Raw genomic sequence first — 144,179 nt, 5'->3', positions numbered from 1 at the left:
ATCTTTTTCTGGGGGAAATGAGGCACACAGAGTCGGTCTGATGGCCAGTTATGATTCACACTAGCACATCCAGAGGCCAAGGCTTCCTTCACTTGAGCCCTGAACATTCTGACACCATTGACCTATTCACTGTTATCAGCACGTTGCCTTTAACAGGCACACGCACGCAAGTGCACACACGCACGGTCATGTGCAGCACAACCGAAAAAAAAAAAAAAAGGCAAAAAAACAAAAACAGTGCATCATCAGAAGCCTAGAAACAACTGTTTTGCCTTCCCGGTCTAGAATACGGTCTACAGAGTATACATTTTGTGGCGTATCACTGAATTACTCAGACACCCATTACAATGTCAAAGAAATGCCAAGGAAGAAGCACAGGGCATAAATAAAAGAATAATTCAGAGCTCCAATTTCATTTTTTTTCATTTCCTCTCCACTTTTAAATAAACACTCCTGGTAGGCAAACGGGAATTATGGATTATAGTTTTCTATTTTAGCCTAGATCTGTTTCTCCCCCCTCTCTCCTTGGCACTCAGTTTGTGTGATCTTCCCTAAAATGCCACTGGCCTGGCACCGCATTCCTGTCTTAGGCAAAACCTCCAATTAAAATCAGCGGGGAGTTTGCTTGAATTAGGAATCCCAGCCTGGGCTCCCCACCCGGGTGGTTCTGAAAGGGAGATGTGTGTCTTTGAAGCCAGTGATGGGAAGCCCTGGGTGGCATAGCCTCTGTCCTCCAAATGACGAGCGACTCCAGCTGTGTCACTGGGAGACCTGTCAGGTCGCCAGAAAATCCTGGCTGAGGCAAAGACAGGGGCCTGCAGGGGAGCATGGCCTGGAGCCTAGCTTCTCCTCGGGTCTGGGTTGTCAAGAGTAAGGAAAGCACAGCGGGGACTGGAGGGGAACACCGGGTTTGGATCCAGAAATCCTGAACTCTGGTCTGCTACATCCATGCTGTGCGACCATGGGAAAGTCACCGTCCCTCTCTGGCCTTCGGTGTCCTCTCAGTAGAAGGAAAAATCACAAAGGAGTCCTAACTCAGGGGGTGGACACGAGGACAGAGGGATAACAGCCACAATGTAGAAAGCACTCAGGAGACACTGATCCTTCGCTTCACCTAAGCAGCAAAGCCTCAGCGTTCAGGTGTACACGTGAGGGGGGTGGGCTGAACATTTCCCAGTCTTCTTCTCGAAGGTTTTCTGCTTCTGTGGTCCAAGCTGCTGCACGTGGCCCTCGGAGGGAGCCCACCAATCAGGCGCCAAGGTTTCCGGGCTTTAAAAATAAAAATGCAGGCTTCTGCCCTCACCTCCTTCCTCCTCTCCTCCCTCCCCTCAGCACCCCTCCTCTCCCGGTCAGATGAATTGAAATCCCATCCAACAGAAAGATGCTGATTTGGATGTATTGGAGTTCATCTTTGGCTGCAAGTGGAAGATGTTCTGGATCCCCAGGGACAGAGAAAAGCCTTTTAAAACTTGCTCCCCGTTGCCTCACGCTGACTGCCTTGCGGTGGGGCTGTGTCAGCCCTTTGTGAGACCCTCCCCTCTGGAACCGGCCTATTAAGCCACTCCTCTGTTGCCAGGGTTGAGGCAGGCTGTCACCAGCTAGCCTGGGAAATGGTATTTATAGATCACAGTCCCTCCTACCCCTGGTCCCCAGCCTTTCCCCGAGCACTTGTCGGTGAGCTCCAATTATCTGTGAATGGAGGAGAGGGATCCTGGCAGGTCCAGAGGAAGCGGGGAATGTGATAATAGGCCCTTCACACACTCAAACTTGCAGTATTTTTCCATGATTTCAATCTATTTCTCTTCTCGTGGCCCGTTTCCTCCTTCTCCTTGCCTCACCGTCATAATGTTACATTCTAGTACGCAGCACCAAGCGTGGTGCCTCTGGGGTTAGAGAGCGTGGAGTGTGAACTCAGAGTAGCTCTGGGTCTCAGACGGGCGTCTCACTCCTCCAGGGCTCAGTGTCTCCATCTGCGACTCAGTCAGATGGCGTGTGTGAGCCTGCAGCCCAGTGCCTGGTATACAGTGAGTGCTCAATGGTTGTAAGCCGCCGACCCCCGTGGCTGGTTCGGGGTGCCACGCGCAGTGGAGCGTTGCCAAATTTCTGAATACCACTCACTCAGCGCTGCCCAGAGCACTGGTTGCCGATGGTGTAGGAGATGGGCCTCGACTGAGGCAGAGTCCTCATTGTGGGAAGCTGCTTGGATCCGGCACAAACACACGAAACCCTGGAATGAGCTCGTTGTTCTGGTTTTGCTCTTCCCCACAGAAGGAGGTCCTGGAAAGCAAAGGAAAAGTTGGCCAAGCTGGGAAGTCAGGGTTGTCACCAGTAACATTGCGTCCGGTCTGCGACACCCAGCCTCCGCTTCCCAGAAAGGGCCGAATCGCCCTGTGAAGGCCCATCCGGCGTCCGCGTTCCCTGAGCCTTTGGGTGCTGACGCATGAAGGCCTGGCCGAACGGCTTCATTTCTGTCCTCCCCTCTCTGATTCCGTCCCCTCGTGGTGGCCCTCTCCAGTGCCCTGCTCCCACGTTGTCTCATCCTCTCCTCTAGGTCGGCCTCCCCCGTCTCCCCCAAGGTCTCCAGCATGGAGACCGGCTCTTTTCTTGCCAGCCTTCCCCGTGCTCCACCTCCCTCCTCCGCGTTCTCTTTCCTCCTGCCCTGGGCCTCGAGCTCCCTGCCCCCCCCCCCCACCCGCACACACGCGGCCCCGCTTTAAGTCCTCTGGCTGTATCATTAATGCCTTCTTTGATACGGCCCACAACCTCATGATTATTCTGAGGTCAGGAGATGCAGGTGCCAGGCAGCTCACTGATGCGCCTCAGAGGGCCTCTGTCCCCAATCCCTCCTGCTCGACAGGGCTGGAATCCTAATTCGCCGCTAGCCCCTTCGCTCTTTGCAGCATCACCAGGGACTTTCATCTTTTTATTTCCCCCACCGAGGATTCTGAGGGCTCAGCCACAATGAGGCATTGATTCAAGGGGTGAGGGCTGCGGGGCTGACAAAGGGTCCCAATGATGGGACACGAGAAAGGGGGCGCTCTGCGGGGTTATAGAATGCCTTGCAGATGGGAACAGAGGAGCTCTAAATGGGGTACTGTCCTGTCACTTGGAGAGGGAGTGACAGGGGCAAGTGTGGGCCATTTGAAAGAGGCATTTTGGAATGACGCTCTCGTCAGATGGAACCGTGCAATCAGAGACGTGTGGCGGGCCCCTGCAGCTCACAAAAATATCAGATGACTCATAGCCAATATTCAGTCAATGTTCTGGTTTGGGAGGTGGGAGCCGCAAAGCTCATTATCATTCCAGCTCCGTTTCCTGAAGGCTGGGCCTGCTGCTGTTCTCCAGGCTGTAATAGGATTGGTCTCGTGAAGCAGACACTGGGGAGGGCTGGAGCTGTGTGGGTGGACGGGATCGGAAACTAATACCGCAGTCCAGAGGGGAGAAGAGAAGTTGGGGTTTGCTTTTTGGTTTTTTAATGGAGAATACGAGAAAAATACTGATTTTGTGCGTTCAGTCATTCAGCGAACATTCATCCCGCAAACCTTTGGGGCGCCGAGCTCGGGGGTGAGATGCTCAGGGAAGGACGGATCTCCCCTCTCAAGCCCTCAAGCCTGGAGGGGAAACTGACAGGGGAAGCGGGGGTCTCCAGTACGGTCTTTTGAATGTGGCCGGGGAGGTTTTATTGCCGGGGCTGGGTGGCTCTGTGGATGTAAAAGGCAGAGCGGCTTTGAGGAGCGCACTAATTATTCCTCCATTTTCTCTTGGCTGATAAGCAACTTGCTTCAAGCAGAGCATTCTGGGAAGCCGTTTCAACACTATCCATTTTCAAATGTCCCACAGAACAAAATGGCTCCCCTCAGACTCCAGAGAGATAGCGAAATCCCTGAGAGTGTCTCAATACCTTCAAAGGAATAGCTTATTCTCTGGGAGAAGAGTGCTTACTGTTATTACCTGTTTCAATAATTGATCTATGCCAGGCTCTGTGCTAAATGCTTTAACCGTATTACCTCCCTCCATCCTCTCACCCGTTGCCTAAGATGGGCTTTATGATTCTCATTTTAGATATGGATACTGGTGCTTAGAGACACAAAGTGACTTGTTCCTGGTTACAGAACTGAGTTTGGAACTCAGCTCCTCTTGGGCCAACACACATGCTTTGTCAACATCGGGTTCTACTCTCTCCCTCGTGGCTCTTGGGCTCAGCGACCACGGCGGCACAGTGGAAGTGAGACAGTTGATGGATTGCTGACATTTCCTTGCACAGGCAGTCTGATGCCAGAGGGCTTCTCTTTCCGGTTTCCTAAAATGGGGGGCATGAGCCACTGCCACCACCGTCATTGTCACCATCCGCACGACCACAGCACACTGCAACCTTAAGGAAGGCTTTCTTGACTCTTGCTTGACATATATTTTAAAAACCAATAGCTATGAGCCAGGAGACTTCTCCGCTCACTCGCTGTATGACATTGAGTCCATCATTTCGACCGCTGAGCTTCTCTCTGGCATGTGTCTAAAATGGAGCCGAGAGTCCCTTTGCAAGAATAAGAAGAACTAACTTTTATCGAGTCCTCGATACCTAGCAGGTTTGGGGATAAGCCTTCACATCAAAATTCAGGTAATCCTCAGCACAGCCTCGTGTGGTGGTGACGAATAGGAAGGTAGAGGAAACTGCCCGGCACCGGGAAAGTGGAGGAGCCAGGATTTTCATCAATCTCCCAACTGGCCTCACATCCCAAGCTATTTTCAGGGTGTTGTTGTGAGGCTCAAGTGAGAAAATGGGGGTGAGTGTGCCCTGTTCAGGGTAAAAAGTGCCAGGCACAGGTAAGGGATTATTCGTTGCACGGAAGACAGCGGGAAATGACTTGTGCAGAAATGAGGAAAGACGAGAGGCTACCAAGCTGACTGCCTTCCGTATTTCTCCTCATTCTTCTCCTGCTTCCTATCTGATCTAGTATCCGTCTCCATCGGAATGTTTCAGTGGCCGGAACCCCAGGGACAGGGCGTGGGTAGCGTTTCAAAAGCATCGAGGGGCTGTGGGGAGGGGGACCTAGAGGTACATGTTGTGACGGGAGTTCCACTGACTTGAGAATCTGGAGCTCGGGGAAAAAATGGGGCAAATAACATCTTTCTTACATGTGAGGATCACGTAAGATCACCAGGATGGACACACCAGACGATCTCTAGGACAATATAAAATATAATTTGTTTTTGGTTGAAGTCGTTCGCCATTATGTAACTTCCTGGGAGGAATCTGGGAAGAAGGTTGAAACAGGAGATTCAGGTGAAATGTACTAGCCTCTAAGTGCTCCCCTGTTTGCTGATTTTTAAAATCTGTGGTCATCTGGCAGGGGTGTTGGAGTTCAGACACTAGTTTCTTGGGTCAAACTTCTTTGGGGCTACAGGGCAGTGGAATCCTGGAGCTGGAAGGACCCCAAAGCACACTTACTCCAGCCCCTTCACCTCACAGATGAGGACACTGACCATTGGAGGGGTGCAGTGTTATTCAGCGGGTCGGTGGCATCACAAGGGACTCCAGTGTATATTCAGAGCCCTTCCTACCATAACCGTCCTACCCCGTCCCTTCATCTTTTGCGCACCTGCACTTTGCCTACTCAGTTGGGTCACCGTGACCAGCCCGCCCCCTGGTGGCTAACGATCTCCGTTTTCCTTCCGCCCACTTCCCCCCCTCCCCCCCCCCCCCCCCCCCCAGGACAATTCAGCAATGGCTTGCAAGGGTCCAGTCGCTCCTCTACTGCAATGAGAACGGGTTTTGGGGAACCTTCCTGGAGAGCCAGAGGAGCTGCGTGTGCCACGGTAGCACCACGCTGTGCCAGCGCCCCATCCCCTGCATCATAGGAGGGAACAACAGCTGCGCCATGTGTAGCCTGGCCAACATCTCCCTGTGCGGCTCCTGCAACAAGGGCTACAAGCTGTACCGGGGCCGCTGCGAACCGCAGAACGTGGACTCGGAGCGCAGCGAGCAGTTCATCAGCTTCGAGACCGACCTGGATTTCCAGGACCTGGAGCTGAAGTACCTGCTGCAGAAGATGGACTCGCGCCTCTACGTGCACACCACCTTCATCAGCAACGAGATCCGCCTCGACACCTTCTTCGATCCCCGGTGGCGCAAGCGCCTGTCCCTCACGCTCAAGAGCAACAAGAACCGCATGGACTTCATCCACATGGTGATCGGCATGTCCATGCGCATCTGCCAGATGCGCAACAGCAGCCTGGACCCCATGTTCTTTGTCTACGTCAACCCCTTCAGCGGGAGCCACTCGGAGGGCTGGAACATGCCCTTCGGGGAATTTGGCTACCCGCGCTGGGAGAAGATTCGCCTCCAAAACAGCCAGTGCTACAACTGGACTCTCTTGCTGGGCAATCGGTGGAAAACGTTTTTCGAGACGGTCCACATCTACCTACGTAGTCGGACTCGGCTACCTACCCTACTGCGGAATGAGACCGGCCAGGGCCCGGTGGACCTGTCCGATCCCTCCAAGAGGCAGTTCTACATCAAGATCTCCGACGTGCAGGTGTTCGGGTACAGCCTGCGCTTCAACGCCGACCTCCTTCGCAGCGCCGTGCAACAGGTCAACCAGTCCTACACGCAAGGCGGCCAGTTCTATTCTTCTTCGTCCGTGATGCTCCTCTTGTTGGATATTCGGGACCGAATTAACCGCCTGGCCCCTCCTGTGGCCCCGGGGAAACCCCAGCTGGACTTGTTCTCCTGTATGCTCAAGCACCGCCTGAAACTGACCAACAGCGAGATCATCAGGGTGAACCACGCCTTGGACCTCTACAACACCGAGATCCTCAAACAGTCGGACCAGATGACGGCCAAACTCTGTTAACCTGGGGACTCCTTGCCACGGGCTTTCCCTTTTGTTGTACACACAGAACAGAACAAAGCAAAGCAAAGCAACACAAACAACAATTTGTAAAATGTAATTCATAATTCAAAGAAAAGGAGGAAGAGTCTGCATTCGTTGGAAACTAAAACGTTCTAGCAACTGTATAAAACCGTTGGGCATGTTTGTTATTTCTATACTCTGTCATGAAGAAGGGTCTCAGCCTTTGGAGGAGCTTGGAGGGGTTGCTTCTTAGGCCTCAGGTGCTGTATTGTGGGGGGAGAACGGGGAGAGCATATGCAATGAATTGCAAAGATCTCTGCTGTGCAGGTGCTAAGATTAAACACTAAAAAGAAAGAGAGATATATGTAATGTACAACCGACACTGCCATTTTTCCTTGTGGGAGGAAATGGACATACATAAAGATATTTCTTGGGTTATGATTTCTTCCCTCTTTATGCCTAATTCCTTGTGGTTCTTTCGACTCCTTCTTGCACGGGGGCGACAGTGCTATCTTACCCATAGAGCTTCTTTCATTCGGAATGAACTGAAGCTAATTGAAGGGGGACAACAGGTGGGCTTAGGGGGAGAAGCATAAGCCTCATCACAGGGTGTTAAAACAATAAGGAACCTTATACATCAGCTGTCACACTCCTTGATTTAGCTTGTGAAGCAGGTGTGGGGAGAAAAGGCACGCCCAGTAACCCACGGTTGCTGCCTGAAGAAGGATTTGAACTCTGCCTTCTGAGCCCCTTGGCAATGCTCCTTTTTCTAAATTCCTCTGGCCTCTTTTCTGGTTTCTTTTCCAGCTACACTGCCACAGGACGGAATGTTTTTCAGTCTCAGGTTGTTTTGATAGCTTTTTTTTCCCTTTTTTTTTTTAATGGAGACTCCTTTCACCTACTTTTTCCAAAAAGACATGGTGTCAGATTTCCTAGAAGTGCTTTGCATATTAAAATTTCATTTAAATACAAATCAATAACCACAATAGACTAAAATGGGGTAGGTTCTGAAGTTGCATTCCTCACTTCACTCCTCTGCCAGGCACCTCCCCCAAGTCTCTAAAAAATGATCCTTTCATTAACTCAGAACACACACTCACACACACGCATGCACAAACTAACACTGCCATTTCTCTGGCATCTATGAAAGTGAGAAGCCTTATTTTGGGACTTCGGAGCAAAATTGAAAGGAGAAACTCAAGAAAGAAAACTCATTTCAAAGCACTCCTGCAGAAGATTTGGGCAGATATCCCTTCGTAGTATTCAGGATCTCTATGTTTATCTTTTTTGCTGCAGTGGTACTTTCTAGAGGTGCTTCAGAGCATCTGAATCTTCATTTCTGTATTGTCAGAGGAACAGGATCACAAATTTCAGGATCAGAAGAGAAAATGGAATTCCTCTGGTCTAAACATGTGCGCAGAGTGCGAATCTCCTCTCTGCCATCTTGGGGAGATAGCTGCTGTTCACCGCCTGGACCATTTCTGGGATAGGAAGCCAATTGGCTCTATCTTCTACATTCCTTGCATTCCTCTTTTACTGAAAGGCAACAATAAGATTCATTCCATTTTGTGTTATGAGACAGATCTAATTATTAGATAGTTCTTTTATACCTTGGCCAGCTTTTACATACCTTCTACTCACTGGTTCTAGTTCTGGAATGTGCATTTCTCTCTCAAGTTAATGCTGTCCTAGATAAAATAGAAGGACCTGTCTCAAGTGTTAGCAGAGTCTGTGATAATATGACTCAAAGGGAACATCATCCCCAATATAGTTTAAGAGGAAAGAAGGAGAGGGCTTCAGTGCATAAGAATTACCTAGTATGTATGTGTACGTATGTGTGTGTGTATTGCTGGGGGGGGGGGTGGGAAGGAGGGAGTAAGTCTTTTTATTTTATTACTATTTTTTTTGTAATGGTAAATTCCAACTTTAATGTTCCAGTTTTTAGTATGAATTAGCATATATTCTGATACCAACTTTAACACTAACACGCACTTCACATGAACATAGTTTTTTTGGACCTTAAATTTTGAAGATTCAGGATTCATTTAGATTGGAAATTCTTTCATGCCAGAGATCACATAGCAGCTATTCATCAAGCACAAGATTTTGCAGAAGGTCAGCAGATCGTCAAACATCTCTCCAGTGCCTATTAGATGAGTGGGGCATGTCAGAGAAACAAAAATTCGTAAAGACATGGTCTATACTTTTGTGCCACTCGCAAATTAATGAAAAATACAGACTTACGAATCAATTTAAAGAATAAACAATAATTACAGTACACCATGATGAGTGAGTGCTATTGAGGGGTCAGACACACAGAGAGGAGCCCTAAAGAAATAATTTTCTCGTTAATGGGGTTGGCAAAGGCATTTTATATGGGCATATTTATTCTGAGTGTTGAAGTGAATCAGACTTGGGCAAATAGCAGGAGCACAAGGGCCAAAGGAACAGAGAAGGCAAAACCACAAAGGTATAAATGGTACAAATATGCACAGTATATTTGAGGGTCTGTTAACAGCTTTAGAAAGGTGTCATTTTAAATGGTAAGCTTAACAAGGCCAGTGAGGATTTTAACTCTGTATGAGAAGTTGAAATCATCATCCATGAACTTCATGACCTGAAAAATGAATTTAAGACTGACCATCTCTCAGTTGCCTCTCTTCCTTTTTCCTTTCATCTCTACCTTCCAAGTAGTTCAAAGACTCATGCTATACTAACCCCTGTACTTCATAGGCATTGTGCCACCAAATCCTTATCATAATTCAGTTAGGGCTTTCCACTTGAGTTCTTCGCCAGACTTTGCCACTTCGTATGTGCAAGAAAATCCTCTTTCCTTCACCTTGAAAATACCAACGGCTTCACTTCATATTACAAAGAGAATACAACAATGTCCGATGATTGGAAAGGTCAGGGAAATAGAGAAATTTTCAAGGGGCGAGAAAGATGCAGACATCAAGATATTTATTCCAAGGCAAATGAAAAATACTCTGCTATAAAAGGACACAAAGTTCTGTGGATTTTCCACTGTCTCCTGGATGGGTCTGGCCCTTTGAGCTAACAAGGTTCCTCTCCAGCTGGAAGAGAAGCCTGAAGCCTTCAAGTGAGATTTTAATTCAATTAGTGTCTTACCAATTTGATGCAGCAACCAAGGACCTATGGTGTCTGATTAATATGCTGATGCTAAGGCAAAAGGGTGGATAGAATGCCCATTTGGATAAGGCCTGGCAGCAAAGCGTGGCATTTCCATGGAAACCACAGAAAGCCATTAATTAGCTATCAAATAAAATCATTGGAAAATTCTGGACCCTGGCATATCTGCCCCCTTCAAAGAGGAGGGCAAGAAGAGGTCATACTAACAGCAAGACTCCCTTCAATGATTAAAATCATATTTGCACAGAGACTACACATCACAAAGTAGAAGAGATTGGAAGTAAAACACATGGACACAATGAAAGAAAAGAGGCTTTGGGATTATTCAGGTCTAAGAATATAATTTTAAATGTAAAGTATCTTATTGGGTTTTCTATGCTGGTAAAATTTTCTCAATGACAAATATTTTCTCCTGTTTTCTGTTCTGTGGAAAGAAAGTGAGAATAATATGGATCCAATATGTAGTGATAAGTGATCAAGGGAAGAGACCATAAAGTTAAAAGTGTGGAGCGATTAACCCCTAAAATAATAGCTATAGGTTGTATAATGTTCAAATTAATAGGGACAAATAAAAAAATTAAAAATAAGGCAGAAAAGGAGAAAAAGGAATCATTAAAATTGGTAGACACATAGACATAATAACAAAACTTACCATACAGATATTCACAATAAATGTAATTGGATAAAACTGACAAGTAAAAAGAGGTGGTCAGACTACATGTTATATGTTAAAATAATAAAGGGAAAGAAAGTTTGAAAATAAAAGAACAAAGATATGCTAGACAAATATTAACTAAAAAGCTGATGCAGCATTGTTAATAACAGTTGAAAAAGACTTTAAGGCAAAATACATCTTTAGTGTTAAAGATGGTAAATTTAGCAGAGAAAGTGAGACAAGAGTGGATGCATAGAACCATAGACTCTGAACACTAAAGGGGTCATTAAAAATCTGTAACACTTCAACCTTCAGAGATGAGGAATTATACCTAAAGTTATCCTCAAGGTTTTCAACACCGACCATGATTATGGTTCCTTCTCCACTATCACTAAGTGAAAGGTTGTCTAGCATAATCTTTCCAATAAAGAATCAAGAATTACCCCCATGACATTTAAACTAATAGGATACAAACTCACACAGTTATGTTCTCTCTTGATAGATAGATAGATAGATAGATAGATGATAGATAGATAGATAGATAGACACATATGTAATATATACTATATTATATATTATATTGCATTATATTACATTATAATATATATTTTTTCTTAAGTCACTACCATCTCATGTATGAGCATTTTTCCAATTGAGGATCTACTCAAATCCTTGGATTGTATAAGGAACTCCGGTTGAGTGGAGATCACTCTCTTCCTGAAAACTAAATGTTATCAGTGGCTCTAGCCCTGTCAACCTTAAGAACCTAGAAGGAGCTCTCCTTTCTCAATATCTGTTCTCTCTCCAAATCATTATCAGAGCCTACAGTTACAAATGTAAGGTCATATATTCCTTTTCAGTATCAGATGTAATTGTAAGCATTCTGAGCCAATGCACATGGTATACTTTCTCTCTACTTCAGTTGAGAAGCCTTCTTCCCTCTCAACAAATCCACAAATCAAGATGGATTCAAGGAATAGAATGGTGTAGATTTGAATTAAGGGGCAGAAAATCACCTCAAAATCACATGGTTAATTTGGGGGAATTACAGATCTCCGATAAATGTGAAAGCTCTGGACTCTTTCCCAATAAAAATGTGCCATCAAATACACTTTTGAATAATGTTTCATAGATCCTTTGATGACCTTTCTTGGACGCTCTGGAAGATTACAAACTTTCAGTAAGTGCCTTGGATCTAGGCTAAAGTTTCTATTCTACAAAATTTAAACTTCAACCTTCAGAGATGAGGAGTCATAGCTAAAGTTATTCTACGAGTTTGGAACACTTAGCATGATTTTAGTTCCTTTTTCATTATGTCAAGTGTATGTTGGTCTAGGATCACAAGTCAAGTAAGTTAATGTAGCTCATACAGCAGAATCCTGCCCTCCAGGAAGGCATAGAGATAAACATCTTAATGAAAATGGCAGTTATGGTCACTTTAATAAAACCCCATGTATACTAAATCCCAAATGTTTTCAGTAGGTATATTCAACTATAAGTACTAAATAAAAGAAAGAGGCTCTAAACTCTTTTATGAGTGTGGTTAAGGGGTGTGCAGGGATGCTGCGATGCACACGGCATCATCAGAGGACAGAGAGTCTAGTCCACTGAACCTAATACAATTATACATGAAGTTTGAAGGAGAAGGTGTTTGTCTCAGTCAGTTCTGTCTTCTGTAATAAAATATACCACAGGCTGGGTGGTTTAGACAGCAAACATTTATTCCCCACCGATCTGGAAGTCCAAGATCAAGGCACTGATAGATTTGGTGTCTGGTAAGAATCCTCTTCCTGATACACAGAAGGCTGTCACCCCACTGTGCTTTAACATGACAGAAGAGGCAAGGGTCTGTCTGGGGTCTCTTTTATAGGGGCACTCGTCTCATTTATGAGACCTTCATTCCCATGACATCACCTTCCTACCTCCTATTACCATCACCTTGGAACTCAGAATTTTTTATAGGAATTTTTGAGGGGGGCACAAAAATTTAGTCCTTAACAGAGTTTAATCAGTAAAAGGGGGGGGGGGGGATGGGTGAGGAACAACAAGAAAACCTCTATTAAGTAGCTTGAGTAAATAAATGAGCTTCATGAATCACAAGTTGAGTTGCTCTCTAAGTATCTGACCTCCATTCTTGAACTTCCTTGGTTGGTATGTGTTCCCCAAACTGTCCTGGCTCCACCCAGGGACCAATATTTCCCTAAGAATGAACAAGGAGCCTCTCTACAATCAAGATCTCACAGTGTCAATAAAACTTCTAAATGGAGCCATTTACTCCATGAAGAAAATGATTTTGATAAAAAATGTAAATGAAAGCTTCAGAGCTGATGATAGGAGAAAGAAAGAATACACAAGCTGCAGGTCTAAAGTTTAGTGTTGACGTCACCCAGCTGGTTGTATTCTTTCTGTCAGGTGACCCCTGCAAGCCTGAACCAGGGACCAGCAATTGGTCTGACTTTGCCCCAGGCCTGTGCAAGTGAGGAAATCGTAATGTTCCTATAAATTAGAGGATGATTATAAACACTGTCAAGGGATTGTTAATTATATGGTGTTAATTGTATAACACATAATTATAAATTAATAATAATGTCACCTAATCTTTTATTAGTGAACAACAGGATGCTGAGATTAAACCCTATGAGCTGAGTTTTCCTGAATTATTAGGCACCTACAGAACGAGGATTAGAACTCAAATTTCCCAATTCTCAGATTAGTGATTAACCATCACAAGTCAACATTATTCCTGATATGAGAAAATCACTGGCATCGGGTGCTGTGGCTGAGAACACAGACCTAGAAGACAGGAAGAAGGAGGCAGTGATTAGAACTCAGCCACTTATGGGGCACCTGGGTGGCTCAGTCCGTTAAGCGTCTGACTATGGCTCAGGTCATGATCTCATGGCTCATGAGTTCGAGCCCAGCATTGGGCTCTGTGCTGACAGCTCAGAGCCTGGAGTCTGCTTCAGATTCTGTCTCCCTCTCTCTGCCCCTCCCCAGCTTGTGCTCTGTCTCTCAAAAATAAATAAACATTAAAAAAAATTTTTTTAAAGAACTCAGCCACTTATTACCTATGTGACCTGACTGAGGTATTTTACTTCTCTGTGCTTCAAATTTTCCCATAAAAATGAGGTTCTTAATAGTTCCTTTCTAATAAGGTTGTTCTACGAATTAAGTACATTTCAAGAGCCTAGAAGACTCATTGGCATATAGGAAGCCTATTTGTTAAATAAGTGACATAAATAAAAATGTAATATATATATGCAAATGAATCATCTTTATAATAGCTAGAATCAATTGAGCTAGCTTTACCAGCCAAGCACTGTCATATGATTTGATGAACTTAAATGGAATAATCTCATTTAACTTCACGGCAACTCAGTGAGGTGGATGTAATTTTCACTTCAGTTTACACATGAAGAAACTGAGTCTCCAATGGATGAAATAACTTGCCTGTGGTTACACTGCTAGTGATGATTTGTCAGTGTCCCCAAATAGGCCTCCTAATTATTCCACCTAGTGTGTCCCATAAGTGCAAAGAAGTGGTCTAAATTATCTGTAAGAATAACCCAGACCTTGTGTGGAGGTTCCTCAAAAAGTTAAAAATAGAACTACCTTACAACCCAGCAATTGCACTGGTAGGTATTGACCCAAAGGATACAAAAATACAGATTTGAAGGGGCACATGCACCCCAATGTTTATAGCAGCACTATCAACAATAGCCAAACTATGGAAAGAGCCCAAATGTCTATCAACTGATGAATGGATAAAGAAGATGTGGTATATAGATTTTGTATATAATGGAATATTACTCAGCCATCAAAAAGAATGAAATTTTGCCATTTGCAACAATGTGGATAGAGCTAGACAGTATTATGCTAAGTGAAATAAGTCAGAGAAAGACAAATAACCGTATGATTTCAGTCATATGTGGAATTTAAGAAACAAAACAGATGAACATAGGGGAAGGGGGAAAAAAAGAGAGAGGGAAACAAATCTTTTTTTAATGCTTATTTTTGAGAGAGAGAACAAACATGGGAGGGGAAGTGAGAGAAGGGGACAGAGGATCCAAAGTGGGCTCCATGCTGACAACAGAGAACTCAACACAGGGCTCGGACTCAGGAACTGTGAGATCATGACCTAAGCCTAAACCTAAGTCAGAAGCTCAACCAACTAGGCCACCTAGATGCCCCCTTTAATGACTCTTAACTATAGGGAACAAACTGGAGGTTGATGGTGGGAGATGGGTGGGGAGATGGGCTAGATGGGCGATGGACATGAAGGAGGGCACTTGTTGCGATGAGCACTGTGTGTCATATGTAAGTGATGAATCGCTGAATTCTACACCTGAAACCAATTTTACCATATATGTTAACCATAACCATATATGTTAACTAGAATTTAAAATAAAAACTTGAGGGGCACCTGGGTGGCTCAGTCGGTTGAGCATCCGACTTCGGCTCAGGTCATGATCTCACGGTTCGTGGGTTGGAGCCCTGCGTCTGGCTGTGTGTTGACAGCTCAGAGCCTGGAGCCTGCTTCGGATTCTGTGTTTCCCTCTCTCTCTGCCCCTCCCCTGCTCAAGCCCTGTCTCTCTTTCAAAGATAAACATATGTAAATAAATACATACATACATACTTGAAAAATAAAGGAATAATCCAGGCCTTAAAAGGCACCTAGTGCCACTCCTTTAGTACAGACCACTCAGTTCCTCTGGGAGCCAGAGTCAAGGGTGGGTCTCCAGATGGTGTTTAATACACTGACTCCTGGAGTCGCAGAGCTTCAGCAGGCACCCAGGAGGAATGGGCTGTCTTAGGACAGACCTTTTATCTCCAAGGGCAAGATCTGGCTCAGAGCCCTAGATGCATTTCTTACTCCTTCTCAAAACACCTTAGAGATGCTCACTGGCTTCAGGTATAGCGACCACCTCTTCGGGCAAAGCACGTTTGACTTGGGCGTTGTTCTTCTCTGGAAAAGCACGGTGGTGAGGGACTGGAGCGAGGAGGTGGTGAGCAGGAGATGGAAACTATAGTCTGTTCCCCAAGCTATCATAAGAAGAGGAAGTCTTCTGATCTCCAACTGGGCCAATTCCCATGTTGCAACATAATAGGTGGGGACGGAACCAGTCGGATGCCAGGCTCCTGAAAACCCACCCCAGGCCCATCCACTGTAGATTCAACAAAGCTGGAGGGGAGCTCCAGGATGAATGGGAGGATGGCGGTGACTTCCACAAACAGTGGGTAGAGCTTCCTGTGGTCATGCTACTTGCTTAAAATATTTGCATGTCCCCATCCCAGTATTGTCATCTTTGGCCATAACATGCAGATCAATTTTCTTACAGTGGCACAAAGACTTTATTGGCAGAAAGGCAGGATGAAGAAACTATATTAACTATATTGTGATTAGGGATTTTAAATGTTTAAAAACAGAACCACGTCTACAAGTATTTTCTCAAGCAATGTTTATGGAAAAGGGGAATATGCATGCCCATTTTACCTTCTAATCTTGTGAGTCAGCCAGGTCTTAGGAAATGGGATTCAGCACACATTTTGTGAGAAGGAAGAGAAGGCAAGTAATGTTTACCGAGCCCCTTTGATGTCCCAGGTATTTACCATGTATCTAATTCAATCCTCATGAATCCCTGAGAGAGTTGCTATTATTTACATCATATAGGTGAGGAAAATAGGGCACCGCAAAAGCCAGGTGACCTCTGTTTAGTTTTGCAATTTACACATTTAGCACAAAATTAAGTGGTAAGAGGGAGTAGTTAGCAGCATGAGATCTAAGGCTTGAAGAGGTTCCGATATTGGTTCCCTTTACAAACTCCGTGACCTTGGAAAATTGCTTAAACTGTATGTGCCTCAGCTTCTTCATCTGTCATGTGGGGAGAATACTAACTCCCACTTCATCAGGTTGCTGCGAGAATGTTTTCTTCTGCCAAATTTCCTCCTCTTACCTGAGTTAGTGCAGGTAAGGGCCTGCCCAGAACTCCCTGGTACATCTTATGCACTCAGTAAAAGTTAGCTTTGGTTATTCCTCTGAGCCAGGCATGGCTCAAGACTGGGACTTGAAATTAGGGCCCTTTTAGGTCCTTTGGCATCCCTTGTTGCTTATGTTACTCCTCTGGAATTGTCTACTGCCCAGGAACTGGGCGAAAGACTTAGATGAATCCCTGTCTTCCAAAAGTTCACAAGCACTATAGAAACATACATATTTAAAACCCCAAATTGGGGCAGGATGCAATCGAAGAAATCATTTTTAAGTTATAAAAATGGAATCTTGGAAAAGGAGAATAGAAGACTGACCTGGTAAGAGAAGTAATGAAGACAAGAAGCTCCAACTGACTGTTCCCAGCTTTGTCCCTGACAAAGGCTGGTACAGCCTCACCCCATTTCCAGGCAAGCAGGGATGTTGCTTAGCAACCCAAACAGGAACAGTGGAGTGAACTCTGGGAACCAGAGCTCCTTAACAGGACCAAACTTTTGCTTTAAACCCCACCTACAGCACAAGCAACACCTGCAAATTGAAAGCACTTGGGAGGAGAGTCTTCTGAGAGGTTAGATTGGGCAGAAGGCAGGCATAGGGGAAAATACTCAGTCTAAATTACTGGGAAAATGTAGAGTGATTTTTTTTCTTTCCTTCAAATGGTGCAGAAATTCGATGTGCTAAGAAAGATTTGCCAAGCCAAAGGCTTGGTGAGTCTGCTTCACTGAATGTTGATGTGGCAATTGAGGCCAGCAGGACATGCCCAGTTTCTAGCTCATGTGGCCACCTCTCCCAACAGCTGCAGTCTCTTGATTGCCATCTACAAATTCAATCTCAAAGTAAGATCCAGAGAAAATACTGTCCTTGCTCAGTAGAGATTGAAGGTGTTAGAGTTCAACTCTGTATTCATTCCTTCAACAGATATTTTTTGGAAGCTAGAAGGTTAGAGAGGAAGACAGGCATTAATTTTTAAGTGTGATACATGTTAAGGAGGGAAAGTATAAGATGCTGTGGGAATATACAGCATGGACCCCTAACCTAGAATGGACAGCGAAGGGGGGAGGTCAGGAAAAGCACCAGAAGATGTGATATTTAATAAGAGTCATGAATGATAAGTCAGAGTTGCACAAAGAGAGGAAGGGAAATTTGTTCCATATGAAGTAACAGTCTATTCAATGGTCCAGTTCAGTGACAGAGAGGAAAGGGGAGAGACAGAGAGACAGAGAGGAAAAGATAGGGAGGAGGGGAGAAGATGGGGGGGGGGGAGGAGAGAATGAATTGGGAGTGAGGGTGAGGAGGAGTAGGAGCAGAATATATGAGTATTATGTAGTTATGCAATGAAGAGTCTTTCGATTCATGACATTTCTGGAATTTATCCTAAGAGCAACTGGCAGCCATTGCAGAATTTCAAGCATGTGATCACATTCTCTAGCATACAGTCAGCCCTTCTGCAGTCCACTCCATGCTTGGATCCCAGTGCTTGGGTCCCTGGTCTAGTCTCTTGAGCTCCTGGTGTGGTTTCCTGCCTAATTTTCTGAAGTGAAGAGATCCTCCATTTTTTTGGTCCATATTGTCACCCTTACCCTAAATGTACAGAGTCTTGTTCTTAAGCCTGAGCTCATTTGCCTCCTCTCCTTCTGATTTTGCCTATTTTAGGACTCTCAGTCACAGGGTTTGCCCCTCCTGCCCCTCCCCATATACCATTATGATTGCCCAGTGGCTGGTTGATTGGACTATCTATCACCAACTATCGTTTTCTTCATCCTTCCAACACAAGGTAAAATCCACTGAGTGGTCATCTTCCTCTTCACCTGCAGCAACTGTGTCCGAACCAACCATCTACTCGCCCAGGAACTGATCCACTCCATAGAATAGTGTCTCATATCAAGTTCTGGTCATCCTAGGGATGACGCAAGAAATCCATCTAACCCACTAGCCCCTTGAAAATAGTGGTTAAGGTCCCAAACTCTGGAGTCAACTTCCTTTCAGGGTGCACCCTGGCCAATATCAAGACTTAGCTGTGTGATCTGGCAAGTTAGTTCATCTCTTTGAGCCTAGTTTCCTCATCCTTATGTGAGATATTCACACCTATCTCACAGGGCTGTTATGAAGATTGAAAGAGACCATGGAGAGAAAAAAACAACAACAACCTAGAATAGCACCTCACACTTAGTGGGAAGAAAAGAAATATTCCTGTTCACTATTCCTCTGGAAGTGCATTACCTACTTACATTTCTGGTTTTGATCCTTACACTGACTTCCTAAGAGTGAAGGATTAAAAGAGATAATGCATGTAAAGCACCAGATAAATAATAAACACAAGATAAATATTAGCTATTGTTATTATCATGAATGAAGCAGAATAACCTATGAGAGATGAACTGTGTCTTATTTTCGGGAATACAGGCTCATAGTAAATGAACAAGAAGTAACCAACTCAGGACTGTCCTTTTTGTGTTTTCACACATACCACCCACAGGAGGCAGCATGTGTTCTTTAAAGGGCTTTTTCCAATCTTTGAAAAGCGCCAGCATTTTCTTTGGTTTCAGAGGCCATCCTATAAACGACTCCGTCCAGGGAGGTTAGCAGAATTGCTCTACTGCACGACTCCATGGGTCCCATTCTCACCTTAGTCTAGAAGAATGGCATCTTGCGCCGTAGTTGAAAGTGCTAATTACTGTTATGTGCTGAATTGCGTCCCCCCAAACTCATACGTCAAAATTCTAAACCCCTGGTACCTCAGAATGTGACCGTATTTGGAAACAGAATCTTTAAAGAGGGAAGTTAAAATGAGACTGGTAGGGTGGGCCCCCATCAATCTGACTGATGTCTTTATAAGAAGAAAACAACTGGACACACAAAGAGACACCAGTGAAATGTCGACACAGGGGAAAGACCTTGTGAGGACACAGCAAGAAATCGGACATCTGCAGGCCAAGGAAAGAGGCCTCAGAAGAGACCAAATTCTCCAACGCCTTGATCTTCAGCTTCGAGAGTCCAAAACCGTGAGAATTTCTGTTGTTTACCTACCTAGTCTGTGGCAGCCCTAGGAAGCTCATACAGTGCCTATAAGTAGGCTGATGTGACTGTGGAGGTAGGTGGAGAGAGACTGGTACTTGAATCAGAAGGGAGAACTGGTTCACCGGGAGACGTCCCGGTGAACTTGGATTTGCCGCGAATGAGGCTGCACCCTGCGTCCCCGTGGGGGACTGGATCCTTGATGCAACTGCTGACCTAGGTGCCATGGAGAATGGACACACAGTGTAGGGCCTGAGGGAGGTACCCAGCGTTCCTCTGAGTGACCTCAGTGTGACCCTCTGTGTGACAAGTAAGCGGAATCCCTCCGCAGCGTCTCCCGATGATAGCTGCGAGGTAGCGGTCAGTGGAAAGCAGACACCAGGCCTCTGCCTCATTTTCCTGGGACGATACGTGTGCAGAATGAATGCAGTATTCAAAAGGGGGTGGGAGGGCACTTCGTCAATGAGGGTGGTGGAGGTCATCCTGGTAATCAGGATGGTGACAACTCAAAGACGTAACTTAAAAAGCAAGAAGCATTTCTGGCATTTGTGTCTTGTGGAATAAACGGACAGCCCTTATATATAAGTAGGCAGAATAGCTATGAAGTCACAGTATTAGCATCAGGGCCGTTTTTATCTCGATTTCTCTTGCATCCCTGGTACCAGTCCAGCACCTGGCACCAGGTGTGTGCTCGGTAAGTATTTGTTGAATGAAAGCAATGTCCTTTTTACTTTACCCATTTGCTATTTACTTTCTCTCAGAGATGCACAAAGACCCAGAGCAGTAAAAGCGACCTAGCCAATGTCACATAGTGATTGTGCGTCCTTGGCCGACACATGGTGTCCTAGTCAGTTTAGGCCTCGAAAACAGAATATCTTAAAATCAGTGGCTTAAATAGCATTTATTTCTCATAGTTCTAGAGGCCAAGAAGTCCGAGAGCAGGATGCCATTCAGTTCCTGGTGAAGGCCTTCTTGGTTTACATTGGGCTTTTTTTTTTTTTAATGTTTCTTTATTAATTTTGAGAGAGAAAGACAGTGTGTGTGTGTGTGTGTGTGTGTGTGTGTGTGTACAAGTGGAGAAAGGGCAGAGAGAGATGGAGGGAGAAATTGAGAATTGCAAGGAGGCTCTGTGCTGTCAGTCCAACTGGGAGCTCCCCACAAACCATGAGCTCATGTCCTGAGCCGAAATCAAGTGTCAGACAATTAACTGACTGAGCCACTCAGGTGCCCCTATAGAGGGCTTCTTGTTGTGTCTTCGTGTGGAGGAAATAGCTCTAGACTCTTCCTGTTTTTATAAGGACACTAATCATTTTGGGAGCTTAACCTCATGACCTCATGTAAACTTAATTACCTTTCAAGGGCCTCATCGAAAAATATCAGGGTTATGAGGGTTTCACTATCTGAATTGGAGTGGGGGGGTACATAAACATTCAGTCCACAATACAAGAAAATAACAAAAACATCTGACTTCCATTCCAGTGCTCTGCTCAAAGCCTATGTAGATAGTTAACATTCTTTCTCCAGAAGCATCTGGTTCAGGATTCTGCCTGGGCCACGCCAATGGATGGGCAGAATGATCTAGTGTGACAAATCCTCTTTCCCTCTGTCCCCTTGTGAAGGGAATTTGCCATCTTCTGTGATCATCAAGCTGGCAACATCAATCTGGATGTTCGTTAATGACACTGACCTCAATCTGTCATGTTGCAAGGAACCCTTCACAGCAGCTAGGATTTGCTGCCATATAACAGCTTTATTGTACATGGAAGTCTCTAATAAGCTGATTAAAAATATTTTTGAAGCCTTAATGTATACTTTTCAGACATCTGATAAGAAATAGTGAATGGAAACATCATGCCGAGTGTAGAAAGCGGGAATCCTGTTGAATTAGAAGATTCTCATACTTGAATCATGGCACATTTCTCATGGTTGACAGAGCAAAAGTCTGACATGATGATATCCCCATTTAAACTTTCCCTTGTTTCTTTTTTTCCCTTTTTTCTTTTTAAAATTAAAGTTTATTGAAATTAAGAAAACAACAACAATAAAACAAACTTCACCTATTTCTTCCATCCCCAACTTCCTACTTCTGGCAACCACTGAGCTGCTCTCTGCATCTGAGTTTGGTTTTTGGTTGCTGTTTTTTTTTTTTTTTCTGTTTTTGTTTGTGTATGTATTTGTTTAAGTTTCCACATATTATGGAGGTTATTCATTATCTGTCTTTCTCTGTCTGATTGATTTCACTTAGTGTAATGCTCTCAAGGTCCATCCATATTGTCACAAATGGCAAGATTTCATTCATTTTTATGACCGAAAAATATCCCATCGTGTATGTGTGTGTGTGTGTGTGTGTGTGTGTGTGTGTGTGTGGTGCGTATCACAGTGTCTTTATTCATTCATCTGTGATGGACACTTAGGTTGTTTCCATATCGTGGCTATAGTGAATAATTCTTCAATGAACATGGGTACATATGTCTTTTTGAGTGTTTTTTTTTCTTTAAATACCCAGAAGTGGAATCGATGAATCATATGATAGTTCCATTTTTAACTGTTTGGGGAACCTCAGTCCTGTTTTCCGTAGTGGCTGAATCAATTTATATTCCAACCAACAGTGTACAAAGAGTCTCTTTTTTTCCACATCCTTGCCATCACTTGTATCTCGTCTTTTTGATACTTGCCATTCTAACAGGTGTGAGGTGATATTTCACTGTGGTTTTGATTTGCATTTCCCTAATGATTAGTGATGTTGAGCACATTTTCATGTACCTGATGTCCATCTGTATGGCTTCCTTGGAAAAATACCTATTCAGATCTTCAACCCATTTTGTGATACTATTTTCTTTTTGCTATTGAGTTGTACGAATCCTTCTATGTGTTGAATAAAAGCCCTTTATCAGATACATGATTTGCAAATATTTTATACCATTTAGGAGGTTGCCTTTTTGTTTTGTTAATCATTTCCTTTGCTGTGTGGAAGCTTTTTAGTATGATGTATTCCACTTATTTATTTTTATTTTTGTTGCTTTAACTTTGGGTGACACATTAAAAAATTCTTCTCTAAGACCCGGGTCAAGGAACTTACCGCCTGTGTTTTCTTCTAGAAGTTTTGTGGATGATTTCAGGTCTTACAAGTCTTTAATCCATTTTGAGTTAATTTTCATGTATGGTATAAGATAGTAGTTTTATTCTTTTGCATGTGATTACCCAGTTTCCCAACACTATTTTTTAAGACAGTGTTCTTTCTCCATTGTATATTCTTGGCTTTTTGTTGTAAATTAGTCTAAACTAATCTCGGTTCATTTCTCGGCTCTCTATTTTCTTCCATTGATCTATAGGTTTGTTATTATGCCAATATCAGATTATTTTAATTATTCTAACTTGGAAATATAGTTTGGAATCAGGGAGTGTGATACCTCCAGCTTCGTTCTTTCTCAAGATTGTGTTGGCTATTCAGGGTTTATCTGTGCTTCCGTATAAATTTGAGGATTTTTTTGTTCTATTTCTTTGAAAAATACCATGATAGGGATGATATTGAATCTGTAGCTTTCTGTGGATGATATGGACAATTTAAAAATATTGGTTCTTCTAATCCATGAGCACAGAATGTCTTTCCATTTATTTGTGTAGTCTTTAATTTCTTTCTTTAGTGTCTTACAGTTTTCTATACACAGATCTTTTACCTCCTTTGCTAAATTTATTCCTAGGTATTTTATTATTTTTGATGCAATTGTAAATATAACTGTTTTCTTCATTTCTCTGATAGTTTACTATTAATGTATAGAAATACAACAGATTTTTGTGTATTGATTTTGTATCCTATAACTACTGAATTTGTTTACTAATTATAACAGCTACTTGATGGGATCTTTAGGGTTTTCTCTATATAATATTGTTATCTGAAAATAGGCATAGTTTTACTTCTTTTCCAATTTGAATGCCTTTTATTTCTTTTTCTTGCCTAACTACTCTGGCTATGACTTCCAATGCCATGTTAAATAAAAGTGGTAAGAGCATGCTTCCTTGTCTTGTTCACGATCTTAGAGGAAAGGCTTTCAGTTTTTCACTGTTGAGTGTGATGTTAGCTGTGGGTTTGTTCTATATGGTCTTTATTATGTTGAGATACTTTTCCTCTATACCTACTTTGTTGAGAGCTTTTATCACAAATGAATGTTGAATTTTATTAAATGACTTTTTTGTATCTATTGAGATCATCATATTATTTTTATCCTTCATTTTGTTAATGTAGTATATCCCATTGGCTGATTTGTGGTACCAAATCATCCTTGCATCCTTGGAATAAATCTCACTTGATCCCTCATTTGTTTTATTGCCAGTTCAACACATGAGGGATAAAGTCATAGGTAAACAGTAGGCCTCCCTATAATGGACTGACTTCTGACTGTGCCTCATGAAGCAGGACCATTTTGTTACTTATATGCCTGGCACCGAGCTGAAGGTCACATTTCTAATTCTCTAAAACACTTTGAAAGAAAGTCAGGCGTAGTCATCCTCATTTTACAGAAGAAGAAACTGAGTCTTAGAAAACATCTTTGGCTTTGGGGCTTTGGAAGAGAAGGATTCACATCAGCTCTAATGCCCATGCTCATGTTATTAAAATAATTCATTTCTTCTTTTGTCTAGCAAATCTTGAGTGCCTACTATGTGCTTTGTCCTGTACTTAAATGCCTCGCTGCCTCAAAAGGAAATGGTGGATCCTCTCCAGTCAATAAACTCTCATAACATTCTTTAGTGTATCAGTCTTCTATGTGAAAGATAGACCTCATTCTTTTGGGTTCTTTACCATCACATTAAGAAACCTAACTTTATAGATGAGTACAGTACTGTGGGATTGACCATTATGCAAGCAAGGATTGACTTAGCAGACCTGGCTTGCTCAAACCATTCACGTTCTAAAAAGAAAAAGCCATCTTTAAGACTGGCTCTTGGCCAACTCCTAGGAGATGAGATCTGAGCTTCTGGAATTCTACCTGGTGAGAGTGTTCACGTATACCTAGGGACCTTGAGCCATATTGTACCCATTTGACCAGATAGTCCATGCTAACAAATGTGATTTACTATGAATGCCTGTTTTTGCTCTAAGGATAGAAAGTCAGAGTAGCTGAGATCAGTCACATAGACACTGCATCCCCACATAACTGACCCCAATAAAAACCTTGGGCACCAAGCTTGAGTGATTTTCCCTGGGTGGCAACACTTCACATGTGTTGTCACCCATCATTGCTGAGAGAATTAAATGTATCCATGCAACTCCACAGGGAGCAGACAACTGGAAGCTTGCATTTGGTTTTCTTGGACCTCACTCTACTTACTTTTTCCCTTTGCTGATTTTAATCTGTGTCCTTTTCCTGTAATAAGCTATAACAGTGAATATGACACCTTCTGAGTCCTATGACTTTTTCTAGTGAATCATGGAGACTCAGAGTGGTGTTGGGCAGCCCTGAAACAACCATCCACTTCTCCACCCATCATCTGCTTCGCTCCTTATCACACTTCAGAGGGCACTTGCATTGGCATATCTATTACATGAATGAGGGATGCTAGGCTTCATAAGGACAAGTACCTTCCTTTGACAATGTCTTAGGGGGACCAATGTCACCTGCATGCTAAAGCACTCGAGATTCAGAGTGGTTAAGCAGTTGAAAAATCTAAATATCACCAGCACACGGATAAAGGAGAGGCTCAGGTGTGCATCATGCTGGGCTTCCTGATAGCACACCTCAGAATTACAAGTATACCCACCCAGACACAGAGCGCACTGGAAAACCAGAGGTCTCTCTCCTTGAAAATAAAGCTTCCATCCCAAGCGCATGGTCTACTGGGGAGAAGAGCAGTGAACTACTTTACAAGGAGACAGATTTCAGAGCAGAAAGGGCACTCGCCCTTCCTAACAACCGTTGAAACGCCCTCTACTTCCATGTGAAGGGAAATTAAAGAGGTAAAGAGGGGCCTGGAGCTCGCTTCTAATTAATGGATGTCCTTGTGCCTGAATCAGTGCCGGGAGAAAGCAAGTGTCTTGCCTGTTGTGAGAAGTGAGTGATGCTCTCAGGACTCGAATTCCCAGTGGTCCTAGAGCCCAGGACACATCCTCTGATATCATTCTACATTGACTTCATGGCAAACGCTGTGCTTCTTATTGTTGACTTATAACTCTCAAGGTCTCAACAGTGTCAGGCACTGCAGATATTTAAAATGCAAAAAGTCGTAAGTAACCTTCATTGAACTTAATTAACATCATCTATTTAAGGAAAACAACTCTCCTCCCTTCAGACCCAGAACTGTTTCCCAAAGCCTGTACCTGATACGTAAGATAAGCATAAACCTTTGTGTACAAATCGCTTCACCTCCTATCAGAGTGCCTCCAGTTATTCAGACCTGGCTATGTCACAACTTCATGGGCCTGTTTCGCCTTTCCCTCTTGTGGCGGACTAATAAAGTGGTTTCATTCCTTCATCTGTTGATGGAATGAACGTTTGTTAAGCATTAGCTATGTATTAGATGTTGTTCTATTTTCTGAGGATCTGACAACAACTAAGTCTTTGCCTCAGAGGATTTACTTATAGTATTAGGAAGTGGGGCATACTCACAAAGAGCGCAAGTACGTGTCTCAAGAAATTTGCAGCATAAAGGAGGGCGTTGATGAGGAAGTGGTCCATTTCCAGGTCGGTCACCTCTTACGTGCCCTGCAAATACACTTGCTCTTCTGCCTTCCCATCACCTCCTCTTCCTCTCTGGCCTCCATTTGCCTCATTTTGCTCCACGCCCCCCAATTATTCCCAACACCCACTTGTGATTTGGCAGCTGTCTGATCCCTCACCAACAATGGTATCTCGGACCAGACGTTCCACTGACCGCTGGCCGGTGCTCAGTCTATACCAAACTCTAGTGCCATTCAGATTCGTGGTCGGCCTGCCTTGCAGCCTGCCTTAGCATCTTTTGCTGCAAGGCTCTTGCTGACAGAGCCCGAATTGCACCTCCAGGGACCCAGAGCCTATGGGGTACTTTCTGTGGCAAGCCTGTGCCCCGGAATTGCTTATCCGTGCTGAAACACAATCCACTCACCTCCTGGTTACGAGGCAAGATTTAAAACCTTAATGGCGTCTCATCGATTTCTTAAGGTCTGCTCAGAGCTGGTGTTCTGCTGTTGCATATTTGAATTGTTACCGTTTTGTTCTCGCGTCCCGAGGTGATTTTACCAGGAGGAACACGTGCTTAAAGAAGCTGAATTAAATACAGGCAAATCACATTAATTCAGGCTCCAGTAATTCAGGCCAGACTAAAACATAACTTTGTGTTCTCCAGAAGTAAAAAGATTTCCTAAATAAATCAGCAGTGGAAATAAGACTGCAGGGTGAGAAGTTTCACCTGTTTAGAGGCAATGTTCCCGAACACCTCCAAGGGATTTCAGAAGGGCCATCGACAAGAAGCACTTTCTGTTGTGTTTGCTCATTAAAGGTAAAGACCGGTTCTTCAAAGAATAATTTTCTGTGTGGCGAATGTTTTCTTTCGTTTGCTAATCTGTAAATTTAAGGCTTATATATCTTTCTAAAATACTCACCGGATGCTCTCCCCCATAATGCTAAATATATTACAAACAAATTGTACCTACACATAAACATATGTGTGTGTGCATTAAAAATACAATGAAAGCATCTTAAAATGAAAGAGCTTATTTATGGTTGGGGAGGATTAAAGGTGATTTTTATTTTCGACTTCATATTCGTAAGTATTTTCTGTAATGAACTCTTACTTTTATCATCAACATAAGAACGTAAATCAACATTTCCTAATATTTACCAGATCTTTCCCCGCAAATAGTTTGTATGGAATAGAGTTAAATCACATCCAGCATCCTTGAATAAAAAGACTCGGTGGGGAGAGCGAGAAGCCGGCTGACACGAAGGCCAAAATTTATCTTTATGCCATGTTGGAAGTGACTTGGTCCTGAAATCAGTTTAGACTATGAAGTGAGTCAAGACTGCTCCTTATTTTGTATCCGAAATCATCTATTATTCTGTGGGCAAGATTGTGGTAGGTGAGGAAGGTAAGCTGCCTTTGTGTGTGTTCCCCAGGAGCTCAAGGGTCACGGTCAAACAGAGGCAGTTCACACATAGCACAATAGACCACGTGACTTCTCAATGTCGTACAAGCCATAATCTAACTATCTCCAAGAACACTCCACCAACTGCTACTGAGTACCACCACAGTTACCGCAGGCGTATTAAAGATCTCATTCGTGCTTGGTAATTTTCCATGCATTTTTTAGGCAGAATTTACCTTTTTTTTTTTTTTGCTACAAATAATCACAGATGGATGCTCAGGGGTATTAAACGTGCTCAGGTCTCCAGAGCTGATACTTGATAGAGGTAATGTTCAAACCCACCCAGACAATGCAAAGCCCCTTGCCCTGAGTCCCATGTGGCACTGTCTGTCACAAACCTATGTGCCAGAATGCATCCTGGCTGTCTCAAATATCTATCTACCCAGTGACTCGGGACTCTAAGGAGTCCTTAGCGTTTGCTGGTCATTCTTGAAATTCAATCTTTGATTCTTGAGATAAACACGGATTTGGATTGACCAGATAATGCTCCTTGAGCCTGACATGTATTTCTAGGCTCAGAGAAAGTGCATTGTATAGAATGAATACGGGATTAGTGGTTAGACATTTTGAATTTTGAGCCCAGCTTCTGCTACTGATTAAATGTATGACTTTGGGCTTTGTGCTTAACCTCTCTAAACCTCAGTTTTCTGTAAAATGATCAACATAGATAGCTGAGGAGGAGAAAAAACGAGAAAAAGTGTTTGTAATACCTCAGAAAATTTTCTTTTTATTAATATATTTCTTTTTTAAATTATTTTTTGTTTAAATTTTAGTTAGTTTCCATACAGTGCAATATTGGTGTCAGGAAGAGAATTTAGTAATTCATCACTTACATACAACACCCAGTGCTCATCACAAGTGCCCTTCTTTTTTTTATTTTTAATTTTTAATGTTTATTTATTTTTGAAAGAGAGAGACAGAGACAGAGCATGAGGTGGGGAAGGGGCAGAGAGAGAGGGAGACACAGAACGTGAAGCAGGCTCCAGGCTCGGAGCTGTCAGCAGAGAGCCTGACGCAGGGCTCGAACTCACAAACCGGAGATCATGACCTGAGCTGAAGTCAGATGCTTAACTGACTGAGCCACCCAGGTGCCCCACAAGTGCCCTTCTTAATACGCATCACCCATTTAGCCCATCCCCTCACCCACCCTCCTCCATCAACCCTCGGTTTGTTCTCTGTAGTTGAGAGTCTCTTATGGTTTGTTTCCCTCTCTTCTCTCCACCCCCTTCCCACATGTTCATCTATTTTGTTTCTTAAATTCCATATATGAGTGAAATCATATGGGATTTGTCTTTCTCTGATTGACTTATTTCACTTAGCATAATGCGGTCTAGCTCCAGCCATGTTGTTGCAAAGGGCAAGATTTTATTCTTTTTGATGGCTGAGTAATATAATTTCTAATGAGTAACATCTTCCCCTCCATGATCCTCACAGCTCTAAGCATGCAACGCAGATGGTGCACGTGAGCTTATATTTAATACAGGCATCAGCAGGCCTTTCTGGAAGCAAAGAGTGCCATTTTAAACAAGGCATAGTTGTCCTTGAGTCCATGTCCCTCCTTGAGTCCAGTGAAGCAAGTGTTAGTAATATTTTCTCTCTCTCCTACCCTAACTGTCCAAAGCCCAAATTTGAGCTCAGATATTTAATATTGATAGAATGATGCCTTGATGAATGACCACTTGGGAAGATTGCACCGACTATAATGATCCCCAAATTTCAGCGTCATAACAGTGTAACAATTCTATTTATCTCTCACATGATATTCCAATGTGGATTGGGTGGTTCTCCTCGGAGGCTCCCCTCTAGGTGGTAACTTGAAAATCTGGACTCCTTTCTTCCTGTAATGTATGTATCCTAAAGATGTGTCCTCTGCAGGTCTCTGTAGAAGAAGAAAGGGAGGACGTGGACATGGCTGAAGATTTTAGGAGCCGGGCCTGGCTGTGCTGTGCATCCCTTTAGCCCATCTTTTATTTCCCAGATAGAGCCACATGGCTGTAGCCTACTGAAGTCTTACTGTATGCCCAGGAAGAGGAAATGGAGTATGAGAATATTGTGGCTTCTTTTCTGGAAGCAGAGCTGAAATGGAGACTCAGTACGTCCAGAGTCTGTTCTTACTAGATGGAAATATCAGAATTGTTAACCTGTATACCCGTGGGAACCAACTTTATCAACTAGAGTATGGTGTTGATATGCAGTTTTTTTGCTTTTTGTCTTACAGACACTATTTATTTCAAAGTGACTTAGGTCGGCATTTCCCTCCCCACCACCACTGACATTGACGGTGTTTTGTACATTTGTGATACAGTTAGATTCTCTTGCCATGATGTACATTCCTTGCTGGGATCCCGCAACCTCTCAAATTTTTTTTAGTTTGCATATATTACGATTTGCTCTTCGTGCTATAAAGCTCCGTGGGTGTTACTAATGCAAAATGTCATGTATCCACCATTACAATATAATACAGAATAGACCCATCTTTCTAAAAATCCCCTGTGCTTTACCTACTCAACCCTCCCTCTTTCAGTCTCCGCCTAGTTGACTCAATAGTCTTACCTTTTCCAGAATGGCACATACTTGAAATCATACAGTATGTAGCCTTTTGAGACTGGATTTTTCATTTAGCAGTATGTACTTAAGGGTTATCTGTGTCTCTGATGGCTTAGTAGCTTATTTCTTTTTTAAAAAATTAATTGTAGTATAGCATACCATGTTTTATTAGTTTCAGGTGTACAATATAGTGATTCAACAATTCTATACAGGATTCAGTGCTCAACATATTCAGTGTACTCTTCATCCCCTTCACCCATTTCACCCATCCCCCCCCCCCCCACACTCCCATATAGCTTATTTCTTTTAAATGCTCCATTTTGGGGTGCCAGGGTGACTCAGTTGGTTAAGCGTCCAACTCTTGGTTTGGGCTCAGGTCATGATCTCATGGTTTATGGGTTCAAGCCCAATGTCAGGCTCCACACTTACAGCGTGAAGTCTGCTTGGGATCCTCTCTCTCTCTCTCTCTCTCTCTGCCCCTCCCCCGCTCACTCTCTCTGTGTCTCTCTCTCTCACAATAAATACATAAACTTTCATAAATAAATAAATAAGTATTCCATTTTATTGATATACCACAATTTGTTTATGTACTCCCCTATTGATTTGTCGCATTGACCTATTGAAGGACATCTAAAATGTTTCTGATGATTGTAATACAGCTGCTGTAAACATTCACATGCAGATTTTTTTAACGTTTATTTATTTTTGAGAGACAGAGATAGAGCATGAGCAGGGGAGGGGCAGAGAGAGAGGGAGACACAGAATCTGAAACAGGCTCCAGGCTCTGAGCGGTCAGCACAGAGCCTGACGCGGGGCTCCAACTCATGAACCATGAGATCATGACCTGAGCCGAAGTTGGACGCTTAACTGACTGAGCCACCCAGGTGCCCCCACATGCAGATTTTAACTGGACATGTGTTTTCGAACCACTGGAGAAAAAACCTAGGTGTGCAAATGTTCGATGGCATGGTAAGACTGTATTTGGTTTGTCAGAAACTGCCAATTGTCTTCCAAAGTGGCTTTTTCCATTGGTATTCTTAGCAGCAACAAAAGACAGCTCCTGCTGCATATTTTTTTTTTTTTATTTTTGGGACAGAGAGAGACAGAGCATGAACGGGGATGGGCAGAGAGAGAGGGAGACACAGAATCGGAAACAGGCTCCAGGCTCCGAGCCATCAGCCCAGAGCCTGACGCGGGGCTCGAACTCACGGACCGCGAGATCGTGACCTGGCTGAAGTCGGACGCTTAACCGACTGCGCCACCCAGGCGCCCCATGCTGCTGTATATTCTTACCAGCATTTGGTATTGCCAGCTTTTTGTAGCAGCTATTCTAAAAGGTAGGCATCCTTCCACAGCTTCAACTATTCTGGGGTCACAATGAGAAGATTCAGCCATGGTTCAGCAGATCCCCCATGGAATACACAGTATTTGCTCTAGGCAGGGGTGTCGGGGGTAGCTGGTAAGGTGATGATGTAGGGAGAAATGATTTTCCCCATGATGACTGGATGAGCAATTACAGAGTTAGGCTACAGAAAATCCTCCTGCACTAGAAGTCTGGAAGATCAGCTGGTTGAAAATTCTGCCCTGACTCTATTCCTAAAGCACTGCAACCAGGCCTTTGCCGTGGTCTTGTCTGAACTCATCTCCTGTATACCTCTTTGAAACACAGGTCTGCTGCTAGATGAGCTCTGTAATCTTTCACATGGCATAATTAGCTGCGTAAAGATAAACAGATCTAAATCATCACCTAGAGCACCATAATCATAGAGGGATTCCAGGCAAACACAAGAGACTTCTTCTTGCAGAAACAGAGACATCAATCACTAAGGAGAGGAATGAACTCAGGGAAGAGGATATAACAAATAATTAGATATAACAAATAAAATAATAGACAAATAATTACGACTTCATTATAGAAATTAAATTATCATGAGAAGTAAAAAAGAGAGAGAGTTAAGACTTCACTGAACACCGAAGCGTTTAGGTTTAGAGAAATAATATAAAATAACATGAAAAAGAATAAGGACTAAAAGTGATCAGAAAGAAAAATGTGGTGACACATTCTAGAGGAGAGAAAACGTATGGATGATGAATGTTCCCTAAAAAGAGAACATATTAGACCAAAAAACACACCGATATGCTTATCATAATGTGACAGAAAACATAATGAATTAAAGAAACACCTACATGTATCAAGTGAAAGGGCACAAACTGGTCTTGGGAAAGTGGATTAACAAAGCCAGACAAGCAAAAGCATATCAGCTGTGAGACACAGCCATATAGGTTCTTAATTTTCAAAGATAAAGAATGCCTCCTGAAGGCACTTGAACACACAGACAGGATCCCCTAAAGAGAAGGGAATGAGGAACACTCTGGCTTCTGTTTCTGTCTAGACAACATTCACTGCTGGCAGACAGCGAAGCAAGGCATACAGGCCATGTCTACTCTGGTCCAAGGCAAGGGAAATGTGACCCAAGAATTTCATGCCATGCCAAATTGGCGTTCAAGCATAAACGCACCCGAAAGCCATTTTTATACATGGTAGAACTCAGAGGAAATGTCACCCATGAGCCTTTCTTGAAAAAAAGGCATGGTTATACAATCCAGTCAACCAAGAAATGAAGCAAAATAAAATGCATAGAAAGGAAGAACTATAGAAGCAAAGTTCTTATGCACTCACTTTATTTTAATGTAGAACTAAGTTTAAAGAATTGTGAGAATTTTGGTTGCAGTGCAAAATGTAGCTCCTCTAAGCCATGAAAATATATATGAACATGAAACTAACAAAAAATTGAAGTGGAAACATGGGAGGTGTAAAGACGTGTGTCTGTGTGTGCATACACGGAGCTAATTTTTCTTATTTTCCACCACGGTGGGAGGATTCCAAAAATATTACTTCTACTTGTTAAGTGGAGAAAAACATATTTAGGCATATTATTACTAACTATAAATATAACCAATAGGGTGTTTTAAAAACTCTTTCCAAAGAATCTTCCAACTTCTCAGAGGAAAATGAGAGACACAAGATGAATCAAAGAAGGGCATGTCCAAAAGCAAACTGTAGAAAATCTAATGGGCACAAAACTAAGAAATTAACATAAGATAAAATGACAGAACTGAAATAAAACCCACACATACTATATAATTACAATGGGCTGAACCCACGGATTATTCAAGAAGACCACTGTATTGATTCATAAAACAACATGAAGTTAGAAGCAGTTTGAACAAGTGCCTTTGAAAGATCACAGTACCGAATGAAGACATACTTTTCAAACAAAAACATACCGGGAATTAAGTTGCAAGCATAAAATAAAATCAAAACCAGGGGGAAAAAAGAACGAAATAAGATAAAGAAGGGGGTTTACTAATGATACAACAATGGGGATCTTAAAATCATCACTTGTTACGTCCCTAATACTACAGCATCGATATTAAGGGAAAAAATGTAGAAAATGTCAAAATTACAAAAAACAACATTGACAGAACTTAAACAATTTTTTTTAATGTTTATTTATTCTTGAGAGAGACAGAGACAGGGCATGATTGGGGGAGGTTTAGAGAAAGAGAGAGAGGGAGACACAGATTGTGAAGCAGGCTCCAGGCTCTGAGCTGTCAGCACAGAGCCAGATGCGGGGCTTGAACTCACAAACCGTGAGATCATAACCTGAGCCGAAGTCGGAAGCTCAACCGACTGAGCCATCCAGGCACCCCGACAGAGCTTTTTAAATGAACTCTCATCTTAAGAAAGACACTTCAAGTAGAAGAAAAGAGATAAAGTATTACTTAAATAACTAAACCCATGAGGCAGATATTAATTCTATATCAGAGGATAGTAAACACCTACTGTTTACAAGTGCCCATTGGACATTTATGTATTTCAGTCTTGTATTTCTTTACTATTAAAACTTCAATAATTGATCAAAGGTAGAAATTGGAAAAGTCATTTTATCATTAAAAACTCAGAGAAATGAAAAAACAAAACCTCAGAGAAATGTCTTAAATTATTAGAAGTAAGATAATGTATAAGATGATTAGTCAGAATTATTAGTAAAGTTTAGTAATACTTATAATTATGTTATGTTAATATAAATTTAAAGTAAGAAAATATCCGTTATAAAAGTAATGATAAAGATTAATTTCCTAGAAATAACAAGACAGATACAAGGCTTATATGAAAAAAAAACTATAAAACTTTACTCATAATCATAAAAGAAGATTAGAGTAAATAAAAAGATGTCCCTTATTCTTGTATAAGAAGGTCTAAACAGTTGGGGCACCCGGGTGGCTCAGTCAGCTGAGCATCTGACTTCAGCTCAGGTCATGATCTCATGGTTCGTGGGTCTGAGTCCCACATCGAGCTCTGAGCTGACAGCTCAGAGCCTGGAGCCTGCTTCTGATTCTGTGCCTCCTTCTCCCTCTCTGCCCCTCCCCCACTCACAGTCCGTTTGTCTGTCTCTCTCTCAAAAATAAACAAACATTTAAAAAAAATTTTTTTAAAGAAGGTCTAAACAGTTTAAAAGATCATATTTTCTGATCACAGTAAAGTCATAATGGGTTTGTAAGGACAGGGACAAAATCAGAATCCTCACTGATTCCACCCTCTTTGAATGACCCCTAGAACAAAGAGAAAAGCACAGCTAAAAATGCTGAATATTTTTAAAATAGCAGTGATGAAAATACCATAGATAGGGCCTTATGTAATAAAGTCATAATTATGCTCAGGGAACTATTCATAGATGCATACACATTGCTATATTCAAAAAGCATGAAAATAAATGAATTAATTATCCAACTAAAAAGGTTAGAAAATGCAACATAAAATAAAAGGAAGGAAAAAGGTGGGAATTAATAAGTAAAAATCAAAATTAATGATTTTGAAAACAGAAACACAGTAGAATAAATAAAATGAAAGACAGTTATTTGCAGGAAAAATTAGACCATCCATTATCTATTTAAAAAAAAATTTTTTTAATGTTTATTTATTTTTGAGAGAGAGAGAGTCAGAGTACAAGTAGGGGAGGGGACAGAGAGAGAGGGAGAAACAGAGTCTGAAGCCCGCTCCAGGCTCTGAGCTGTCAGCACAGAGCCCATCGCGGGGCTTGAACTCACGGACCGTGAGATCATGACCTGAGCCGAAGTTGGACGCTACCCAGGTGCCCCCATTGACTATCTACTTTAAAGAGTGTATGTGTGTTTATGTATGTTGAGCAGGGGGAAGTGACTGGAAAAAGACAATATTGATTCCAAAATCAGATAATTAGGACAAAATAGGAAAATGCAGACACATCCCATCTCTGAATACTGATTAAAAAAAATTTTTTTTAACATTTATTCATTTTTGAAAGGCAGAGAGAGACAGAGCACGAGTGGGGAAGGAAGACACAGAATCCAAAGTGGGCTCCAGGCTCTGAGCTGTCAGCCAGAGCCCAATGTGGGGCTCGAGCTCACGGACCACGAGATCATACCTGAGCCCAAGTCGGCGGCTTAACGGACTGAGCCACTAAGGCACCCCTCTGAATACTGATTTTAAAACCCTAAACTCCCAGCAAATAGAGTCCATCGTCACATGAATTAACACATTAACACATTATAACCAAATAGATTTTTTCTTCACCTAGGAAGGAAAGAACTATTCGAGATTAAGTATGAATTAACAGTAGTCAATATTTTCCTAAATCAAGGGGAACACTCAGCATGCGGTTATCTCAATAAATACCAAAACAGAAAAATGATCAGATTTGTCTATACCTGATTTTTTTTGGTACTTAATAAAGTATGAAATAGATAGATACTCCCTTAGCCCTATGTCAAACAAAATGTTAATATTTTGAAATAATGAAAGCTTTTTCATTATAATAAAGAACAAGGAAGGGACATACCATGTCATCTATTATTTAATATTGCTCTGGTTGTATTAGCCATTGCATTTAGAAAAGAAAATTATAGGGGCGCCTGGGTGGTTCAGTTGGTTGGGGCATCCGACTTCAGCTCAGGTCATGATCTCACAGTCCGTGAGTTCAAGCCCCACTCAGGCTCTGTGCTGACAGTTCAGAGCCTAGAGCCTGCTTCAGATTCTGTGTTTCCCTCTCTCTGCCCCTCCCCTGCTCATGCTCTGTCTCTCTCTGTCTCAAAATAAATTAAAAAACATTAAAAAAATTTTTTAGAAAAGAAAATTATATAAAAGGAAAAATAGAAAATTATCATCAAATGAAATGACTCTATCATTAAAAAAAGAGAAATGACTTAAATTATTAGAAGAGGATCATAAGATAATTGGTTAGAATTGTTAATACAAAATTCAATAATGCTTATATATTATATTAATATAAATTTAACATATGAACATATCTCATTTATAAAAGTAATAATAAGGATTAATTTCCTAGAAAAAAACATAAGATATGTACAAGGCATGTATGAAAAAAAAAGCCTGTAAAACTCTACTGATAACCATAAAAGAATACAATAGTGAATAAAAACACCTACTTTATTCTTGTACAAGAAGGTGTAAATGGCTTAAAAAGTCAATTATATTAATCTAAATATTCATGGTAACCCCAACAAATATATTAATATAATATTTCACCTTAGAACTTGAATATGTCATTCCAAAATCCATCTGGAAAATAAGCATGAGGAAATTGCAAGAACCATTTTGAACAAGAGAACATGAGAACATGAGAGGGGCCAAGTCCCATCAGATACTAAAATGTATTACAAGGAAATAGTAGTAAAAACTATGTGCCATTGTAGCAAGAAAATACTAACAAATTAATGGAACATAATAAAAATTTTCCAAATGGGCTCAAATGTACATTGAACAAATGCATTATTACAGTGTTTCAAATGTGAGGGAAAGATGGCTTATTAAATAGATTTTCTGGGACAACAGGCTAGACATTTAGAGTGAGTAGCACAGTAGAAGCTAAATCCCCCATCTTTTTTTCACACCAAAATAAATTCTAGATGGAGCAAAGATCCAAGATGAAGTGGAAAACATAACGAGAAAAATATCAAAGAAAGTCTTGAGTTGGGACGGTCTTAATATACTTGGCCTAAAACCACAAACTACCAACATATAGACTATTAACTATACATACATAAATACTTTGTGTAACATTTAGAGACATAGCCAAAATACAAACGTAAGTCATGAGAATTTTATATGCAACACAGGGAAAATAGTTAATCCCCTTAATATTTAAGGAACCATTACCATTCAGTAAGAAAAAAATAACTATTGCCCAATGAGAAGCTGGAAAGGACATAAAAACGTCGTTCATAGAAAATTTCACTCATGCACAGACACACACAAATAGCCAGTGAACATGTATGTAAGATTGCCAAAATTTCTCATAATTAAAGGAAAAAAATTAAAATAAGTAGACACCATTTTTATTTATCATTTTGCCAAAGAGCAAATGTGTTAGCAAGTAAGTATAAGGGGAAAAAGACATTATCATGTACCACTGATGTATACATATATATGTATATATCAGCATATATATTTCCATATATACATATATATACATATATTGCCGATATATATAAATTGTGGATATATATATATATTTTCTGATATATCTATATCTCTATCTATCTCTTTCTATCTATCTCTATCTATCTCTCTCTATATATAGAGAGAGATCTATCTAGATCTCTCTCTCTCTCTCTCTCTCTATATATATATATATCTATAGATATATATATCTATCTCTATATATAGAGAGAGATATATAGACATAGATAGATAGAGATAGATATAGATATATATATATATATATATATATATAGAGAGAGAGAGAGAGAGAGAGAGAGAGAGAGAGAGAGAGAGTCAATTTGGCCACCTCAATTAAAATTAAATATGTACAGCTTCTTTTAGTCAGCAATTTAATTTCTAATAATTTATCCCTAGATACTGTTGGTCATGTATATGTAAGAACTTTTCTAATGTCCATAAAAGATGAATCAAATTAAGTAAGGTATACTCATGCAATTCTTTATTCCATTTAAAAAACTGAGACTTTATTTTTTTAATTGAAGCACAGCTGATACACAGTGTTGCATTAGTTTCAGGTGTATAGCACAGTGATTGGACACGTCTGTAGGTTATGCTGTGCTCACCAGGAGTGTAGCTACCATCAGTCACCATATGATGCTATTACAATACCATTGACAATATTCCCTATGCTGTACCTTTATCTCCATGACTTCATTCCATAACTGGAAGCCTGTATCTCCTACTCCCCTTTACCCATTTTGCCCATCCCCCCCTCACTCCCCATCCCTCTGGCAACCACGAGTTTGTTCTCTGTGTTTATGGGTCTGTTTCTGCTTTGTGTTTATTCATTTGTTTTGTTTTTTACAGTCTACAAAAAGATTGAGGACGTTCTTATGTGCAATTACAGAAGGATCTTTAATCCACATTTAGAGAAAAACAAGATCAATGTTTCAAACAGTGTGTATAGTATGACCTCATCTGTTTTTAACAAATTAAATAAAGGATATATACATATGCTTGCTTGTGCTTGCAACATTTCTGGAAAGATTCATACACGCATACACACATATAAGCAATCCACAGTGGTATTCTTTGGTGTGTAAATGTGAAGCTGACTTTTCAGGGAGACTCTTTTTTTTATTATTTTATTATTTAAATGATTTATATTTTTACTGTATGCCTGCATTTCTTTTATAATAAAAGTTTAAAAATAGACAAAATGGTCATTTTTTCTATGAATGAGTGAGAGCTGGATAACTATATTATTTGTAACAAATATTTTTCAAAAATTTTTTAATGTTTTTTTATATTTATTTTTGAGAGAGAGAGAGTGAACGCAAGCAAGAGAGGGGCAGAGAGAGAGAGAGAGAGGGAGGGAGACACAGAATCTGACGCAGGCTCCAGGCTCCTAGCTGACAGCACAGAGCCCGACGTGGGACTAGAACTCACCTACCGTGAGATCATGACCTGGGTTGAAGTCAGACACTTAACCGACTGAGCCACCCAGGCGCCCTGTAACAATTACTTTATACCTTATTAAATCAGCTTTCAAGTACATACAATGTATTTTACAGTTGACTCCTGCACAGTATGGGGTGGGGGCCTCCAAACCCCACACAATAGAAAATCCACATATAACTTTCGACTCCCCCAAAACTTTACTAATAGACTATTGTTGACCAGAAGATTTACCAACAACATCAACAGTCAATTAACACACATGTTATCTGTATTATATGCTGCCTTCTTATAATAAAGTAAGCTCAAGGGGCGCCTGGGTGGCTCAGTCAGTTAAGCATCCAACTTTAGCATCCAACTCAGGTCATGATCTAACCATCTGTGAGTTCAAGTGCTATGTTGGGTTCTATGCTGACAGTTCAGAGCCCAGAGCCTGCTTCAGATTCTGTGTCTCCCTGTCTCTCTGCCCTTCCCCTGCTTGCGCTCAGTGTCTCTCTCTCTGTGAAAAATAAATACCCCTTAAAAAATTTCTTAAAAAAAAACAATAGCGTAAGCTTGAGAAAAGAAAATGTTTCTTAGAAAATCACAAGGAAGAAAAAATACATTTAGAGTACTATAATGTATTTATTGGGAAAAAATCCACATGTAAGTGGACCCATGTTGTTCAAGCTGTATTTTGGCTCAAATAAACTGATAGATGAATTATAAAATATTATGTAATGGTTAAAAGATCAATCCACAGACGCATGCTGGTATTTTGGGGGTTCTCCCCCTACCACTAAAATACACACAGTCTGTATTCATTCATTCAACAAAGCAACCACGTTCTAGGCAAACTGCTTATTTTCCATAAAACTTGATTTCATATTAGTATCCACCTCATCTATTATAGTTATTAAATAAGCAAAGGGCCATAAAGCTTTTAGCATAGTTCCTGATATAGGAATTACTTAAAATGTATTAACTAGAATCAAAAAGAGCAGGAAAAAATGCCAGTCACCCTCTCACTCCAGGATTATCTATGAAAACATTACAGAGACAGACAGACAGACAACCCCCCCCCCCCAACACACACAGAGGGAGAGAGAGAGCAAGCAAGATCCATATAAAGATACAGACATATCTATTTATCTTCGGAATGCAAAGTGGGATTCACATTATTTAGAAACTTGTTTTTACTCATTGGTAATACATAGCCAATATCTTCTATATCAATAAATACACTTCCACTCCCACCGCCTTGACTGAGTTCAAGTTTCCTTAGTTTTCTTGCCTGAATTTTTGTAAGAATCCCTAACCTATCTCCCTGCCTCCATTCTTTCCCATGTTCTTGTTTCTTAACTTCACAAACTCTTTAAGCATTCCACATTACCCACAGGGTCTGACTCCACCATCTGGCACACTAGGCTTCCTGGGACCTAATCCTTGTCTATATGTATGGCTTCATCTCTCATCACTTTCCTCCATGAACTTTATGCTCTCATCACACCTTCCCTAGCAAAGCAAAGTACCCTAGCACATGCCTTTCCAGAAGGCAGCGTGATAGAACACACACATGGAAAGTACATAAACTTTGGATCCAGGTCAACCTATATTTTTTCAATTATTTTATTATTTTATTTTATTTTATTTTATTTTATTTTATTTTATTTTATTTTATTTTTTCATCATTACAAGTGCCCTCTTTAATCCTCATCCCCTATTTCACTCATTCTCACACCCACCTCCCCTCTGGTGATGGGATCATCAGTTTGTTCTCTATAGTTAAGGAGTCTGTTTCTTGGTCTGTATCTCTCTCTCTTTTATTTTTCCTTTGCTCATTTGTTTTGTTTCTTAAATTCCACATATAAATGAAATCGTATGGCATTTGTCTTTCTCTGAATTATTTACTTCGCTCAGCATTATACTTTCTAGCTCTTGCCATGTCATTGCAAATGGTTAAGATTTCATACTTTTTTATGGCTGAGTAATAGTTTGGCTATTGGAAATAATGCTGCAATAAATGTAGGGGTGTGTATATCCCTTTGAATTGGTGTTTTTGTATTTGTTGAGTTAAATACTCAGTAGTTTGATTGCTGGATCATAGGGTAGTTCTATTTTTTGAACCAATCTACATTCTAATCTTGGTTCCAACATCGACTGTAGGGTGGCCATAGAAAAGTCACCTGACCATATTTGCTAACAAAATTTGCTTTGGATGAGAGAAACTTTTCTTGTCTAAACATCAAAATAATTACTGGGCTTACAAGCCAGAACACAGCAATAATTAACAAAAAGTACAGTGTTCCCCACATAGTAATAATTGACTAAATGTTCATTCCCTTAGAACAGCTGCAGTCTTTCTCACATCTGGACTTTTCTTTTATTTCCATGATAAACACCTCAGTCCCCTTGTTAACTCTTACCTGGATTATTATAACAGCCTCTAACTGGTCTCCAAATCTCCATCTTGTCCCTCCCCTATCCTGTCTTTCAGACCCACCTGACCATGTATTTCTCTGACCATGTTGCTCTGGTGTTCAAAAATCTTCAGTGGTCTCCATCACCTCCAGCCTAAGCCCCTACCTTCTGCCGATACTCTTCCAGCCCTGTGGCATCCCCCCTACCTTTGCCTGGGCTCCAGCACTGTCCAGGAAATATAGTTCCCTTTTTTAATGGCATAGCAGTGATACGCCAGCCACTGCGTCTGGCCCCTTACATCTGTTTCTCTTCACCGTTATGCTCATTTTAGGACGTATGATTCTAATAAGTTAAATGATTTTCTCAAGGCCATTTACCAAGTGAAGAAACAAAAAAATTAAAAATATAGATGTAGATAGATATAGATATAGATATAGATAGATATAGATATAGATATAGATATAATCAGGCTGGCTCTAAAACTTCCATGCCATTTTTTGGACCATATAGCTGCATTGAAATACACACCATAAATTGTTTTATTCTGCCAAATGAGATATGCTATGTTTGTTAATTTGTTAGCCTGGTTCATGAAGTTCATGTGAGAGAAAGTTAAGACACAAAGTATATATGAACCAGAGTGCCAGGGGTTTGGAATACATATGGTACGGTTTGGATTCACTCCTATAGCAAGGGAGATCCTGGCACTAAATAATTACAACAGGGAAGCAAACAAGCCAAAGAGATAACCACTGGGAAGCTGAGTCACCAAAGGAGGTGGAAGCTAAGGCAGAGATGATGGAGAGGAGACGACTGAGTGAAAAGATACTTAGAATGTTGTCTATTTAACAAGTTTAGCAATTGCCTCTTGAGCAAACGCCATGCAACTGTGTGAAGTTCATTACAGCCTCCAGTGTAACTGCTAAAACCAAAGTGAAATTTGTGGTTACTATTGCCCACGGGTCTAAGTTTATTCTGTCATCATTAGTGGCGATACAAGGCCTTCCAACAAGGAAAATGATCATTTTGCTTCACTGCATTCTTATATCAGTTTAAAAGATACCAAAGTACAGCACTCACGTGGGTATATGAGAGTTAGGCTTCCCATTGTAAAGGGATCAATATCCGTTCTACCAGCAGCGGCTACAAAGCACCTTTTAAAACTAATAATTGTGGAAGAGCTGAATCCTTCATAATAAAATCTTTAAAACCTGTATAAAATCCCTCTGTAAAGCCATTTTCCTGGGGAGACCTATAATTATCGAAAGGCAAGATGGGCGCACTGGCCCATTTCACATAAACATGGATGGTATGAGCCTTGGCCAGGAAAGCTGAAAGTAGAGAAATAAAACCCAGATGAGAAAATGAACCAGGGTCAATTTTTCTTCCCAATGTACTTTATCGTATACAAATGATAAAGCATAAACAGCCTCTGATTTCCCACCAGACACTGATGTTTTTTTTTTCCATAAAAAGACTCTGCCTAACATTGAATCTCAAATCCTATCATTCAAATATACATATCACATTCACCCTTGGCAAATTCTCCTGCAGTTAACCCTATTTTCATGTGGCATTTTTCTTGAATTTTAAATTCAGGCATTTAGTTAGTATTCAGAATCTTCTTTTTTCTTTGATCTCTTAAAAAACCAGCGTGGTGGGGGTAATTATACCCCTCCAATCTCTGCTCAATATACTAGAGTGTACTTCGTTGTTCAAAAAAGCAGAGAAAAAAGAATCTGCTTGAGCTCAAGTTCATCCTAACACACTCCTAAGCAACTGTCCTGCTTTTAGCAACCTTTTTCAAGGCTTCATTTCCACAGGACTTGGGCAAGCCTCGTTGTTAATTCTTACCACAGGAACAAGAGAAGAAACAAAAGGCCAAAATGTCAAAATTCTATGTGGCCTGAGCAATCCATTTCATAATCTGGTTCTCAGTTTCCTTTTCTCTGAAATGAAGGAGTGGGACCAGAACTCAGAGACCGAATCATTTTAATCTCTTGTTACAACCCTGTTCAATCAATAGTGACTGTTTCAAATACTTCCTGGATTCAGTGGCGGACTCCAGGCTCAGGGGGGAAGAGTATCAAGGCTGATTAGCAATGTCTACCAAGGGCACAGGATGTGGAAATGACAACATGAGTGCCTTTTTTTTTTTTTTTACGTACTTGGTGTACGTATGATGCTTTTAGTTCCTGTACGATTCCTGTTCTCTGTTAGAGAATAGGAGAAAGATTATCTTGGACTAAGCATGTAGATTTAAGAGTTGTGAGAAGGTGAACTCAATATTCCAGGATGAGATGACTAAAGGGATTTAAAAATAGAAGATAATCTAGAGGCCAGTGATTGAATATGAGACAGGAGATCCAGAGAGATGAAAGTGGAGATAAATATTACATGCAGGCAAATAAATGGGCTGAAAATTGAGATTAGACCTGTTGTCTACAGTTGGTTTCTCCCTGCTGTGATGCTTGAGGGACAGCTGTGTATAAAGGATCAGGAAGGAAAAAAAAAACAACAACAACCAAAAACCTCCTGATGTCATTAAAGAAAGAATTCTGTAATTCTACCACCCTAACAAATAGGAGATATTTCATGACATTCGGAAAATACTGAATAAAGGAATATGACATCAAACCAGGGGTGATCCCCTCCAGCACTACCCCCAGGGCAAATGGAAATATTTGAAGACATTTTTTATTGACGTGACTGGGGTGGGAGGCAGTGGTGCTGGCACATTAAGGTAGAGGCCAAGATGCTGGTTAATTTCCTACAAGGCAGAGAATAACCCTGTATAACAAAGGGTTGTCCAGCTCAAGAATGTCAAGGTTGAGAAATCCTATCTTAAAGGAATGAATGAAAGAACAAATGATCAAAGCCCTATCCTACATGGGCTCTGTTGTGCTGGAGACTCCAGTATTGACCGACACACTTGATCTCCTCTTTAACCCACATCTAGGCTGCATTTCCTACCCTTCCTTTAAAGTGGGATGTGGCCACATGACTAGGTTTGGTTCAATAAGATGTAAATAAAAGTGACACATGACACTTCCAGAACTGACCCATTAATAAACTTCCCAATCTCTCTTTTTCCTCTTGCACTAGCTGGATGGCAAGTTCTCCTGTGACCTAACAGAGGGAGAAGACACAAAATGAAGGGAGTCTAGCACCTTGAATGACTATGTAAAGCAAGCATCCCTTCAACTTCTGATTCTCCACATTGGATTGTACTGTACAGGAAAAATAATGTTAGGCTTTTATTTCATCAAGCCATTGAAAGTTGAAGGTTACATGTTACAGGAGTTAGCCTACTTTGAGTAGTACATCTGAAATATGACCAATTGAACTGTGTGCTATTCCCTAGCAAAAACAACAAATCAGCATTTTTTGACCTTTGTCCATCCGTCTCTGTCTCTCATGTTTTGTACATGGATACACATTTTGTTAGCTTTTCTTTTAGAGAAGTTCCAAGTCTCTCTGTTCCAAGTCTAAGCTTCCCTATTCTTAGGAACTCTTTTTTTCCCATCCTTCCCCTCCGCCCCATGCCGTACAAAGCTGCTGACAGTCTACATTAGTAGCTATCATATCACAAAAGCAGAAACAAAGGGATAAGTTTCTTCCCTTTATGCATCAGAATTTCTGGGATCCAGGAAGCATCACGACTCCATAATAGATTATAGGGTTTTTGAATGACTTAAATTCAGAAGAAAGAAAACTTAAGCACTGTGCTAGTCTCTGTGGGTCATAAAAATGTGTTATATACATGATTGCCTTCAAAGAGTTTATATTCTGGTAAAATAAATTAGAACAAAAACATAAAGAGCTATGATAAATACATTATAAGGACAAATAAATTCCTCTAGAAGTTCAAGAGAGAAGTTCAAGAATATCATATGTAGTTAGAGACTTCAGAAAATAATAAATTGAAGCAACGTCCTTTCACATGGGTTTCAGGAATAGGTAGGTTTTGACAAATGAGCATGGGGTGAGACATGAAGCCATTGAAATGCCAATTACACTAGGGGGCAGCGGGAAGTCTAATTGGCCAGAGTCTAGAGCAGCACCATCCAATAGAAATATAATGAGCCACAAATGAAAGCCAGGTGCAATGTTTTTCAAGTAGCCACATTAGAAAAGTAAACAAGAAATAGGATAAATCAATTTTAACAGTATATTTTAACTCAATATATCCAATACACTATTATTTCAATGCACTGCAAATAAAAACATTAATAAGATACTTCCTTTGTTTTTTTCATTGTACATCTGTGAATTCTGGAGTGACTTTTACATTTATAGCACATCTCAATTTGGATTTGGACGTGTCTAGTAGTTATCATATTGGACAATTCAGGGCTAGAAACCATGTAGGTAAGAGGCCGGGACTTTGTTCTTGAAATCACCCACATGGCCTACAGTCATTTGCACAGTGGTACTCAGCGCGGTCTGTTGGGAAGAATTGTTTCCGTAAATGCTTCCACAGAAAACACAGGATTATGAAGCTTCAGAGACAGACTTTTCTGCTGTGATATAAAAGAATATGATGTACTATGGAGGAAGTCTTAATTGGTTAACCCCCATCACCTTTCCTGAATGCCGGTCTCTGATATTTGACTCTGACATTCTAATGCCTATTTTTCTGTCTTCTTAGCTGCATGAGATATATTGCAGCAAAGTCACCAACAGCACCCTGGGATAGGTCTTAACATTCTCAGACTTGCCACCAATGTCACCAACTTTAGGCCCTGAATGATGTGCAGGTCTTCTGGAGTAAATCCAGTTGCCCTAAGGGTTGTTTTGGATACCTTCATTAACTTTTGGAAATTCTGGATTAATTTTTATCAAAACCAGTGTCTGAATTTTATTTTTCTAATTTTCAGTTTTGGTTCTGCCATATATATATATTTTTTTTTCTTTTTGACCCAGTGTTTGTCCATTTGCCCTCGTCTTCTAAAACTGTCTGCAACTCCTTGTTCAGGGGTTCACTACTTGCTTGATTCCAAAAACATTCAAAATGACCCCCTGACCCAAGTTTCACCTCCCTTCATCCATTCTCCCCATTGTTGCTTGAGTGATATTTCCAAAAATAAATTGGAGAGTGCTCTTTCTAAAAATATTACCATTATTTTGAGACCTTCTACAGAAGACCTCTGTCAGGGAGCTTTTTGACTCTTAATGAGGTTTTGTTTTATTTAGCCGCGAACTTTACTTAATAATAATGATAAAAAATAAGATTTAACACTTTGAGGTGCCCTTTTGAGTTCATCTTAGAACCACAGCTTCCTAGGATCTCCTCCCCTGTGCACTCATTCCCCTTTATGTGAATCTGAAACAGGGTCCAAGCTTTTCGCATTCACCACTTACAATGAACTGATCTCATATTACTTTTTACAGACTTCTATCACACCAGACTTCTTTGGTGATATGCTTACTATACTTACTGTTCCCAAGTTGGAAGGAGTAACAGCTGGAAAAAAAAAAATCAGTGATTCCCATGCACCAGGTACTGGGCTTCACATGCAAGGTTTACTTAATTCTTAATACAGCCCGATGGGGAACTGGGGCTAAGACCTTGCTTATAGGGTCGTAGAACTGGTACATATCACGATGGGATCCCAACTTTGAGCACTAGCAGATTCTATAGCTCCAGCAGTTAAGCACTCAACTGAGTTTTGACATCTCTGTAATGTACTCATGGCCTTCCATTACCCCAGTCTCCAGGTAGCAGTACCTTTCTCATCCCAGCAGGCCCAGACCAAATGCTGCCTGCTTCATCTATGAGGCCTTCCCTGACATGTCCTGATAAATCATTCCTATTCTTTCAATCCTACAGAGGGATTTAGCAAATACTTCACTAACACTGTCTTTTACATCGGTCGCTGTCTACAAGTATTTTGCCCACGGGCTCTGAGTCACTGTTGCCTTGAATTTCAATTTCCTTTTTTTTTTTTAATTGAAGACGAATAGAACTTACTTCATAGTGTTGTTGTGAGAAAAAATGCCAATGGGAAAATATATGTGGAGTCCTTAGAAGAGGGTCCAGAATATGGGAAATGATCAATACTGGTTAGCAGGTAAGCCTATTATTAACCTCACCAATATTGTCACTGAGTATAAAGGAATTTGCATTAGACATTTCTATACCCCTAATTCCTAATATCATATCACACCTTTTATCCGGTAAGGGTTCCATAAGAGCCTGGTGAACTGAATCATGGTGAACTGCTACTTTTTTCATTCTTCTTGGACTTTAGCTCTATAGAGCTCTCTTATAACTATCAGCATTCTGCTTCTTTGACCTCACAGAGATCTTTATGTTTTAGAATTCTTCTAGAATATCTCTGTATACTTATTTTAAATATGGTAGCTCCTGCTTATTGTTTCTTTCTTTCTTTCTTTTCTTTTTACTTTCCACTCCTCTGCTCTGCTTCTATTTTAAGGACTGAAAATGAAGTAAGGAATAAGAGAGGTTAGTTTCCATTTATGTGTAGTCTTACTTTCTAGTGGAAAAAAAAACACAAGGCCACGAGTAAATGCTCTGAAGAAAATAAAACACTGCAAGGTAATAGAGAATTCAAATTAGTTAGGGAGGGGGTCAATGGGTATTTTAATAAGGTAGAAGGCTTCTCCAATGAAACTTGTATGATGGAAGAAGTCAAAGAGACAGATAAGAGTGTTTCCAGGTAAAATAGCATGTAGTAGGCCCTGATTTGGGGATAGGTGTGGACTTTACCACAAATACTAAGAAGAGGCTATTGCAGAGAGTGTTAGAAAATGAAGCCTATGAGATAGGGGGATGCCAGTTCACTTACGGTCATGTTATAGACCAAAGGGTGGAATTTTTTCAAAGACTTTAGGGTTTCCATTGGATTTTAATCCACGGTGACATGATTCAATTTAAATTTTAAAGGGATATCTTGGTTTAAGGCTAGTGAGAAGAGGGTAGGAGGACAAGAGAGGATGCTGGAAGTACAGTTGGAAGCCATTGAAGAATTCCAGGTGATCGTGATGGTTTGAATTATGGTAAGACATGTCTGCATTTAAGATATATATATTATATATATGATATCTACATTTAAGATATATATCTTATCTTATATATATCTTATCTTAAGATATATATCTTATCTTATATATAGTCATATATATCATAATATAGTCATATACATGTCATATATAGTCATATATGATATATATATATGATGGAATTCTTCAAATGTTTGTAAAAGTAGAGAGATCAGAAAAATAAATTTGTATGTAGTCATCACACAGTTTATCAACATTCTATGCTTCTCTCTCTTTCCTTTTTTCTCCTGCACTTTTTCTTTCCTTCTTCCTTCCCTCCTGCCTCTTTTCCTTCCTTCCTTCCTTCCTTCCTTCCTTCCTTCCTTCCTTCCTTCCTTCCTTTCTTTTTTTTTCTCACTCTCTTCTTACTGCAGGGGTTGGCAAACTTTTTCTATAAAGGCCATATAGTAAATATTTTCAGTCTTGAAGGCAGAAATTACTATTACAATTATTCAATTCTGCCCTTGTGATGCCAAAACATCCTTAGACAATATGTAAATGAATGTGGATGGGTGAGTTCTAATAAAACTTTATGACAAAAACAGGCAGAAGTTGGATTTAACTCATGAACTATAGTTTTGTTTTGCTCTTGCCCTAGAATCTTATGAAGCAAATATCACACATCTTATGTTTACCAGCAATTAATTCAGGAACTATCTCTAACAGATCATGACTATTTCTTCCTCTTTTTCTCCATCTTCTCATTGCTATTTTGTTACTATATTACTGTTAGCACACATGACAACATTACAAGGTTCTTATTGTCATCTAATGTCTAACCCATGTTCAGTATTTCCCCATTGTATCAAAAAATGTGTGTGTTTTACAAGTTATTTTCCCCAAATCAGAATCCAAACGAGATCTGCACATTGAATTAGGCTGATTTGTCTCTTAAATCCACCTTGATCTATAATAGTTTTCTCTCCCTGTTTTTATAAAATAATTGAAATGTTTTTAAGTATGCAAATCCTTTTATGCAAATCCTAAATGTACAGCTCAATAAATTTTGCATACCCATATATGAGCCAGATAATTTTGAGCCAGATATGAGCCAGATAACTTCGAACTGCATGACCCTTCATTCCCTGCAAGGAACCACCAAGCTGTATTTTGTAGTACAGATTGGTTTTGACTGAATTACTACTAAAAGAAAACTCTTCCATCTCTTACATAAAATTGGCATTATTTTTATCTTTTTCTAAAGTAAGGTTTTTGTCACACAGACATTCCCACATTCTGTAGTTGTCTGATTATATATTCATGGTGTCATCATACATGTTCCTCTATCCCCTGTACTTCCTAAGATTTGAAAGCTATATCTAGACATTTGATTACATTCAGGTTAATAGATGGTGACTGGGACTTCCTGTTGCATCCCAGGGGACACAAGTTCTAGTGGTCACTCTTCAGTGACACTAAGGTTGATTGGTGTATTAGGGTACCATTGATCTGACTCATTCTCTATGAAGTTCCCCCATTAACTTCTTACCTAATAGTTATAACAGCCATAAATATGTGGTGCCTTGATCTGCATTGTTTCATTAGAGTACAGGCTATTTTGGAGGGCAGTAAGACTTGATGTTAGATGGCACCAGAAAGTAGAAGTGAAGATTCCTAAGCTGAGCCACCAGGCAAATGTTGACCCCATTAATTGATTAGGGGATGACAAGGGATTGATGGGGAAAAATCAACATTTTGATTTTGGACATCTACTAGATATTCAAATTTATTTATGGAGTTTAATAGATGATTCCCAAACTAGAGAGAGTTTGTGACTGAGTACCTACATTTGGGAGTTTTCAGTGATCTTTGAAGCCTTGGGATAAAATGCAATCCCCAAGGAAAGGATACAAATAGTTAAGAGACCCCAAATAGACACCTGCTGGCCACTGCTCTAACATCTATGAAAGTTTTTTTGTTTTATTTTAGAGAAAGAGAGAAAGTGGTGGGGAGAGCGGTGGGGGGGGGGGGGGGGTGTTGTGGAGAGAGAGAGAGAGAGAGAGAGAGAGAGAGAGAGAGAGAAAGAATCTTAAGCAGGCTCCATGCTCACTATGGAGCCTGACATAGGGCTCAATCCTATGACCCTGGGATCATGACCTGAGCTGAAATCAAGAGTTGGATACTCAACTGACTGAGCCACCCAGGCTCCCCAAAAGTTTTTAATATTCAAGATGAAACATCACCTTAAAACACTAGACTATTCTTGTGATCTTACAGCTAGAAAAGCTGACGTGTAAGATGTCAAAAAACAAACAAACAACATTTAGATTAGGTGAAGGAAGTTTGGAGTCAGAGTAATCCTGCTTGGTGGATTAGTGGCTGTAGGAACCTGGGAAACATGCAGTTGGTCTAGGCTCCGGCCTCCTAGAAGAATAACACTGTTCAGACCTAGCAAAGTAACAAATGTTCATTTATTTGGCCAATTCCCAATTGTATTTTAGGATCCAGTATAATTCTCCTATCTTGGGAGGAGCTTTCTATAACTTTCTCAAACGTTCTTGCTGCTGAACTATGTTCCCCTGGTATCTTGGTGCACCCTTTGTCATAATTCTTTATTGTGAATTATTTCTCCTCTATACTGAAATCACCTTCAGGGCTTGATCAATGCCTAATATGTTCTTGAAAAAGCAAGGACCTAGTGCTTTGTCTGACACGAAGGAGGCACTCAGTAAATAGTGAGGGAAGGAAGAAAGGAAGGAATAACAAATGGAAAAAGAATATAGAAAGAAGGAAGAACAGAGGAAGGAAAGAAGGAAGGAAGGGAGGCAGAAGGAAGGATGTGGGAATCTCTCTTACTAGATGAAGTTTCTTAAGGCGAGAGGCATTTTCATATTCATTTCTGTATCTCCAGCTCTTATCACAGAGTACTAATAATGAAAATAACTGTATTACCAAAACCCCCAAATTATTGCAGGGCCATTATTATTTGGCAATATTTTATTTTATTTTATTTTATTTTATTTTATTTATTTTATTTTATTTTACACACTATGTACATAAACCTTAAAAATTGGGTACTTTTTCTAAACATTCTTTCAGATGAATAAAACGAGACCCAAAGAGGTGAAGTCACATGTTCCTGGTCATTAATTAAAAGTGCCAGAACTAGAATTTCTTTCCTGTAAGTGTCCAAAATACCTTCACTGGGTAAAAACTAAAATATTTGCCCAACAAATGAAAGAAGTTACAACTCAAGTGACACATGGTAACTGCTCCATAAGTGTTAGCTAATGTCATCCTTAATTTTCTACTCATTTCCAAGTAAGGCCTCCCACATGACCAGCCAATATTGGTTTTGCAATTGTTCATACTTACGTACTTATCATATCTTACTCACAGAATAGTTCCTACGTCTCACTTTTGCTTTTTGAGCCAATGGTACGCACCTGTGCACTGGGACAGTACCTAAAAACACCATTATGTCTGTCACTGTTTCAACTCTAATGCAAGTAAACAGTAGGTGCTCCCTAAACGTTCCTGAATGATTGGGGTGGTTGCTAATTGAGAGGCAGCTTTGTGCAGAAGAGGGAACATGAGATTGACTCATGAAGGTTGTAGTCCTGGTTCAATTACCAGCTACACACAGGAAGGGGGCCACTTAATCTCTCCATGCTCTCACTTCCAATCTATAAAATTGGGATGATAGTCTGTCCCCATAAATCTCAGAGGTATCGTGAGGTTCAAATAGGATAATGCAAGCCACAAATTGCAGCGCAGATACAAGGTTTTATTATCCCAGTCATATTATATCCCTCTCTGTCTACTTGCCGCATATTACCACCTTCTCATTTAGGTGAACACTCAATATTCACCAAATGATTTTCCCTAAATCAATAATATAAACAAAGGAAACAAGATGATCTAGTAAAAGAGGCTCAGGAAATTGACTCTCAGGGTGTGTGTACAGTATAGTCTTGGAAAGGTAGGCTGATATAATATGCCACTAACTCTGTAAGTCAGAGAAGAATTTACCAGAAAGCTTGCAAGTAAATGCATTTTCTACAATTCACTCTAGCGCAGCAATTCTCGGGAGATAACACCATTAATACTCCATTTCAAATTAAAAAACATATGCTTTTTCCTCTCTTAAAAAAAAAAAGCCAGGGAACATGGCCCATTTTCTTTCCTTTACAAAAACAAAAGCTTTTAAAATGATAAAAATTGCCTCTGCTTGATAAAACAGCCATCTGCATCTGATTTAGTTAAGTGTTATTCTTGTATCTTTTTATATTATTATTATTGCTGGTTGGAGAAAAATGCATAAATACACAGAGAGGTCTTTGCAAAGGTCACACAATTTCTACTTCAATTATCCTTAAAACTTTGCCTCACCTTCCAGTTGACCCTACAATTGAATCTTAACCCTTAATGGAAGGATTTGAAATAAAGCTTAAGGAAACACTTCTAATTATTTATGTATAATATCTTGTCTTCCCCCTCCCTACTTTTATGATGTTGGTAGAGAAAAGATATTAAGAAACTTTAGAATGAAGAATAGCTTTTGCATTTGGCATTTATATGACCCTCTATTATTATAATCATTTTTATTAGTTATTTCTCATGTCGGTTCTGAGAGAAGGATTGGATAAGCTTAGTATTCAGAGTGGGTGAGCTCCCCATATGCTGTTAACTCCAGTATGATGGTCATAAACACCAAATGGCATGCCATATGAAACAGACACAGGGCGGGTTTCCCAAATAGGCAATTAATATAACTGGAGATGGCATCGTCTCTACAAATGCTATAGCAGTTTTGGAATTAATCTCATGGAGATGGTTCCTTTGAGTTTAGGACAAAGGAAGCAGGAGAGAAGGCTTGTTGATAATGCTCTTAAATGGGCTGGCCTGATATTAGCAGCTGAAGTCTGGAGATAAGGCAGCTGGGAGAAAGGGGCTGGGTGCAGTTTTGGCTATGCATATTCAGGCTTGGATTGAATGGTGAAAATAGTGACTATTATGTCACGAAACGAAGAATTCAAAGGTCAGAAGACGTGGATTTCAGTCCCCTGCTCTACAACCTACAAACTTCGTGACATGGATCTTATTTCTTACATCTTTGATCCTCCTTTTGGTCGCCCCAAAAATGATAATGGCCTCTCAGATTAATGCTGGAGAAGAAAGTAGGATTGCCAAAATAGGGCGAACCGGACAGAGTTAACAGACAGCCTTCTAAGCAGGAAGTAGCCTGGGCAAGGGCAGCGGGGCACAGTCCCAACATGTAAAATGCAGAGGCTCAGTGCGGTGGAATCTGGTAGGGCTGACAGAGAGCAATGAGATCTAAACAGACCAGATCATAGAAGGATAGGGATACTGTGCCAGGGACGTTGCCACAAAGAACTGAAAAATCATGACTTGATTTCTTTTTATCATAGTTCTTTATTGGTTTGTTTGTTCATTTTTGGTAGTAGAGAAATGAAATGTTAGGTGTTCCGGGGGAAAAATTAATCCAATTAAGGAAAATGTATTGAAGGGGGGAAGAGAAAAAGCAGAGAGACCAGTTGGGAGACTTTTGAAAATGTGGTTCAAACCATTGTAATTGCAAAAGAAATGGAAGACAGTGGAGAACTATAGGGGATGGGGCTAGAATTCTACATGCAGCTCTTGTCTGCATGACAGATATATACAGGCGGTGTGTGTTATCTGTTATAATTTCCTCTGCTGTGCTGTCCTTCGCAATTTGGAGATGACCCCTCTGATGGTGATTACTGTGTTGTGTGCAGCTGTGGCTGAAGAAAGCAACTTGAGGGAGCAGGATTTATCACATGAGTCAGAAGGCAGCCTGGTGGGGACAAGTCTGTAAGGCAGATTCAGACTTTCATCTAATAACCTCCCTTTCCTTTCAGAGCCTCTCCCCCCGACCCTCCCCACATACACTCCTCTTTCTTCCTGTGTCCAGTATCCCTGTCCTCGTGAATGACAGAATCCTAGAAGGTTTGAGCTCATAAATGGAGAATGACAGAGATATTGGCAGACGTTGGACTAAAACGAGTTTACAGTGGCAGAGGACTGGGTTCAAATTGTGTTTCTATGTTATACTCGCTGCACAAATGCAAGAGTTTCTGACCTTGGGCAAGCATAAAATACCTCTTGGCTTCAGTTTCCTCACTTGTAAAATTGTTATGCACATGCATAAATCACTCGTATCATTGTGCATTAAATGATATAATGCAAAGTGAGCATTCAGCACAATGCCTGTCCACAGAATGGAAGCCAACCAAATGGTAACTATTCCAGGAGTGTGGAGAACGCAGCTTGCTACCACACTTCACATGTTTTTCCCTCTCATTTCTCTGTCTCTCTCTCTCTCTCTTTGTGTCTCTGTCTCTATCTCTATTTTTGTCTCTGTCTCTGTCACTTATAGTAACATCAACTACCCTGAAGTAGGTTGCCCTCCACAGATAGCACCTTTCCCATTTGGATATCGAGGAGGTACCATACTGGAGAGTGGCATAATTAATGTTAAGTAAAAGTAGGGAGCTAGGTGGCAGGTAGCCATTGCAGATTCTACTCTCTGACTTTAGAAGCAAACATCAGAGACCAGTTAGATTGTGCATGGGCATCCCACGATACAGATCTTTTAAGTGAACCATTTATTTTAAAATAAAAATACAGCTTCAAAGGCTTATTTCTCACAGGAGAAAATCTGTGAAAAGAGGAATGGTTAATTATGGCTGAGATTGTGGCTGATTTTCAAATATTCTAGTCAACTGGTCTAAGTCTAAGTCAATTGGTCTAAGTCAGTGGTTCTTAACCTGGAAGCGACTTTATCTCCAAGGGAACATATAGCAACGTGTGGAGATATTTTTGTTTGTCACAACTGGGGAGGGATGCTACTGACATCTAGTGACCCAGGGATGCTGCTCCTTCAATACACAGGATAGCATTTTCAGGACAAGGAATTATCTGGTCCTAGAATGTCAATAGTGCAATGGTTGAGAAACTTTGGTCTAAGCCAATCCTGGTAATTCTTCCCTTTTTGCCATTGATGGTTTCAGGAATCCAGCCAAAAGCCTGTGAGTGTATCACATCCTGTTGGTGCCTATTATTCATCTTGGGGTCCACATACCTACTTAATTGGCTAAAGGGAAGAATAGATTTCAAAGTCAGGAATCTTGTTTTCCTACTAGATGTAAATAAGGAAGTACAACACCCCATTTTCTGTCGGCCACAATCTTGTGAACTTTAGAACAATGAGTCTGAGGATAAAGTGTATCTTTTGAAGGCAGCAGAGAAGAGAGATGGAAATAACTCAGGTTCTTGAAGACGTTGAATCTATTCACCCTCAAATCTATCTCAATTCTTGAATTTCATGCTGTGAAATAATAAATACCATTTTTGTATATGTCAGTTTATATCAGAGTTTTTCTTTTTTTTACCTGCAAACATGATTATACAAGCGAAAACTCTGAACAAGTGATCTCACACTTTTCCAGGAGTTTTGCCTCTTTTATGGATTCTCTTGCTTGGAATTCAATAGTTTCCAAGCAATATATTTCTCCAATTTAATATCCTGGCCTACCAGTATTAGGCAGTTCTCTTTTCTTCAATTTTCATGATAGAGCTTAGACCTGTTAGGATTAAACATACACAAAAAAATTTAATGCCAAACAAGAACAAAAGGAAAATAAACACAGGAGAAAAACAAAGTGATATTTTCTGTTTAATTTTAAAGTTTATTTATTTTGAGACAGACCAAGAAAGAGAGCAAGCATGTGATGGGGGGGAGGGTCCGAGACAGAGAGACAGAGAGAGAGAGAGAGAGGGAGAATCCCAAGCAGGGTCCTCACTGTCAGTCCAGAGCCTGACACAGGGCTTGAAGCCATGAATCATGAGATCACGACCTGAGCCAAAATCAAGAGTCGGACGCTTAACTGATTAAGCTACTCGGGCACCTCAACAAAGTGATATTTTCAAATGAAAGTTGTTATAAATTCTCTGATCCCAAAGGCTGTCACAATTCAACTCAATTAAAAAGTTTTAAGTATCTATTAAGAGAAACTGAGAACTCTGCTAGGGGCTAAGGGTACATTGATTAGAAAAGGCGGAATTCTTTTTTTCATGAGGAGCTCATAGTCTTACGTAGGGAGAGAGATGAGTAAGGAGTTAATAAGAGTATGGAAAGATGGGTCCGGTAACAGTAGATGGAATAAGGAAGAAAGACAGCCCAGAGGAAGGAATGATTTAGCAGGCCACTTTCCTGTTTTCTCCCTCTATGTCCTGATCTATTTTTAAGTGTACAATTCCAGCATACAATTCACCTCATAGAATTATCTTCCAGCCACCTTGACCTCTCCATGATCAAGAATACAAAAGATAAATCTTCATCACGCCTCCCGTCTATAGTTCATTCTTTTTGTTGCTTTCTGGTTTGAGAAACATCGTGGACAATGGCGCCCTGAGTGACTGTACCTTTCAGGAAAGAACACCAACCAACACCACACCCACCTGGGTGAGGAAGGATGAGTAGAGCGACCATGCTTTACCTTCATTACAATTCAATGCAAAACAACAGATGATATGCAGTGATCAAGATAATGTGATTGAGATCACAAAAATTATACAAACACCGATGCAAGAGAGTCACCCCCTCATAGACCCACACGAGGAGCACACAGTAGAAATGCAAAGAGAGATCAACAAAAACATATATTTCTGAGGAAGAATCAATAAAAGTTAATGACACAAGAAATGGAAAAGAGGGTGGAGAAAAATGGAATCCAGCATTTGAATCACAGATAACTTGGACAGTAACTGTGTCTTAAGAGTGGGTAGGGAGCAAGGTAAGAAGCAGCCAGTTTAAGAGAGTAATCACAAATTTGTTCTGATCACATTACCTTCAAAAATCTAAGATTGCAGCTTACTTTGGAAGTACTGTGACATTCCAGGACTAATTAAAAGAAGAACCAATGAGACCAGACATAAGGAGGGAAACTTAAGAAAAAAGAAAGAAGAAACAAGTCTTTTCCAAACTCTATCAACCAGTGGCCAAAGATATGGTGAGTTAATATGTTTCTCCTGTCCCCCCCCCCATTTCTGTCAAGCATAAAAAATAGACCAATTTGTCACTGCGTCTGCATAATGTCAGGATAAGAGTGTACTGTTCCCTTCCCTTAGCAGAGGTCACTCGAAAGAGTGTCTCCAAGATTGTCTGAAGGAAAACAAATGAGCAAGCCCAGAAATTGGAGGCGAGGTGCTCTGCTGTGGCGGGGGAAATGCCGAGATGATGACTTTTGGAAAATTGCATCGGGTTTATCCAACACAGGACTGTTTTAATCACTGCACCGGGGGACCTGCTTCAAGGACGGATGGATAATGCATGTTTCAGAGAGGCTGATAGGGAGATAGTGCGGATCCTCAAACGTCTTGAACAGGCCATTAAGTGAGCAAACGTCCTTGCACATCTGCTTGGGGGTATGGGACTCAGAATTTCAAAGGAAACTTCAAGGTTCCCCTATGGGCTCAAAGGAGCACTTGGGGAGGCAGACTCCAGCAAGACTCTGGAGAGAGAAAGGAGGCATGTTCTTCTGCAAAGTCAAGCCCAGTCAGGGCGTAGCACCCCCTCACTGCCCACCCTTATCCACTGGGAGTAACTGGAAGATGGATGACTGATATGCAGACGAACAGATACTCTGACACATACAATGACCTTGCTACATTCTCATCTCCAAACCTTCCGAATCTTTCTTATGGAACTGAGGTGCCAAGAGTTTAGGAAAGCACAAGGGATGGGGTGAATTTAATGGAATGGGGAGAGGCTTTGGCATTAAATTATCCAGGTTCATATCCCAGCTTTGCTCTGAATTATTTGTGCAACCTTGGGCAAGTCACTTAATCACTCCAGGTCTGGGTTTTGTCTTGCAAAGTAGGAAAAGGAGTTCCTATCTGATGACACTTGCAAATCTATCATGTTACACAAATATCAGTTTCTGTTATTGTTATTATATATGCATGTATATAATATAGTATATATATTAGCGAAGGGATTGCTCTTGTGACCATCAAAATGTCATAATTTCATATCACCTCCCTGGGTCTTGATTTTCTTTTTTGTTAAATGAGGTAGCCCTTTGATTAATGATATGCACAATAGTAACAGTAGAACAATATTTAAGGAGCTTTCACTATATGCCAAAACTATTCTAAACACTATATATGTATTTACTCAAAACTCAGCTTATGCTGTATGTACCATTGTCTCAATTCTGAGGTTGAGAGAAATGACACCTAGAGAGAGTGAGCTTCTCATCCCAGGGCACACCACTGGCAGAGCTGGGATGTGATTTCAGACATTGTGGGTTGTTTTGTTTTGCTTTGTTTTGCTTTTAGAGAGAGAGATAGATGGGCACTTGGGTGGCTCAGTCGGCTGAGTGTCCGACTTCGGCTCAGGTCATGATCTCATGGTTCTTGGGTTCAAGCCCCACATCAGGTTTGCTGCTATCAGCCTGTCAGCAGGGAGACCTGTTCAGATCCTCTGTCTTCCTCTCTCTCTCTGCCACTCCCCCACTCACTCTCTCTCTCAAAAAATAAACAAAACATTAAAAGAAAATTAGAGAGAGAGAGCAAAAGTGCAGGGAGAGGAGCAGAGGGAGAAAGGGAAAATCTCAAGCAGGCTCCACACAGAGTGCAGAGCCTGACATGGGGCTCATCTTGGGGCTCAATCCCACGACCCTGGAGTCATGACCTGAACCAAAATCAGGAGCTGGACACTCAACAGACTGAGCCATCCAGGTGCCGCTGATTTCAGATATTGTGACTTCAGGGCGTCTTCTCTAACTTCTCCAGCACCTTGCCTGATATTATGTGGCAACAGAATAACACTGAGCCTGGAAACAGACTCTTTGCAGGCCTATCTCTTGGTGTTAGGAATATATCTTACCCTCCAAAAAAAGTCTTATAATTATCTTATGGAGAGAAGTCCCTGATGCCACTGGCCGCTTCTCTTGATATTTTTACCTGCAAGGCTAGGAGGGAAGTCGCTTCAATTTGAGGCAAAGAAAACAGCATTTGTAGAGAAACTTCTGAGGAGGGAGCCATAGAGCCATAGATTGTATCAAAGTGGAAGAGACAAGAGAGACCATCCAGATCATTTCTCTCAACTTTAAGATGGTGAAACTAAGATACAAAGGTGGGGAGAGTCTAACCCAAGCTCACACAGTAAGAAAGGAGCAGAATAGGGGCTGGGACCCTCCTGATTCCCAGTCCATGCCCTCTCTTATGCTACATGCTCGGTCAGCATTGGACACAGAACTTAGCATGGCATTGAGCCCCTGCTGTGATTTTTTATGTGCATGGGATTAAAACACGATGATCAAAATACTAATATATTTTCATTTACAGATTGGAAAAGCTGGCTTTGAATAAGGTGGAACACCTGTATTGAAACAAACACTTGGTTAATTGCTTAGTCCAAGGTTGGGTACGCAGCAGATATTTGATCAATACTCTTAAGTTAGACTGAATGTCTTGGATAGCATTCATATGACTCTTTGGTTCATCTCCTAATTGTCTCTTCCATCTCAAATCCTCAACAGTCAATGCTTTAAGGACACAATCTGATGTCCCCATTATTTTTGAATCAGCAAATGGATCTATGCCATTTGATGAGCAGCTTGGAATCAAAAAGACTCCTCCTATGCTGTCATTGAAAGGAGGCCTTAACACAATTCGTGGTTTGTAACAACTCTCCATAAACATTAGCTACTAGCATTGTTGCTCAGGGAACTCATAAGGGTCTCTGTGGATAAATGATGATGAATGAAGAATGCCTATTTTCCCCAGGAAGCCCCCAAGTAAGGGAGAAATTGTCACATAACAAATAATTATAACATTACAATTATTAATGATGAAATCACACAGGTGGAAATCACACATGCACATACTTCTGTTCAAAAACTGATGTCTTCATGAAGTTCTAAATTATCCAAGCCCTATGCTTTCTCCTTGTGGTTTTCTCTTACTGGAGTAACTTTCCTTGCCCCTGCTCACCTATCAAAACCCTATTGAGCATTTCCTCCCTGTGAGCCTCACTTTGAGCTTGCTTCCACAGCTTTGAATAATTAACCAACTACCCTCTTTTAGAATCCACCTGTCTTTTACAAGCAGCGATGAAGTTCCACACTAGGAAGGGGCTGATTCCTGGAGATTATTCATGCTGAATTTCAGAACTTAGTTTGTAGACTGAATGCAACAGGGATCCTTCATTGGGTTTCAAATGAGATTTGTGTTTTAGAAAGATGTTGCTGCCAGCAACATAGTTATCAGAAAGGAAGGCAGAAGTTGCAAAGGGGAGGGAAGTATTGGGAGGCTATTGGTATAACATAGACATGACCCAGGATTCCCACCTGTATATACCCAAAGGAAACGAAAACAAAATACTGAAGAGATATCTGACTGCCACGTTCATTGCATTTTTCACAATAGCTACGATATGGAAAAACCTAAGCAATGGATAAAGAAGATATGGACAAATGGATAAAGAAGATATGATATATATATATATAACTGTATGATATATATAACTGCATATATATATACATATATATATATATATGTATATATATATATATATATATATATATATATGAACACATATCATATGGAATATTCGTCATAATGGAGTATTATCCAGTCATGAGAAATAAGGAAATCCTGCCATCTGCAACAACATGGATGGAATTTGAGGGCATGGATGATAAGTGAAATAAGCCAGACAGAGAAAGGTCAAAACTGCGTGGTATCAGTTACACATGGAATCTAGAAAAAAATGAGTAAAATTCACAGAAACAGTAGAATGTAGTAGAAAGTTGTTGCCAAGGGCTGGAGGTTGGAGAAATAGAGAGGTAAAAGGGTACGGGTATAAGATGAATGAGGTCTGAATATCTAATGTATAAAATGTATGGCTATAGTGGATAATTGTGTTGCATATTGAAATGTGCTCAGTAGAACTTAAATGTGCTCACACACAAAAAAGGTAAATATGCGAGGTGATGGCTGTGCTAATAAATGGGGGGATCTTTCACAATGCATAGGTATATCAAATCATCACAATGTACATTTAATTATCTTGCAATTTTGCCAATTATACCTCAATAAAGCTGAACAAGAAGTATTGTCTTTAGAACGGATTTAGAAAAATATATAATTTAGGTTTAGCAGTTTATCTTGTGCTTACTTAAATCCTGTGGATATTGTCTTGAACATTTCAGTACTGAAATCAAGACAATAAAGAATCGGGAAAATTAAAAAAAAAATTTTTTTTTAAAGAAGTAACATAGGCAAGAGATAACGGAGGCCCGAATAAATGGTGGAAGAGGGGAGAGACAGACAGAAACTTAGGAAATGCACCTGACAGGACTTGGTGGGAGATTAGACGGAGGAGCTGAGTGGGGGTGAGCGGGAACCCTCCTTCCGCGGGGTGATGAAACGTGTATCCCAGCAGCCTCCTCCCCTCTCTTTTGGTGCCACCTTCCTTCCAGCACTGGAATTCCACTGCCCCTCCTTGGTGGGGGCTGGAACCTGTAAAAGCAGATTGCTGTCTTTCCAGAGCCAGCTACGAATGGGGATCCTGGCAAAAACCTTTCTCCTCCACCTCTCAAACCTGCGGTGTTTATCACTTGAGCTATTTGTCTTTGCCGAGCGAACATGACCATCTGTTACTATAACCCAACTATGAAAAAGAGATGCTTTTATTTTTCCCTATGTCATTTTGTACTGCTGGGGTGACACCTCAAGGAAGAAAAAAAGGCAGAAAGCAACAACAAACGGCATCAGTGATGAAAAGGGCGAGTCAAGGCTTCCATTCCTCACACATTTTGCAAGTAGCCACATAAAAGGACCCACGAAATGTGTGGTAATATCAGTGCAGATAGTTATCCAGCTGTCCGTGCACATCGTAGCCCTTACAAGTGACTTTTTTTCTTAAATCCTTTCCTTTTTTTTTTTTTTTTAATCTCCTCATCTGGCAACAAATGTTATGAAAGCAGGCTCCAAGGTCAATAACTTTTCTGAGTCTCTCTTTAACACAGAGTACCTTAGCCCAGATTATTTAACTTGTCAACTCAACCTCCCTGCAATACAAACTCAACCTACTTTTCCTTCAAAAACTTCCACTTTTCCTCCTCAGGTATGGAAAGCCCGTACCAAATGCAATTACTGCTAATTCTCAGGACAAGGGATGATCTTTTCTAGATCTGTTTTCTTAGTGCAGAATATCCTTTTCCTGCGTCCCCTCTTGACTCTCAGCTCCAGCCTCACTGACCTCGTTTCCATTCCATAAGGGAGCCACGCTCCCTCTCTCTTCAGGACCCTTCCTCTCCCTCACTCCCCCCCCCCCCACCCCTTAACCCAGTTAATGCAGATGTCAGCCCAGGTATCACTTCACGAAGGCAGTAAGGCTTCCCCGATCATCCTTCACCATCCCCACCGAGTTCTGTCAACTCACACTGTACTTTTCTTATTACATAACGGCTATAGTTATTTGTAATAACATACATACGTAATTAGTTGATTCATAGCTATGTCTTCTGTAGACTGTAAGCTCCATAATTCCCACCAGTGCATACAATAGCATCGTGCTGGGTACACAGTAAGATCTCAATGTGTACATAGTGAATAAATGAAACGTTAGAAAAGTTAATGGACTAATAAATGGATGTAAAAAATCTTACTTGCTCCTGGGGTGCCTGGGTGGCTCAGTCAATTAAGCGTCTGATTTCAGCCTACGTCATGATTTCACGGTTCCTGAGTTCAAGCCCTGCATCGGGCTCTCTGCTGTCAGCACAGAGCCTGCTTCCGATCCTCTGTCCACCTTTCTCTCTCTGCCCCTCCCCTGCTCACCCTCTCTCTCTCTCTCTCTCTCTCTCTCTCTCTCTCGAAAATAAATAAACATTAAAAAAAAATCTTGTTTGCTCCTCAAGGACCATCTCAAATGCCATCTCCCCTATACAGCTTTATCTTATGCTTCCTGATAGCCACAATCTTAAAAGTGTTGAAAGTGATTTCTCAGTCATTTGGACACTTAAAACATTTTTGTTGTAGCTCCCTTGTGAAATGTTTGGGAGATGGCTTCTGTTGCAACAGGGATGCTATTTTTGACTTTCTGATTAATGGCAGATTCTAAAGCAAAAGCTTCCCTCAAAAAAAAAAAAATGGGCTTCCCTTTTATTTTCTGGGGTTAGGCAAAGATAAGGCTTCTGAAAGCTTTTCTGGCCTCATCCATTAAGTAGAGCCCTCTAAAGCACCTCTGAGGTATGTTCGGATTTTGTGTACTTATTTAAGTGCTTCATTTAAAGATAAGGAATCTGTGATCCCTACAAGTCATCAGCAACTTCATGGCCGTGTTTGGGCAAGAACCCAGGTCTGCTGACTTCTAGTCTAATCGTTTCTTTAATATCTGTTTATTTTTGTATAAAAACAAACAGATATGGCTGAGAGAGAGACAGGGAAAAAAAGACAGCTTATGTATTACCTTCGATTGCAACACATACCTAAAATGGGACAGACATAGACATTATTTATCCTGGATGGTGGATTCCAAGTTTAATAAAGCAAGCCTTCTTGCCAAAAACTGGCAGGATGATTCTCTATAAAGTTGCAAAGAATCGCTAAATTAGCCACATCCATCACACATTGACATGTTCCTGGGATGACACAACACCACGAACAAGAGGCCCTAATTTAGATGTCATTAATAACCAAAACAGATCTGACGAAGCAGAATACTCATGCAAAGACTTTCACAATTTTAGAGCTTGAACTTGCTTTGGAATCAGTACATATTTTACTTTAATATATATGTGCAGGACAGATGGTAATTGAGGCTGTCTTAGGTTCAATCCATTTTAGCAAGACGGCATGGTTTGTTGGGAAGACGTCTGCTCTGCCACCAATTTGCTGTGTAAACTTGGACAAGTCGACTCTCTTCTCGCTTTGCCATTCGTAAAATAAACTCTTGGATTTCAGCTTAATGGATAGTTTCTCCATAAATAACCCAAAGTCTGTGCAGTTCACTTGAGCACACAGTTAAGTCCTACAGTGTGAAAGGCACTGTAGCTGGTGGCTTAGACACAGGTGAGCAAAGCCTAATTCCTGACTTCAAGGTGCTCAGAGCCTAAAGAACAGGGCTGATCTATAAATAGCCACCTTAAATGAGAGTAATAGAAAACAAGGGAAACTCGATGCCATGCCAGGAAACAGAAAGAACTTATAACTCTGGATAGAGAGGAGCCATTTAAATGGCTGAAATAATGCGATGTGGAACTCTTTGCCAATATACTCTAAAATATCTAGAACATTATTCTCTAAATAAATACAAATTATCAAGGTTGATGGAAGCATATGTTCAAAGTCTGAAACGCATAGTGATCATAGGCGAAATGTGCAAATCATCCAAGCAATATAGAGACAGTGCAGAGCTCAGACTTTTTAATGGAAAGATTTCTAAATCTTTAAGAAACCCAGTTCCTATGTAACTTCTGGACTCCCTAAGTGCCTAAAAATGGAGGGATGCTTTTTAATATATTTTATGAACTTGTAATAAAAACTATACTTATTCCTGGGGCGCCTGGGTGGCGCAGTCGGTTGAGCGTCCGACTTCAGCCAGGTCACGATCTTGCGGTCCGTGAGTTCGAGCCCCGCGTCAGGCTCTGGGCTGATGGCTCGGAGCCTGGAGCCTGCTTCCGATTCTGTGTCTCCCTCTCTCTCTGCCCCTCCCCCGTTCATGCTCTGTCTCTCTCTGTCCCAAAAATAAATAAAAAACGTTGAAAAAAAAATTAAAAAAAAAAAAAAACTATACTTATTCCAAAATGTGAGAAATATAGTATATAATTTTATCTACACTTAGAAATGGAAACCAGCATGAAGAAAATGCTATTCAATCAGTACCGAATGGGGCACCTGGGTGGCTCCGTTGGTTGAGGGTCAGACTCTTGATTTGGCTTAGGTCATGATTTCATGGTTTATGAGGTCCAGCCCTGCATCAGGCTCCACGCTAGCAGTGCGGAGTCTCTCTGGGATTCTCCTCTCTCTCTCAGAATAAATAAACTTTAAAAAATAAATAAATCAGGACCATGACTGCCAGTAATAGCCACATGATGAGGACAGGTGATTTCTTAGACAGATCATAATGATAAAAACTGGACAAAATGAACAACCACCACCATTTGGAGACACTACAAAACAGTACACAGCAGCTCAGAATGGGGGAAGAGGTTATACCTAGAGACTGCCACTGAGCCACAAAAGAACTGTGATGCCACGGCTTTCTTACCTACCAGTGCTGCACGGCCCATACAGAGCTCCAGCTGTAGGAAAGTGGAAGCCTTCTCGGCTGGATGTGTTAGAGGCATGAATGAAAACTGTTTCAGGAAGCAGAAAAGTAAGGGAGAAGCCTTAACTCATGAAAACCACAGAGAGCACTGAGCCCCTAAAAAGCTAGGTATGAAGTCTGCCCGAAACTTCCGCTGACCACTAAGGAGCTCCGCGTCTAAAAAAGCAATAGCCTGAGGCCAAAGACCCTGAAAAAAGATAAGAGTTGCTGCAACCACAGGGAGAGAGCACTCAGTGTGACAACAGCCAAGTTAAGTGTGGATTCAAACTGACAATACTCAGAAGAACACGACAGATTCCACAATCCCTATAACCAACTTTTCAACCAAAAATTACCAAAAATGCAAAAACCCAAAAAGTATGAGCAATATGTAAGAAAACAAACAAAGCCATAAAACACAGTCAATGGAAACTGACTGAATGCATTCACCTTCTGGATTGTTGCAGGCAAAATCATCAGCACGACTAATATAAATGCATTCAAAGATTTAAGGGGAAATAAGTTTGGGGCTCCTGGGTGGCTCAGTCTGATAAGCGTTCGACTTCGGCTGAGGTCATGATCTTGTGGTCCGTGGGTTTGAGCCCCGCCATCAGGCTCTGTGCTGATAGCTCAGAGCCTGGAGCCTGATTCTGATTGTGTGTCTCCCTCTCTCTCTCTGCCCCTCTCTTGCTCGTGCTCTGTGTCTCTCTCTCAAAAATAAACATTAATTTTTTTTTAAAGGAAATAAATTTGAAGAATTAAAAGGAAATGTATTAATGAGTGAATAGAGAAATCAAAACTATGAAAAGGAATTTTTAAAAAATCTAGATCTGAAAATACAACACCTAAGATGAAAACATAAATCATTAAATAGGCTTGACGATAGATTTGAGATGGCAGAAGAAAGACTCAGTAAATGTGAAGAAAGATCAATAGAAAGTGTCCAATCAAAATATCAGAGAAGAGAAACATGGAAAGATATATAAAAAGCCTCAGAGACCTATGGTCAGTATTGAGCAGTCCAACAAATGAACTCCCAGAATGAGAAGACAGAATGGGGCAGAAAAATAGTTGAAGATATAATGGTCAAAATTTCCCCCAACTGTAGAAGAAAACACATTAATTTACAGATCCAGGGATCTCAACAACCCCCAAGAAGTATACAGATGAAAAACAAAACTAAACAAAATGAAACATGTAAGTAAATCACAGTAAAAATACTAAAAGTCAAAAAAAAAGAAAAATTGCAAGCAGGAAAAATAAAAACAACACATTACAAGCAGAGACACAATGGTGATTAACAGCTGAATTATCATCAGAAACAATGAAAGGCAGAAGATATTGGATTCAAATATTTAAAGTGTTGAAAGAAAAAAAAAGATGTTATAAAGACACTCTCAGATAAACAAAAACTGACAGAATTCATTGCTATCGTACACAATTTAAGGAAATGTTAGGAGAAATCTTCCAGGTTGAAAAGAAATTATATCAGATAGTGACTTGTGTATACAGGAAGGAATGAAGAACGCTGGAAATGGTAAAAGTATGTCTATATATATTTTTCTTCTTATGGCAGTTTAAGTCATCCAAGAATTAGATACCTCGATGGGTTTAGATGTGACCGATTATTTTAAGGAAATGTTTATGAAGAATTAATAAGGAGAGAAGTTGAGTAGGCAGAGAGCCTTGAGACTATAGGGCAGCTCCAGCATCTATGAATAAAGAGAACAAAAGATGGATGGAAATGTAACATAATAATTACATTAACAAAAGATGGATTGAAAAAGCTCGGCCCGCAGTACATTTCTGAGAAAATTTCAGCCAGGCTGCCTGTCAGAGTAATCCCACCTTGGGCAGAAATGCACCAGCACTCATTTTTCTGGCTTGCTCAGTCACTGGTTATGAGAAGCCTGGGGGAGGCATGACCTCAGTGTTCATGGGAACATCACTGGGAGGTGTCAGTTAACTATGCTCCCCTCGGCGTGTAGTTTTAAAGGAGATAAATCAATGCATCTCCACGGTCATCATACTTGATTCCTTTAAAGATACATGGCTATTTAAGGCAAAAATTGTATCATAAGCATTGTTGAGTGTAACATACCTGTGTAAGTATATACATATAGATGTAGATATGTGTATAGAGAGCTACAGATAGGTGTTATAGATAATTTAGGTATATGGATAGGTTTTATAGGTAACACAGGTATTATCTCTATTGATTTACCTATCTATTCATATGGCAACATATATGGCAAAAGACCCCATAGGATAGAAGGGGGTAATCAGAAATGTATTGTGGCCGGAATAATCTATTTTTTGTTTTAGCCAGAAGAAATCCAGTGTTAATTTTAAGTAGATTGTGATCATTTAAATAGATATATTGTAATTTCTAGATCAAGCAAGAATAAAAATGAAAGGAAATGTAGCCAAAATTCGGTTGTGGATTTCAAATGGTATACTAGAAAATATTTGCTTAACAAAAAGGGATGAAGAACAAAACAAGGAATACTTGAAAACAAATAATAAAACTGTTAGACCTAATTCCAACTATTTTAATAATTACATTAAGTGTAAATGAATTAAATATTCCAATCAAAACCTAGATTGCCAAATTCAATACAAATGTGAGATTCAACTATATGCTGTCTACAGGAGATACTCTTTAAATACAAAGACACAAATAAGTGGTAATTAAATTTACAGAGATAGGAATCTTGCATGCAGTAAGTGTAAGAAATCTATAGTAGTTATATTACTATCAAAGTAGACATTAAAACAAATATATTTCTAGAGAAAAGGAGAGATACTTTATAACAATGAAAGGACTACAATAAAAATATAAAAAGATATTATTTATAGATGTTTAACAAAAAGACTACAAATTGCATGAAGCAAAAACTGGCAAACTTTAAAGGAGAAATAGACAAACATTATATCTGAGATTTCTTTTGTTTTTAATTTTATTTTTTTTAATTTACATCCAAATTAGTTAGCATATAGTGCAACAATGATTTCAGGAGTAGATTCCTTAATGACCCTTACCCATTTAGCCCATTGCCCCTCCCACTTCCCCTCCAGTAACCCTCTGTTTTTTCTCCATATTTATGAGTGTCTTATGCTTGTCCCCTCCCTATTTTTATATCATTTTTGTTTCCCTTCCCTTATGTTCATCTCTTCTGTCTCTTAAAGTCCTCATATGAGTGAAGTCATATGATATTTGTCTTTCTCTGACAGACTAATTTCACTTAGCATAATACCCTCCAGTTCCATCCACGTCATTGTAAATGGCAAGATTTCATTCTTTTTGATTGCCAAGTAATACTCCATTGTATATACATATACCACATCTTCTTTATCCATTCACCCATCGATGGGCATTTGGGCTCTTTCCATACTTTGGCTATTGTGGATAGTGCTGCTATAAACATGGAGGTGCATGTGTCCCTTCGAAACAGCACACCTCTATCCCATGGATAAATGCCTAGTGGTGCCATTACTGGGCCGTAGGTTAGTTCTATTTTTAATTTTTTGAGGAACCTCCATACTGTTTTCCAGAGTGGCTGCACCAGCTTGCATTCCCACCAAGAATGCAAAAGAGATCTCTTTCTCTGCAACCTCGCCAACATCTGTTGTTGCCTGAGATGTTAATGTTAGCCATTCTGACAGGTGTGAGGTGGTATCTCATTGTGGTTTTGGTTTGTATTTTCCCGATGATGAGTGATTTGAGCATTTTTTCATGTGTCGATTGGCCATCTGGATGTCTTCTTTGGAGAAGTGTCTATTCATGTCTTTTGTCCATTTCTTTACTGGATTATTTGTTTTTTGGGTGTTGAGTTTGATAAGTTCTTTATAGATTTTGGACACTAACCCTTTATCTGAAATGTCATTTGCAAATATCTTCTCCCACTCTGTCGGTTGCCTTTTAGTTTTGCTGATTGTTTCCTTTGCTGTGCAGAAGTTTTTTATTTTGATGAAATCCCAGTAGTTCATTTTTGCTTTTGTTTGCCTTGCCTCTGGAGACGTGTTGAGTTAGAAGTAACAGAAAGAGAAATCAAGGAGAAATCTGTTGTTGCAGCCAAGATCAAAGAGTTTTTTGCCTGCTTTCTCCTCAAGGATTTTGATGGCTTCCTGTCTTACATTTAGGTCTTTCATCCATTTTGAGTTTATTTTTGTGTATGGCATAAGAAAGTGGTCCAGGTTCATTCTTCTGCATGTCACTGTCCAGTTTTCCCAGCATTACTTGCTGGAGACTGTCTTTATTCCATTGGATATTCTTTCCTGCTTTGTCAAAGATTAGTTGGCCATACATTTGTGGGTCCATTTCTGGGTTCTCTATTCTGTTCCATTGATCTGAGTGTCTGTTCTTGTGCCAGTACCACACTGTCTTGATGATTACAGCTTTGTAGTGTAGCTTGAAGTCTGGGATTGTGATGCATCCTGCTTTGGTTTTCTTTTTCAAAATTGCTTTGGCTATTCGGGGTCTTCTCTGGTTCCATACAAATTTTAGGATTATTTGTTCTAGCTCTGTGAAGAATGCTGGTGTTATTTTGATAGGGATTGCATTGAATATGTAGATTGCTTTGGGTAGTGTTGACATTTTAACAATATTTGTTCTTTGTATCCAGGAGCATGAAATCTTTTTCCATTTTTTTGTGTCTTCTTCAATTTCTTTCATAAGATTTCTATAGTTTTCAGTATATAGATTTTTCACCTCTTTGGTTAGATTTATTCCTAGGTATTTTATGGTTTTTGGAGCAACTGTAAATGGGATTGGTTCCTTGATTTCTCTTTCTGTTGCTTCATTGTTGATGTATAGGGATGCAACTGATTTCTGTGAATGGATTTTATATCCTGCACTTTGTTGAATTCATGAATCAGTTCTAGCAGTTTTTTGGTGGATTGTTTAGGGTTTTCCATATAGGGTATCATGTCATCTGTGAAGAGTGAAAGTCTGACCTCCTCTTGGCCAATTTGGATGCCTTTTATTTCTTTGTGTTGTCTGATTACAGAGGCTAAGACTTCCAATACTATGTTGAATAACAGTGGCGAGAGTGGACATCCCTGTCTTGTTCTTGACCTTAGGGGGAAAGCTCTCAGTTTTCCCCATTGGGGATGATATTAGCGTTGGGTAGTTCATATATGGCTTTTATGATCTTGAGGTATGATCCTTCTATCCCTACTTTCTTGAGGGTTTTTACCAAGAAAGGATGTTGTATTTTGTCAAATGCTTTCTCTGCATCTATTGAGAGGATCATATAGTTCTTATCCTTTCTTTTATTGATGTGATGAATCACGTTAATTGTTTTGCAGATATTGAACCAGCCCTGCATCCCAGGTATAAATCCCACTTGGTCGTGGTGAATAATTTTTTTAATGTATTGTTGAAGCCAGTTGGCTAATATCTTGTTGAGGATTTTTGCATCCATGTTCATCAGGGAAATTGGTCTCCTTTTTAGTGGGGTCTCTATCTGGTTTTGGAATCAAGGTAATGCTGGCTTCATAGAATGAGTTTGGAAGTATTCCTTCCATTTCTATTTTTTGGAAAAGCTTCAATACTATAGGTGTTAACTCTTCCTTAAATGTTTGGTAGAATTCCCCTGGAAAGCCATCTGTTCCTGGAGTCTTATTTTTTGGGAGATTTTTGATTACTAATATTGGGAGATTTTTAACTACTAATTCGATTTCCTTACTGGTCATGGGTCTGTTCAAATTTTCCATTTCTTCCTGTTTCAGTTTTGGTAGTATATATATTTCTAGGAATTTGTCCATTTCTTCCAGATTGCCCATTTTATTGGCATATAATTGCTCATAATATTCTCTTATCATTGTTTTTATTTCTGTTGTGTTGGTTGTGATCTCTCCTCCTTCATTCTTGACTTTATTTATTTGGGTCCTTTCCTTTTTCTTTTTGATCAAACTGGCTAGTGGTTTATCAATTTAGGTAATTCTTTCAAAGAACCAGCTTCTGGTTTCATTGATCTGTTCTACTGTTTTTTTGGTTTCAATAGTATTAATTTCTGCTCTAATCTTTATTATTTCCTGTCTTCTGCTGGTTTGGATTTTTATTTGTTGTTCTTTTTCCAGCTCTTTAAGGCATAAGGTTAGGTTGTGTATCTGAGATCCTTCTTCCTTCTTTAGGAAGGCCTGGATTGCTATATACTTTCCTCTTATGACCACCTTTGCTGCACCCCACAGGTTTGGGTTGTGGTGTTATCATTTTCATTGGATTCCATATACTTGTTAATTTCCTCTTTAACTTTTTGGTTGGCCCATTCATTCTTTAGTAGGATGTTCTTCAGTCTCCATGTATTTTTATGTTTCCAAATTTTTTCTTGTGGTTGATTTCGAATTTCATAGCATTGTGGTCTGAAAATATGCACGGGATGATCTTGGTCTTTTTGTACTTGCTGAGGGCTGATTTGTGTCCCACTATGTGGTCTGTTCTGCAGAACGTTCCATGTGCACTCGAGAAGAATGTATATTCTGCTGCTTTAGGAGAAATTTCTGAATATATCTGTTAAGTCCATCTGGCCCAGTGTGTCATTCAAAGCCATTGTTTCCTTGTGGATTTTTTGATTACATGATCTGCCCATTGCTGTGAGTGGGATGTTGAAGTCTCCTACTATTATGGTATTACCATCAATGAGTTTCTTTATATTTATTATTAATTGATTTATATATTTGGGTGCTTCACATTTGGTGCATAAATGTTTACAATTGTTAGGTCTTCTTGGTGGATAGACCCCTTACTTATGATATAATACCCTTCTGCATTTCTTGATACAGTCTATTTTAAAGTCTAGATTGTCTTATATAAGTAGGCCTACTCTGGCTTTCTTTTGTTGACCATTAGCATGATAGATGGTTCTCCATCCCTTACTTTCAATCTGAAGGTGTCTTTAGGTCTAAAGTGGGTCTCTTGTAAAGAGCATATAGATGGATCTTGTTTTCTTATCCATTCTGTTACCCTATGTCTTTTGATTGGAGCATTGAGTCCATTGACATTTAGAGTAAGTACTGAAAGATATGAATTTATTGCCATTATGTTGCTTGTAGAGTTGGAGTTTCTGGTGGTGTTCTCTGGTCCTTTCTAATCTTTGTCACATTTGGTATTTATTTATTTATTTATTTATTTGTATTTTAATCTTTTCTCCCCTCAGAGAGTCCCCCTTAAAATTTCTTGAAGGGCTGGTTTAGTGGTCACAAACTCCTTTAATATTTGTTTGTCTGGGAAACTTTTTATCTCTCCTTCTATTTTTAATGACAGCCTTGCTGGATAAAGAATTCTTGGCTGCATATTTTTCTGATTCAGCACATTGAATATACCCTGCCACTTCTTTCTGGCCTGCCAAGTTTCTGTGGCTAGGTCTGCTGCAAACCTGATCTGTCTTCCCTTGTAGGTTAAGGACTTTTTTTCCCCTTGCTGCTTTCATGATTCTCTCCTTGCCTGAGTATTTTGTGAATTTTATTATGATATGCCTTGTTGATGGTCAGTTTTTGTTGAACCTAATAGACCTCTGTGCTTCCTGGATTTTTATGTCTGTGTCTTTCCCCAGGTTAGTAAAGTTTTCCACTATGACTTGCTCACATAACCCTTCTACCCCTATTTCTCTCTCTTCCTCTTCTGGGATCCCTATGATTCTGATGTTGTTCCTTTTAATGAGCCACTGACTTCTCTAATTCTTAAATAGTGCTCTTTTGCCTTAGTCTCGCTCTTTTTTTCTGCTTCATTATTCTCCATAAGTTTGTCCTCTATATCACTGATTCTCTGTTCTGCCTCATCCATCCTTGCCACGGCAGCATCCATTCCTGATTGCAGCTCAGTTATAGCATTTTTTATTTCATCCTGACTCATATTTACTTCTTTTATCTCCACAGAAAGGGATTCTAATCTATTTTCGACTCCAGCTAGTATTCTTATTATCGTCATTCTAAATTCTGGTTCAGACATCTTGCTTGTATCTGTATTGGTTAAGTCCCTGGCTGTCGTTTCTTCCTGCTCTTTCTTTTGGGGTGAATTCCTTCATTTTGTAATTTTGAAGGGAGAAAAGGAATTAATGAGGTAGAAAAATTAAAATTAAAATTAAAAAAATTAAAATTAAAAAATATTAAAATCAAAAAATTAAACACACACACACACACACAACAATCGGATAAATGACACTAGATCCTAGGTGTGTTTTTGTTTGGGTGGTGAAAGTGGCTTGACAGATTAGAGAAAAAAGGGGAAAGAAGAAAAAGAAAGGAAATTGTTTGAAAATTTGAAAAAATGAATACACTGAAGTAGACTAAAATGAAATGATGGAAGTAAAATAGAATTTGAAAAAATTTACACAAAAGTAAAAAATATAGTAGAAAAAAATTAAAGAAAAATATTTTTAATAAAAATTAAAAATAAAGATGACTTTTTTCTTTCTGTATTCAAGAGAAAGAAAAGAAATGAAAAAGAAAAAAGAAAAAAAGGAAATCCTTTCAAAATTTGAAAAAATGAATACACTGAAGTAGACTAAAATAAAATGATGGAAGTAAAATAGAATTTGAAAAAATTTACACAACAGTAAAAAATATAGTAAAAAAAGTAAAAATATTTTTAATAAAAATTGAAAATAAAAATGATTTTTTTCTCTTTATTCAAGAAAAAGAAAAAAAAGAGGAAAAAAAGAAAGAAAATTGAATAGATGGACCTGCTAACAGACTGAAATAGGACTGAAATTACTTCATTTTCACATAGAAGTCAGACTATGAAGCACTTTATAGTCCATAAACTAAGCAGGCGGTGAGACTTCTGTTCTTGAAGAGCAAGGTTGGCCCAGTTGGGCGGGGCTTAGTGTAACGGCTCCCTTCTCCACTAGATGGCGCTACTAGCCTACTGGGGTGGATTGTTGTGGCGCTTGTAGGTGCAAATGCTCATGTGCAGGAGTAGCGAAAATGGCATCATTCAGCTACCCAGTCTCTAGTATTGGAACTCTGTTCTCTCCCATCAGCAATTGTGCACCTGTCCTTTGTCTTCAGCTTTAGTCCACTCTCTGCTTTTACACTGTCCATGATCAAGCCCCAGTTAGTACCTCTCTCCTGACTTTTATCTCAGATACGGCTGTTTTCCCCGGCCCCTTACTTCTGAGGGACTGCAGCTTTGACCTGTTCCGCCCCTCTGCAGAGGGTCTCACCAAGCAATGGCCAAATGCCGGCCTCACCCAAGAACGTTTGCAGGACTATGCTGCTGCCCATGCCCAGAGACTGCAGCCAGTGCCAGCCTGCCCCAGGAAAAGTTCATGAGATAGTATAGCAGCAGTGTTTTGGGATTATGGAAAATCACAAAATCACAACACACATCTGGCACCAGACTTCACCCTTAAGGACCTTGTTCCAGCACCAGTGAATGTGGCTGTTCTCTGGGGTCTGCTGGGAACAGGTGGCCTCAACAGTCTCTACCAAATGTCCTTCCAGCAGTGGAGCCGCTTCTCCCCGTGTGGCCCAAGACCCTCCCAGATCCCATTCAGCTCCTGGGGATTTGCCCTTCCCACCAGAGCACCAGGTATCGAGCTGCAGAACTGCAGACTCTGCGCTCCCCTTGTTTACAGTCTTAATGGAATTTAACCCCTCTCCTTTCTTCTTTCTCCCTTTTTAGTTTAGTCCCTGTGGCTGTTTCCAATTTTCCACTTTCTCTCCAGCTGCTTTTGGGGAGTGGTGCTTTTCCCGTATTCTCGCCATTGTCTCTGTCCTCTTTCCACACGCAAGAGCACCTCCCAGCGCTCCGTGGCTTCTCTCCCCCAAGTTCACCTCTCCGTGCTGTGTACCTGCTGAATTCTGTGTTTCAGGTTGTGCGGGTTGTTGTGTTAATCCTCAGATCAGTTTTCTAGGTGTGGATGGTTTAGTGTTGGTCTGGCTATATTTCACAAATGAGAGACACACACAAAACTTCCATGTGAAGGGAAGCATCTTGGCTCCTTCTATATCTGAGATTTCAATAGTTGTCTCTCATTAACTGATAGAACAAACAGAAAGAAATTCACCAAGCATATGGAAGAAATTACTACTAAACTAATTGAACATTACTGATTAATTGAACTTACTTGATGTTTCTAGAATATTCCATCCCCAACAAGAGATTACACTCTCTTCCAGCATACATGGAACATTCACGAACACAGGTAATTGTTTAGACCATAGGAGTCTCAATAAATTTAAAATAATAAGTTTATACAAAACATGTTTTTATCATAATTATATTCGAGATAAAACAACAGAAAAAAATCTGGAAGTTACATATTTGGAAATTTAAATAATACACTTCTGAACAACCAATGGATGAAAGAAATTACACAAAAAATTGAAATTATTTTGAATTCAAATATACATGAAAACAGAACATATCAAAAGACATATGGCTATTTAAAGCAAACTTTATTCCATGAGTATTGTTGAGTGTAACATAGCTGTGTAAGATACAGGTACAGATGTAGATATAGGTATAGATAGATATAGATAGGTATTGCAGGTCATATATCAAAAATCAGCACCTATAGAGAATTTTATACCTTTAAATTGTTTATTAATTTACAGGAAAAGTCTAAAAACACTTATCTAATCTTCTTCTTTAGGAAGTTAAAGGAAGAGAAGAAAAGTAAGCTTAAGGTAAGTAGAAATAAAGAAATAACAGAGTGGTAATCAAATGTTTAAAAACTGAACAAATACAGTAAATCACTGCAGCCAAAAGCTGGTTTGTTTTTGGAGTTTGTTTTGTTTTGTTTTGTTTTTGGAAGTCTACAAAACTGAAAAACTTCTAGCTTGACTGATCAAGAAGAAAGAGAGAATGCCCTAATTACCAATATCGGGAACAAAAGAAGGCATCATTTAGACATTACAAACATTGAAAAATAATAAGTGAATAATATGAACTACTTCAAGCCAATAAATTTGATGATATAAATAAAATGGTCAAATGTCTTGAAAGGCAAATCACATACAAAAAGAATTTCTCTCAGGCTGTGATGCAGTAGCTTGTGTATAAGACCAGTCTCCCACAAAGAACAAAATAGGAAAAGAAGAAGAAGGAGGAGAAGAAAATTTTAAATAATTTTTAAAAAGACACAAGACAACGAACTACTGAGGGAAATGAGGCTGAAATTCCAAGAATCAGAGTGAAGAGAATCATGGAGAGGGTAGCTCACTTACAGCACGCACCCACATTATTCCTTAGGGCATTTGCTAATTATTTGAACATGGAGCCAGGTGCCCATTCCTGAGTGGTTAAGTATTCAACAGAACTGTTGGTGAACTCATAAATCTAAGAAGAAGAAAAAAATGCTTTTGTGACTGCCAATGCAGCCAATACCTAGGGAGCCAAAATTCTAACGAAAAGGATAGTTCACTGAAATGAGCATAATTGTTGGTTTCTCCTTGAAGCATTTGCTAAATTCTTCAATAGTAGAGGTCAGGGGAATAGTAAGCAAGGCATAAAACTTTTGAGTGTAGAACAGTTGTCTTTAAATCTCTCAGAGCTGACAAGATAAAAATTGGAGATGAGAAACCACAGAAGGGTGTGAAGCTGTGGGCAGGGGAACTTATTAAATACCCAAGGATCTCAGTTGAGAATCCATGGAGAGCTTGAATTAAGGAGTGTGCTTAACCAGCGGTAGATGATACTTTGTAAGAACTGAAACTCTGCTTCATATCAACCCTGTTTCTAGTCAGATTAAGGTGATCCACCATCAGTCTATTTTCCACCAAAGGACAGGGTAAACATCTCTGGAGGAAAATAACATGGTAGCATTCAATTAAAAGTTATCTGGCTGTTAAAAAAGGTGACCAAAGGAAAGCATAAAACAGAAAGATACTCACTAGTGACTCAGTTTTCAAAGGCACCAGAAATACAGTGAAAAAGAGCTACTTTTAAAAAAAAAAAAGTTTATTTATTTTGAGAGAAAGAAAGAGAATGAGTGAGTGGGGGGGGGGAGGGGCAGAGAGAGGGAGAGAGAATCCCAAGCAAGTCCTGCATTGACAGCATGGACCCCCCCCCATACAGGGCTCAAACTCATGAACAGTGAGATCATGACCTGAGCGAAAACCCAGAGTCAGATGCTTAACTGACTGAACCACTCAGGTGCCTCCAAAAGAGCTACTTTTTGAGGAAGTCCCCTGAGTATACACAGATGTAAAAGCATAGTAAAATGGATATGTCAGGCTTGTGTATACTGAGAGAATTTACAGAAAACCTAAGTAAATAGAGACATATACCAGTTTCGTGGACAATAGGATTCAATACTCTTCCCATAGTGACCCATGAGTTCATTGCAACCCCAATCAGAATCCCAGTCATTTTGTTTTAGAAATTGACAAGCTAGCTCTAAAATGTATGTGGAAGTACAGGGGACCTAGAATAATTAAAACAATTTTTGAAAGTAAAGAGACAAGTGAACGTTTATGTAACAGACTTAGTATATAGCTTGAAATAATCAAGGCAGTGCGATATTAGCAAAATAAAAGACTTATAGGCCAAGGAACAGGAGAAAGGGTTTAGAAACAGACCTCTGTTTTTATATACTTAATTGATTTTAGAGAAAGTTTCCAAGGTGATTCAACAGAGACAGAGTATTTTCAATAAATGCTAGTATAACAATAAAGGACGCTTCAACTCAGACAAATAAAAAATTAAAAAATTAAAGAAGTTTCATAATAGAAGATCTACATATAGCCAAAAGGAACATGAAAAGACCCTTGATAACATAAACATAAAGGAACATAATGCATGAGTTCCTTTAAAACCCAAAACTGAGTAAAACTAATGTGTGATGTGGAAGTCAGGACAGGGCTTACCTGTGGGGGGTAGTAACAAGTGGAAAAGGACACCATGGGGCCTCTGATGCGCTGATAAATTTCTTGGTCTGGGTGTGGGTTGCACATATCTGTTCACTTATGGTTCATGTACATATGTATGCTATACCACAATAAAAAGTCTAAATAGATTCAAAGACTGGCTTTAAATGGTTAATAAAGTTATTTTAAAGTTTATCTCCAAGAGTAAGTCATGTGAGAATAGGCAGAAAAATGCTTTGAAAATGAGTAAAGAGAAAGTATTGCTCTGAATTTCAGTTTGTAGGTCTGGTGTCAGGACAACTCGAGTTTTAATCTCAGTTCTACTAGATAATAAATATGTTTCGGTTTCCTTAGCTGAAACATGTATATAATAATTGTACCTATTTCACAGAGCTGTTTGAAAGAATAAATCAGATATAGTTTGTAAAAGTATTAAGCATTGCATGCTGAAATATGTGAGTCATGATCAAGAAATAGTAGCTATGACAGTAATGGTGTTAATAATAATAATAACATAAAAATAATATTGATATGAACCAAAGTTAACTTAAAAATAGAATAGTGGTAGAGGAACAGGTTGATGTATTATTTTTAAATGTTCATAAACTGATCTGAGCATATATATGAATCAATATATAACAGTGGTAGCATTTCAAATCAATGGGGATTGGATGAATTGTAGCATAAATCATTTTCAAATTCAAAGGCAGACAGCAAAAAGAGATAAAAATTTTTGTGAGGCATACATGACAGACAAAGGATGATATATAAAACCAATGAAAAAAAGAGATAAACATTGCAGTTGAAAGTGAATCAGAGGACCCAATTAAGAAAATCACAAAAGAAACATATATATATATGAGTTGAGTATGCAAAGAAAGTATATTATACCTCACAGAGGGATTATATTAAGACAAGTCATACTTTTTGCTTATTCAATTGCTATTAAATATCATATATTTATATTACCTTTGTGAGGAAATGGACATATATTGCTTTTGGGAGTACCAGTTAATAGCATGTTTTTGAAAGACAATTTAAAAATGTGTATCAAAAGGCTTAAACTTGTATATCCTCGTTGATCGAGAAATTACTCCTGCTGAATTTATCAAACAGAAATAATCATGATCACACTCAAAGATTTGGCTATAAAGAGAGAAATTGCCTTGTTTGTAATAAAAACTTTTAGACATAACTGTAGTTCCAGTAATAGAAAATTATTTTATTCATCCAAGGAAATACTTTTCAGCATTGACAGTGATGTCAGGAAATAACTTTAAAGACAGAAGGTGATTTTTACAACATCCCCTTTGATTTCAAAAAGCCGGTGATAAAACAATATGGATAGTATGACCATATTTTTGCAAAATAAACACTTACATATGTTTGGAGAGAAGACTAGAGGCAGAGTCCACCAAAATGTTAACAAGAGTTGCATCAGAGTGACCAAATTATGCATGATTTTAATTATTCCATTCTGTATCTATATTTTCTTAAGATTTTTAGAAGGTGCGTATATTACTTTACAATAAAAAGGAGAGCAATAATATTTCAATGCAATCTGTGTAAAGATAACAGCACCCATAAAATACTTATTCTAGTATTAAAATGAAGGGGGTTACAAATGCTCTTTGTAGGGATGAAGTTGATGTTTGAGTTTTGCAGTTAAAAAAAAAAAAACAGACAATAGGTATTCAAAAATTGTGGAGACTCTTCAAGCAGGCAAGAGAGACAGTATGGAAAAAGGACAAGGGGATTTAAGCCCTTTTGCAGAGAATGGACAAACATTGAAAGTCAAGTTACTATATCTCTACTTTTTCGTTGGTCTGGGTTAGAGGCAAACTTGGAGACATAAGCAAAAGCCAGGTCAAGCTAGGTCAGTCCATCGTGTCATGCAAGGAGACTGAATCTTCCAACAGATGGAAAACCACTGAATTAGCAGAGAGCACGATCAGATCTGGGTTTCAGAATTATCCCTCTGGCAACATTTTCGGGGATGAATGGCATTGCTTAAGAGCAAATGGAGATCGGATACTTCAGATGCCTTTGCGATGGTCCATGCACTGGTGACAGCTTGCAAAAAGGCAGTTGTTAAGGTTGGCCAGAGAGGGTTGAGTGTGAGAGAAATTTAGGGTGTAGAAGTAACAAGCCTTGGTGACTCTGAAGGTGCAGAAATGAAAGTGAGGAAAACATCGAGGAAGCCCCAGTATGTTATTTTGAACACATGACGTACAGATGAAGTAATGTTTTCCTTGTTGTACCTAGAGGCTTTCTACTTACCAGACATCTATGGAGTACACACACTCGCACGATTCATTAAAAACATTGATACAACTTAAAAGTTAACCAAACCAGATCAAAACAAGCGATAGAAAAGCTATTGGTAAATAAGAGAGTAAGCAACAAGAAGAGCTGAGAAACCCAAAATTAACAAAGAAAATAGAAAAGAGGTCAAGTTTGTTTAGGTACTTAGTAAGACCTTTTGGCCAAGAGAAAAATATTAGGGACTCTAAGATTCAGCTCATTAAGAAACAGCAGTGTTTAGGGGCACCTGGGTGGCTCAGTGGTTAAGTGTCTGACTTCTGATTTTGGCTCAGGTCATGATCTCACAATTTGTGGGATGGAGCCTGACATCAGGCTCTGTGCCGACAGTGCAGAGCCTGCTTAGGATTCTCTCTCTCTCTCTCTCTCTCTCTCTCTCCCTCCCTCTCTGCCCACTCCCCTGCTTGCCCTCTCTCTCTCAAAAATAAATAAATAAACTTGAAAAAAAAAAAGAACAGTGTTTATTTTGTACTACAGATTCTGGTCTTCATGCGGAACCACACTGTTTTCCTAAAAGAGCAAAAAAAAAAAAAAAAAAGAATTAAAAGTACTACTTTTCCATATTGGAGAAGGCAACTTGATTTCTTCCATTCTTTGTTTCATTTGTATTTAAAGTTCTTTTCACGATTGTTGCTGCTTGCTAAAAGCAAAACTATGGCATTATATAAGCTTTCACTGTAATCGTGACTTTTTTCTGGTGTGCTGGTGTGGGCAGGAAGGTACCTTGGGCGGAGCAGAATGTACCATTTTGCTAGTCATGACAGCTTTTCTTGGTGCCTTTAGCACCCACTCTTATCACAGCTCCTGATGCAACATATAGGAAGTAGTGGCTTTTATTTCTTTCTCCCCCATTCGATGAGGCAGGGGCTTTGTTAGGTAGGTAGATAGAGAAATGGAGAGAGGGAGGGAGAGAGAGATGAGTAGATAGGTGTATGAATTCATTCATTCGATAAATGTTCACTGAGTGCCCACTATGTGCCATGGAATCATGGTCCAGTTCCTAACACGATGAAACACACACGTCCCAGTCTCCAACACCAGTGCCTAACACTGGCCAGGACAATTAGCAGGAGCCCAAAAATACACAATCACCTAGATGTGATCTGTATTTCGGCCTCGATCATTTGTCTTCTGTGGGACTCTGCACATGTTGCTTTATCTCAGAGCCTTCCGTTTTCGTGTGCAAAAGTTGGACGAGCTGAGGGCGGATAAAGGGAGTGGGGTGGGATCGATGCAGAGTTCTCTCTAAAGTGAATGACTGTGGGAGGCAGCTTGTCCTGTATCTCCAGTCTGATTGTCGCACGGCCTGAGGAGTTGTCAAGTATGTGGATCTGATAATGACAGTGAGGAAGGACTTGGAGGTGGACGTGTTTCTTATTCATGGGGGAAGCCAAACGCCTGGTGATTAAGAGCACAGACTGTGGAGCCATCTGACTCAAAATTCTGATGCTAAAAGTTCTTGTCCCGCTTGTCATCCAGCTTTGGTCAAATTCCTTAGTTTCTTTCCTCCTTTCTGCAGTGGAGGTCACAATACCTACCATTTATTGAGTATGTACTAAATTCCGGGCCCTGTGATGCAAACTCATCCAATCTTCAAACTGTCTCTGTGGAAGAGACAATGCCTTGATCTCCACTTTACATAAGAAAACTGAGACACAGAGAGGCCAAGTAACTGGCCCAAAGTTGCACAGTTAATAAATGGTAAGCAGGCAGATGCCAGGACCGAGCCCCTAAACATTGCTCTGCCTCTCTCTGTAAGTAAGATGATGCGGTAACACAACGCTAAGGTATAAATATGAAAAGGTGCTGTGGGAATTGTTTAGGCTAAGAAGCAGTAGTCGTGAGTTGCTGGCCCAAGAAAAACATCATTATTATGATGATAACTACCATTCCCGAGTATGCATGATAGAGTAGGCAGTAACCAGGGTGCTTTATAGACTTCATTCCATTAAATCTTCACACCTGCCCTGCCAGGAGGTTATTACTCTTCTTACTTTATGGGGGAGGAAAGTGAGAAGTTAACTAACCTGTCGAATGTCCCACTTGTTAGTAAGGGGCAGGGCCAGAATTCAGACCTGCCTGACGGAGAACCGGGCACCTACCTCGACGCCCCAGTGTCCGTCCACAGGTGAAGGACCAGAGGCAGGAAAGGAAAGGCACGCGAGGCTCTTACTCCAAGGTTGCGCAGTGCAGAGATGGCGGACAATAAAGCTGAAGCATAAGCTAGGGCGGATGCAACATGTACACTGAGATTTCACCTTGAAGACAATGGTGAACCATTCATACGTAAGCCAGAGTATGACCAGAAATCATGCCATGAACACGACTCACAAACCTCCATCTTTGTTGCTGCCGGCATTTGAACCCCTCCAACCTCCAAATGCATTCCTTAAACACTGGCAAAAAGTGTTCCCTGAGTACGCAGGCTATAGTACTTCTGTCTTCCCCTGGATTTTCACAGGATTTACTGACAGAGCCTCTCACTGAATATCGAGCAGTATTTATGTTTTACTGCCTATTACTTGTCCTTTCATCTCGGTTGCAATTTCCTAGAAAACTGGCGTTGTGTCTAAGGTTTCCGTGTGGTAAGTGCCTGTCTTCGTGACCGCACGTAGTAGTACTTTAAAAATGCTAACTATTGGGGTGCCTGGGTGGCTCAGTCGGTTAAGCGACCGACTTTGGCTCAGGTCATGATCTCACGGTTCGTGAGTTGGAGCCCCGCGTCGGGCTCTGTGCTGACAGCTCAGAGCCTGGATCCTGTTTCAGATTCTGTGTCTCCCTCTCTCTGACCCTCCCCCGTTCATGCTCTGTCTCTCTCTGTCTCAAAAATAAATAAAAACGTTAAAAAAAATTTTTAAAAAATGCTAACTATTGGTGATAGAATGGATGTGGCATCATTTTAAAAAGACTGCCTCCTCTCCAAAGGAGTAAGCTACAAGAGAAAGTTTCTCTTAGTCAGGAGTCAGAGAAGATCTGAACACATCTCAAGGTGATCGAGGGTGACCAGACTGGGAGAAATTCCCCTCTACCTTGAACCCCGATTTTCTCATCTATCCAAAAGAACCAACACTTCTTCTGAGGACTGTATGTTTAAAAAGAAGGGAAAACACCAGGGACCATGCTGAGCATGTAGTAGGGCTGTACTAATGGCTTGAAGGTGGAAGCCATGATGTAGTTTTGGAATCAGAACATCTTACGTTTAAATCCATGTTCCATCTGGATGCAGGCCACTTGTTATAGGCTGAACTGTGTTCCCTCAAAATTCATATGTTGAACTCCGCCCCTCATACCTCAGACTGTGACTGTATTTGGAGATGTGGCCTTTAAAGAGGTGATTAAGGTAAAATGAATTCATACGGGTAGGCCTTAATTCAATATGACTGGTGTCATTACGGAGGAGATTAGAACATGGACGCACATAGAGGGATGATGATGTGAAGCCGCAGGGGGAGGACCGCCATGTGCAACTCAAGAACAGAGCCGTAGAAGAAACCAACCCAGGGGTGCCTGGGTGGCTCACATGGTTGAGTGTCCGACTCTTGATTTTGGCTCAGGTCATAATCTCATGGTTCATGGGATCGAGCCCCCAGGGCAAGCTCAGCAATGATGCCATGGATCCTTCCTAGGGTTCTTTCTCTTCCTCTCTCTCTCTGCCCCTCACCGGCTCTCTCTCTCTCTCTATAGATAGATAGATAGATAGATAGATAGATAGATAGATAGATATAGATAGATAAAAACTAACCCTGCCAACCCGTCTCCAACTTCCAGCTTCCAGGAAGAAAGACTAAGAAAACAGATTTCTATTATTTAAAGCACCCAGTGTATGGAATTTTGCTATGACAGCCCTAGATGACTGATATACTATTTAACTTCTTTGAGGCTCAGTTTACTGCTGTATAAAAACGGATATCCATCCCGATCTTCAGAGAAGTGTTGCAAGGCTTAGACATGATTTATGAAAGGCAGGTATGGGCACTCTATGAATGATGTCTGGAAGTTGTAGTGATGACCATAATAGTAGAAAGAGGGTTGGTGATAGGAAAAATATTGTTGACTCTAGCCCACAGGGCTATTGAGGGGATCAACTGAGGGGATGATAATTTTGATGTGGAATATAAACTTCATCCTCCGGAATCAACGTGCCTGAATGTGAACCTTGGCTTCACCACTGACAATGTACGTGATCTTGACTATTCTAAATCTCCCCAGGTTTCAATTCCCAACCCATTAAACATAACACATAGCCCACTGCATTGAGTTGTTAAGAAGAATGGTTAACACCATGGGATACTTATTACTATGTGTCAGGACCTGTCTTAAGCCCTGTATTAACTTATTTAATATGCACAAACAGTTGGGGATTTGGTAATTTGGTTATCCCTATTTTTATAAAGTAAAGAATCTATGGCATAGAGTGAGAAAGTCTTCAAGTCACAGAGTTAGCGAAAGGTGTAGCTGGCATTCAAACTTGCACAGAAAAACAGAAATGAAAGAGTAGAATGGTAGCTCATTAAACATTATCTGTTTGAACTTACTGTTCCTTCCTAGGCTTTGTTGCCGGTTTCCTCTTCAACTGGAAGGAAGCGTGGGTCACGCTCCTACCAGGACTGGAATCTTAATCAGAGAGTGTTTGGAGACCTGTCCACTTCTGAAACAATATACTGGCATAAACGCCTTTGAGGGCTTTCCTTCAATTCCCGGCTCCCCTGGGGTAGATGTTAGTGCTCTCTGACTCCTGAGCATGTGGTTCTGGCCCCTTTTGGGAGAGTGGGGCCATGTGACTAGGTCATCCAATGTAGGATGGACAAAAGTTATGTGTGTCGCTATTAGAGCATTTAACTGCTAGTGTGAGACCCTTCTGAACTCAGTTTCCCCTTGACACAATGACCAGCCGTGGTTGTGAGGCTGCCTGTTCTGTCACCTGGATTCTTGAAAGACAGCAATGGCCACAACATACTTCTGACACACAATAGACATGCGGCTTAAATGGGAAATAAGTTCTTGTTGATTTAAGCCACTGAGATTTCAGAGTTGATTGTTACTACAGTGAAACACTCCACCTTAACTGATGCATCCATCCAATTTGCTCATTTTAATGTCCCGCCTCTTCCTCCTGGGAATCTTCTCTGCTTAATCACAACGCCCCAGGTCTTCTATCTCCTCCTCTGTTACTGCCTCTTTCTACTTTTCGTTCTGTCTTTCGGTCCTGTGCAATTCCTTTCTACAGTCTTCCTTCAGTGGGGGTGTCTCCCTGGGGAAACATGAGTATACTTGAATTTAGGGACAGAATCATTCTGTCTGCCCTCCTCCTGTTTCAAACTAGGCTCAGAATGTGGAACCCATCCTAGGTTCTGCTCATGAAATGCAGCCACTAGAGCCTGATTTCTGAGGACTTAGACACACTCTGGGTAACTGCAGCCAAATCAAGCACTGCAGAACTTATCTTTCCAATGATAAGGCTGTGTCCAGCCATGACCACATGGAGTATGTCCACTTAACAAGGACAAGAGAAGCTGATTTGTCCCTAAAGGGCTTTGAAATTCACTCCACTAGCATGAAATGGGTCAATAAAAACAAGAAATGAAATTGAGGTCAGAGACTTTCTCTGGAGAGACAGTAAATAGCATCTGAGGCCTCCTCCACACCCCTGTCCCCACGGTGCTGCTGCAGATTCATCGGCAAGGTGCCGATTAATAGCCAGAGGAAATGTCACTGCTGCGTGGTGTCCTGGGAACCACGGTCCTCTTTTCCCAGGAGGAAAGAGGGAGCTGTGAGGAAATTCTGCAAGCCAGGCTGCAGCCATAACAGGCAAGATTGCTTCAATTGCTAGTTCTATATTTGTAGCTAAAATCCCAGGGCTATGTTCATTGATTATGATTGGGGATTTGGCTAGGGTGTAAGCATTTTAAGGGCAGGGATTAGATCTCATTGAAGATTATCTTCAGTACCTTGCACGGTCCATGCCATAGAATAAATGCTTATGATTTTTGATAAATGATTCAGTGGAAATATGGATGTCTTAGTCTATTTGGACTGCTGTAACTAAAACACTGGGTGGTTTATAAATTAGTTAATTTATTTATTTATTCATCACAATGCTGGAGGCTGGAAAATCCAAGGTTATGGCCTTCACAGATTTGGTGTCTGGTGACAACCCGCTCCCTAGATGGCTGTTATTTCTAATGTCACTTCACATGGCAGGAAGACAAGGGAACTCTGTCAGTCCTATTTTATAAGAGCATGGGTCTCACTCATGAGGGCTCTGTCTTCCTGTCTTAATCACCTCCCGAAGGCCCCCACCTCCTACTACCATCACCTTGAGGGTTCGTATTTTAACATATGAATTTTGGGGGAATGCAAATGGTTAAAAAACATAAGTTGCTCGTTGGCTGTGTCCTCTATTAAATTATATCTATTCTGTCATGTGCACACGTGTATCCCCCACATTTGCCACAGCGTCCTGCTCAGAGCACCCCAATAAATGTTTGTGCAATTAATGGTCTAGCCATCTTTTACATTAGGAGAGGCAAATGTTGCCTGGGTGAGAAAAGTCCACTCATACAATTAATTAAACACTTACCGAGTGTTGGTTGTGTGACTGTCCCTGCTAGCGACAGGGTCGAGGACACCAATGAGGCAAGACTCTGCTCTCCTCACTTTAGTGAAGAAAATAGGTCTTCCTATTAAGGATCTGCAGGACAGTAAGTAAAGAAATCATGGGGGCAAATGAAAAAGAGAAAAAATCTTCCCCAAAGACTGAAGGAGAGCAAGATATGGCCTCTGAGAGTGATGACCCTTGATGGGAGGGCTCGGGAGATGACAGGAGTTTGTTATATGGATCTGTCATAGGAAGGGTATTCCAGACAGAGTTTCTATCCATTTTAACACCTGGCCTTTCTGATAACCCTGGACATCTAACCAGCACAGGGACTGTGGGCCATCCTGAAAACCTTCCTCCAAACTTGGGCTTCCTGAATCTTAACAAGATACACTCTTCAATATGGTTTGTTCCGTCTTTCAAAGCTCTATCAAGCCTCATCCCCTCTGGGAAACCTTCAGACTAATCTAGCAAAGATTTCTACTCTGTGGGCTCAGAATCTATCAGCTCTGTCTCAAGCAAGCTGTGTGATCTCAGGGAAGTCACCTTCATTTTTTTTCATCTGCTAAATTAGGGTTTCAAGAATACCCTTCCCTCGAAATCATAGGATAATTAATGACACGGCACCTGGTAGTTCATCAACCTTTCAGTTCCTTGTTTTTTGTTTTTCTCATCTATGAAATGTTATGATAATAAAATGAGCCAACAAAGGTAGAACACTTAGAACAGTGAGCAGCACACAGCAAGCATATATGAGTGTTAACTATTATAATTCCTACTACATGACATGTCCATTCCTTAATAGATACTGCTTGGTATTAATTATAATAATAGTACATGAGAGCCCTCTTTATTACTCTGAACCTTCTTCCCACACTGATCTTGATCATTAAAGAATTGGTGGCCTGAGATCAGAGTTCCTGTTTGGAAATTCTAACTCCTGGCCCACGGTCCTTCGGTCATGGCACCAGCCAGCATGCTCCTTAGTTAAGAATCAAGGCTGGTGAACCATCCAACTTCAGGCACTCAGCTCCTCTGAGCCTCCTGCCCTCCTCCTGGCTAGAGAACACCGTGGGCTCTGCCTTTTCCCCAGCAATGCTGGCAACATAGGTTCTTATGCTGCTAAAAATATGCAGCTCAAGATTCAAGGTGAACCAGATGGACTGATTTTCAACTTGAACAAAAGATGAGACAGAAAGAATGTAGTATTTAGTGGCTTCTTCTTGGGGTTGAGCGGGCTGGGAGAGGTAAGGTTTTATCTTAACTTCTAAAGGATATTTTTTAATCCAATAGAGTTTCTAACTGGTTTGGTCAACAGTTATTAATGTAGATTCACTAGCAATGCCTTCTTAATGGAAGAGGGTGAGAAGCTTCTCAATTTGAGACACAGTCCCTCTGGCATTAAGGGACTTACCTGTCTTCCAACTTGACTTTTATCTCTGGGCTTCCTCCCTGGTGATTCCTGGTCCTTGATGGTTACAGAAACTTAAGATTCAAAAACACTTAGAACCTTGTCTTCTAGGGGATTCATTCTGTGAATCATGACTTCTGAACTAAAACTACATATGTAATATTTCTCCAGCAATAATGATGGGAGGTGTAGGTGCAGGGTTTGCTCTGTATGGTTTACAGTGGACCTACAGCATATTTTGGTAATTAGGAATACAGAGACTGAAGAAATGAAAATATTGCAAGAAATGTTGCAGCGCTTGGTATATTTAGTGAATAAAAAAGTAAAGAAAGTCTGAAGCCATGCACCATGGAAATAATCTTGATAATTTTCTAATGTTGACAATCGGTATCTATTAAATATTTTGGCTAGATCATAGGCTAGATACTTTCCAATACAACACTCCCTATAATCCTCATCAGCAGGGTGGTGACAAAGGAAGCAGTATGAGGCTCAGAAGAACCAGTAAGTTTGCCTAAGACCACACAACCAGGCAATGAAGAAGGAAGGATCAGACCAAGTCTCCAACATCAATGTCCCAGATACTACAGCCAAGTCTGTCTTTAAGTCCAGGGACAACCAGAGTTTGAATTCTGAGTATGGCAGAGTGGGGTTTGTCCAGGTGGAGTCCCCAGTCTGCAGCATCGGTGTCATACGGGAACTTGCTAGAAATGCAAGTGCTCTGGCCCACCCAGACACACTGAATCAACAACCCTGGGGGTGGAACCAAGCCATCTGGACTTTTCAGCAAGTCCTTTGCATGATTCTAACAACTACTGTTGTGTCAGTAACGTTGGCGAGAGCCTCAGAAAGGCAAAGTCAATTGCCTACAATCCTAGAACAGCACTAGGTTTTGAAATGAGGTTTGTCTTCCCTTAAACTTGTAATGTTGCATGAGGTGTTTTCTAGTGTAGAATAAGTTCTTTAGTGTCTGAGCTTCAGTTTTCTTAGCTGCCAATTAAAACAGTGGCCAAAGATGAAGATTCTGGAAATCAATAGCATATCTCCTATTTACTAGTCATGTGGCACAGGCAATTTGTTAATCTCTTTGTGATCTGGTTCCTCACCTGCTAAATGCCTCTTCAGGCTGTCGTGGCAATCAGTGAGAAACTGCCTGATCGGTACCTTTGCACAGTGCCTGGCACAGAAAAGAAGCTCAGTGACATGTGAGTCTGTTCGTGGACCTTAATAGCTCATCTTCTTTCTCTCTAAATAAAATGGACAATATCCTTACCCAGTGCCCGGAGCATAGTAGGTGCACAGTAAATGCTCAGTCCTTAAGGTTCTTTCTAATGGAGGCTTCTTTTATTCTCCTTGACAAGGTAAGTATCTCCCCAAGTGGTGTTTCACCTCCTGGATCTTCTCCCTGCAGCCAACTCCCTTAATGTCAAGCAGTGAAAGTGGATCCCCAGGAAATAAATTCCAAAGCTATTGTAATGGAAAGAGTCAGCTTCAGTCAACTTTACCATTAAACTCTTAATAAGAGAGTCTGCCCTATAAGGGAGTCGCCTTGCAGCACTTTCTCCTAAGAACTCTGGTTATTAACTATAACTCCCTGGAGATGTACTGCCCCGCCCCCCGCCCCTTTCAGAGCAGCCTCTGTTTTTCTCTAAGGAAGCCCTGGAGAGTCTCTGCATCCCACTTGGTAAAATAGTGATTTAATAAGATGCTTAATTATATTTGAACCAACAACGATATTTTATGGAATACTGTAATTGCATTTTCCATTTTGCTAGAAAATCGAACGCTGAGAAGCCTGTGAACTTGTCACATCAGTGTGCAGCCTGGACAACTGACAGACCCAACACCAAATGCTGTGGTTCCTTTTGCAATCGTCTGTAATTCTCCAACTCTGAGCAACAGGTTTAGAGGTCTCTCTGAACCCAGCCCCAGAGGAAACACTCAATACACAAGTATAACTTAATTGGCAATGTAGATGCGGACATTGAGGAAGGCTGGGTAGCCAGGAATTGTATACAAAGAGCCTACAGCTACTAATGTATAATCTTGTAACAAAACTGCACCATCACCTCTGGTAAGTCTTAATTTACTCATGTCTGAAATAAGAATAATAACAATGCCCATGCTGCTGGTAACGGAGAGGTTTGAAAGATACCACTGTAGCTAATGGCTGGACCTAGTAGGTATGCAATAAAACAAGAGTCTTCCCTTTGGTCCAAGGAGACAGCCTAGAAAAACTGACTTCAGTGTTTAAAAACAAACAGGAAAACAAAGAAAAGTGGGACAGCAATGCCCCCAGACTTTGCTTAGAGGAAGGCTCAGAATAATTAAAGCAAAGTCATGCTGGTGCTTTGCCCGTCTGTGCTTACCACTCAGCTCCTTGGCACAGTTCTGCATTGTCTTTACCTTTGTCCCCTACCGGCTGCAGATAGTGCCGGTGACAAATTGCTGTTTCCATGAATCACAGGGCTGTTAATCCCCACCGTGTCTCCTTAAAACACATCCCTGCATATCGCGTGATGCTGTGCTTTCTTTACAAATCTTTTAGTTGCCTAGTTACTGGGCTAATATTGATAATACCTGCTGCATTGCGTACCCAGCTCCTCTCTGTGGTATGCGGGGTCCCCAAAGCACCCTGTGGGCATGCTTCTGTCCCCAAACTGCTCCATGGGAGTTTTTCAAAAGATAGGCTTCAGCTTTCTCTGTTCTCAATACCTCATACACATCAAGACGTGGCCCATTAGGGGCGCCTGGTGGCTCGGTAGGTTAGCCATTCGACCTTGGTTTCTGCTCAGGTCACGATCTCACCGTCCTTGAGTTCGAGCCCCGTATCGGGCTCCATGCTGATAGCATGGAGCCTGCTTGGTTTTCTCTCTCTCTCTCCCTCTCTCTGCTCCTCCCCTGCTTGGGCTCTCTCTGTCTCTCAAAATAAATAAATCAGTTAAAAAATTTTAAGACATGGCCCATTATAAGCACCAAGGCAGTTTGGATGACATGGATGTGTCCCAAATTTGGGACCAGAAGTTTACAATCTTAAGAGTCTTATAGAGTCTTTAATTTTTTAAATATTCTACGTTTCCATACTAAAAACAAACCTGCTCATTATTTAAAAGTTGCAAATCATTAGGGGCACTTGGGTGGCTCAGTCAGTTAAGTGTCTGACTTCAGCTCAGGTCACAATCTCGTGGTTCACCAGTTTGAGCCCCACGTCGGGCTCCGTGCTGACAGCTCGGAGCCTGGAGCCTGCTTCAGATTCTGTGTCTCCCTCTCTCGGCCCCTCCCCCACTCATGCTCTGTCTCCATCCCAAAAATAAATTAAAAAAATATTAAAAATTAAAAAAAATTAAGGTTAAGAAAAGAATAAAACATTAAATATCTATATAAATATAGATAGGCATCTTTTTATCTAGATATAAATATACATATATAAGTATAGATATAATATCACCTAAAGAAAATCTCTATGAATGCCATGACACATTTCCTCCCAATGTTTTTTTTCTATTCATAGTTATTTTTTTAAATTTTGGTGTTTATAAGATAGCACTTACGTGAACCTTTTAAACTATCCTCTCTATATGTATGCTTTCCTGATAGATTCTCTCTATAAACATAATTTAAGTGATTGCATACTATTCCTCTGAGTAGAGGCATCAGCTTCCTTGACGCTTCCTCTAATGTTGTCCCTTACAGTGTTTTTAATTTTAAATTTCTTCTTATCATAAGTAATTCTATGACGGGCTACATTATAGGGCCCATAAAGCTGCCATTCCAGCAGAAGGAGACAGATCATAAACAAGAAATGTAATAAATAAATGAAATAGTACATAAGGGATAAAGGGGAGAGAGGACAGCAGAGGGACAGTTGCTGCTTTAAATACAGTGGTCAGGGTAGGCCTCACTAAGACTGAAGACTGGCAGGAAATAAGGAGGTCAGACACCCCAAGATCTGGTAGAAGATCCTTTCCGGGGAAAAAAAAAAAAAGAAGCATGCAAAGGCTTTGAGGTAGAAGAATTAACAAGTGGAGACAAAGATAATTTAGTGTAATTGTGCAGGGTCTTGCAGTCTGTGGCAGAACAGCCCCAGGCTGCTGAGATTCCATCTCAAGTGCCAAAGTTTCCGAACCTGGAAGCATCGGATGACAGAGTGAGCAGGCAGTCTTAACACTGCCCCTAGTCTAACTAAGCCTTCGACAGGTTTCTTCCTGAACACGACCTGCCTTTTCGTAGAGCGTTTGCTTCAGAAAACTTCCAGTCTTAAATTCTTTCTCTGTCCCTTTGAGATGTAAATCTTCTCCCAGACTGTTGCAAGTTTTATAACCCAGAAATGTCTTTCTCAAGGGCCTGGGAGCCATCTTTAAAATATACCCATCTGAGGAGAGAGTGCCCCTACTTCCTAGTCTCATCTCCATCACTGGTCGTGCCAACGTCATCATCTCTCACTTGGAATACTGCAATGACTTCTTAACCAGTCCTCTACGTGTTTACTACTCATTGTTTATTCTCTGTAGAGCAGCCAGAGAGCTCTTTTGAAAGTCAAACTGTATCCTACCTCTACCCAGGAACCTCCAGTTGTTTTCCATTACCCTTTCCATAAATTCCTAAGTCTTTCCTGGCTCCCCAAGGCCCTGCCTACTTCTCTGACTCAACACTATGCTCTTAGGTTCTCTTTCACTCCATCCCAGCCACTTCGGCCAATAACCCACCCACCCCGAGGGCCTCGGACCCTGCTGTTGGTACGGTGCAGACTCTCTGTATGGCTTCCATTCTAACTATTCAGCTACCTCCTGACATATGCTTTTCTCAACCCTTCTAACTGCCCCGTCTGAAAATGTAAATTTTGTCACTGCAGCCTGCTTTCCTAATACATACCTACCAGGACCAGACATTATGTGTTTCTTTTATTATTGCCTAACTCCCCCTCCTCACTAGAAGGCAAGCTCCATTTTGTTCACTGCTACATTTTTTGTAGCCTCACAAGTGAACAGTAAGTGTTGACAGAATGAAGGATAAGTAAAAGACTCTGAGGTGTCTGGTTGTTTAAAAACAGTGGTTCAACTTTCTCAATGTACTTATCCACCAAATCCTTTTCCATGTAACACTTCTCAATATGGAGCAAAATCAAAAGCTTAGATATAGTGGCAGCTTAAAGGTGGCTGAAAGATCTTTGATCTTGCCCTCATCAAGAAGCAGGGTCTATGTTGTCTCTACTTGAATGTGGGTAGTCCCTACGATCGCTCTCTGCAGTAGCATGTGGCAGAAAGGGTGCCATGCCAGTTTTCTGGGTGCAGATTGTAAGAAACTGTCAGCATCCACCTCCTGCCCCTTGGAAAACTCTCTTAGAGCCCTGAGGTGCCATATGCCAAGTCTGATTATCCTGCCAATGCCGTGCTGGAAGGGTGTGCACCCATAGGTGCTCCAGTCAGCAGTCTCAGCGGAGCACAGCCTTCTAGCCATACTCCCAAGGCACCAGACAAATGAAAGTAGGTATCCTGCACTCTCCACACCAGCCCGTCTGCCAGGGAAATACTACGGTCTCCACTGAGACAGAAGAGAAGGATCTGCTATGGAGCCCAGCCTCATTTCCTCACCACAAAAGCACGAGATGTACGAAAATGATTAATGTTTTAAAAACAACAAACCAACCTACATTTGGGTAATTTTTATGGAGCCATAGATTACTGGAATACCGATACAATCCATTCTTTTCATTGGGAGAGGAAAAAAAAAAAAAGGCATGGAGAGGAGAAAGTCACTTTGCCAAGGTGTCTTAGTGGATTCATAGCAGAACTGGGACCAGAACCCCTATCTATCCAGTGTTCCTGCCATGAGCAAAGGGTTTTAGGAGTTGCTCTGGATCCCTTCCTCCTTCTCTCACATGGGCTGTCCCCTTCAGTTTAAACCAACATTTGTTGAATACACTGTGGGTGTCAAACCAGACCTGGGAACATGTACATACTCATTTCATTCAGTCTCTCTAGCCAGAGGAGCTCTTTAGGAACCAGCCAGTGTGGACCAGCAAAGAGGGATGTCATCAAAGCTATAAAATGAGAGGCAAGTCCAGCCAGAGTGTAAATTGACCAGAATATATTTCATTCTCCTGGCTGCGAGGCCTCACACTTTTGAATGAATATGTGCTTAACTATTTATAATTGACCTTTGCACAAAGGAACATGAAATTTTTATAGCCCAAAGCTTCATTTATTAACTTTACTGGAGTGTAAAATATTTCTGTTTGCCATAAATTTATACCAGGACAAACAATATATATGCTAATTAGTAGTCATGTCGTTGTCTGCACGCTGTTGTGTTGGCTGGTCATTTCCAACAGGCAAAATAGCAGAATTCAATCGACAGATGACAATTGAATGGCTTGATACTTGCTGTTCAAACAGTGAAGTCTGGAGTGGTGAATTAATGGTGTTCATTATAACGAGTCCATTTCCTTTTCATTTCCTTTATAAATTAGTCCAGGTAACACGCTGAGTCCCTTCAAGAATGGCTCCCGGGAACCTGCTGAGATACACCTGCAAAACCCACAACTCAGCAGAATCCCTCCGGCTCTCATCCTGTGGTTTTCATGTTCCTTCTGGAGTTTCAAAAACTCACTGATGTTTCAGGTGTGGAAGGAGCCTTAGAGATCATCTCTACTGGTTTCACAGAGAAGGGGACTGAGACTGAGAGTGGTTAAGCGTGTTGCCCAGGGTCACATAGAAAGGCAGCGTTGGAGTCAGAGCTCAGGAGTAGGTCTCAGTAAAAAATAAAGCTGGGAAACCCCTGAGCGATCATCACTGTGTCCTATCTATTTAAGAGGTGGTAAAATAAAGGATCGAGGAGGACAAGTTCAAATGCTATAGACCTCATGGAGCCTAAATAGAACTTGAGGCTTCATTCTACTCATTCATGTGTCCATCAATTTAAGAGATGTTTACTGAGTACCTACTATGTGCTAGGTGCTGGAGGTGAAATGGTTATCCAAGTACACATAGCCCCTTCCCTCACAGAGTCTAAAATATAGGGCAAGAAATATATATCAATCAAATTGTCACACAAGCATATACTAGCAAAATGTGACGGGCACTATGAGTGTTAGAAGGGTGGGATATGGTCTAGTCAAAGGGGCTAGATATCATATGAGGGCTGAGATTGAATGAATAGAGATTGATAGGTGAAGTGTGTTGAGGTGGGTAAAACATAATTCTAAACAGAGGGAATGGCATGTGCAAGGGGCCTGAGGTACGAAGAAGCTTGGCCCATTACAGTAATTATAGAAAGCTTGTGATGGATATGTGCCCAGAATGAGAAGGGATGAGTCTGGTAAGGTGGTCCCAGTTTTGATCATATTGAACTTTGTGGGGTTTAGTTCTTTGTCCTAAGACATAGGGAGAGCAAATCAAGGCTTAGAGGGGCATGCAAATGGCATGCAAAAATAGAACACTTTGTTTCCATTGTAGCACATGTTATATTGAATTTCAATGTTGCTCCCATGGTTGGTCCTTAAGTGTAACCATTGCTTGAATCATGTCTATTTCTATCTTATATTTACAGCACCTAGTTCTTGGTATGTAAAGGAAATTTGTTCAGTTCTTGGTATGTAAAGTAAATTGGAATGCTGCCTGCTGCATGAAAACACAATTTTCCCATCATCACCTACAAAACATTGGCAAAGAAGGGCCGACTGTTTTGTCTTTATATCACATGGATTATTCCTTCCCTTCTCCATCATGATATAAGTGTGAAGATGCAAAATATCCCAAAGCCGATCCTTCTTCGTCTTTGCTAACAACAAATAAACCATTTTACTTCTCAGAACAATCTTTCAGCTAAATATTTCTCCGGTTATACATAATCTAAAGCCTCATGAAATTTTCTAGGAAAACTTTTGTTCCTCAATAAAAAGGAAAAATGAAACTGGTATCTCTAGCCAGCCTTCTTCTTGCCTTGATTTCAAATGCAATGGGTGGAGCTGCAGCAACCATCTTGTGACTAGGAGGTGACAAGGAAATGGCAAACAGACCTGTTAACATACAGCTACCAGTCTCCATACTGTCAAGTCCTTACTCTGGATCCATATTTGACCAACGAAAATAAATTTCTATTAGTTTTAGCCCTCTGGTTAGGCTTTCGGTTACTTGCAGGCAATCGTAGTTCTAGCTGATAGAAAGCTCTAACAAACTGCCTGTCACAAAATAGAAACTCAGTAACTATTCACTCTCTTCCAGACGCAGGCCACCCCCTTTTCCACCAAGCTATTTTTCTTATGCATTTCTCCATGTTTTGCTCTCTTCATTTGGTTTATCATGTGTATTCAAATACTGGAGATAGAGATGAGATAAAGATAGAGATAGGGATAGAAATGAGAGAGGGAGAAATAGAAAGAGAGAATGAGGAGAAAGAGGTTACCCTGGGAAGCTTAAAACCCTGTTGGAAGATGAGGGACTTGCACAGGTAAAATAATAACACCATACACAAACCTGCTGAGAAATGGGCACAAGGTCTGTGTTGCAAATCCCATCTTGCCATTAACAACAGCAGAACTTTGGAAAGTCACATCACCATCTGGGATCTCTATCTACATTTGCAAAATAAGGAGGCTTAGATCATCTCAAATGCAGTCCTCCTCAAAAGATATTCCACAAACCACCACATCTAAGTCCCCGATGAGGCTTGTAAAACATAGACCCCTGGGTCTGGACTTAGAGTCTCTGGGACTGAGAATGAATGATGGGCATCTCAAGCATGCTCCTGAAGTTGTTATAGCACTTGAGACCCATTGTCAAGTTCTATTCTTGATCTAGGACTGTCTGATTTACTTGGAACGAAGTACAAACTCTATATTTTAGATGTGCAGTTAAGGCAGAAGCCTGATGCTTTAAAGCATTGTTTTAATTGACTTAAGATGATTGAGAGCTAAGGCTCCAGTGCAGCTGGAGATCCCAGCTCCTCCCGAACGAGAATCAAAGTTTACTGACAATTGCTGAATTAAATTATAGGAATCTCCACGGTGTTTGCTGCTGGAGCTGTTCACAGTGTTGTCAAAACACCCTCTGTGCATATGTATCTGTGTGGATGTATGTTTGAACACATGCATGCCTGTGTATAAATATATGCATGGTCACATATGGATGTGCACATGGGCTATCCACAAACAGACTAATGTTTGTGCATAGGGATCAAGTATGCATCGCTATATACAGCTACATGTGCCTACAGACACACATTTCTGAATATTTGTACTTACACATTCACACGAGATTACACATATGTATATAAATGTACCATGTTTTGCACCATTTGTTACTGATTTAAAACTGAGTTGTGAATAGAAAATAGTAAAAATCTTTGTTTGATAGTCCCCGAGGTGTGGGAAAATAGAAGAGACTATTGGACAATTTGCAGAGGTTAGACTCAGGACGTTAATTTCATTTAGTTTCTTGAAATATCTTCTTATAAAGGTTTTTTTTTTGGGGGGGGGGAGGTTGTATTTATTTTCAATGAGGACAGAATGCTGGGCTTCTTGTTCCAGCACTATGCATAACACATTGGATGTTCTTGGGCAAGCCATGTGATCTCCATGGGCCACAGTTTCCCGTTCTTCTTCTATAATCTTAGAGTCCCTTGTTCAAACCTGAATGACAACATTTACAGTTTGTGTCTATTTTCCTTAGAATATTAATGTCCCTTTGGTAATAGGAACTACATCTTACTCACCTCCATTTTCCCAATGTCTATGAGAGAACCTAGCATGTTATGATGGTGATAGTGATGATGGTGGTGATGGTGATGGTGATGATGATGGTGGTGATGATATCACTGATGAGGATAGTGATGATGGTGATGGCGATGATGGTGATGGTGATGATGATGGTGATGGTGATGATATTACTGATGATGGTGATGATGGTGATGGCGATGATGATGATAATGGTGATGGTGATGGTGATGATGGTGATGATATTATTGATGATGGTGATGATGGTCATGGCGATGATGATGATAATGGTGATGGTGATGACGGTGATGGGGATGGTGATGATGATCATGGTGATATTACTGATGATGATGACAATGATGGTGATGGCAATGATGATGATGATGGTGATGGTGATGATGATGGTGATGATGGTGATGATATTACTGATGATGATGGTGACGATGATGATAATGGTGATGGGGATGATGATGGTGATGGTGATGATATTACTGATGATGATGATGATAATGGTGATGGGGATGATGGTGATGGGGATGATGATGGTGATGGTGATGATATTACTGATGATGGTGATGATGGTGATGGGGATGATGATGATAATGGTGATGGTGATGACGGTGATGGGGATGGTGATGATGGTGATGGTGATGATATTACTGATGATGATGATGATAATGGTGATGGTGATGATGGTGATGGGGATGATGATGGTGATGGTGATGGTGATGGTGATGGTGATGACGGTGATGGGGATGGTGATGATGATGATGATGATGGTGATGATATTACTGATGATGATGACAATGATGGTGATGGCGATGATGATGATGATGGTGATGGTGATGATGATGGTGATGATGGTGATGATATTACTGATGATGGTGGTGACGATTATGATAATGGTAATGGGGATGATGATGGTGATGGTGATGATATTACTGATGATGATGATGATAATGGTGATGGTGATGATGGTGATGGGGATGATGATGGTGATGGTGATGGTGATGACGGTGATGGGGATGGTGATGATGATGGTGATGATATTACTGATGATGATGGTGACGATGATGATAATGGTGATGGGGATGATGATGCCAATGACAAATGAAACTAGTATTTACTGAACTTCACTTTTAAGTACTTTACATGGACAACATCATTTAATTTTTACCACAAACCTTGAAGCAATACAATTGACCCTTAAACAACAGGAGTTTGAATTGCACACATCCACTTATAAATATTTTAAACACATGTTTAATTCCAGAATAATTAAAATACAATGTTATATTAGTTTAAGGTGTATAATATAGTGACTCATCAGTCCTATACATTACTCAGTGCTCTTCATAATAAGAATATATATATATTTCTTATAAAATTTTTATATTAATATATATTTTTATAATATACATATATATTGTATATATTATATATATATATATATATATATATATATATATATATATATATATATATATTAGAGACAGCAAGCATGCATGTGTGTGCACACAAACAGGAGGGGCAGAGAGAGAGAGAGAGAGAGAATCTTAAGCATACTCTATGGTCAGCATGGAGCCCAATGCAGGGCTTGATCCCATGGCCCTGGGATCATGATTTGAGTTGGAATCAAGAGCTGGATGCTCATCTGACTGAGCCACCCAGGTGCCCCATGGTAAGTATACTAGTGTACTCTTAATCCCCTTCACCTATTTTGCCCATCCTTCCACCCATCTCCCCTCTGGTAGCCATCTATTTGTTGTCTATTGTTAAGAGTCTGTTTGTTTGTTTGGCTCTTTTCTTTTCTTTGTTTCTTTGTGTTATTTCTTTTTCTTTTTTTTTTTAAACTTGTTTTTTCATGTTTATTTTTAAGTGAGAGAGACAGAGTGCGAGTTGGGGAGGGGCAGAGAGAGGGAGATACAGAAATGAAGCAGGCTCCAGGCTCTGAGCTGTCAGCACAGAGCCCAACATGGGGCCCGAACTCACAAATTGAACTGTGAGATCATGACCTGAGCCAAAGTCGGATCCTTAACTGACTGAGCCACCCAGGTGCCCCTGATTTGTTTTATTTCTTAAATTCCACATGTAAGTAAAATCATAAGGCATTTGTCTTTCTCTTATTTATTTCACTTAGTATTATGTCCTCTAGATCCATCCATGTTGTTGCAAATAGCAAGATTTCATTCTGTTTAATGGCTGAGTAATATTCCATTGTGTGTGCATATGTGTGTGTGTGTGTTTGTGTGTGCACACCATTTATTTATCATTCATCTATTGATGGACACTTGAGCTGTTTCCATAATTTGGCTATTGTAGATAATGCTGCAATAAACATAGCAGTGCATATATCAATGTGTTGTAGCCTTTACATAAATACCCAGTAGTGGAAATATTGGTTCATATGGTAATCTATCTTTAACTTTTTAAGGAACCTCTATACTGTTTTACACGGTGGCTGCACCAGTTTGCATTCCTACCAACAGTGCACAAGGGCTCCTTTTACTCCACATCCTCACCAACACTTGCTATTTCTTGTGTTTTTTATTTTTGTCATTCTGACAGGGGTGAGGTGATATCTCATTATGGTTTTGACTTGCATTTCCCTAATGACTGGTAATGTTAACCATCTTTTCACGTGTCTGTTGTCCAACTGTATGTGTTCTTTGGAGAAATGTCCATTCATGTCTTCTGCCTGCTTTTTAACTAGATGATGATGATGATGATGATTTGGTGTTGAGTTGTATAAGTTCCTTATACCTTTCAGATACTGAACCTTTATTGGATATGTCACTTGCAAATGTCATCTCCCATTCAGTAGGTTGTCTTTTAGTTTGTTGATTGTATGAATTTTTAAAATAAATACGGTACAGTACTAAAAACATATTTTCTCTTCCTTATGATTTTCTTAACTTTTTTCTCTATTTTATTATTAGAATACAGTATATAATGCATAGAACATACAAAATTGGTATTCATTGACTGTTTATGTTATTAGTAAGGCTTCTGGTCACAGAAGACTTAGTAGTTGAATTTGGGGGACTCGAAAGTTACATGTGGATTTTCAACTGCATGGAGTGTTGACACCCCACACCCCTGCATTGTTCAAGAGTCAGCTACACTACCATTCTCCCTATTTTGGGAAGATTTTGGCTCAGAGAAATCAACTAACATGCTCAGGAGTACCAGGCTAGGAACTATCATAACTTGAATTCAAATCCAAGTCTGCCTGACTCTGAGAGGTCATATGGACCACGTACTGCTTAGTAAAGAGTTATTAAATGATGCATTATAAGAATGATATTTAGTAGAATGAATTGGATTCCCAAAGAGCCTCATCTACAGAGAACAGATTCTGGTTTAGAGTCACATAGGAGAGGCACATTTTAACGTTGAAAGGGATCACAAAAGTCCCCAGACACATAGGGAGGTAAAGTGACCTGTTCAAGGTTGCATGATTATAGTTACCGTGGCAATAATAAAGATAGGATACTGTATTCTTCATTCCCAGCCCAGGTGTGCTTTCTACTATTGCAGAGGGCTTTGTATCCTTTCCTCTTTTCATACAAAAAGACAAAAAGACTTCAAGGTTACCTTATGGTATCTATAACAAGCAAATCAATGGAAGTTTCCTCCACACAAACATGAGTTGCAATTATCATTGTTATTATTATAATTCTGCTGTTTATGCCTCTTCTCCCTGTTAGTTCCCAGAATCAGTGGACAGACACCAGGACAGGATAATTAAATACACTGAAGTGCTTGTCATGACTCCACATGAATCCAGGAGACAGAGCTTTCATGGACCAATCACCTCATTCCCCCAAAGTGCTCCCTCTCATAATTAAAAATTAAACCGTTTTCCAATGAAATAATTTTGTTCATTCTTCTTGCTCCCGCTCCAGTGCCTGTGGCACCAGCTAAATTTCAAATTAAATAATTCAGCTGCAATACATTTAAAATAGATCACGTTGAGCGCTTCACTTCCGATTGGCTGCAAAACCAGGCCAATTGAACAAGATTCTCATGGATGTCACCTGCCAAGGGTGTGCAAGGCATGGGATTCCATTAATGAGGGATGATCACCTTTCTCTATTTTCTTATTCCCGGGCTCTGGCACAGTGAAACTTTCCCCCTCTTTAAACCATTTTGTCTCATTTTTATCCCTTTGTTCTCATTTTCCTCCCTTTGATCAAATCAAAATCTTCCTTTAGAATACAGGTTCCTCCCCCATTTTGCTTTTCCGGTCGTCAGTTCTCAGCTTGCTTTCAACATCTGCTTGTTTGCCAAGGCAATAGAGACAGATTACCACTCTCCCCCTGTGCCGTGCGAGGAGGAAGTAGAAGACAGGATGGATTAAGGGACTGTGCTGAGTCAAATACTCTCTCCTCCTGGGGCTGCCAGTTTTCATCTGGCTCAGGCTGCCAGAATCTCAGAATCATTATTTCATTTGACAGATAATACTGTAACGATAGTCTGCCCTGCTAATGGTCCTCACCTGGGGAGCCAGCATGGCAGAGAGAGGTGCTGTGGCAAAAAAAGAACCCTGATGGGGAGGAGGCAGGGGTCTGATGTGCGGATGTGTGATCCTGAAGGAGCCACTTAATCACTCTGGACCTCAGTTTCCTCAACTGGACCCTGCTCTGCCTAGACATCATAGTTTTATCTATTCTCAGGCTCACAAGCAAAATGGAAATTTGAAGCACAAATGACTTCCAGAGAAGGTCAACCAGGATTATGAGTTAATGAGGCCAGCCCAACAAGAGATATCAATCGCTAGGGAGGGGGAGGGATGTTCCTCTTCTCTACAACTCAAGTATCTGCCGAGGGAGGGAAATCTTATCCCATTGCAAAAAAAAAGGGGGGGGAAAGAGACTTACTGTTTCTCTCTGGTTTTACTTTCCCTCTTCCCCAGAGGATAAGTATTCACTTACATGGTTGCTGTTTGAGAGGAAAACACTGGCTTCGCTCATCTCGTCCCCTTCTGAGCTACCTCTTTGTAGAGCCGGCCCCTGTCCGCAGGACCTACACGTCTGCCTTTTCCCAGTGGATAGTTTACAGAGGCAGTCTCTGCCCAGATTGGGGTCAGGACATGGGGAGCACTCAGTGACCCAGTGCTGCATACAACAGGTGGGTAAATTTAATTCAGAGGTGAGGTAAAATAAAGCCCTTAATGACGGCTGACCTGGTTTACCTTCCACATAAGCTTTGTCAGTAACAAATCGGGGAGGTTTTAGTTTCACTGCTGTGTTTCTTGAATCTTATTTCTTAATAAGCTCTGATCATTGTAAAGGAAAAGTAGTATTGTTTATTAATGTTCTAAAACTTAATTTTTTTCTTCCTGCCGGGGGCTGAGGAAAGATAGGAAATGCTATTAGGTAGAAGGGACAGGTTAGCTCCTTAAAGCTCTACAGAGCCACTGAGGACCAACAGAAGCTGTTACAGAGAACCTGAAACAGTAGTGGGGAACTCTCCCGAGGTGGCCAGCTCTTCATCACAAGGGGCATCTGAACCATGATGCTATCGAGCACTAGTCTGTAATGATGGCGCTCAGTGGTTTCCTTTGATGTAGAAACGGAAGATAAGATTGTGGGGGGTGTTTGGGAACATCCCTGGGTCCTGCTTCCCCTGTGCAAGTCTGTTACTTTCTTCTACAAGGGCTTCCCAGTGGTGAATGCCAGGATAGCTGTGGTCTTGAATAATTAATGACTGCATTTGTCATTTGCAGAAATGTGTTTATATAGAGAGAACACGAGTCTACGACGTGGCACTAAGGAACTAGTAAACGTCTCTCCTCGTCAGTGCACTCAGTGGGGGCACACGCACACACTTGCACACATATATGCACACTCATGTATACACAATGCACACACACTCACACAAATACAAGAATGAAAGGAAATGGAAATCTATCAAAAAGAAATGGGGAATCTAGGTCCAGAGAGACTGCCACGTTATGATGCTTCTGACTCAGGCCTACCAGCCAGAGGTATACGTGTACACAGGAGACAAAAAATTGGGAACCCCAGGGGCACCTGGGTGGCTCAGTCGGTTAAGCCCCTGATTTCGGCTCAGGTCACGATCTCAATCGAGGATTGTGGGTTCGGGTCCCACAACAGGCTCTGTGCTGACAGCTCGGAGCCTGGAGCCTGCTTCGGATTCTGTGTCTCCTTCTCTCTCTGCCCCTCCCCTCTTACACTCTGTTTCTCTCTATCTCTCAAAAATAAATGCTAAACAAGTTTATAATAAAAAAATTGGGAACTCCATTGTGTGGTGTGGCTGCCAGAAACATGGAGGCCACCATGGTTAGAGACCTGGGGAGGGGACAATCCGTCATCACACATTATCGCAAAGTGGCTGGTGTCTTGTCAACATACTTTCAGAAACTCATGCTTGATCCTGGGTGCTGCTCACTGGTACGTTCCAAAAGGACTGTGTTTCTTGGTCATATCTGACTCTCACTGGACTGGACTTGGAGTGGGGGAGACTGCCAGCCTCACAGGAATGGAGGGTCTGAGGCTTGGGTTGGTCACTGAGAAGGGTCCCTTCATTCCCAACTTTCCTCTGTTCCGAGGTGTCACAATGGTCACCGAAATGTGAGCACTGAAGTCATCATGCACTTTCCATGCTCTTGTTTTTTTGTTAGTGTGTGTGTGTGTGTGTGTGTTGGTGTTGTTTTTAAGTTAAATATTAACTGACAATCAAGAAAGCATGGGATCCATAGTCAGTGGTGAAGGGTGGAGAGCAGGCAGGTGGTGAGCCTATTCATCCACAGATTCCACATCTGGGGTGTTGAAACTGGCACGTTTTTGTTTGCAGGGTTCTAGCTGGGTCTGGGAGGGGGAAAAAGTGCAAAGTAATTTGGAGAGAAGAACAAAATAGAAAGTGCCCTTTCCTGAATAAGACCCCTTAATTTTCCACTAACCCAGTGCATAGGACAGTGGGAAAAAATCCTAGATTTCATGGCTGAAGACCTGAGTGTGAGTTCTGTGCTTCTGGGTAAGTGACTTAACCCCCTGTACCTTAGCTTCCCTCATCCATTAACTGGGGAAGGTCCTAGTAGCAACCCTTCCCTCACATGAGAGTGGTCATAACTGCAAGAAGTAATAAATATTAAAATACTATAACATTGAATATGCTAGAGTCCTTGTTGTTTCCCTACCTAGGGTTTTGTGAGATTTCTGAGGTTAAATTAATTGAATGACATGAATGTATTAAAGACCCTGATAAGCCCTGCTATAAGTAAACAGAGTATATATGAAGAAACAAAAATCTTATTTGGTTTTGAAACCTAGTAGTTTCCAAATCTAATTTTACCCTTGAACTCAGACTCCTGGAAGCACCATTTAATGTCCCCTTTCACATGTTTTGAGGAGTGGGAGGTCATACAAAGAGCTTCTATTTTGAAAGACAATTGAGCATAGGGTAGGAGTGGGATCAGCCTCCAAGTCAAGGAAGGCACCGAAGATCATAACGTGCCACCTGCCCTCCGCCCCCAAGTATTTAGCTTAACAGTTCTGCCGAAAGTCTGGTCATGGTTTGTCTCAGTGAGCCATTAAAAACGTCATGACTACACCATCCCCAGAAGTTGGGGTTCAGTGGAGATTCGGACAAGCTCCTTTCCTTATGGGGACTTCAAGTCCCTCATTGTCCTAGAAGGCAAATATCTCAGATCACTGTGAATTACATAGACCATCAGCATCAGAATTACTTGGGCTTAAAAACAGATTCCTGAGGGGCGCCTGGGTGGCTCAGTCGGTTAAGCCTCCGACTTCAGCTCAGGTCACGATCTCACGGTCCGTGGGTTCGAGCCCTGAATCAGGCTCTGGGCTGATGGCTCGGAGCCTGGAGCCTGCTTCCGATTCTGTGTCTCCCTCTCTCTCTGCCCCTCCCCCATTCATGCTCTGTCTCTCTCTGTCTCAAAAATAAATAAACGTTAAAAAAAAAAATTAAAAAAAATAAATAAATAAAAACAGATTCCTGAGCTCTAGACCTGGGACGGAAGCAGAATATGAGCGTTATCAGCCGTTTCTCCTGTGGGGGAATTTCATTCCCGCTGCAGTTTAAAAGCAGTGGTCGAGGGGAAGTCTGGGTGCCTCAGTCAGTTAAGCATCCAACTTCAGCTCATGATCTCACGGTCTGTGAGTTCGAGCCCCATGTCGGGCTCTGTGCTGACAACTCAGAGCCTGGAGCCTGCTTTGGATTCTGTATCTCATTCTCTCTCTGCCCCTCCCCCACTCGTGCTCTGTCTCTGTCTCTCAAAAATAAATAAATGTAAAAAAATAAATAAATAAAAAATAAAAGCAGTAGTCGAGAAAGTCTCAGAGCCATATCAACCAAAGCCATCCCTGGCTTTCTGGACGTCCACATACTTCAAGTGTCCAAAGAAAAAAATAGAGATCAGGAACCCTGAACAAAAGGCAACCTCTCTCCACTGGGAAAACTGCGTAAGACAAGGCTCCTTACCTGAGAAGTTCTCCAAGCCCCGTGTTTAAGGCAAAGCAGAACCAGCCTGTTATCAAAGCTTTCCACTGTAATTCTAGAGAAGCTTCACGCATGCATACACAGATCCCTCTCTGAATTGGCCCGTCTGAAGCCAGGACCGTTGGAGTGAAACATAAAATATCACAGCATTGATTTAATGGCCTTTAAAAGTCCCTCCTGAGCGGCTGGGGAGCTCCTTGTCTGTATCCCTATGCACCACTGTGCTCGTAAAACTGTCACCATTAATCGCTGCCCAACATCCTGATAGTATTTGGGTCACACATCAAGGGGAGGGATGCGGTTTCTGAAGAGGTCTGGAATGTGGTTGTGGCAGCCTTAATCCTAGCCCACTTTTCCCAAACCGTCAGTGTGGGTGCGGCGTCTGGCTTCTACTAAACACCTCGCTGGACATAAAGATACCACCTCTTTTCATTTGGAATGATCATTCTCTAAGCTGCCTGGAGCCAGAATCTGAATTTATTCCAAATGTTTCCTTCTTCTCCTGGGCCCTGGTAGTAATTGACCTATCCACATCTCTGTATTTCTTGGAATTTGTTTTCATTTTTTTTGTTTGTTTGTTTGTTTTTTTTGTTTTTTTTTTTTTAATATATGAAATTTACTGTCAAATTGGTTTCCATACAACACCCAGTGCTCATCCCAAAAGGTGCCCTCCTCAATACCCATCACCCACCCTCCCCTCCCTCCCACCCCCAATCAACCCTCAGTTTGTTCTCAGTTTTTAACAGTCTCTTATGCTTTGGCTCTCTCCCACTCTAACCTCTTTTTTTTTTTTTTTTTCTTCCCCTCCCCCATGGGTTTCTGTTACGTTTCTCAGGATCCACATAAGAGTGAAACCATATGGTAATCTGTCTTTCTCTGTATGGCTTATTTCACTTAACATCACACTCTCCTGGAATTTGTTTTCAATGGCTACCATTGTAGACCAGTGCTCTCCAATGGACACATAACACGAGCCATAAAGGTGAACTACATATGAAATTTTACATTTTCTAGTAGCCACACTCCAAAAGGTTGAAAAAAGGTGAAATTAACTTTTAACGTATTTAAGAATATATTTATTTAATCTAATATATTCAAAATATTATTCCTTTAACATAGAATCAACATAAAAATTATTAATGCAATATTTTACAAGCTTTTTTGGACCAAGTCATTGGAATCCAATGTGTACTTTTTACTTAGAACATATCTCACTCTGTATTAGCCACATTTCAAGTACTTAACAACCATGTGTGGCTACCACATTGGGCAGTGAAGTTCCAGACCAAAAGAAGTGAGACTGGCAAATGATTCCCTTATCTATACACTCATGTGTTCTGAGCACTAACTATGGCACATATAGATCTGGGCACGTGGCTACAGAGATAAGTTATATGACATCTCTTCTCTCCTGGAATTTATGGTTAATTGGGGGGTAATAGACAATAAGTGAGTAGAAGAACAAGTGGGGAAAATAATTTCAGACAGCTCCAAAGGATATGAAGAAGCAGAAGGAGGAAAAAATTAGGTTGATACGATAGAAAGTAACTCAGAGAAAGGAGGAGAGGGCTGGGTTAGATCAAGTTATAAAAGAAGAATCTCAGAACAGCGTCTGAATGACAAGAATTCATTTCTTGGGGCGCCTGGGTGGCTCAGTCGGTTGAGCGTCCGACTTCGGCTCAGGTCACGATCTCACGGTCTGTGAGTTCAAGCCCTGCGTCGGGCTCTGGGCTGACAGCTCAGAGCCTGGAGCTCATTTCGGATTCTGTGTCTCCCTCTCTCTCTGACCCTCCCCTGTTCATGCTCTGTCTCTCTCTGTCTCAAAAATGAATAAACGTTAAAAAAAAAAAAAAAGAATTCATTTCTTTACTTTGTATGATAACAACCAGCACGCATTGTCTTAGGACCTGGGTGGTACAGAGTGCTATATGGAATATTTAATTGAATTACTGGTGCATGGTGCGTGCATAAGGATTCGGCTATAGTGAATATTGGACTATAGACCTACACCAGCAAGAAGCACATTCCCAGGGACTTGAAATGTATTTTACGCATGGTACCTGCTCAATATATTTAATGGTTGGAGACATGAATAAAGAACAGCACCCCCTCATGAACTTGGTTTTGAGATCAAAAGGGGTAGTGGAAGGCTAAAGATGTTAATTCTGTTTCTTGTTAGTATGTTTGTTCTTTGGGTTGTGAGGTCCAGCCTGGTCGCTTTTACAAGAACGTGTTCATCCCTATCCCCGAAGATCAGATGATGACAGTTGATCTACCCAGTGGTTTTAAGAAAGGAGATCTTTGGGGGTCTATCCTTCCTAAGGCATGCAGACAGAAGATTAGGCTCAGAAAAATGTGCTCTTAAGCATCAAGATAATTTGTGAAAAGGCCAGGCCTTTCTTATGCAAGACATTTGCCAAGATATGCAGAAATGAAATAAAATTAAAAGTGTAGGATCGGCCATTATATTTCACATCAGTAAGAGTTGGTGTGAGTTTTGCTGTTGTTGTTTTTTGAAGAGTTATAGTATTTTATACACTTTGAGGACAACCTGCTTCAACAGATCAATATTTTCACAACAATAAAAAGTGATTCAGGAGACGGGTCACCCAACAGAGTTTATTTTTATTGCAGTCAAATCTGGTTCATTAAAGAAAAAGATACTTTTAGGACTTTTATTTACTGTGTTTATTCATTTTTAGTACTTTTCTTTACCCTCCTCTTTCCTCTGTGACTCTGATCTAACCAACTATAGTTCTGTCAATAATAATGGCTAACACATATTAGCACTAACCAAATGCCAAATATTTTTGCTATCTACTTTAAATGAATGATCTCATTTGATACTCAGAAAGCCCTATTATTTTGGGAAAATTGTTATCTTAACTTTACAGGGGTGGAAGCTGAATGAGGCTAGTAAAATTTAAAATATTTGCCCAAGATCACAGGAGAGTGGTCCTTAAATGGTTGGCCTCAGGACCCATTTATACAATCTTAATAATTAGTGAGGACCCTGTATTAATCTTCACTTCCTGGCATAACAAATGACCACGAACTTAGTGGCTTAAAATAACAACTTTGCCAAAAATCAGTAGGGCACATTTGTGTAGTTCTCTTTCTAGGTGCTCTAGTCTGTTCTACTGATCTATGTGTCTATCCTTGTGCCAATACCACACCATCTGAATTGGTGTAGCTTATTATAGTCAGTCTGAAGATCAGGGAGACGGATTCTTACCATCTTCTTCTTCTTTTTTTCAGAACTTAAAAATAATCTTGTCTATATCTACAAAGTAACCTTGGGGTGATTTTTATAGAAATTGAGTTAAAATTGTGTATCCATTTGTGGGAAATAGCGTCTTTATGGAGTCTTCCAATTCATGAATGTGCTATGTCTCTCCATTTATCTAGAGCTTTGATTTCCTCCTTCTATATTGGGTAGCATTCAGTAATCAAGTCCTATACATGTTTTGTAATGCTTACACCTCTTTTTTCAGTCATTGGAAACGGTAGCATATTATTAATTCTGGCGTCTACATGTTCATTGTTAGTATAAATAAATACAATTTTTTTTACCTTGATCTTATATTCTGTGACAACTTATTGAGCTCATTCATTAGTTCTAGCTTCTTCTTCCTCATCTTGTTCTTCTTTTCACATTCCTTGGGACAGTCTGTGTAGACAATCATGTCATCTTCAATAGGGAAATTTTTATTTATTCTTTTCTGAGTTGTATGCCTTTTTACTTCATTTTCTTGCTTTATTGCACAGACTAGAACTTCCAACACTATGTTGAATAAGAGTGGTGAGAGTAGATATGTTTACCATGCTACCAATCTTCAGACAAAATGGTTCAGCCTTTTACTATTACGCGTAATGTTTGCTATCGTTTATTTTTTAAAAAACAAACACTTCTTCTCGTGTTGAGAAAGTCCTCTGTTCCCATTTTTCTAAGAGTTTTTATCAAGAATGTTGAAATTTGTGAAATTCTAAAAATGCATTAATTGATACGATCATGTGATTTTTTTTCTTTCGCTTGTGAATGGTGGATTACGATTCTGGAATCAACTCTTCTGTTTCAGCCCTAACTGTTCCAACACTCACTGGTGTATTAGAATTTAATTCTGGCACTAGCCCTTCAGATGTACCATAGATCCCCCACAAGAATCCATAGACTGCCTTCACTTTAGGTGCCAGCCACAAGTTCATGGCATCTCCAGGCTACTCACATTTCTGGCTTACTGGCTACAAATTCCAGTGTTCCCATGACCCCTTCAAGTTCAATATTTTGCTAGAACAGTGCACAAAACTTAAGAAAGTGCTATTACACTTTTAATACAGTTTTATTATAAAGGATGCAACTTAGGAACAGCAGAGTGAACACATAGAGGGTGAGATCTGGAAGAGTCTGAAACACAGGGCTTCCATGCCCTCTCCCTGTGGAATCAGAGCACATCACCCTTCCAGAACACTGATGTGCACACCGACCAGGAAGCCCCTCTGAGCTCTGAGTTCAGAACTTTTATCATCCTAATATGGGATACTATTGTCAAAGCTAAGACACTGTGAACAACCATTGCCAATTAACAACCACTAGCTCTTAACAACTCTTAATTATTAACAATAAGCATTGATTATATGCGTGTATGAATATATACATACACTCACACCATATGACATGTAATTGCCATTCGTTAAATATTATTCAATTAACATTCACTTGCTTCTCACGTTCCTACCAGAATAGAAGAGCTGTGTCTTACTCATTTTATCACCATGATTGGTAATGATAATAGCCACCATTTATTGATTCCCTCCCATGTGCCAGATCGATTACATATATTTCATCTTCATAAAAGCCCCATGAAATAAATATTATAATCTTTAAGTACCAAGGAGGGAAACAAGTCTCAGAGAGGTGAAGTTACATATTCCAAAATCACACAGCCAGTAATTAAAGCAATATTCTCTGCTTTTAATGTTGGGCTTGTTTTACTGCCTCTTTTAAAATACCTTCTACGTGGCTCCTGCATCCACAGTTCTAGGATGAGTAGCTTGATTGCTCTCTGTTAAGCCGGATAAGCTAGCAGAACAGAGGTTGGTTTAGATGCTGAAAAGACCTTTGTAGATAGAGAATCTTCTTTTCTCCCTTAACCTGTTAAACCAGGGGAAGTGGGACATCTTTAGGTGCCGAAGTGATCACTTATCTTGCCTGTTAATCAGCCTTCCATTTTTTATCTTGCCCCTCTGAGGGCCATCTTGTCCTCCTGAGCCTCATAAGCATTGATCCTTCAGCTTAAGCCCTGAGAGATAACTGCCATATCGATAAAATCCCTACTGTAATTTTTTTCCCCTGAGTTATCGAAGAGTAGGCTATCAAGATGAGAGATACAATGAAGGCTGGAATCCACAGGACTGGGTGCCTGATTAGAGGGTTAGGAAGACACTGAGGAAAATGGAAGACCCTATGGTGATTGTGTATGGTTTTATCTACGAGAGACTGGGGCCAAAAACTAATTAATACTAACAATGATAATGATTAGATAGATAGATGATAGATAGATAGATAGATAGATAGATAGATTATATTTATTTAGAGTCTACTATATATCTGGCCTTATTTGAGAGCTTTAAAGTATTAACTAATTTAATTCTTACCACTAATCTTTTCAGAAAATTATTACTGTCCTCATTTTACAGATATATAAACTGTACCAGAGGAAGGAAAGCTACCGGCATGGGGTAGAGGATTAGAGGGGGAAACTGAGCAAGAGGCTGGTTTTGTGTTGGATTTCTGAGGAGTGTTGGATATCAATTTGGAGTTCCCTAATTCACTTGGGCCTGCTCAATTTCATGGATCGATGGAGGTACTGAAGGGGAGGAAAACTTTTCCTTCTTCCCTTCTAGCTTCTTTAGCTGGTCTAACAATTAAACTGACATAAAACAGATTAACAGGAGAAAAAAATTAATTTCATATATACGGTAACCCATAAAAATATGAGACTCAAAGACATGAGTGAGGCAGGCAGCTTTCATACCTTTCAGACAAGAAAGCAACACACTTGTGAAGAATTGATAAGACAAAAGGATTTGGGCTTGGCAAGTATATTAGTGAAGAAGTAACAAGGTTTGTTTATACAGACTTTTCACAGGGCTGAACTCTCTGTGTCTGGTGAGGAGGATGCCTTCTCCCCTCCTGGGACAGGAGAACACTTTTCTCATGGGAGAGATATTTCCTGCTTTCAGAGGGACAGGGGAGATCAGAATGTCCTCTGGCACAGGCTGTTTCTTAAGTAACTTTCATTCAAAATAATCAATATACCAAAGTGGCATAGTTTGGAATGCTATATCCTGCTCCCCCTCAGTGTGAACTGATAAACTTGTGTCTGTTCTAAAATTGCCTGAACATCAACCTCCTGATCTGAGAGTTTCCTTAACTGCAAACAGGATTAACAATTCACCTATGGCTCCCTGAAGTATCCTGGGGACCAAATGAGGTCAAGTATGTAAAACACCTGGCCCATGATAGATTCCTGCCCAGTGGCACGTGTCCCTCCTGCCTTCTCTCTTCTCCCCCTCATCGCTCCTTCTGCATCAATAGCTGTGAGGAGCAAACAAATAGTAATTATGAAAGTATTGTACAAAAAGTATTGTACAAGGTTACTTATTTACAAACATTTTTAAATTCCATTTTTTTTAAAAGATCTATTTTTAATTCCCAGAAAAAAGCAAAAAGGAAGATTGAAAACTAACTCCCTGAAATGGCCGAAGTCACTTAAATACCGTTTTTAGCTGAAGACAAAAGAAGATATTGGGGTTGGGAAGTCAGATAGGGGAGGTCACTAGGAAAAGCACAGTAAACAAAGGTAATGTTGTTATGCAGATTTAAGTCCCTGGCTTCTCCACTGATAAGAGTTTCCAAGGTTGACACCTCCCATTTTCTGGTAAGGAGACACCCTTACCAGCAGAGATTTCCCTCATTAATGTAAATGTCTCTTACAAAAGGGTAACTTCTATTCCATTTTTAGAGCTTCACCTGAGTCTGCTGTTTCTTAAAAATAACCAGCTTAAAATCATTCCCATGCCAAAGAGGCATGGCTCCGGATGGCAAAATTTGCCCCCCTTCATTTCATTTCATTTTTTTTTCATTGTAAATATGAGGTTACTACTGTCCTGCTAGTTATCTTTGTATCCCTTTGCAATCGTTCTTTCGGGAGAAATTCTCAGAAGTCGAACTGCTGAGTTAAAGGGTCTGTGCTTCCTTGTGATGAGCACCGCGTGGTGAACAGAAGGGTTGAATCACTATGCTGTATACCAGAAACAAGTAGTACACTGGAATGAAAATTTAAAAAATAAATTAAAATAGGGAGACTTAAGAAAATAAATAGAGGATCTGTGCTTTAACACCTGAACATCCCTTTAGTCTATACCATGACCTCTAAATCCTGCCTGACCTTTAAAGGTCACTCCTCGTGACTCTTATACACTTAGGACTCAAGGTTTCCAATCCAGAGTTATTTTCTGAGTTTCCCTTTGCAATACTCCCAAGTCCCCAAACCCAACTCTGGTCAGCAGGCCCCCAGGCAAGCAAAATATTTTTAGACCACTTACAGGAACAGAGATGTTGCCGGGCGACATGTCCTGTCAGGGACAGGCAAGAGGCTCTCTTAATGTGGGGCCACAGAAAGAGGAAAAAGAAGGGGGGGAAGAAAAGACTAGCTTTTGCTAAGGAGGGGCGGGCACACACATACACACACACGCACACTCACACATACAAACACGTGCACACATGGGTGATCTCTAAGCAAATGATTCCTTTCTTGAACAGTAGCAAAAAAAGAAGGATGTATGCATTCCTTGGGGGATTTGTGGAGGGGTGAACAAAGTGTCCCCCAAACCCAGCTGAAGATGCAAACAAGCCAGAATCCTCGCGATTTTAAGAGGCCTTCTGCTTGCTCTCTTTAGGGGCCGCGCTGCTGTAACTCCTTCTGAGGGGAGAGGGGCTGGCCTGCACACTGACTGCTCTACTCCCATCTCAAATCCTTGGGGGTTTATTCTAAAGACAAAAGGAGGCAGGGTCCGCAATACCTCTGCATGGTGCCTGCTCCTTCCAGCAGCACACAAGCAAGGATATGTGCACCTGTCTCAACTCCGCCCTCAGCCGCTATCTCTTCACTTCTCAAATGGCCCAGGGTGGTGGGAAGGTAGGAAAGTTCAGCTAGCTTCCCCCCCCCCCCATTCCCCCTGGTCACCCTTCTTGAATCTTTTAAGGCCATCAGGTAGGGGAAGCCAGCAACACACAGGAGGTGAGGTGAGGTGAGGTCACCTGCCCTGGGGCTCCGGCACACTGGATTCTGGGCCTCTGGCAAATCGCCTTCAAGTAGCTAAACTTAAACCACCCTAATTCCTTCACGTAGTCTCCCTACTCTTACTCTGCTCCAATTCTACTTCCCTCTTCACCCTCTCTCCCAAACAAAGCATATAGTTTTAAAGCGTGCTCCCTGATTATGCAACTTTGAGGGTCATCCAATTCTTTTCTGGTTTGTGAGGGCCCCTGTGATCTCTTATTTCCTTGTTGAAAATGTAGTGTTGGCCACCAATCACAGGATAAAAACCAAAGATCTTAATATGGCATAAACCCCTTTTTCCTGCTGTCTTTGCTTTTCTAGCCTCACCTTCCCCTCCGTCCCTACCCCTCCATTCAGAAGATCTTTCAGTTCCTGAAATGTATCCTATCACTTATTCTCTCCAGACATTTGTGCAGTCCCATTTGTTGGTGATGCCTTTTATTCCGCCTCCCTCCAGCTTGGTTCACCTCCCCCATTTGGCAGGTCTTATTACTGACCTTTCTTCTTCGTTAACTCCTGTACACAGCCAGATTAATTGTATGTCGCCCAAGTGGACCACAAGAATTCATGAGGGTAGGGACATGTGCATCTTTTACAATGTTGTCTGTCTAGTACAGTTCCTAAGGCAGAGATTACTAATTGTTTGCCAATATCTGTTCTCCCCTATCTAATTCAAGAGATCCTAAATTTTCCCATAGCACGTGACCACTGAACTGTAGACTATATATCATAGGTATCCTTATAGCCTGTTATGGCCAAGGGATTAAATTGTAGCATTAGTATGTGAGGAGAAATGATGTATGCTATATAAAAGAAATGGTTGTAGACAATACTGCCCCTTTCCCCTTCCCCGATGCCTGGAAGGGGATGAGAGCTGTAGAGTTACATTAGACCCAGAAGTGAAAGACATGTTTGAGAATAGCAGAGCTTCCCTGTAAGTCTTGGACAGCTTGATTCTAGAAAAATAAACTTTCAATATGGTGGAGCCATCATATTTTGGGATCTTTTGGTTTAGATCAAATTTCAGTAGGTAGGTAGTTAATAAATAATTTTTATATGAATGAATGGGTGGGTGGATGACCAACTGAACTGTTCTATTTTTTGTTCTGATGTCTACTTCTTATCACAGATTTTACTGTACTTTTCTATACCACAGAGTATATCTCATTGACCACTCTTTATCTTAAACAGTTCTCCATGGTCCACAAAATATACAAGTTCATGGGGATTTGAACAGAGGTGATAGGAAGGAAGGAAGGAAGGAAGGAAGGAAGGAAGGAAGGAAGGAAGGAAGGAAGGAAGGAAGGAAAGAGGGAGGGAAGGAATGAGAATTAATTTCCTACCCACCACCATTTTATGAATAGGTGCCGTTATTGTTCCCCTTTTACCGATGGGGACACTGTGGACCATAAAAAGTAAATAGCTTGTCTGAAGTTACACAAACTTTTGATGCCCAGTTACAAACCCAGATAGTCTGACTTAAGAGCGTCCACTCTTGATCATTGTATCATACTGCCATCTGAAGAATAAAAGTCCCCAAAGCACAGGTGCTGAAGAAATGTTAGAAAACATCAAATCCATTTTCTTTTACAAATGAGAAAAGTGAGACCCAGTGAGAGGAAATGATTTGTTTAAAGAGACACAGATAGAAAGAGGTTTCCTATTGGCAAGAACAACAACCAGCGTCAGGAATGGCAATTTCCATCCTTCGGTGCATTGAGAAGACAAAGGAAAGATTGTTTTGATGGAGAAATGATACATGCCCTGTGTGCACAGGGAGTGAACTGCAGAATACACATGTGCTGGGGTGGATATTCGGTCCCCATTCTTCATTCCCAATTACTCACTCATACACTTTGCCACGCCACTTGGCAATGCCCTCCTACTGTGCACATAGTCCTAACTATTGGTAACGGGCCTGGCCATGTAATTTGTTTTGGTCAGCAGGATGATAACAGACATAATGTGAACGGAGACAGAAGCGTGCTTGGGCACATCAGCTTGTTCACTTGCACTCCTATGACTTTCCATGGTAAATATATATCTCAGGAGGTGCGGATTCAAGGAGAGCGGGGAGACACGTGGAGCAGACCAAAACCAACCTGAATCCTAGGAGCATCCCCATTAGATCTGCAGACTGAACTGGGAGCTGTCCCAGCAAACCCACAGACTCCGGGGTGAGAAAAGGGATGTTTGCTATTGTCAGCCACTGAGATTCTGGGTGGTTTGTTATTACATCATTATTATGGCAGTAGCTAACTAACTCACTATGATTCATCTTTGCCAAATGTGCCTTCTGCTAGACTATTTCCTAATCATTCCCCGTTTTCTTTGTATCAGTTTACTTGCCACAGCTTCCGGAGTTGGGACATTTGAAGGCACGAGTAACATCCAATATGCTTTTATGAACTTGTTGAAATCTGGAGGGAGGAGGGAAGCCGAGATCGAGAGCCAGTTTGGAATAACTTCTCCTTTAGAAAGTATGTGAACTTTCGTAAAGGCCATAGGACAAATAGCTGATACCCTGTAAGGTCCCCAAACACGGAACGTAATCACGCAGCTTAGAAAAGTGGCAGCCTGGGAGAGTAAGACTCGATCCTTAAAATCATTCGTGTAATAATGCTGTTTGACTATACGCTGATACTTCTCACTCTGTACACTTGGCTCACTGTGATAGCATTATTTGTGTTCAGGCCGTCTCCACTGGCAACTGAAGTAAGCAAGAGCTTGGATTTATTTCTTCTAAATCCAGGTTAAAATTTTGGTGCTATCATATGGTGTCAGGATCAGAAATCTAGGAATGTAAGGCTTCTGTAGAGTTAATCACCTCCGCTTCCATGGGGCCCCAAGGAGTTCCCAGATAAACAAGTCATGTTAACACGACAGGACTAAATTATTAATAACTGTCCCCACACCTCATGCCGCAGTGCAATACTCTAGGTAACGATTCAGTTGGCGCACCTGACCATGGTTCCGGGTCTACACGGAGCCTTTTTCTTCTTCGATCGCACACTGTCCCTACCAATGTAAATATTGAAATTTTATGATTTCTTGAAGGGAATTAAACGGGGGATGGGCAATGCCATTGCCACATCTAAGAAGTAAGCATGTGGCTCAGTTTACAGATTCCACACAGGGAATAGAAGGAAAAGCACAAATGAAGAGACTGTCCTTCGTGGCCCTCTTACTCTTTGAGTACATAAGAAGTATGGGACCATGCATTTAAGGCATGGTCATCTTGCCACCAAGGGACTTGGTCTCTCCTTCTGCCACTCAGATAGCTTTCTGCCTTGCCGGGTGCCCAATTCACAGCTGCCATGGACAGAAGAATCTTAAGTATTGCTACTTCTACATTATGTATCACCATACCTCATCACAGATCTGTGTTAGGTCCACACTGAGTAAAGATGCTTAAGAGTGTTTGCTGAATAAATAAAGACTTGTGCTAGCAACAATGGCGGCCAGCAAAAGCCGAGTAATAATTCACAAACTAAAGAATTGCACAATCAATCAGGAAGAATCAGAAATGCACAGAAACCAGTTGATCGATACATGTTTATTGTGGTCTGTGTCCTAGGACTTGGGGATTGAAAGGCAAGGGAGTCAGAAGATCTGTCCTCCATGATCTCATGGTCTGGGAGATGACACAATCAATTGCATGGAAAACTCTGGCAAAAGCCGTGCTAGAGATCACAGGGGACGTTGTGGGATCACAGAGGTAGACTAACCTCTGAGCAGAAGAGCGAGAACTTCCTAGGAGGTGAAAGCCAAGCTGAGTTTAAAGAGTGAGCTAAGGCGAGAAAGGGAGACACGTAGGCAGAGGGAAAGCAAGACAAATCATGAGGGTCTACAAAGTCCTGGCATGTCTGAAGAATGAAAGTGGAATTCTGTATGTTTGGAATGTGGATTAGATACGTGCACGTTGCTGCTCTGGTCTGGGAAGGGACACAAATTTGGACAGCCAGAAAGTGACAAGTGATGTTTAACCAAAAGTCAGTGAAAGTCCAGATGAGTAGCAGGTCTGCAGGGAGTGGCAGAGTGAGAAAGACATTCTTCATGGATGAGGCAGTGATAAACATAATTACAACCCAAATAAACAATAGCTACTACCCCTGAACCTTGAATTTTTGGTAAATACTTTGCATACACTACTTCACGTACACTCCCACCATCTCTTTGGAGTACCTGTACTGACTTCCCACTTTTTATAGATGAAGAGAATGAAGCTCTGACAGGTTGAATGGCTTATCCAAATCACACGGTTGGTAAGGGACACAGCAGCGACTCCAGCCCATGTCTGTGTGCTCCCAAAACAGATGCTCTTAACTTCCAACTCATATAATTGTGAAATGCACTTTAATGATAGGGGAAATGTGGTGAGGCAGACATGGGGGTTATACATTTTATATAAAGATTGCAGCACTGGCCACCCCCAGAGTTCTGAGGTGCGGGGACCCATTAGGGAGCCTGAAAAGCTACAAAGATTATAAAATGGATCCCCCGGTGTCTGCACTTACCTCCCTAATGCATTCTTCCAGAAGAACCTGCTGTCATCTATTCCAGGAGATAGATATTCACCCTGAAGTTGTAAAGAGCAATTTATAAAAAAGTGCACCAAAAAAAGTAAAACCTAGTACTTGAAGCTAATGGTTGGACAAACTGGGACAGAGAATAGTTTACTATTATTATTTAATTTTCCAAAAAAAGAGTGCACAGCTTCATCCTATTTATCATAAAAGTCACCGATATAATGAAAGCATCTCATCACATCAGCCGTCATTTCTACAAATAGAGCTTTGACGCTTTAGATATTAACATGTGTTATAAATGTCATTGATATATTAAGACTTTTCAGACTATCTAAAAATAGAAAGAAAGGAAGATCCAGAGGGAGGGAGGAGGAAGACACAGAACTGACTAATTCCATCAGAAAAAGGGGAACCTATTCTTGCACGATTGGATCTTCTATCTGTGACTGATGCAAGTAAACACCTGAAGCTGATTTATGGTTTGTATTCTACTCACTAGCAGACTGTGATGCAGAGAGGAGACAGTGGCAGGAAGACACGGAGGAAGGGAGAGAGAAAGAGAAACAAAAATATGCGTATTTAAGGGATTTTAGTATCTAAAAAGACTCAAATTATTCCCTTAATCCATCTTACTTTGCGTGTGGGGAAACTGAGTCTTGGAGTGGCTATACAATCCCATGTGCACCACTGCTGCTTGGTGTTAGACCAGAAAAGCTTCAGAAATCTAGGCTCTAAATCATATATTAAAGGAGAACTTGGGCTTTCTTTTCTTTTCTTTTTTTTTTCCTAAAGAGAAGTGGGAAGCTCTGTGGGTGGGGGAAACAGGCATTGGCAAGACGTGGGCATAGGAGTCACAAAGAAAGGAGAAGGGGAGCATGAACGACGTTTTATACCTACTATTCAACGGGAGCATTACATGCATTATCCGACTTGGTATTTGTGCCAGTCCTGGAAAGGTGGGCAATTAGACCCATTTTATTCATGGAAGCCCAGGTTAGTTAAGTCATGTGCTCATGGATGAATAAGTAAATTGCCTTTACTTATCCGCATCCCTTGGGGTGTCAGACTCATTCTCAGCTGCACAGTCCAAGGACAGAGTTCCTATCCTACATTTTAACTTAAGCTTTCACCTTGGCATCTTAGTGCCAGGGGGGCCACTTAGTGCCAGGCTGGCACTTAGTGCCAGCGCAATCACCTGAGCCAACCAAGTCCCCGCACGGGAGGGTTCCCTCGAGGTCACAGGGATGCTGGGTATGAGTTCCCTTTTCCCTGCCTGGCCTCAGCCTCAGCACTGCTTCCTTTCCTTCTTTTCCTTGGGCATCACTGTAGGGCGAGGCCAATTCCTGTCCTACGTTACACACAGGGTTGCCTCATTCAATTAAAAATAATAGAAACCACTTATTGTGAACAAAGTCTTGTGTTAATGAACTGTACAAATAACTAAAAGTCTAGTTTTTAAAGCCTGGAATTGGATTCATCATCACAGATGGTGCAGAGCAGGCCATGGAAGGGCATGTCACGTGGGGGTGACAAAGGGCACATGGGAAGAGGGAAGAAAAGAAGAGGTTTTGTAGGATTCAAAAATAAATATTATGAAATTGATAGTTGTAGTTTGCTAATGCAAACTAGTGCTGTTGATGTTGCTGTTTTCTTTTAGGGCCCTCTTAAGCTTCCCTGGAGCCCCATAGCCATAGAGAAAGCAAAGGAGACTGCTTCAACTCCTCCTCCCCCTGCCCTCGGCTCTCACTGCTCCTCCCTCTTCCCCCTTCCTTCACTTTCCCCTTCTTTTCCTCACTCCTCCCGTCACTGAAATTGTAAACTCTGCACCCTCCCACCCCGCACCAGGATAATGGTTTATCATAACCCCTAAAGCATTTTGTATTCTGCTTTCTAATTTTTCAAACTACAAATTATTTTACTATAAACACAATACTTAAAGTCAAAATGAACGAAATAAAATGGAAGTCCAAGAAATAGAAAGTAAATGCTCCTCAATGATCTCACCCCCAGGGACGCCACTGTTTACAGTGTGGTTGGGAGGCAGCATCTGGTAGCCAGTGGCACTGCCCTGGATTTCTTTTTCTTGGGTTTGTGTCCCCACACTGCCACTTCTGACCTGTGTGACTTTGGGCAAGTGATGCCACTTCTCTGGTTCTCATTTTCTTCAAGAAAAATTGGGACTGGATGTCACGACCTGTCTCTCGGGATGGCTTGCGAGGACCTAATGAAACGATGCACACCAGCCCACCCAGACAACTTCCTAGTTACTCTAGCTCATTCTTCTGGCTCTGGTTATTCTAGCTCATAACCAAGTGTGTATGAACAATTGGTTAATTCTGTATATTGTATGCAGAAAAAATTTTTCCCTTAAAAATATTATGTGGGCCTTGGAACGTCTGGGTGGCTCGGTCGGTTGAGCGTTTGACTCCTGATTTGGGCTCAGGTCATGATCTCACAATTGTGAGACTGAGCCTCCCATGGCTGTTCATTCAGCAAAGGTGTATCTGCACTCTCTGTGTATTCAAAGATAACCCAGCACCGTTCTGTGTGTGGAGACCTCCTATGTGATGGAGAAATGAGATGCAAATATTATAAAGACATTGAGGCATTGAGCATTGCAAAAAAAAAAAAAAAAAAAATTGAAGTGTCTCCCAGTTTTGGTAGAAAGCCATTGGAATTGACTATTATTACTGCTCTATAAACGTCTCTCAGGTTTTGGGTACTCTCAAGGCTTTTTTTGAAAAAGATAATTTGGCCCCAGTATCCCCTGGGGCCTGAGGATGACCTGGGTCTGAGGAGAGGCTAACAGATTTACCTATTTTTTTTTTATCTGCATCCTGTATCCTTGGCACCCTATTACAACCACAGCCAAAGGGCACTAGGAGAAATCTCTGATTTTCTGCTTCTCAGCACTCAACTCTCCTGTGCTTAGGGAAATATTTCCTTGCAACTTTTCTGTTCCAAACTATCATAGGCAAAAACCACTGAGACCCATGTCTGCAGCAGGACTGGGAGGAAAACCAGAGAAAACAATACATAGGGAGAGGAAAGAAAGAGCTGACATTTTCTCCTAGACTGAATAATGTATTTGAATGTTTCATTTTGCTGTAGATTGAAAGGGGATTAAGGGGGAAAGAGGTGAGGAGGGAAGGAATGAGATAGAGGGACGTGTGAGACCCAAGAGATGGGCGTTGTGATCCAGAAAGTTATTTCTCAGCTGGGCTTAGTTCTAAAGTTCACTACTGAATTATGTGTTGGACGTTGAGAGACTGTCTCTAGTGCCCTTGGAACACCTGTAATGGAATGTGCTGGGCGTGCAATGATTCCTCAACTTCAGGACATTCTGCAACCTGTTCAAATCCCTCTTGTGTTTTGTTTCTTTGTTTCCTTTTTTAACTTCTTAATTCCTCATCTCTTTTTTCTCATAGTTATTTACAAGTTACATAATAGAGGCTAAGTAAATGTTTGCTCACAGCCATCTGAACATTCCCTTCCTGCAACAGAAATGATAGCAAGGGGTGTCTGGGTGCTTCAGTTGGTTAAATGCCTGATTCTTGATTTCAACTCAGGACATGATCTCACAGTTTGTGAGTTCAAGCCCCGCATGGGTCTCTGTGCTGACCACATGGAGCCTGCTTGGGATTTTCTCTCTCCCTGTCTCTTTCTAAAAAAATAAACATTAAAAAAAAAAAAAAAGAAATGATATCAAAAACAACAGGACTAGAGCAACTCCACACTGAAAATGTTTAGACAATGTATGAACTTTGTAGAATAAAATATCTCAAATGATTGTTCTTAAAAGGTGTGTGAAGAAAGTCTACCTACATCTAGACTGATTCTCTCATACCTTGTGAAAATATATATGATGAAAACGTGATATATATGATGAAATGTTCTTTTGGGAAAACAAGTCCTAAGATGGATACAAATTAGTCAAGACTTCTGTAACCTTCTTTAAAAGCTTATAGTATTTAAAGAAAAATATGAACTTACCAATTAAATTTTAATAGGACTCCAAGTAAGTGCAAAAAAGTAAATGCAAAGTAGATGAAAATTTATATTAACATTTGGCACAATTGCTTAAAGACTTGGAAGGGAAAAAATGTGATGGCCACTGAATAAAACAAAGAAAATAAGGATGTCATATCACCTTCTCATGAAATTTAGCACATAAAAGATGCATACTTCAAATATGCAGTAAGGAAGGAGGGAAGAAAATCAGAGAGGAAGGAAGAAGAGAAAGAATGAAAGAAGGAAAGGAAAAGAATGATGGATAATGGAGGGAAAAGGAAGAGAAGAAGGCAGAACAAATAACTGTCATTATTTTTTGAGATTACAGGAGATAAGAAGGCATTTCAAAGGAGCAAGCATTCATTGTGAGTGGGTGCTAGGGGGGAATCTCTCTGGGGAGTCTGAAGGGAAATTATGAGATAATTTATAAGATCCTAGCTATATCAACAGCTAGAAGTATGGGGAGTACTTCAGTGGCTTCAGGGCTTCAGTGCCTGGTTTAACCACCAGGCTTTACTGCCAGACTAGACTAGTTCCTTTTCCAGCTTTTTTACTTAGTAAGTATATACCTTGGGCCAGTAATTGAACTGTGGCCTTAGTTCCCTCGGATGTAAAATGGGGATTATAATACCTAGGGCCATAGATAGAATGCGATGATATGTACAGAGAGTTTAGGACAGAGTCTGCAGATGAAATGCCCCTTATTGCCATAATTATTACTATTAGTGTTACTTACTGCAATTACTCTTTGGGAAAACAATGGTTCAGTAGTAAGGACCCACATATATATATGTATTCCTTTTGCCCCAGCCATCCCCCTCCTGGAAATGAATCTCTATAAAACAATTCAACAAAAGGATAAAGCTAAGAGCCCATCACTATAGCATTAGCTGTAATTGCCAAAAAAAAAAAAAAAAAAAAAAGAACAACTTAAATGTCCATCAATAGGGGAATAATTTATATTAAATTATGATGTATCAACATAATAGGGTATTATGCAACCATTACAATGATAATTATGACAATGCAGCATCGTGAACAAATGCTTACAATTTCATGGTAAGTGAAAAACATATCAAATGATATATACAGTACTATAGAAGCCTTGTAAAAATATGCATGCATATTGGCAACTACTACCATCTTCTATGCAAACACCGAAGTAATTATGTACGGGTGTACCCTTAAAGATTTGTTTTTCCCTTTTACAAATTGTTTTTTAATATTGCTTTGAAACCATCTATTCAATAATAAAAACATGCAGCAGGAGATGACTAAATACAGAAGCACGCTTGCTATAATTCACATCAGTGAGTTAGAGGTAAAAAAAAAAAAATCGCTTAGAGACATGCATACAAGGGCTTTGGGACATTTATGTGGGAAAAATTTATAAAAAATCAGTAAATAGCTAACGCTTATAAATTTTTATGTACCAGGTACGAGAGCCTGTGAGCCTAATGCATTTTATACATTGAATTTTTCTTAATGACACTATTTTGCAGATTAGAAAAGTAAGGCACAGTGTGGTTCAGGAACTGGCCAGAAGTCTTAAAGCTACTAAATCACGGAATGGGATTTGAATCCACGTGGTCTTATCCCCAAATCCATGCTCCTACTCATCACGTACACTGCCTTCAGCCAGTGGCTTTGTGGATGTGTGACCAATGCACTTACACCACACGGAGACCTCCTCTGACTTGGAAAGGTTCCACGTGTGGGGTTTAATATTCTGTCGATGCTGTCTTCAAAGTCTTCATGATTTTACCTTTGAATTTCTGTTTTGTGAGTGAAGGTGGATGGGATGATGGAGCGTGTCCTGAGGGTGGAGAGCCACTGCTTACACGTGGTCCCACCTCCTTGAGATGTGTTCTCAGATTCAGCTTTCTATCCATGGTGTCCTGGGCCTTGTCCAGACTCCACCTCTCGACCCCACCTCTTGGCCACTGCCACCCTTCATCCAGGGTGGTGACCAGATCACACTGACAGAGCAAAAAGTTCATGTTTCACCATCACCTCCTGTCCCCACTGGGGGCCTGCATGAAGTCACAGGGCAGGCTGGAGTCAGGCATGTGTCTTGTGGAATCTTGGGATGGGGCAAGGTAGTGGGTATCTTGCCGTGCCTTGGCATCACCATGATGCATTCACTGGGCAAGTCACAGCAGTGACTTCTTGCTTACCCATGATCCAAGCAAGCACTTAACACACCTCTGTTGTCAGTGAGGATTGGAAATCTCTTAGAGTGAAACCTCTGTGGCATGCGCTGGGGCAATGGACCTGTGGGAAGTGGAGACTGACATTTCCACCCTTGGCCAATACCCAACAATGTATTTTGCCCTTATCCCTGCAAATTATGTTGCTGATCTTATGCTCTACTATGGCTTTATTTAAAAAACATAAACACAAATGCAGTTAAAATGGAGTCTCCTGGCCTTGGCCTACCACAAATCAGAGGCTACAACTGAGGGGAGAATCACAGAAATGATGTTTCTGCTGGTGGCCTGAGATCATATGTTCTGGACAACTTTATTCAGATGATAGGACTTCATCCAGGGATAGAAGTTATATTATCTTGGCTGTCTCCAAAACTAGGAGTCGTAAGTCAGCTTCTGGCAGATGCTGTGTTGTCAAGGAAGGAGAGGCTACTCCATGGTTTACACACATGCTTGTCACCACTCCCCTTGGATTGGAATCCAGGTATGTCATAGTTATGTCCCCTGTGTGTTCTTCCACTAGTCACTTTATTTATTCAAAAAGGGAAGAACATCATATTTTCTCAAGTTGCTCTGAGAAATAAATCAGGTAATGTCCATAAAATGATGATTAATATAGTGCCTGGAACAGAGTAAGAACTCAGCAAATTTTACTTGTTATCCAGAGCTGAAGCTTATATAGCACCCTAGCCTTGAAGTGAGAACTTTATGCTTCAGATACCTTACAGAAGAGGGGTCGATTAAAGATGACATTCGGGGCACCTGGGTGGCTTGGCTGGCTAAGTGTCCTGCTCTTGATTTCAACTGTTTGCAGGATGGAGCCCTGCATTGGGCTCTGTGCGGACAGTGCAGAGCCTCCTTGGGATTCTCCTTCTCCCTCTCTCTCTGCCCCTCCCCTGCTTATGGTCTGTCTCTCACTCTCTCAAAATAAACAGATCAACATAAAAAAAAATTTTTTTTTTAAAAACATGACATTCTGCTGAGAAAGTTTAAGAACGAGATATTTTAATCTTCCGTGAGTTAAGCACACCTGAACAGCAGGTACTTACAGGTAGAACTATATGTGTGTGTGTGTTTGTGTATATACATATATATACGCCCTCCCCCTGCCCCTGCCCAAAACATACTTTGAATGTGTGCATGTACTATTTGAAAGGCTTGGTTCAGTTCCCCAAGTTGTGAGATACCATATGGGAGAGATAACTTTGGTTTGACAAATCAGACCAGGTGCTGTCAGCTTATCCCTTTGTATATGAAAAAAAAAAAAAAAGTATTTCCATGTGGAATTTCAAATTCCTAGACTTTCAAATGGGTTATTAGATACATAGAAACTCACAATGGGTGGGGGAGCTTTTAAAAGCTCTCTTTTAATGAATAAGTCATGTGTTAGACTGTGAGGAAGAAACCAATATTATTGACAATTTTTAATGTGATAAAAATCATTGTCTACACTTTTAAAATCAACTTTACTGAGGCATAATTCACAACAATAAGACTACTACCTCAATCAAAAGACAGATCACTTCCATCATCCCCAAAAGCTCCACTCTGTTCCTTTCTAGTCAATTCCCCACCCACTGTCCCAGGCAACTGTTAATCTGACTTCTATTACAATAGATTATTTTATCTATTCTAAAACTTTAGGTAAGTGGAATCACACGGAATATACTCTTGTGTCAGGCTTCATTTGCTCAGCATACTGTTTTTGAGATTCAGTGACTGTATTAGTCAGAGTTGTCCAGAGAAATTGTGCGTGCGTGTGTGTGTGTGTGTGTGTGTGTGTATTGTAGCAGAATTCTCACAGAGAAATGGGACACTGAGGCTTTTCTGTCCAGAAAGCTACTTTATTTGTTGTGCCGGCATGGGCTCAGTGGATTCATACCCAAAAAAACTGAGCCCCAAGAGCAGGGGGTATAGCCTTTTGTAGAATTTTTGCTCCTTTGTCTCCCATATATGGTAGGATACAGTCTGAAAGGGTGGTCTATGTTACAGAGTTGTAAGGAATGTTGCACATGCACACATAGCCAGGTTGCCTCCCCTTGTCTTGAAGTTTTCACCACATTCCTTAAGGAGGGGCTCTACCACAATATATAGATATATAGAGATTGACAGATATAGATATATACACAGATAGTATTGTATAGTATAGTATAGTAAAATATAGCATAGTGTATAGTAATTAGTCTATGTAGCATACATATATAGTATCTACATAAAGAGACTTTTAATAAGGTATTGGCTCACAGAATTATGTAGGATTTAAGTCCCAAGACCTACTATCTATAAGCTGGAAATCAGGGAAAGCTGGCCATGTAGTCAAAGTTCTGAGGGTCAGAGATTGATGTCCCAGCTCAAGTAGTTAGGCAGATGGCAAATTCAACATATCTCTGCTTTTTGCTGTATTCAGGTCCTTAGCAGATTGAATGAAGCTCATCCACATCCAGTAAGGGCAATCTGCTTGGGGCACCTGGGTGGATCAGTCGGTTAAGCATCCAACTTCCACTCAGGTCGTGATCTCATGGTTCGTGAATTCAAGCCCTGTATCGGGCTCTGTGCTGACAGCTCAGCGCCTAGAGGCTGTTTTGGATTCTGTGTCTCCCTCTCTCTCTCTCTGCCCCTCACTCACTCACACTCTGTCTCTCTCTCAAAAAGAAATAAATGTTAAAAAAAAATTTTTTTAAAAAAAGAGCAATCTACTTTACTCAGTCTACCAATAAAATGCTAATCTCATCTGGAACATCCTTACAGACACACCCAAATGTAATGTTTAACCAGCTAGCTGGGTCAAAATCAAGTTGACACAAGAAATTAACCATCACACTGATGTGATGCATATATTGGGAGTTTATTTGTATTGCTGATTAGTGTCACATACTACGGATATACCGTATTTGTTGATCCAGCCACCAGTTGTTGGACATTATTCCAGGTCTTGGAATAAACTGGAATAAATAAACTTTATTTTAAATAAAGCTGAAATAAAGCTGTACAAACATTCCTGTATAAGCTTTTTTTTTTTTTTTTTTTTTTTTTTGGTGAACAGTTATTTTCTCTTTTTGGATGGGCAGGGGGTGGATAAAGAGATATTTTCATTTTTATTGGGGGAATTTGGTATCATAGGGTAGGCAGATATTTTTATTTTTATAAGCTACTCCCCAACCGTTTGTCAAAACCTGTGCCATTTTGCACCTTCTACCAGTAATGTTTGCTAGTTCACCTAAAGATGAAAACTGACAGTTATTTTACCCACAGAAGATGGGGTTTATTCATGACTAAAAGAGAATCGCAGTCAGGGACAATGCAGCTGCAGCAAAACCATAGGCAAATCAGGGGAACAAAGGAGAGGCAGCTTTTTAAAGGAGAAAAAGGTGAGTCCAGAAGGCTTTTATAAACTAAAAGCTCATTGGACTAAACTGGGAGTTTGAAGTGTGGTGGCTTTTCATTGGCTGCGCCATTGTTGCCCTGTGGTGGGGATAAGGAAGGCATCTCTTCCTCTGGCTGGAGTAGTAGAGTAGTATCCAACCACAAGGTCAAGTCCGCATAAGGTCAAGTCCCTCTCTTCCTGTTGGGTCTGCAATTGACTAGGAGTGATAGAGGGTGAGAACCCCCCCTGCTGAAAACTCCCGACTCTGTTCTAGTGAGGCTATTAATTTTCACATGTTCAATAAATATTTGTTAAATTAATAATTTCTTAATTAATTACCTTATTAATAATGAATAATGGAATCAGAGGACTTCAACTTTCCATGAAATAATTCTACAAGTTTCTCTGTGAGAAATTGTTTCTTTTTTCTTAATAGAGTCACGAGAGGGGTCATTGTACATATTAAATTGATCACCCAACTGCTTTCAGAAATATGAAGTCCTCAGATTTATGATTGTTGTAAAAATAAATTTCAGCACAATGCTATATACGTAGAGTTTAAAATACCATAAATCTGATGAAAAAGATTCAAAGTGAGCAATACAGGTAGTATGTTATTAAGCAAGAGAAGCTATTTATATTCCAACCACAAATAACAGGTTTTTGATATATACTGCTTCCCTTTTCTGTCATATGATAGTAGGATCTTGTCCTATGTTATAGAAAAGTGCACAGCCTTGCCAAGGAGGCTGATGAGGGAGCATAAGGCAAGCTGACACCCCACCAACCACCCCCTTCCCCAGGTGGGATATATGACACTCCTCAGGCACTCCTGGCTGCCCAAGAACAAAGGAAAGGACAGAAAACAAGTGGTTAAACTGATAGAGTCTCCATCAGTTTATAAATCTTATCAATAGTGTAATCTCCAGGAACTCCCTACTGTCTTAATGATAATGTTTGCCAGAGGGAAAAACAACCTTAGCTTGACAATAGCTAAGCCTGCAGTAATCTGTGAGTCTTCTTTAGCATATGGAAATCCCTTTAGGAAACTTCCTCTTGAATTTATGTCCCCCAACTCCATAGTAATAACCAGTCATTCTTCACAACCGGTTCAGCTCTGTCTGCCCCCAGGTCCTGTCCCCATGCTTTAATAAAATCACCTTTTTGAACCACAGATGTCTGGAAAGTTCTTTCTGGGTCATTGGCTCCAGACCCTCATCACTCCAAAACCCCATCAGGGGCTAGCTGTATTCCTTTGGGCTTCTCTAAAAAAATCACAGACTGGATAGCTTAGAAACAACAGAAACTAGTGAGGTGAGGGTACTCTAGGTCTCAGACTTCTTGGATTCTCACATGGTGGAGGGTGCAAGGGAGCTCCTTGTGATCACTCATATAAAAGCACTAACCTCATTCATGAGGGCTCCACTCATGACCTAATCACCCCTCAAAGTCCTCACCTACTTAAATACCATCACCTTTGGGGGTTAAATTGTCAATATAAATCGGGGGAGGGAACAGAAATATTCAGACTATAGCTACCCCACCTTGAGGTTGTGTTCACAGTGTCCATGAATAGCAAAACAACAACAACAACAACAAAAAGCAAACAAGGGAATGATTACAGAATTGCAACCAGTGCTGACTAAAATTCCAAAATCTGTCTCCATAGTATCCTGGCATAGACCCAAGGAGGCAGCAAGCCCTCAGAAAATGAACTCTATTTATCTCTATACCTTCTGTGTCCAAAAGCACTGCAAGGATTCCCAGGTGCTCTGTGGGTACATGGCAAATGGAACGACACTGATCTTTCTGTCCTGCAGGTTATCGTGAGCTCAGATCATAATGATACGCAAATACTCATGTTTGTGTAACACTTCACAGGCCCAAAGCACTTTGTTATTTATGTCCTGACTTGATTGAAGGATTCTTCTTCAAAGTCTGTAAAACAGGAACTCATTATCTCCACTTCCAAATGAAGAATTCAAGCTTAGGGGCTTTAATGAGCTTTCCCGAGACCACACTGATGACATCACTACTGTGACTTTGGTCCTCTTCCATCCCCCAACTCCAGTGCTCCACGAATGACCGTCACGCTACCGATGGACTTCGTGCGCTCAAAAATACTTCTGTTTTTGCTCAGTAGCAGGGGTTTCATGATCTGAATCCCAATGTCACTCTTTCTCATGTTTCTTTTTGCCTTTCTGGAGGTAGCCTGAGGTCGATGGTGGAGGTGTGAATTGAACTCACAATTCCTGATGACAAAATTCCCCGGGCCACACACAGCACTGTGTTTATACATAATAATCTCATCAGGGGGTTATGGGGCCTAATTAATTACTGTTTGTAAAGCAGCCTGAGATATGAAGATGAAAGGTTTTATCAGAGTGCACAGTATTGGTGCAGTATAGGCATGGTGTGCAGGGAACTAACAAAGATGACATAGAGCCAGTGAGGCAGGCAGAGTCAGTGGGAGGGCCTAATTAGCACAACACCTGCACACACCTGAGGTGGCTGGGAGGCACTGGTTCCAATCCCAGCAGAGAAACCTCAATGTTTTCACCCTCTGGCTGTGGTTGGGTGAATGGACTACAATCATCCTCGGCCTCAGCAGGGGCTTGGATTTGGTCTTGCAGGCAGACTGCATATGTCCTTCATTTTGAGGGTCTGTGTTTATAGCAGACAGATCAATGGGGTGATGGTTCACTGGCCACCTCCATGTGGAAGACCACACTGGATCTGCCTTTTACATTTTGAGAGGAATTGTTATTCCTTGGGAAAGAATATTTAAACTCTTGCTTGGAATTGTGGTTGAGTTCACGCTTGATGTCAGATCTGGGCTCCAATGCCCTCTATTTGCTACTTGGATTAACCTGGCCTGGTTACTTAACATCTTGAGCTCTTGTTTTCCTCATCTGAAAAATGGTTTGCTGCCAGTAGGTGGTTTAAATGAACACTTACTAAGCCCTGTGCATTGTGACCATTCTACAAATAAGAGCTTTAAGCATTAAGAACGAAGACCTTATACAGAACCTCCTAACCCTTTTATTTAGGAAATGAGGAGCCCCAGAGAGGGAACTGGTAGAGGCAGCAAGTCTAAAAACTAGGTGAGAACAATTCTCAATCCATGCCTCAATGCCCACGCTATAAAAACACCAGGGTGGCTTGAGAGGAAGTGTGCTCCCTAACACTGTAACATTCACAGTGAACTTGAATTATTTTATTTTATTATACTATCTCTCTCTCTCTCTCTCTCTCTCTCTTTAGGAATCAGCCCTAAAATGTACCAGGCCCGAGACACTGGGGCTCAGAACTCACCCTATTCCATCACTGTGTAATCTTGGGCTCTGTCAGAGCTTTAGTTCCCTCTTCTGTAATAACTGGGATCTTATACTGTTATGCGCTGGGAATGCTTGTGCTCCTCCCCACCCCCCTCCACCAAATACATATGTTGAAGCCCTTACCCCCAGTGTGATGATACTAGGAGGTGAGACTTTGGGAGGTAATTAAGTTTAGATGAGGTCACGCCTCATGACGGGATTCTTATCAGAAGAGAAAGAGACTAGGGCTTGATCTCTCTGCCATGTGAGGACATAGCAAGAAAACAGCCATCTGCAAGCCAGGAAGAGGGCCTTTCCTAAAATAGGGCCATGCTGGCATCGTGATCTCAGACTTCCAGCCTCCAAAACTGTATGGTATAAATTCCTATTATTTAAGCCATCTAGTATATAGTATTTTGTTATAGCAGCCTACGCTGACTAAGATCTATTTAGATCTCTATGTATATCTCTACATATCTACACATAGATACAGATGATATAGATATAGATACATATTGATACAATTTTGAGGCTCAAATAAGGTCAAATATCTACCCTACTGCTGCCAAGGAATATTCAATAAACACTAATTCTTATCTCCTCTTTTGTTTTACCGTAAGAGTCAGTAATTTAGCTTAGTTCTTTGTTGGCTGTTAGTTCCTTCTCGGTTCTTGGACAACAGAGTTGGATGCTTGACAACTGTTTCAGAAGCGAAGGTGTTTGAGGATAAGGAGGGAAAGCTCCCGATGACAAATGTATTTGTATGCGCAACTCCATTCCATTATTACTATTATTTACCTGCACTCAGAGCAACTACTGAGGAGACAAAAGCCCCAGCAGGTTAGCAGAGTATGATTTATTGGGATCTTCCCTACAGCAGGAGCTAGACTGAGCTCTCAATTGCCAAACATTGCCTGTATTCCCTGCAACAAAATTGCAAGAGACTGCAGCTTCCTCTTTTGGGCAAGCTGAAACAGCAGGAGGGGGTTAATGTATTTCACGATGATTTATAAAATATGCCTTGCCACTTATGAATATGGATATGATTTCTGCAAACAAAAGGTCATATGACTCTCATTTGGGGGACACAATATTTAAGAATGCAATGCCATGAGGGCCTAAGGTGAGGAAAGAAGTTCAAGAGGAAAGGCGTCCAAAGGGTCCAAGAGGAGGTACACAATGGCAAAAATAGATAAAGATCAAGAAGAAGGCAGGGGCAGAGGCTGCCCGGATGCCAGAGAGAGACTGGGCAAGGGGAGTGCAAGACGTAAACCGAGAGGGGTCAGGGGAGGTGAGAAAGGTAAAGTGGAAGCTCAAAACAGTTAGGGAAGAGAAGAAAGGAGAGACAGGTCAAGGCCACCTTGAAGTATTAATGTCTTCAGAGAGAATGGGGAAAAAAAACACCCTTAGTAATGGAAAAAAGTTGTGAAAGTCTTTCCTGTGGCATTTAAAGTAATAAATATGTATAACTCTTAGGGGCTGTATGGTGTGTGGTATTTGGAAACATGGCTATTTCTCTGGTATTCGATTAAAGAATACTCAGTAGAATATAGTCAGGCATCCTATAGGACTGTTCTCATGACCAAGGTTAAAAAATTTCTCAAGTGCTTGGAAGTTTGATTTACATTGTAAGACTTGACACTTGGATTGAGTTTTAGGTATTAACAGAATTTTCCACATGGTTTGATCGGCCCATCCAGACACTGACATAACATATGGGGACTGAAAAAAAATAATAAAGGAGATGGATATTTCATGAGGACTATGGCCAGGCCCTTTAAACACCTATCTAACTCATATTTCCCAAAGAATATTGTATATTTGTGTCATTTCATTTTCTACCCAAAAGAAGAGGGCATAATTCGGTAGTATATATCATGTTATGTATAACCTATTTGCACCCATTCTAATAATGGGACCTCAAGCCACTCCTTTCCTACTGTTAACCTATGTAAGTGATAAAGAAAGTAGTTTATCTGAGGCTCCAGGGTTCGAGCATCAAATCCATCTGACTATAATCACTGGTTAGTTCAGAGATGGATAAAGAACCCAATTCTGTATCTACAGAATAAAAACACTGAAGAATAATCAGAACTTAACAACAAACGGACTCAGTTTTAATGACCACATTGGATCTTCTGAATATAGCCCTTCCTGGAGACCCTTTAGTTAAAGAGCAAATGCATTCTCTCTGTCTCTCCCTCTATTTTGAGTTGGTCTCCGTCACTTGTAATCAAGGGCTCTGGTGACCACAGATTCTACCAACAGTATTTTTGGAAGACATTGAATTCTACATATCATTTCTGGAGATTTATAATGCATATTGACAATAAAAGTCTTATAAAGTTCTACCTTAAATAAATCTGCTTAATTGTGTTTTTAATCCAGCAATCTGCAAATACATTTGGTCATGCCAGGTTTTTATTTTTTCCTAAAATATCTGTTTGTGTGCTCTGTGAATAACATTTTACAGAACATTCTTGAGGATCTGCTGATCCAAATAAATTTTCATAAGGATCTTATGGGTTAAATATTTAGTTAAAAATTAAAATTAAATTATTCCTCTTTTCATATAAGTAAACCAAGACTTAATCTAGGTCTTAGAGTAAATGAAAAAGTTGGCAGATGGGATAGGATCCCAAGTCTACCAATTCTAAGGATGTTCATGCAGATCCTTGAGACTGAAGGGAGCCCAAGAAAAAAAAAAAAGTACAAAATCAGAGCCCACACCTTATTTACGTATAGTTTCCAGAAATTCATCAGAGAGCACTTGCCAAGGTTTCTGTGGAAACACTACCAAATATTTGACTCCTACAAAAGCTAAACTCTATGGACTCACAGAAGTTGCCTTTTATTTCATTTTCATCAGATACATCCTGGAAAACTCTGGTGAGGCCCTGTCATCTGCCTTCCAGAAGCTTAAGCTCTAACTTTTTCAACATCACTCAGCGAACAGGTAAAGAAGTTGGGATTTAAATCCAGATGTCTGAAAAGAATATACAAAGATACAAAATCTATGGGTCTAACTTTGGTCCAATGAAGCATACAAGAGGTGTTCATGGAAGATGGTCAGCATGTGCTGAGCAAGACTTCAGAGAAAGCGGTGCTCAGTTTAGGCTGGAAATGATCAGTAATAAATTCACACGGAGGTGGCTAGTGAGTTGTGTTTGAAGAAATAGGTGTTATTTTGTCAGATGGAGAGGATCAGGAAGGGACATTTCAGAGCCTCTGAGATCATCTGCATCTAGTGTTTTATTTCTCTTGGGCAACGAACACACTGACATCACATCTGGAACCTGTCAGGTCCTCAGGTAATTGGTAAGTACTTTGTCCTAAAGGAAGGGCATAAACCCATGTTTAGATATGCTCTTAACAGGGCTTCTCAGTCAACCTGTTCTTGACCCAAGGTCTTCTACAATTCTAGAGGAGAGGAGATGTACAGATGTGTAAAAATTATTTTTAAAAACTCATTTTGAATGTTCCCTGTGAGAAAAAGGGATGTGTCTGGGAGGAGGGTCTTCTGAAAGATCAGCTTCGCAAACACTTCCTAAATGAATAGCAGACAACTGGGATGTTCACAGGCATAGGTAGGTGTTCATGATAACAGTACGTATGAATCAGCTATACTGTACAGCTGATATCCATTTATTATCTCAATAAATCTCCTGACACTTATGCCACTATCATCCCCCATTTTCCAGATAAGTAAATTAATCTTCAGGGATTAATTACCATATCCAAATCCAGAGGACTTGTTTTGAATTTCTATGCTTTATTTCCTTCCAAATGCCTCTTCTTCCCCATATGCTGCTACAGCTGATTGGCACAGAGACTTCCAGCTACCCAGTGAGTCACAAAGTTTCCAACTGGAGTTTATGCTGAGTAATGTGAAACAAATCTTCCCTATTATTTCAAATGACACTGGAGGAAGATAGGAAGTAGAAATTAATGAAAAGTCAGGTTTACAGGATTAAAAAAAAATGGACTTGTACTAAATACAGGTGCATCCTATGACCATTTAAAGAGTATGTAGAAACAAAGTCAATTATTTGAATCGGGATGACAAATCACTACCTTAGCCAGGTCCATGAAATATCTCCTTTAATAATCACCTAAAATAATTTGTAATTATCGTATAGACTTAGTGAAGTGTACCTTCCTCGGGTGTAAGTTTCCATAGTCAATGCTTAAGGCAAAAATTGTGTGTGATCTAAATTGCCCTTGAAAATCCCTCAGATAATAACAACACTAAGTAGAGAGTACTTAATATGTGCCCAGTACTTTGTATATGAGTACAGTCAGCCCTCAGAACAACCCTATGAGGAAGCCCAATTATCATCCCCATTTTACAGAAGAGAACATTGTCGCAGAAAGATCGAATCATTTGTCAGTGTCCTATTGTTATTAAATGGTGCTTCTGGGAGTTAGCACTAACTCACCAACGTGGCTCCAGGAACTGCCCTTAACCACCACACCCTACTGCCTTGTATCCATAAAATAGCCTTCCTCATTTCAGTAGCTGACCTGATTTAGGGGTCATGGCGTATCATCATTTCTTTAAGCACCAGAAGCATACCCATGCTGCCAAGATGCTCACACTACGATGGGGCAGCCGCGGACTGAGACTCCCTCCCTGGTGTGAGAGCTGCTGATGCGCCTCGAGCATGCGCACATTGAGTGGCCTGCTGAGAACGTTTTCCCAAATTATATTAATGTTTATATTTCTCACTCTGCCTCTCTCTGTCTTGCTTTCTCACAAGGTTGACATCGGAGTAAATTTAATGCATTTAGTTTTACACCCGATTTTGTAGCGAGGACTCACCAACCTCTTGCCGTCACCCGCGTTAGACGTCCCTCCCAGTGGATTGTGTTTAGGATCCAACTCCACTCTACTTTGTGAATTATTCACCTCTTGGTGGAGGCTAATGATAAGTTGATTCCAAAATTCTTCTTAAAGCCTTCCATTTCCCCCCTCAGTTGAAACACCCGGGCTTTATCTGTGAATATGCTTGGCTTCCCTACAGACACACTTCAGCTCCTGACCCACTCACTGCAAAGTGCCAATTACTGAAGTGTGAATTAGTGAGTTAACTTTACTCCTATCTCCTGAATCAGTTCTTCAAACACCTGCAACACATATTGCACTAGGGGTTGGGCAGCTAGTGATAAAATGGCTCCATACAACAGTCCTTGCCCTTAAGGACTGGCAGGATTTGTAAACATACATTAATTAATGGATGACAAAAATACATACATTTCATGATACTGAATTTGACATGCATAATGCAGATGGCTTGTCAGAAAAGGAAGGCAATGCCAGCTACATCTTGCAGGAAATACTCTTTTGAGGGAGGTAAGAAACATAGCAAAGTAAAAATCAACTTTTTTCCCGAGTACCTACAGTAATAATAATAGTACCAGTAATGGTAATAAACTTTACTGAGCACCTATATGCTCTAGACTCGCTGCCAGTTGCATTATGTACATAATCCCTGAGAATCACAATAATGCAGCAGTTTTGGTGTATAACCCAATTTTGTAGATGCCTATGCTGAATTTACAGTGTCACTGCTGGGATACAAACCCAAGCAATGCCTCCTCCCTCTGACTTCTATAGCCTCTGCTGACTCACTTGACATTGTGCTGGTTCAAAAGATGACTTTTTTTTAATGTTTATTTTTAAGAGAGAGAGAGAGCGGGGGAGGGACAGAGAGAGAGAGAGAGAGAGAGAGAGAGAGAAAGCTCAGAGCCGACAAGGCACTCAATCTCACGAACTGAACCATGGGATCATGACCTGAGCCCAAATCAAGATAGGACGCTTACCTGACTGAGCCACCCAGGTGCCCACAAAAGATGATGTTTTATTTTCACTGCCCTTATCAAATGAATTATCTCCTTTGTCTCTTCTATATATCGTTTCAAATAGGTAGGGAAAGTAATATTATCTCCATTTTGTAGATGAGAAAGGAGACAGGGAGACAGGATACGTGAATTGCCCCAATTCACATTCATTCCTTCAAAAATATTTTGTACCATGGAGTGTGTGAGAAGCTACAACCGTGTGGTCAGCAAACATACGATTCCTGCATTCCCAGAGCTCAGGATTTTATGATTCATTGATGACGTCACCACAGAAATACAAAAATAATGGCAAGCGGGGATACAGCCATACAGGAAAAGGTCAAGTGCCATCAGCATGTACGGTACAAGGACTAACCCACTCTGAGAAACTGAGGCAGATGCTCCTGGTGGACGGACTTGGGAACTAGTACCCGCAGAGGAGTGCAGGGTTAATTAGCTAGAAGTGGGCCAAAGTAGGCAGGGTAGGAGAGGCTTGCCTGAGACATTCCACGGATGGATTGAAGCAGACAGAACGGGCTCCCCGAACAGACAGAGGGGCAGTATTCCTGGTGTTCAGAGGGCAATACTGCAGAGGCAAAACAGAGACAGCCAGATCATGCAGGGTCCTATGAGCTGTGAAGGCCTTTGTAGGTTCCCCATAGAAGAGCAGGGAGACTGACGAGTTTCAGGCAGAGGAGTGACTCCTGCATTTTAAGAAGTTCCCTCTGGTGCAGAGTGGAGGGTGTACATTGGACAAGAGCTGGAGTAGACACAGGGAGTGGGAAGGAGGCTCTTTCAGGAGTGGGGAGGAGTTGAGGGGAGAGGGAAGGGGAGAACGGGAAGGAAGGGGTGAGAGGAGGGGTAATGGCCTGAGTTAGGATGGAAAAGAAGCTGGTGGGTCTCAGAGATTTCTGACATAAAATGAACATAATTTCGAGCCTGATTGACTAGGGGGTTGAGGAGAAGCTAAAGTGGCAGAGTCGGTCACCTGGGGTCCAAGTCTAGGGCTGCACACAATGTGACAAGGCCTGCTGCCAGGGACTGGTTCTTAATTTAGATCTTAACTATATCTGGGCATGAGCAGGGAGCATCGGGACTAGGGATACAGAAACCGGTTAAGAAATGAGGCCACTTCCCACGTTCCTCTGTGGTATTTGGGATGCTGGACTTGTGGGAATCTGTGGGGGAGTCCTGAATAGGGGTGTGCGTGCGTGTGTGTGTGTGTGTGTGTGTGTGTGTGTGTGTGTCTAGGGGAAAGAGAGAGGAGGAGAGAAACAGAGTTAACTTTTCTCTCCTGCCCCAGTTTCTCTGAGCTGCTCTGTCTTTTGTGCTCTTTGCCAAGAGGAAAGAAAACAGATTGTTCTTGCTCAGAGCATTCAGCTGACTCAACTGGTGCCAAACCAAAAAAAGCCCTAAGAACATAATAATAATTGCTCATGTGTACACAGCACTTTACAGTTTACAAAGGACTCCACATTACACTCATAAAACTGTAAGCCCTGGGAGGCAAGCAACCCACTATTAATTCTCCTTCAATTTGAAAGACACAAAAATGTTCTGAGAGGGCAAATGACTGGCTTAAGCCTTGCAGCATATTGGCATCATCCAGATCTGACTTCGCCCTGAGTTCAAGTTCACCTGCCACTGGCTACATCAGGCTGAGTTCAGAGTGAAGGGGCCGCCAGTGACACAGAGGACTGCACAGAGGCCCTCCCCATTCCCAACGCCCTTTCACACTGGGCATCTCACTCTCAGCACCAAAACAGGCCTCAAGTTATCATCCTCATATCAGATGAGAAAACAGAGGATCACAGGTTCCCGAGGTCAAGCCCAAAGTCAAACAGCCAGCAAATGGTAGAGTTGGGAACTGAATCCAATTCTTCTCTTGGCCTTTGCCTTCTCCCAGGACTACTGTTAAGCTAAGGGGTGTGGGATGCCAGGTCCAGAGACAGAGAGAGAGAGACAGACAGAGGGAGGCAGATTTAAAGAATTCAAATACAATGTGTGTTGAAGATGCTCTCCCGTACAAATCTCTAGTTCAGGTTACAGCTCTCCAGTGAAGGAGGCCAGGTCGGCAGCAGAGAGGAGGGGCTGGGTAAAGAGCAGCTGTCGTTGCGATCTCATAATTGGAAATAATTGGGATTCTGTCTCAAACCACAGAGCCATGATTTAGCCAACTCAGCCTCAACCAGGAAGCATCTGTTGCCATCTCCAATGGCAACACTTCAATCTCCACTCCAGAACACCCTTCTTCCCTGCCAACTGGCAGGCAGTTACCACTCAGAGCCTGCAGGCTTCTCGATCCAGCCCCGAGGCCCCGGGAAGAATCAAGTTCGGTCAACTTCCCAAGTCAGGATAAGGGGAAGAGGTGGGGAAGGGCGTCGCACTCTACTGAAGACTTTGGGTGACGGGAACTGGAGTTTCTGACGATGTGCCAGGCACTCGTCTAGGAGACCCATACTTGCAAATTTATCTCATAACCCGGTGAAGCAGGAGATAATGCCATAGACTCAGAGAAGTTATACTGCTAGTGAGTCGTAGAACTGGGATTGGATCTCCTGTCTCTTTGGTGCTAAGACCGTGCCCTATTTCCACTCTTCTTCATATTTCATCATCTCTGTTGTTTTAAGACTCTCTATTGGGCTGAATTCCTGATGTTATGTCCATCTCTCTCTCAAGGCAAAGATCAAGCTCCACCTCCTCTTTAAAGCCCTCCCCTTGCCCTCAGGTGAAAGTGAGTCCCCCCCAAACTAAGGAAGCCAGGAGGAGACTGGAAAAGAAATTCATAGTTGCTGAGCAGCAAAGGTTGGCTGTTTTGATATCACCTTGCTTTGCGGATATGCTGGAAACTGACTTCTGTTTATTATGTTAATGAACCCTCTGTGATTCTCCATTGCTTATGCATAATTAAGATGGCCTTTAAAAAAATATCTCCTGCTAGAGTTTGGGAAAACTGAAGTGCTTGTTTGGATTGGTAATAACGAATAACAGAAAATATGGCAGCTGCTTCTAAAAGAGCTGCAAGGGATGAGCTGCCTGACGGCACAAGGAAGATACTGAAAGAGAATCCCAAGTATGGGGGGCAGGGCAGGGTAAGCGAGGACATCATTCTGTTCTCTTCCAGTCACCCTATTATGAGGTGTTTCCGGGGCCATGTTTCAGGAAGAACATTGACAATAGGATCAGACCCCAACAAGAGTTCCTGGATGGCAAGAGGGCTGGAATGCTATGATACAGGGCTTGTTAAAATGAATGAACTCTGGGCCTCATTTTCTCATTTTATTTATTTATTTATTTAAATATAAATGTCATTTCATTTTTAATTTTTTTAATGTTTATTTTTGAGAGAGAGAGAGAGAGACAGAGTGTGAGCGGGGTAGGGGTAAAGAGAGAGGGAGACACAGAATCTGAAGCAGGCTCCAGGCTCTGAGCTGTCAGCACAGAGCCCAATGTGGGGCTCGAACTCACGAACCACGAGATCATGACCTGAGCCGAAGTCAGACGCTTAACCGTCAGAGCCACCCAGGCGCCCCTCTCATTTAAAAAAAATGAACAGATTCAGTGCAATTAGTGTTTCTCGGTGTTACTTCTTTGCTATTTGTTTGTTTGATGAGCATTCGATAGAACACTGGATGATGGATCACTTTGAGGATCCAGGCATCAAATTGCCATGTGCCCGGTGCCATCGCAGATTCTTGGACGTCGTGGATAAACATAAGCCTTGATTTCATGGCGCTTACATTCTACTCATAGGAGAGGAGATAAGCAAGTTAACCCACTTACAGAGCAAATAATTTCAGATCATGATAGGGTTATTGCAAAAACAAAAGAAGATGGTGAGGGTCATGTGATAAACAATGCTTGAGAAAGTTAATAATTTGGTGATTTTTAAGTTATATTTAAGTTAAGATCTGAATGACCAGAAGGAACGAGGTAGACACAGATCTGTGGAAGGACGTTCCATGTGGAGGCAACATCCAGTGCAGATTTCCTGAAGCAGCAATCAGTTTGGTGTGTTTTTAGAATAGAAATAAGGCTGGGGTAGCTGTGGTTCAATGAGTTGAGGGGGAGAGTGGTCGGAGATGAGGCTAGAGGGTAAACAGGGTCAGATCATGTAGGGCCTGGTAACAAGAATGGACTTCATTCCAAGTCCCATGGAAAGAAGCCTTTGGGGGTCGTCTGTAAAGGAGTGACATGATCTTTATGCAATGAGAAATCTGGACCCCATCCATAATACAATGCACACAATCACAAAATCGGTTATTGTTTTGGAGGATCCCAGCTCTCCCTAGATACCATCCGCGTTCCTTCTCGATTTCCCTGAATTCTAAGGCTCCTCCTAGCTCTTACGTGGCACGGGTATATTTGAATGCATTAGGACTGCTTAGCTGAATGGCAATACTTAACAACAATCTTTGATAATATGAAGAATGCTGAACAAAAGACAGTTTGAATTTATCAAATGAGATGTGCTAGTTTGAACTACAGGACCCAGATTCTCACCCCTCCTGCTTCCCCCCACCTACCCCAGTGGCATTATTGTGTTGACAGTTTACTCCTGGGTAGGAAGACAAATGTCCTAATAAGGACCGATGTTATTAGTAGGGAGTGAAGGGAAAGTTCCTTCTATTCAAGGCCTAACATTCTTCCTATCTCTTCCATGAAAACTTTCCAAATATACATGGAATACTATGTATTTGCAAACATGTTTTATTTCTTCAATTTTAATGTAAGCTTCTAAAGTGCTAAATCCCTTCCGGATTTATATTTAGATGGGCGTCTCGCCTTTCCCAATGGCCTGAAAATATCTCAAAGGTGGGGACTATATTTTCTTGATTTTTACGCCTAAAACAGTGCCTATTTTATGTGCCAAATTGTGTCCCCCCTCCCCTAAAATTCACGTGGGAGTCCTCACCCCCAGTACCTCAGAATGTGACTGCATTTAGAGAGAGAGCTTTTAAAGAGGCAATTAAGGTAAAACAAGGTCATATGGATGGCTATAATAGAAAACAACCAATGTCTTTATAAGAAGACATTAGGACACAGATGAGCGTGTGCCTGGAGGAAAGATCATTGAGGACACAGTGAGAAGGTGGTCACCTGCAACCCAAGGAGAGAGGCCTCAGAAGACACCAACACTGCTGACACCTTGATTTTGGATTTC

At 40.9% G+C, this 144,179-nt stretch overlaps 1 protein-coding gene and 1 long non-coding RNA gene across 7 annotated transcripts in view; both read left to right on the top strand.

The window, feature by feature from the left end:
- BRINP1 (BMP/retinoic acid inducible neural specific 1) overlaps positions 1-7,508 on the top strand; it is a 173,682-nt gene extending 166,174 nt beyond the window's left edge. For all 3 annotated transcript variants that reach the window (XM_042913659.1, XM_042913661.1, XM_042913660.1), the window contains exon 8: positions 5,711-7,508. In XM_042913659.1, coding sequence (XP_042769593.1) covers positions 5,711-6,851 — 1,141 coding nt within the window. In that variant the 3' untranslated portion in view covers positions 6,852-7,508. The remainder of the gene's footprint in view (positions 1-5,710) is intronic.
- Positions 7,509-48,062: 40,554 nt separating this feature from the next.
- On the top strand, positions 48,063-102,704 carry LOC122205183. 4 transcript variants are annotated; one of them, XR_006195936.1, is made up of 6 exons: positions 48,063-48,244; positions 48,593-48,705; positions 57,633-57,743; positions 76,654-76,687; positions 90,975-91,273; positions 102,622-102,704. It is a non-coding gene; the product is annotated as an uncharacterized LOC122205183 (long non-coding RNA). The 4 variants fall into 4 exon arrangements; XR_006195935.1 differs by lacking the exon at positions 102,622-102,704 and adding an exon at positions 96,748-97,052; XR_006195937.1 differs by lacking the exons at positions 57,633-57,743; positions 102,622-102,704 and adding an exon at positions 96,748-97,052.
- Positions 102,705-144,179: the final 41,475 nt, after the last annotated feature.

This window comes from Panthera leo, chromosome D4 (genome assembly GCF_018350215.1).
Source record: "Panthera leo isolate Ple1 chromosome D4, P.leo_Ple1_pat1.1, whole genome shotgun sequence".
NCBI lineage: Eukaryota > Metazoa > Chordata > Mammalia > Carnivora > Felidae > Panthera > Panthera leo.
The sequence above is the reverse complement of the archived record's forward strand: the minus strand, read 5'-3'. Positions and strand labels throughout refer to the sequence as shown.